This window comes from Copadichromis virginalis, linkage group LG23 (assembly GCF_057382275.1).
Source record: "Copadichromis virginalis isolate Kocher_CV1m ecotype Utaka linkage group LG23, C_Virginalis_male_GT1.1, whole genome shotgun sequence".
Taxonomy (NCBI): domain Eukaryota; kingdom Metazoa; phylum Chordata; class Actinopteri; order Cichliformes; family Cichlidae; genus Copadichromis; species Copadichromis virginalis.
In genome coordinates this window covers 10,118,580-10,231,585 of record NC_140639.1, presented here as the reverse complement: position 1 = coordinate 10,231,585, position 113,006 = coordinate 10,118,580, and the positions used below count along the sequence as shown (strand labels likewise).

Below are 113,006 nucleotides of genomic sequence, written 5' to 3'. Positions count from 1 at the left end.
CTCATGGGGACATCCCATTGACATAATGCTTTCCCTAGCCGCTTACCCTAACCATCAAAAATGAATGCCTAACCCTAACCCTTACCCTAAACCTAACCATAACCAATTGTAACTCTGACACTAAAACCACATTTTGAGTATGAAAAATGCCTCCAACCCCATGGAGACCTGGATTTTGGTCCTCACGAGGGCTGTTGGTCCCCACTGAGATAGTAAGAACCCGTACACACACACACACACACACACACACACACACACACACACACACACACACACACACACACACACACACACTTCTTCTATTAAAGTCCAGCAGCAGCTGAAGAGGTTGATAATGAAATCTGTTCTGTTCTCTCTGCTCAACTTCTGATCAGCCTCCTCCTCCTCGCCCCTTACTCCTACCCCCCTTTCTTACCCTCCTCTTCCTCACCCTTCATACCCTCCTCCCTCTGTGAACTCTTTCTCTCTGTGTGGAAATATTAATCTTTTCATTAACAGAATTTAATTGCCAGCAGACAGACAAGCGAGTGCAGCAGCTTCAAAGCTCATCAATGGAAAATAAAAAGATTTTTCTCTCGTTTCTCTCTTTTAACTGCGCTCTCTGAGGTTTCCACAAAAAAGCTACGCTGCTGCAATCTCAGGGAGGATGTCTCTTCAAAGTTGAACAATCATCTGGATCCAGTGCTCCACAACAACCAGTCAGCTCTCAGCCAGGAAAACTCGCCCAGAACAGCACGACTGATCCTGAACCGGGCCAGTGCTATTGTGACTGTAGGACCAGCCACCACTTGTGACTGTCATTGAACATACAGCCAGCACTGTGGTTATTCTGCCCAATCAGAGCTTGAGGACGGACAGGAAGATGATATAGGAGAGTCGGTGCTAGGGCTGCTGGGAAATTAGAGCATTCAGCAGATGTATGCAGTGATGTAAACCATGGCCTCCAGCTTAATCCGAACCAACTCCATGCAGCTGCCAAACCAAGTGCTCAGATGATGGGGAGGAAAGGAGGCAGAGCTATGATCCCAAAAATCTAAAGTGAAGCATCTGTTTGTAAAATGTCTTTGAGTACAATGACACATCCGTAATTCTCTCTTTTAATAAAATTATTTAATTTATTGTTGTTCCTAAGGGCACAGAAACCAAAGACGTGTAAGACTATCAGTTTAATCTGGGCTTCACTTTAACACAGTCACTGGTAATCTCCATGTCAGTCACAGCAAAGGCTCAAAGGTAAAGGTAATTTTGACTCACAAACAGTTTCGCGGTATGATCGTTCTATTTCATAATGAAAGATCTGTAGTGGATTCCAAGTGTTGAACCTGTATTTGGTTGCTTCTTACTGAAACTCTCAGCACGAGGTCCACAGAGATGCTGTTGAAGCCATCACTACCCTGGAAACGCAAGATAGTCCAACAGCAGAGCAGAAACTTTAGGAGAGCCCAAGTCAGCAAAAAGAATGAATACACTGAGCATCTTACCAACAGCAACAGACCTCAGAGAACAGGAGACACTAAAGATAACAGAATAATTTCCATGATTAGAAAAACATCTTCACAACATCTAACCAAGTCAGGAAGTCAATCAGTTTCAGGACACAGACACTATCGCTACTTTTATGATTAGGCTTTAAACTTTCCCTTTGGATAAAGCATATAGTTAGGGCTGGATCAGGTGATCCTGAATCCTGCCTTAGTTATGCTGCAATAGGTGTAGGATGCTGGGGGATTCCCATGATGGTGTTTTTTCTTCACTTAATCTGTGTTTATACACCTCTCTGCATTTAACCATTAGTTCACTAGCTGAGTGAACTAATGGTTCAGGGCCTGCATCAACACCAAGCTCGACGTCTTTCAGCAGCGATGTCTCCGCCGGATTCTGAGGATCTGCTACATCGACCACATCACCAACGAGGAGATCCTGCGAAGGAGCGGCACAGTCAAACTTCACAACATCGTTGCACGCAACAGGCTCCAACTGGCCGGCCATATCCTCCGCATGGATGACGCACACATTCCAAAAACAGCGATGCACTGGCAACCCCTGGGCGTCAAACGACCACGAGGACGTCCCCGCAACACCTGGCGAAGGTCATTCTATCAAGACCTAAAGACATCGAATATATCGTTGGAAGACGCTGAAGCCCGGGCACAAGATCGAGCCTGGTGGCGTTCGTTTGCCGCCCGATATGCCACATAAAGCATGGGAGGATCTATGTCTAAGTAAGTCACTAGCTGAGACCATATCTTCAGTTACAATTGATGATGGTGGATGAGGGAAAGTGAACTCATGTTGTGATTTGGGAAAGGCCTTAGAGGGGACTGGCAGTGGCTCCTGGGCTGGGCAGATCCCCAATTAAGGCATCCTCTTGAAGAACCGAAAATTGAGCATTATGAAGCATTGCTGCGAATGTATAATTAGTAGGTTTGTGATGACCAGCAGCACATGAGCTTGATTAACTGGTCAGGGATTCATTTGAGGGAAGCAGATGTTGCAGCACCAATGCAGAAGGAATGGCCAGAAAAAAGATTTGGAGAAATTCTGGACAATGAAAGAACTTGGAGAAAATGTGAAAGAAACCATGATGATGATGATGGTCGTGGTGGGGCTCAGAGGTGAGTTTATTTTGAAGCAGAATATCAAAAGGGGGCTGCCCAATTGATTGATTTTACTTCATTTGAGGGAAAAGACAAGGCAATCTTCAGAGACTGGGTAAAGGTCACTTATGCAGGGATGAAGAATGGATGGAATATGAGGAAAGCGAGCAGGAACATTTATTCAAACGTGCGTGCCAGGAAGTAGTCACTACTTCTGCTGGAGCATGAAAGATCCAAAGTTAGGAGTAAATGGCATGGGGTCAAAGGGGGTGCCTGACTTTGGAGACCTTTGATGGGCAGCGACAGCTGAGACAATATAGAGGTCGAGCAAGGTCAACCCCTGAGTATTTTGGCAAAGAAATTGATGCTGCTGAGATAAGATTGGATCGTGGGATTTTTGATGGCCAGGAATCGATGTGCAAAATCATGAAGCTAAACATGGTAGCAATGTCGAAGGATGGGACGAGAACATTAAGTGGTTGTGGAATGAACGGCACGCTTTCCAAGCAGTCCAGTAGGTGGACAAGGTGCTAGGGGCTGTTAATTATAGCTTTTTGGGAAAGGGCGATGAGCTCTACGATGCTAGGGTTTGGATCTCGGATGTTGTGGCTGAAAAAGGAGCAACTGGTGAATAAGGCCGGAATTACCAAGGGATAGATTTCAAAAACAGTCGAAAAAGGCAGCAAACACTCCTGGATATGTTGGCAAATCTTGGGAGGCCACGCTGAAGAGAACTACATTCCGCCAAAATAACCCCCTAAGCTGACAGAAAACCCAGCATCTGTGTAAAGCTGAATGTCATCGGGGTGGGACAGCTGATCGTCATAAAAGAAGGTAATGCCATTCCAGTTAGCAAGGAGTAGTTGCCAGAGCCACAGTTCGGCTCTGGAGGAGATGTCCAGAGTGATTGTGTCGAGGAGTGATTGATTAGATGCTGCAAGAGAGAGCAGGTGAGAAATAAAGGAGGTGCCTTGAGGAATCATACGTAGGGCAAAGTTTAGGTGTCCTGCAAGAGAGTGTAGCTGTTGTTTAGTACATGTGGGAACACGGAGAAAGTTTTGAAGGAGGAGAATAATACGACTGAGTATTTTGATAGGCAAAGAAGCCTAGATCTGCATAGTGTTGAGGGTTATACCAAGGGACTCAACGAGTGTTGAAAGGCCCTCTGTTTTTTCTTCTTCTGAGAATGGAACACCGAAGAACATCAGAGAAAACTGACTTCAGGGTGGATAACCCTTGAGCTAACCCTGATGTGACTTACTAGATGCATTCTGAAAAAAATCATGGAAACTGATGGGATTTTCCAAATAAAACAATTTCAGCTGTTGAACGAATGGAGTTGGTTTTCAGTGACATCATCATCAGCAAAAAAAGTGTGTTTTTTTTTATCTGTCTGATTTCAATGAAACATGATTTGCTGAAATGTCCAAGTCTGAGGACCGATTCCAAAATAAAATTCATTCTGTTTAAATTCTTTGTGATGAGTTCTTCACAGCGTGTAAACGCCTCAGAAGAAGACATCAAGCTCAGAGCCGGCAACAATGTGCAGAAAGTAAAATGGCCTGGTTCTTGTACAGTGCTTTTCTACTTTACCTGAGCTCTCAAAGCACTTTATCCTACTTGCCTCATTCACATCAGTTCATACAAGCACCTTTTTCTGTGCTTTTTCTGTGTAAGTGCTTTCTAACAATCACAAACACTCTGGTGGATGCCTCATCGAGTGACTTGGGGTTAGTATTGTGCCTCAGAACATTTGGCATGCAGATCAAACCACCGATCTTCTGACCTGCTCTACGTCCTGCCGCCTATACTTTCAGAAACAGTCATGTGACGGCCGTGGTTAGAGTTAGGGAGACTGTGGGCCGTAGTGGGCCCCCACCTGAGATTTTGTCTGATCTGCAGACATCACACGTCACACTGTAAAAACTGAGCATGCCCTTTCAGCTGCAATGACAAATGGCTCAGCGCAGTGACGGCAGTCAGAGTCAAGCTCAGGCCACGTTGAGCTGTCGGTCAGCCGACTTCCCGCTGGAGGCTGTTGCCGTTGCCTGCAGCACGTTAGGTGCAGCACGTTATCGACTCAGACTCTCAGCAGGTGAAGGTGACGGCTGACTCCGCACATCCAGCCAGCTGATCAAGGAGCTTCCTGCCGCTGGGCTCGACAAATCTGATGATGGTGCAGGTGAGATCCTTCTTGTCGCCACTTGGCTCGACAACAGCAGGAAGAAAACGAGCTGCAATCAATGAGTGACGAAAGCTCAGATTACTGCGGTGAGGAGAACGAAAGCACTTCCTCTTTTCCATCCAGAGTTTCAGAGAATAAGGCAGACATAGTTTGACTCCCAGTTTCTCTGCTGAAACACGACACAGGGCCAACCTAATCAGGCAGTCTGCTCTCTGAATCAGCTTCACTCCAAATCTGCAGGAAGGAGACTCGAGTTCAGTCATCACAGAAAGCTCAGACACCTGAAAACTCACCTGAGAGTGACCTTCAGACACCTACAAACAACTGAAATCTGACAGAAACATTCACCTCTGACCCTCTGTGATGACCTCTCAGTATGGCGTCGGCCCTGTTAACCCCAGCAGTTTGGACCCGTGACACTCTCACACCAAACAAGGGTTCACTTCCTGGTCACATGACACTTTGGAAAAGTGTCAGTGCTTCCCTGAACGTAGTAGCGAAGCTGGTGCTTCACAACTGGACTTTCTGTGTGGAGCCCACAAGCATGACTCAGAGCTAGGTTCATCTCGCTATTCAGAAAGAAACTGTGATGTCTCGCCCCAGGATCAAAAGTGAGTTTAGCCTCACATAACAGAAGATCTCATGTTTAGTATGATGTAGAATTTATTTGTTGTTGTTGTTACAAAATTTGTCCTCTGCTCTGCTACCATTAATCTCAGAGGTTTTCTTTAACGAGACGCCCAGCAGCAGAAATCATGCTTGCTGATGAAAACGTCTGAATGATGTTAATGAGCAGACACGTTCCATCAGTGTGCAGCAGCAGCCTTCACCTGTTCACATTCACCTTCGTCAGCAGGAAGCGTGACCGGGGCGGGGGAGGACAGCTGGGAGAACAGCTGCTGCCATTCTCAGCTTTTTACTGAAAATTTAAGTTCAATCAGCTGACAGCAAGCAGCTGCTGTGTTACAGTGGAAGGTTTGATGGTGGCTTGATGGCTTTCTACATGCTCACTTGCTGTAAACGTCTTTATCGTAAAACAATTCAAATCACGAGCCAGAGAAATGTTTCTGCTCATGCTCGTTATGTTTAAATAAAGTTTTTTTTCCCAGCAGGTTGCTTAAATAAAGTTTTCCAGGGTTTAAGTTAGAAGACCAGCTGCTCCTGGTTGAAGCCAGATGTTTCTGTTGTGGTAGATGTTTCAGTGGGCGATGGTCTGGACTATTCAGGTCAGTTATGGAGTCATGCTACTGAAGTCTGAGCTCATTGTATGAAATCAGAGAGATTGTAAATTAATCATACGGGGCCTGGACGGTAGACTTTGCTCTTAAACCTGCAGATGTGCTTCAGCCTCATGGAGTCCTCACAGATGTCCAGTTACGCCTCCCATGTGCACTAATGCATGCTTTGAGCTGTGAGCTTGATGGTCCCTCTCCTCTTTAGCCCAGAGGACGGCATCCACAAACAGTAACTCATCTTCTGATTGGTCAGAGAGAAGCTTCTTCTCTGTTTGGACCTTTTCTTCTTCTTCTTCTTTATCTCCTAGTGGGTTTTGTCTGGATGTTTTTGTGCTGTTGCTTTTTCTTGCTGTGAAACAAATTGCAGAGCAGCTCATTTCCATGCCATTCGTTCTGTTGTTTATCTTCATCTGTCCATCAGGGAGCAGAGGCTGGTGTAAAGCAGCAGCAGCAGCTGATGTCAGCGTGCAGAACGTGGAGAAGTCAGAGAGCGACGGCAGACAGACGGCTGGATAATCCTCTCTGATCAAAGACTTTCTAAAGAGTAAAGAGATGTTTGTGTTTGTGGAGGTTTTCACTTCATCCGTGAACAGCAGCTCAAAGCCACACTGGATTTATTTCACACTGAGACACAACAGCAACACAAACCGACTCACAGAGAGGAAACACAAGCCATCAAAGTGCGGCAAGATTTCACTCTGCAGAGGAACAACAGCAAGCTGCAGCGCTGCTCTGATGCAACGCAGAAGAAATGAAGAGTTCAGACAACCAGAAGCACAGTCAGGTGGACGGATACAGCACAAACACTGGCACAGGTTCAAGGTCATTCAGCAAAAGACAGTTAGATGACCATCATGTTCACAGACAACAGAAACAAACCTGCACAAATGAGACACACAAGGGGGACGGAGGCAGAAATTACATCAAAATAATCAAGTGAGAGGGGATAAATCACCCCTACAGAGACATTCTGTCACAGAAACTGTAGAATTAAAGCTTCGTCGTCCGTCTTTGATTGAACAGCAGGAGCTCATGTCAGTGCCTAAGTCTATTGCAGCATAACTAAGGTAGGATTCAGGATCACCTGATCCAGCTTTATCTATATGCTTTATCAAAAAGGAAAGTTTCAAGCCTCATCTTAAAAGCAGAGATAGTGTCTGTCTCCTGAATCCAAACTGGAAGCTGGTTCCCGGGAAGAGGGGCCTCCCATTCTACTTTTAAATGCTCTCGGAACAACAAGTAATTCTGCAGTGTGAGAGCAAGGAGCTCCATATGATCACCTCCCGCTGAGCTCATCACTCCATCGCAGCATCTTCATCCTAGCCCCTGAGTTTTTCTCTTCCATCTAAATAACGCACTTTATTGAGCATCCCGTCGTCATCACGCCATTGATCGCAAATAAAATGACTTCATTTATGGCATGCTGCCACCAAAGTGCCACAACACAGTGCTCCTGTGGTATGACTGACTTCTCAAAGGTCAAAAGTCCACACATATTTAAAAATTCAGAAAGAACGTCTTTCTGTGACCTTCAGGTTCTGATACCTTCCACCCACACAATCTCAGATTAACCCAGCACATCGTTGGCTGTGGTGAGGAACTGTGTCGCCTACATGGTGCCTCGCGGTGTTTCCTCTTATTTCATAGACGTGTAGTTGATTTTACATGTGTGGACCCAGAGCAGAAAAAGTGCTGAGTGCTCAGCGATTTTGAGTCCTCAGCTTCTCCAGTTTACATCACCAATGCTATCACAAACACGCCACGTGGTAAAGGCACAATATGAAGGCTGCTCTGCAGACAGAGCGAGGACAGCGAGCGGATTAGCGGGCAAGTTATAAGACCGAGGACCCGCGAGGACCATTGGGGACCCAAAACACCACAACAAGACACTCAGAGCGCTGACCAGTGCGTGCGCACACACACACACACACACACACACACACACACACACACACACACACACACACACACACACACACACACACACTCCCGTTCCTCTGACTGGATTATTTGAGTCTTTACTTGTGTCACCGTTTCTGTCTTCATGTTTCACACTCTGCTTCAGGAATTCAGCTTCGAGCTCCTGATGAATCTGGGACTCACTGAACTGAATTAAATGCTCTTTAGCAGCTGCAGAACGAGGCGTTCGAGTGTCAGCAAGGTCATTAATAAAGGTGAGTTAAGGTGTTAGCTTCACCTGCTCAGTGTTTGTGTTTGTAACATCAACATAGATGAAAAATCATCATAATCGTCTAATCAAGCAGCATGTAGGCTTCAGGCTGTTTCCTGTTTACACTTCAATAATGATCACATAATGAAAACATAATTAAACTGAAACCAGGGGCCTAAAAACAACATATGTGGTGAAGGAAGTCTGCGTCTTCTGATTGCACCCTGTACACCTCCACGTCTTCTTCCAGGAAAGAAACGACCTTGAAATCAGATGAAAATGGAAAAGCATGTGTTCTGAGAGTGTGTTATGATTCAATTTGTGTGTGTGTGATCCTGTGGGAATTAATAAGTAAGTCTCATCTGTAACATACAGTCTCACACTGAATGTAGATATTTTTACTGTCTGTTATCTGGTGGAATGTTTCTCACCAATGTTTGAGAGCCTGAAGGCAGCTCAGGGCTCCGAGTGTGTGTGTGTGTGTGTGTGTGTGTGTGTGTGTGTGTGTGTGTACTGTAATCATCTCTGAATGAAGCAGCATCTAAACTGAATTTATTACAAACGAGTAGTTCCTGTTTGTCCCACAGGACCTGAATGCATCATCACTGCCAGTGGTGGTGGTCCAGAGTGTGTTTGTATGTCTGTGCCAGCTGGTGTAGGATCAGTCTGATATGTTATCAGCAGTCTGTTTATCAGCCTACAGAGTGCCACGCGTCAGCAGCTAATTATCACCTCGTTAAGCTTCCTAACGAGGGAGCCCTAATGAGATTCTGGACTGCGTCCGGCAGCTCCGGCTGTCCCCGTCTATCATATGTGAACATGTTTCTGCTTCGCTGATAATATTGTGCACTCTGTACCTGGCAGCACGAAGGACATTTATGTGTGACTTGGTAACACAAATACAACTGATGGCAGGTCAAAGGTCACAAAGAGCCCAGCAGGTTGATGTCAGAGAGTCACAGTCAGACTCTTCCCAGCATTCTCAGTTTTCCTGTCACTAATGAAAACATGTGACTGTGGCGGTAACCCTTCACTGTACCACTGATGTTTCCTACAAGGGGAGCTCAAAAAGACTTTTTACACAAAATAAAAGAATAAACTTTATTTGAAACTTTATTAATTCAGTCTGAAGACGTCAGCTGGTATTTCCATTTAAAAAAGAAACAGAACAAATTCAGCTAAATAGCGTTTTTTCTATGCGAATAGAATATGAGTTTATGAGAGTTACAGATGACCTCGTTCTGTTTTCAATCACATTTTAGAGAAACTCAAAGCAAACTTCAACCACAACTTTGCACCTTCAAAGGTTCAAGGAGAAGACCACCAGCCTAATGAAGTTTAGGCTTCATTTCCTCTCCTGGACCCGAGTTCGTAGACCAAAGATTTGTGGCTGCACAATGTTTCCATACTGCTGTACTAAACCCAGTAATCAGATTACAGTTACTAATCCCAGCAATCAGATTAATGTGACTACACCCAGTAACCAAATTAAGGTAATAAAACAGAAAAATGACCTGATGAACATTTCGATGCCTCAGTTCATGTGGCGGTAGGAATGAACAGCTTTTCAGGGGTGACAATTACTTCTAATTTAATTAATTAGAAGTAAGAGATGACTTCTTATAAAGCCCTTGAAAATGTGAGTCAGTGTCATCTCCTTCAGTTGGAGCACAGCTCATCACCATAGAAACAGGAAGCTTGAACTCCTAAACACAGAGTCTTGATATTTCCTGTCATCACATTTTTCAGAAACCACATTTCTCCCCTTCTGGCTGCCCCTCCCTGCTCCCGCTGGAGGTCTCTTCCTATTGAAAGGGCTTCTTCCTCCCCACCGTCTCTGAGTGCTGCTCACAGGGATCCTCTGTGTTGAGATTTTCCCTCCAACATTGCAGTGATCATAACCATGAAGTGCAGTGAGATGACTGTTACCGTGAACTCAAACTGTATAAATAAAGTCAAACTAAAATGAAAATCTTATTTGGATCAGTCAAAATTTTTTCCAGCAGCGGTAAAATTGAACTCTACCCACTGAGTGTCAGAAGGGAAGGCTCCTCTGTGACACAGGGAGGAAAAGAAAGCGCCGTTATGGTTTCAGTTTGTTTCTGCTGTCAGAGGACCAAACAACTCTTTAACTCTGAAGGTCACAGTTTGCTGATCCAAAGTTTATCTAGCTGCAGCCTCAGAGAACGCTAAAAGGTGAATAACCAGGTTTAATCCACCCGTTACAGCCGCGCACCTTCTGATGAGATCAGCTGATGTGTCGGTGCTCTGAGCTGTCAAACGGTTTAGAGAAATCTTTCAGGTAGTTTGTGTTAAAAAGTCTCAGGGGCCAAATCTCATCTTTACTCTGCAATGCTCAGACGAGACGTTTGATACGAGCGCCGCTGACTTTCAGTGTTTCATCAGCAATTCCTGCCAGCTCATTGGTCCCCGCAGAGCTCTAAGCTGAAGTATTTTTAGTCAGGATGTCTCAGTTAGGTGTTTGCATTCAAACCTCACAGGTGAAATGAAACCAGTCAGACCTGCTGAGGTCAAACAAAGAGACGAGTGAGGCATGATGGGAAACTAATCTGCTGCTGCTCGTCTTCAGAGGGATTAAAAGATTCAGTTATTTCACCGTCAAGCTGAATTTAACCCTGAAAACATCAGATTTACAAACAATCATCAGCACACTCACTGAGCCACATCCGCGGCTTCTAAACTCACCTGGCCTTACCTGTCACACAGCAGTCTCACACACAGCTCAGGTTAAAGGACAAATTCACTGTTTCCTCTTCATAAGTCAAGTGGATTCAGAACAGAGCTCTCATGTGACCAGGAGCATATGTTCATTCATATGTTACAGCTGAGTGACAGGAAGTGACCACAGGAAGTAATCTTTTTTTTTTTTTTTTTTTTTTTTTCAAGTATTTTTCAGTTTATTGTAAACTCTGCCGCTTTGGACAACACAAGGGGCATTAATAAACATCTTTGCCATTTAGTGCACAATATGTGAATAAACTAACAACATCCACCGACATAGAACTGTGGCAGTCAGTGCAACTGAGGTAGGTATTAACATCAAGTCTAAGATGACTCACTAAATGGAGAGAAACAGTGAGTGGCAGGGTTTTTTAAGAAAAGTAGCTTTTCTGCATCATCAGCAGTCAGACTGTTTCTGTTTTCATCTATAATGTGTGACACTGAGCTAAAAAGCCTTTCACTGTCCACACTGCTACATGGGGCTGAGAGCTATTTACAGGCTATTTTAGCCAAAGTGGGGAACCTGATTTTGTTGACACCCCAGTACTTCAGAGGACTGTCTTCACGAGGGCTTGGGGCCTCTCCGAGGTATGTGTCGAGCTCAATGGCAGCACCTGCTGCCAGCGGCAGCCTGGGCCTTGAGGAACAGTTTAGCAGGAGGTTCTGCAGCTTCTGCCCGACTCCCCTCTGCCTCACCTCTAGAAGCTCCTGCTTCAGGTGCAGCTTGGCCTCTGGAGCAGTGTTGTTGGAGAAGAAGCGATCTTTATACCTTTAGAGCCTCCTCTGGACAATTTCGATGAGCACAATTTGCAGTCCGCCTTTGTTTTCGTGTCTTCGTTCACTTTGAAATAGTTCCACACGGCTGACTTGTCTCGCCTCGCTTTCTCCCAGCTCTGAGACGCAGCCGGGGCCTGGGGGCAGGCACTCGGCGCCTGTGATTAACCCCTTACATGCCGCTCAAACATAGACAGGTCTCAGACCGTGGTATCAGTCCTCGGTATCGGGGAACTTTTAACGAGTACTTTAGAAAATGTGGTATCGAGGCCGATACCAGATACCGGTATCGGTGCAACCCTTTTTTTTTTTTTTTTTTTTTTTTTTTTTTTAAATGACATCAGAAACAGCAGTATGCGACATTACGTGATGGCAGAGCTTCAGTTCATCCTTTGTCATTTTTTTTTTTTTTTTTTTTTTTAATAAATAGGGCAGGGGGAATGAATGAGAGAAAGAGGGGGAGAGAAAGAAAGAAAACCAAAGGGGAGAAGAGACGGTGAGAAGGGGGGGGAAGAGAGAGAAAAAAAAAAAAAAAAAAAAAAAGAACTCCTGGGTCACCTGTATGGAGAAAAAAAAAACAAACAAACAAAAAAAACAAACAGAGGAGACAGCAAACAACAAAGAGCAACATAATAATAGAGAAAACAAAGCACCATCACAATAAACTAGCTAGCCATAGATATCAATATTTACTAAATAATAAACGATATTGTGCAGCACGCAAGATAGACAGCGCACAGTGTGCTTTGAGGCAGCAGCCAAGAAAGCTTTAGTCCGCGTCTGTGAATACCCATGTGTGCATACCTGTGTGGATCAGCATGCTTGCATTCCAAAGGTTTCTCCATGTAATGATCTGCTAGGGAGTGTGGGGGGGCCACAGCCCCGTCCTCCAGGGTGTGAAGCGGGTATGGAGGCGATCAAAACTCCAGACATCCAGAGGCCCCCAGAACACAAGAGACCATGGAAGACCAACAGAGGGGCAGCCGCGCCACTGTTCCAGTAAGAGCTGAGGAGAGTCCCAGATGAGGGCTCGCCCAGCAGCCGCGGAGCAGAAGTCAGGGGGAGTTGCAGTGACGCGCCCGTGAGCTCCGCCGGCCCCCAGCTGCGCCTGAGTGACCGAGCCCCAGGCCGAGAGGCCGGGGGCACCCCACCTCCAAAGGGGCCCGAGCGAGCCCCAGGCCCCAGGCCCCGACAAGCGGCCGCCAAGGAGTGAGCCGGTGTGTACCCGGACGCCCACCCCCAGACACAAAGAACCACCAACACACCGACACCTGAGGGAGTCTGCCACCGGCAGGGGAAGTGGTGGTGGGTGGAGATAGGCCTCCAAACCTTGGAGGGCCTGAGGTGTCCCCAGAGAGGTGGCGTCTGATACCCAACCTGACATATAGACACAGACATACAGGCACACACAGACACAAACATCCATTCCCACCCTCATGCTCTCATATGCACTCACTCCACACTCAACCAACGTGGAGACAGACATAAAGAGACGCTGTACACACAATCACACTCCCCAAGCGTACTCTACAAACCGGGTCTAGGTACCCTTGCCCCTGGAGGGGGGAATTGCACCCAGACCCAGGTGGTGTTACCCTTTTCCCTGCGGTGGGGAGAGGCAGACCACCCCGACTCCGCAGCAGCAGGGAGGCCCCACACCCCAGACCGCAGTCGGACGGCCAACTCCTCCTACTAGCCCTCCCGCTCCAGCAGGCCGCAGAGAATGGGGGTGGGAGAAGACTCCAAACCTCCCTCCACCCGCTCATTGTAGTGTTGATGCATATGTGTTCTAAGGTGCAATTAAAACCCAGGAGGGCATGGAGCTACCTGCCATGGAGCAGCAGGTAAGCGCATGGTCCCTCCTGCTAGCCCTCAATGACTAAGTGTATTTAAAATTGAGAGGTGGGCAACGACGTCAGGGGTGAGGTGTACACCCTGATGGTGATTTGGACTCCGTGATTGTGCCCACCCCCAAGATCCTATATGTATGTGTAATGAGAGTGTGAATAATGTGAATGTCTAAGTTGTGGGATAAAATTGAGGCAGAGGCAGCCAGAAGGGGACAGGGGGGGGGGGGGGGGGGTAGCCTCCTCTGCACCCTGGTGACATACCCCTACTCCAAGGCCCTGCATGTGTGGGTGGTTGTGGAGGAGCGGGAAGAGGGAGGCAGCTGGAGATGGGGAGGGAAGGAAGGGAGGGGCAGGTAACCCCTCCCTGGGGCCAGCTCCCCCGCTGACCCCAGTAGGCACTCCCACCCTCCGCGACCCACCAGGGAAGGGGGGCCCAGGCCCATCAGACCGGGGCCCAGTGCAGTAGCGCCCTCCGGCTCCACAGAGCCCTGGACAGTCCACCCAACCCCACCACAGAGAAAACTGCACCCACCCCACCATCCACACATCTTCCAGACTACATAAGACGGTAAACGCCCAGGCTGAGATCTTCCTCCACCTCTCCTGTATCTCCCCCTCCCGCAGAGAGTTCCTGAAGAGAAGAAAGCTCCTGCAAGATGTGACCATCCCCCCCACCAGATGAAGAGCCCCCCAGGCGGCTCGACGCACCGGCGGCACCCTGCTCCAGGGCCGGGCCCCCATGCACCCACCCGCCCACAACCCCGGCAACACACCAACCAGGACCCAAGCCCCCGAGGCCCGGCCCGGGCCCCAGCCCAGAGACGGAGCGCCCCCAGAACCTCACGCCCATCCCGGACCCACCCAGGGGCAGTCAGGTTGCCAGGTCAGTAACCCACGTCCGTCAGCACAGACCCTCCCCTAGCCCCGCTGCACGCAGCCGCGAGGAAACAGTCACCTGAGAGCCAACAGAGCCCCCAACCGGACGTGACCGCTACCCCGGTTTGAAGTAATCTTTGAATAAACTGTTTCACCCCAGACCTCATTCAGATTATTTTAATGCAGTTAAAAATCTGTATTTAAGGACAGTGGTTTCAGAAACCTGGTGAACCTCTTTCAAATGCTCAGGATGAGCAGGCGTTACACTTGTCACATCACACACTGATCCTATTACCCACTGCACACCGTGCTGTGACCTCAGCACGAGAAATGACTCGGAAGGAAGGACAAACAAGTGTTCATCAGACAGTTTCTAGTTCACACCTGGGGGAAATCCCTTCATTTACCTGCATGCAACAAAGGCTGCTCAAACATGTTTGGTTGTAAATCACTGTAAAACAGTAGTACACATCATCCCTTTGCTGAATTTTTTTGTTTTTACAGGTGACTCCAGCAAAACAGCCTGAAAATGACGAGCTTATAAAGCACACCTGAGTGATTGTTCTTGGACGTTACACAGCTGTTAATAACGTGGTCCTTGTGAAGCAGACTGCAAACATTTTCCTGCTCCTGGATGTGATTCGGCTGTGTTAGGTGGAGTGAGCTTCAAACTGCAGCAGCTGAATTCACACTCTCCTTGTCTTTGTCTCTGTCCACACTTGGAGCGTGGGCCCACGTCAGCTGATAAAAGGAGTCCCCAAATGTTTAAAGCACTGCAGCACGTGCTGCCCTTCATAACTTTAATCTGATTGCAAAGAAAACTCAAGCCCATTCATATTTTCACAGGTTTCAGGCACCCCACTGCCTCAGTGACAGATCATGAAGAAGCTGTTGCTGAGCGTGCTGACCGAGTTGACCCGATCAGAGACGTCTGCTGTGCAAACATCAAACAGAATCTCCCATGTTCCTCCGAGTCTCTGAGCAGATGCTGGCACTCCTTCAGAGAATCTCTGAGATCAACAAACAGCAGCAGGACGAACCAGAAACATGAGAAAAACAATGTGTTTGTAACCAATCAGAGGGGTCAGAGACATGGGGCTTTCTGCATGCCGTACACAGAGGGGAACAGCATGCACTGGCACAAGGAACACAGTAAAAACTGATCCAAAAAAGCAGTCCTCAGTCGAACCTAGATCGATGCAATCCAGCATGGTGAAGGACATCAGAGGACCGTCATGACCCAGACATTTATTAGAAATCAGTTAATGATCAGGACTAAACTCCTAAACATTCACAATTTCGCTCAAGTGATTGGACCTATAGGTCGGATCAATAAAGGACAGATTAATTTGATTAAGTATGAGTTTGAACCACGTCAATGTGTGTGTGTGTGTCTGTGTCTGTGTGTAAGTCTGTCTGTACCTGTGCCTGCACTTATACCTGCACCTGCATCTTGTGTGTGTCTCTGTGTGTGTGCGCGTGTGTGTGTTTGTGTGTGTGTGTCTGTCTGTACCTTTACCTACACCTCTACCTGTACCTGCACTTATACCTGCACCTGCATCTTGTGTGTGTGTGTGTTTGTGTGTGTGTGTGTGTCTGTCTGTACTTTTACCTACACCTCTACCTGTACCTGCACCTGCATCTTGTGTGTGTGTGTGTGTGTGTGTGTGTGTGTGTGTGTGTGTGTGTGTGTGTGTGTAAGTCTGTCTGTACCTGTACCTGCACTTATACCTGCACCTTTACGTGCACCTGCACTTGTAGCTGTACTTGCAACTCCAGGCCCACCCCTGGTATAGGTAATCCAACACAGCTGATTCAAATGGCTAAATTACTTCCTCAACATGTCCTGACGTTCTCCAGAGGCTTGGTAACAAACTAATCATATGATTCAGGTGTGTTGACCCAGGGCGATATCTAAAACCTGCCGGACACTGGCCCTCGTGTCCTGGAAATTGCCCACCCCTGACCTATACCTATACTTGTGCCTACACCTGTACTGTACCTGCACCTGTACTTACCTGGACCTGTACCTATACCTGTACCCGTACTTGTACCTCCACCTGCTGCTGGCTCACCTCTCCTCCCCCTTCTCCCCACATCGTGACAATGAACTACAAGCAGACCCTCCTACAAACTCTCATCAGCCCTTACCGTAAGGTGAAAACCTTCATTTCACACTGAGGTCACAGAGGAGAACAGCCCAATCACATCCTCCTTTATTATAATTTCGGGATCTCTGACGTCAAAACCGAGCTGAGCTCCAGTCTACAACGAGAACCTCTGAAAAGACTTCAGACAGCTCAAACACCAACAGGTGGTGCTATCAGGTTGAGCATCGCTATGAATTATGGGACACCATGATCTCTTTTAATTTCTTAAGGATGCTGCAGTGTCTCCACTGCTAAAAGAGGCAAATAAGGACTGAAGCTCATTTCCAAGATGATGATGGTGCGAGACAAAAACGGGTTCTGGTAGAACACCTGAGTCACAGGATTAAACCTGAATGATGAAGGCTGCTGTGTGTGTCTGTGTGTCTGAGTGTGTCTGAGTGTGTGTGAGTGTGTCTGTATGTGTCTGTGTGCGTCTGTGTGTATAAGTCTGAGTCTGTGTGTGTGTCTCTCTGTCTCTGCCTGTGTGTGTGTGTGTTGGTCTGAGTAGGTTTGTGTGTCTGTGTGTGTGAGTGTGTGTGTGTTGTGTGTCTGAGCAAGTGTGTGTGTCTGTTTATGTGTGTGTGTGTGTGTGTCTGTGTGTCTGAGTGTGTCTGAGTGTGTGTGAGTGTGTCTGTATGTGTCTGTGTGCGTCTGTGTGTATAAGTCTGAGTCTGTGTGTGTGTGTGTGTGTGTGTGTGTGTGTCTCTGTCTCTGCCTGTGTGTGTGTGTGTTGGTCTGAGTAGGTTTGTGTGTCTGTGTGTGTGAGTGTGTGTGTGTTGTGTGTCTGAGCAAGTGTGTGTGTCTGTTTATGTGTGTGTGTGTGTGTGTTGGTCTGAGTAGGTTTGTGTGTGTGTGTGTGTGTGTGTGTGTGTGTGTGTGTGTGTGTGTCTGAGTTTGTGTGTCTGTGTGTGTGTGTGTGTCTCTGCGTGTGCCTGAATATGTGTGTCTGAGTGTGTGTGTGTGTGTGTGTGTCTGAGTTTGTGTGTCTCTGTGTGTGTCTGTGTGTCTCTGCGTGTGCCTGAATATGTGTGTGTGTGTCTGAGTTTGTGTGTCTCTGTGTGTCTCTGTGTGTCTCTGCGTGTGCCTGAATATGTGTGTCTGAGTGTGTGTGTGTGTGTGTGTGTGTCTGAGTGTGTGTGTGTGTGTGTGTGTGTGTGTCTGAGTTTGTGTGTCTCTGTGTGTGTGTGTGTGTGTCTCTGCGTGTGCCTGAATATGTGTGTCTGAGTGTGTGTGTGTGTGTGTGTGTGTGTGTCTGAGTTTGTGTGTCTCTGTGTGTCTCTGTGTGTCTCTGCGTGTGCCTGAATATGTGTGTCTGAGTGTGTGTGTGTGTGTGTGTGTGTCTGAGTTTGCAGCTTTAACCGGATTGTTTTCAGCGTTACAAAATGAAAATCTCTGCTCAGTTAATCCCATCACCACAGTTAGGCTTTTACTCTGAAACCCTCCCACAGGAAGTGCTGCATCCTCTACTAAATAAAATCACATTGATAAAATTTTATATTTTCATAAAGACTAAAAACCTGCTAATTGTTTCAGAATAGTCAGTCAGGGAAGAAAGAACATGAACCCTTTGATGTTACTGCCTCGGTTCAGCTGATTGATCAGTTAGCTGTCTAGAATAAAACTAATCAATAATCAACAAAAATGATGGTTAATTTCCACACAGCTGAGCTGAACACAGCTCAGTTAACAGCATGTGGTGGACTTTGAGCTTTGGTCTTGTGTGATAGGCTGTCAGAAGTACAGGGGCGGATCAGGAGAAATTTTCTTAGGGTGGCATGAAAATCAAAGCCTTTGTCTCACAGGTGTTACATCCTGTTACATCATTATATATATGAGGTTAAAATACATAAAATACAGTAAGTACACACATGTCTCATGGAAATATTGTCTATAACTTTGTTTTCTTTGGCCCAGATAATTAAAGATTGCAGTTACAGTGGGGCAAAAAAGTATTTAGTCAGCCACCGATTGTGCAAGTTCCCCACCTAAAATGATGACAGAGGTCAGTAATTTGCACCAGATGTACACTTCAACTGTGAGAGACAGAATGTGAAAAAAAAATCCATGAATCCACACGGTAGGATTTGTAAAGAATTTATTCGTAAATCAGGGTGGAAAATAAGTATTTGGTCAATAACAAAAATACAACTCAATACTTTGTAACATAACCTTTGTTGGCAATAACAGAGGTCAAACGTTTACTATAGGTCTTTACCAGGTTTGCACACACAGTAGCTGGTATTTTGGCCCATTCCTCCATGCAGATCTTCTCGAGAGCAGTGATGTTTTGGGGCTGTCGCCGAGCAACACGGACTTTCAACTCCCGCCACAGATTTTCTATGGGGTTGAGGTCTGGAGACTGGCTAGGCCACTCCAGGACTTTCAAATGCTTCTTACGGAGCCACTCCTTTGTTGCCCGGGCGGTGTGTTTTGGATCATTGTCATGTTGGAAGACCCAGCCTCGTTTCATCTTCAAAGTTCTCACTGATGGAAGGAGGTTTTGGCTCAAAATCTCACGATACATGGCCCCATTCATTCTGTCCTTAACACGGATCAGTCGTCCTGTCCCCTTGGCAGAAAAACAGCCCCATAGCATGATGTTTCCACCCCCATGCTTCACAGTAGGTATGGTGTTCTTGGGATGCAACTCAGTATTCTTCTTCCTCCAAACACGACGAGTTGAGTTTATACCAAAAAGTTCTACTTTGGTTTCATCTGACCACATGACATTCTCCCAATCCTCTGCTGTATCATCCATGTGCTCTGTGGCAAACTTCAGACGGGCCTGGACATGCACTGGCTTCAGCAGCAGAACACGTCTGGCACTGCGGGATTTGATTCCCTGCCGTTGTAGTGTGTTACTGATGGTGACCTTTGTTACTTTGGTCCCAGCTCTCTGCAGGTCATTCACCAGGTCCCCCCGTGTGGTTCTGGGATCTTTGCTCACCGTTCTCATGATCATTTTGACCCCACGGGATGAGATCTTGCGTGGAGCCCCAGATCGAGGGAGATTATCAGTGGTCTTGTATGTCTTCCATTTTCTGATGATTGCTCCCACAGTTGATTTTTTCACACCAAGCTGCTTGCCTATTGTAGATTCACTCTTCCCAGTGTGGTGCAGCTCTACAATACTTTTCCTGGTGTCCTTCGAAAGCTCTTTGGTCTTGGCCATGGCGGAGTTTGGAGTCTGACTGTTTGAGGCTGTGGACAGGTGTCTTTTATACAGATGATGAGTTCAAACAGGTAACGAGTGGGGGACAGAAAAGCTTCTTACAGAAGACGTTACAGGTCTGTGAGAGCCAGAGATTTTCCTTGTTTGAGGTGACCAAATACTTATTTTCCACCCTAATTTACGAATAAATTCCTTACAAATCCTACCATGTGGATTCATGGATTTTTTTTTCACATTCTGTCTCTCACAGTTGAAGTGTACCTCTGGTGCAAATTACTGACCTCTGTCATCATTTTAAGTGGGGGAACTTGCACAATCGGTGGCTGACTAAATACTTTTTTGCCCCACTGTACATAAAACATGTGAATTTTGATATTATGTACTGTATAGCCTGGATGATAAGTAAGCATGCAGCCCAATAAGTTTAAAATCCAGAACCTACAAAACGCAAGGTGGTTCATTTACAAACACACAGGTCTAACTATTTTTTTTAAATTACAAATAATTAAATTGTTACGTACTTAAATTTACACAAAATGCCAGAAATCTGCACTGTCATGAAACACTTTTCACAAAACATTGAAACCTAATTTGTCATGATTTATCGGGTTAAGTCTCTGGGTTCCAGGATATAACTGCCCATTGCTGACTACAATTTGAGTTTATCTTTATAATTGACCCCTAAAAGGTGGAAAACCTTGCCTTGCTTGGTATCATTCTTTTCAGTACAATCTCATTCGTCTGAATTTACAGTTATCTTTTCATTTTGACATACTGTATTAACCCAACTGATCTGAAATCACACAAAATCAAGTCGGCAAAAATTTAACATTTTTCACTGTAAATCTACAGAAGTGTTTAGTGAATTATTTTCATAACTTGAAATGCAAATATAAATTGTACATTTTAAAAACCTATGCACAAATGTTGTACACAATAAAGTTATATATTATGTATTTGCCTAAAATCGCAGCCGCTGCATCAGGCGTTTTTTCTACAACCATTTATAAATACCAAAACTAAAATGAGAGAACAATCAGGAGTCCCAATAAGATGCCACACAAAGAGAGAGGAGAACACTACAGGTCTGAAACCTGCAGGCCTGACAGCAGGAGGTGTATCACTTCTGTTTCCCACCTGGAGACAGCGTTTACACTGCAGTCTGCATATGGAGGGTTTTTGGCACCAACTGTGACATTCAGGACTCGCCTCTGTTCTGACACTCAAAACAACAACAACAACAACACACTAACTGTACACTCCAAACACGCTACACATCACAAATCTGTCACATCTCAAAACTCGCTGTCGATATTGCTCCCTCTCACTCTCTTTCATCACCATCACTCTGAAAAATTTCCCCTCTTCATAAATAACCAAATCCCACGTGTTGCTGTGTCATTTCTATTGGTCGACGTGGTACACTTTTCCACGAAAGGGTGGCATTTTTTTCCTTTTCTTTTTTCCCTGCTGCCCTTAGAAAATCCTGTTTTTACTGTTTCTTCCTGCACAAAACATGACGCTAGTATTCAGAAAATTATATATTTTTTATTAGAACTCTGGTTTTAGTGGCCTAAAAGTAAAACGTAAAAATTGGCATGTAGTTTGAAGTCCAACTTTCAACACAAGCTGAAATAAAGACTCAGCGTGGCTGCAGCTTGTAGCTATGTCAGCTTAAATTGGTCACGTGATTTGGCAACGCAGCATGTCTGTGGACCCCAGACGGTTACTACATTCCATTTCCAGAGTGTAACAATTAGCCACCTGTGCTGAAATCTGAAATGCCCATAGTTTTGATTCAAAATGTGCTCTAGCGCAATCATAAGCATCGGTTGCTACTGACTTCAAGAAATAAAGCCAGTTCAGGCTAGGGGCTGGACCATTTTTTAGTGGTGGTAGTTTTAGAATTTATATTCAATGTTAATTGTAACCAGGCTCAAAGTGGTAATGCTACCTTATTTTAATAAATAGCATTGTCATATGCAAAACTTGGGTGGCATGAGATTATTTTAGGGTGACATATGCCACCCCATGCCACCCTGTAGATCCACCCCTGCTGAAGTTTAATTCAATTAGCAGTGACATGCACAGTGCCTCCGCACACTTACTGATATCAACGCCACACCTGGAGAACAGAACAGGAAGTCCAGCATCTCTGTTTAAAAGACGTTTCTCTGCTTTGTATCAACATTGATGCGGCTCAGGCTTCAGACTTACAGTGACGCTCCACCCACAACAGAGGCCAAAGCATCATCTGCTCGTGAGCTGAAGTTTAACGCAAGGACCTCTCGTGGTTGTGAAGATGATGAAACATCATCTTCATGGAAACCAGAATTAAATAATACTTTAGATGTGACTGTGTCAGCACCAAGGTGCCACCACTGTCACCTTTAGATGGGCAGGACTAATTTCCAAAGTCTTCATCAAACCAACTTCTCCTGAAACATCCACAGAAAACATTCTGTCTCTCTTAACTGATCAGTCAGTTCACTGATAAATCTGATCGGTCCAGTCTCGACTTGCAGGAACTTCTCCTCACATCAGACCAGCTTTGATTTTTCTCATCCAACCTGTTACACACCTGAGCTCCACCTAACCTGAGCTTCTGTTAATCAACCTCAGATGGTTTCTCTGCTACTCCCTTTCTGTTCCCCCATGTTCTCCTCCCTGTTCTCTGTTCTCCTCCACATTCTCATCCCTGTTCTTCAGTTGTTGAAGCTTCAAAGTGAATCCATGAGCGCAAATAAGCAAACGCACACATACGCGCAAGCGCAGTTCCCCCCCGACACACCTCCAGACGTCACACAGGTCAAGGTCAAACCGGGGACTCGGACCCGGTGGTTCCGGGCGGTTCCGAAACACTTGCCCAGGGTCCAGGTGCGGGCTCGCGCAGGCGCAGCTCTTACCTGCGTGCGGAGCGGCTCTCCGTGCTGGAGGACGCTGATGAAGGGGATCTCCAGGGAGGAGGCGGTGAGGTCCACCTGTAGCAGCTCCTCGCGGCTCTGCGGGAACGCGAGCACGGCGGACACTCCCTGCACCACCACGCCCTGGCACGCGCAGCGGAGCAGCGACTCGGGGTCCGCGGCGGTCAGCTGCCGGGGCACGAGCTCCAGGCTCAGGTTGTAGGGCAGGAAGTTCATACGCTCCGGGTCCCGCTCCAGCTCCCGGTCCCGGCTCACCGCGGCCGCCGCGCGGCTCAGCGCCGCCTGGACCTGTACGCGCGCCGCCCGCTGCGCCGGCAGGAGCGCACCGACGCGCACGGAGTGACCGATCTGCGCCAGGAGGCGGCACGGCTGCGGGTGGAGGAGGCACGGCGGTACGAGGAGGAGCTGCAGGAGGAGGAAGGCTCGGAGAGTCCGGAGGCAGGAGGAGGAGGAGGAGGAGGTGAGAGACATCCTGCCGCGCGCTCAGCATCGCTCCTCCGCTGACTCCTGCTGCTCCGACAAACACGAGAGGAGGCTGCTGCTCCTCCTGCTGCTCACAGGAGACTGAGGGAGGAGCAGACTAAGGAGCGGAGGGGAGGGGGGAGCGCTGTCCCAGAAACAGGAGGTGCAGAGGAGAAGAGAGAGAGGGAGGGAGGGAGAGGAGAAGCAGAGGAAGAAATGAAAAGGGGGAGGTCAAAGAGACAGAGGAGGTGGTGAGTGAAGAGAAGAGGAGCAGATTCAGTTTGTTTATTTATTTATTTTACCAACTTGTTTTATTTACTTAATTTTATTCAGTTGTCTCCATTGATGATCATTTTAATTCTTTTTTTGTTTGTTGGTGGCTTTGATGATAATCTTCTCTGACCTTCACAATAAAAGAGGCTCCTGATCACAATTTTTCCTGTTGTTATCAGAGATCCATAAAGCCTCCCTCCTTCTCCTGTTTGTATTAATCACAGGTGTATTCATCGGTATTTATTATTGGGCATCTGGAGGAGCAGAAGCAGCTGCTGCAGATGTTTTATTGAAGTTTTGAAGGACGATAAGGTCGGGAACAGGAAGCTGCTGCCGAGGCTTTCTGAGGAGAATCCAGCTCGATTCGTCATCCTCCGAACATCACAGCTGAGAGCTGGGCCGTTACATAACACACACACACACACACACACACACACACACACACACACACACACACACACACACACAGTGTTAATATTCCATTTGAAATCTGTGCGAGAAAGTGGAGCAACAATCAGGAAATAAAAACTGACCTGAAATCATTTTTTTCCTGAGCATTTGGAGCTCTGCGTGTTTTTAATGAAAACCTCCAATCAGCTTTTATCTGTACTCTCCTGAAAACAAATGAAATCATTTTCATTACTGAGTGAGAAGGAAGAGGAAGGCAGGGCGATGCCCAGCGAGGGAAGAACTAACTGATAACTGGAAACAAAGACAAAAAATCTATCAAAGTAGAACAAAATTCTAATTTATTTATTGTGAAACATTAAATCTGAAAAATGATGAGCTGACAGGTGCCAGGAAAAAAAAAGACAGGAAGGGTGAGCATCACTGCTCACAGCAACTTCAATCAGCTCACTGACTGGTTACTATAAACAGCTGACTTACCACCTGTAGATGTACACTTTTCCAAACAGGTAGGTGTATGTGAGTGCACCAAACCAGGTGAGCAGCCAAAAACAGAGACAATAGTTCCACATTAATTACAGTTGTGTGAGTTCTGACAGGTATGTGTGATCTAGCAGGTGTGTGAGGTCAAACATGTGTGTGCGGTCAAGCAGTGAAGTCAGCGACATGCAGAGACACCCCACCTGACTTGCTGCTTAAAGAAGGAGCAGCAACCACTCAGACAGAGACTTGAACATAAGATGTACTGCTTCTGTGAGCTTTCTCCTCAGGTCTCAACTCTTAACTAATGACCACGGGCGGCAGGCGGCCTCTCCAACTTTTTCGGTCTGTGGTGTTCCAGGGCCTCACACAATGGTCCTTTTTAGGAGGAACTCCTCATTTCTAAATGAACACAAACACACCTTAATTCAGAACCGAAGAAACCAAAAGATCGCATGTAAATACCTAAAAATACTAACTGCTGCTAGTTACAGTTTGTTTAGCTGAAACTCGTCTTTCCTCTGAACAGATGTTTAGGGGCCAAGGGTCGTCGCCCACAGAGACCAGGTTAGGTCCCAGACATTCAGTCCATCACAAGCAGAACCATCTAGTTCCAGCGTCGCTCCGTACAGGCATCTGAAAATCAGCGCTTCTCTTGGCTGATATGACAGCTGGTCCAGTTTCAGGCTCTGGTTTCTTAGGTTATCCTCTAATGTATTTATCACACCACATATGTCAATCAGCAGTATTATTCACTCTTGTTGGGTCTTGCTTCAATCAAAGTTCAAAGTTCCTCACCACCTCCTCAAAGTTCACATCTCCATTAGTTTGTCACCTGAACATTAGATGGTCACTTTCTCTCCTCTCGGTCTCTTTTGTTCTTTAATTGTGTGCAGCAAGATAATTGGTTCATATGTTCCCTGTTCAGCTCCTGATTGCTTCTTTGGGAGAAGGTGAAGGAATAACAACCTCCTTACTGTTAATGTTAAATATTTCTATTCAAGATCCAGACTTCAGGCCAATTTTCAGAAAAATACCTGGAAAAGTTCCTCATGGTTTTGATAGACAGTAGATGAAGCTCCATTTTGAGCTGTTTCACAGATTTCAACTGGAAAACAAAACATTTAAAGAACATCATAGCTGCTCCATTTAGAGAAAAACAAGAGGTCGACAGATGGACAGGATTACAGTCTTTGGTTTGTTTCAATTTTTACTTACTTTAGTTTAGCTGGAGCAGAACCTGGCAGCTGCCCACCACAGACCTGGAGTTGCGCGTGCCAGGGCATGGTGGTGCAGGGAGTGTCCGCCATGCTCGCTGAATTCACTTTGCCTTTTCTGTGTGGAGTTTGTATGTTCTCCCCGTGTTTGCATAGGTTCTCTCCGGGTACTCCAGCTTTCTCCCAACTGTCCAAAGACATGCAGTTAGTGGGGTTGGTTTCGTTTAGTTTTTACATTATACATGTTTCCCTTAAGCAGTATGGTTAGAAAGCATAGCATACATTTTCACTGCTATGCAAATGACACCCAACTTTATCTATCCATGAAGCCAGATAACACACACCAATAAGTTAGAGCAGGGGTCTCAAACTTAAATGAGCCGTGGGCCACTGCTGGCACTGTCGTCTCACTGGAGGGCCACTTTAGTGTTCAAGTAGTACAAAAAACCCCAACCAAACAAGAAAAGACCCACAAATGTTTCCTAAAATGTAGTTGTTTTTTGTTTTGTTTTTTAAATTTCAAATATTGTATAACAAGATAAACCTCTTAACTAACTGAAGCCTTTCATCGAACTGCCAAATAACGAAATTGGTTCTCTCTTTCTGGCCGGACACGTGGCAGCACTTCTGCTATCATTTTGTTCGTATTTAACCAAATAAAAAGGCAGCCATAAGTGTACATATTAGTTTTTGACTCTCTCTCACTGAACTAACACAGCCAATCCCTGGCATGTTTGTACTCTCTGCTCTTATTGCCTTCATATTAAATAAGTTTTTGCTTTTTAAAGAATTATTTTAACATTGCACTCAACAACAAACAAATCCCCCCTAACAAAAAAAAGTCACTTCAAGGGCCAAACTGCATTATATATTTTCACATCAATATAAGGTCTGTAAGTAATGTGACGTGGGCAGGAAGTGGCCACCAGTTTGAGACCCCTGTCTTACAGACATAAAAAGCTGGATGACCTGCAATTTCCTGCTTCTAAATTTATATAAAGCATGTTATTGTACTCGGCCCGCTCTCTGTGGTCTCTCTGTCCTTCTTCTCCTTGCTGTTTCTCCCTGATCCTGGTTCTGTTGGAGGTTTTTTCCTGTTAAAGGGGAATTTTTCTTTCCCAAGGGTAGCAGCTGCTCACGAGTGTTGTCTGATTTCTTAGGTGTCTCTCCCAGATATTGTGCTTTACCTTACAGAATATAATGAGTGTTTTTTGAAGTGAAGTTCTATAAATAAAATTAACTAAATTTAAGAAGAGGTCAATCATCAGGTTCACCCGCTCTCAGCTGACTCAAGGTGTTAAACTGATGGTGTCATCTGATGGTTTCATCATAGCAAACAGTGAAGATGCTTCATCTTAATCACTTTGACGCTGAACCCGACTCCTTGAGTGGCATTTTAACTTTAGACCGATTTAGACCGGAGTTCTTTCTGCAGATGTTTAGACATGAGAGGCGAGACTCGGGGCAGGATCGACACATGAATCAGATGTTAATCAGTTGCAATCAGCTGATGGAGGCTGAACTCTGACAGCGTCACAGCTGCAGAGAAGATCAGAGGTGACTGGAAGCATCAGTAGCAGCTTTCAGAAAGCTGAAACGTGATATGTCTGTGTGGTGCTGAGGAAGAAGAGCTTAAGAAGAGGAGGACATTTCCGGCTGAACTTTCTGTTTCGTTTCTTGATAAAGCATTCGTGGCATTTTCAGACCTTTCAGTCTGTGAGCTTACTTTTCCTGTGGAGTCACCTGACTGCAGGCAAATCTGCACTGACCCAGCATGTCTCCTCCTGCTCCTGGGTTTGATGCTCCTGTGCAGTCGAAGCTTTGGGCAGAATGTTAAAGTGTTTGGTGACATTTAAAGAAAACAGCGTAGCAGAGAAGGCGCTAATGTGGAGATTTAGGACGTTTTTTGTGATCACATCCTGAGTCTGCAGACTGATCAAGATGAAGAGTACAGGTTACAGAAGTCTTCTTCAGTGAATGATGTCACATAGGTTGATATGTGTTACTGATTCTGATGTTTGGCAATCCATTCCAATCAAAATGCTTCAAATGTGAAAGTTAAACTGAAATAATTATGCAGACTTCAGTGATGTCAGAGTCAATTAATGACCTTTATGGAAAAGCAAAATGTTTTAGAGGTTTTCCAGTCTGGTTTGAAATCCTTACATAGCACTGAATCAGCCCTTTAAAAGGTTTTAATTACATATTATTAGCTACTGACGACTATGTTGTTCTTGTGCTTTTAGATTTGACAGCTGCGTTTGAGACACTGGATCATGCCATTTTACTATCTCGTTTGGAGCAGTGGGTGGGCATTAGGGGCACAGCACTGGAGTGGTTTAGGTCCTACTTGGCAGAACAAACTTTTTGTGTCAGTCTCTGCGACTGTCACACAGCGGAAATTTGTGTTTTTATGTTTTATCAATCTGTGTATTGGTACATAGTGTTGATTTTATTTGCATGATTTTATAGTGATATTTATACTGCATGTTTGTTTGTTGATATTTATACTGCATGGTTTTATCCTCATATTTATATTTGTGTTAATGTTGTACCATGTTCCTTTAACCCACTGTGGACTAAACAGATAATTGTAGGCACCTGTGAGGTGGGGGCGTTCCCCAAGGTGGCCTATCAGCCACCAGGTTGACCTGTTAAAGGGGATGGTGAGCGCAGAGACAAAAGGAGAGAGGAGTGACGCACGAAGGGTGAGGAGGAGAAAAAGGAACGCGTGCAACCCCGCACGTGTGTGGAACGAACTGCTGCCTGACTGTGGGGCGCTGCGAGTTGTTCGGCGATCCAGTCCTAACGGCAGGAACGGCAACAGTGGGTGGCGATGGCTGCAATGCACGACAGGGCAGGGATGCCCCTCTGCCTGCATCTGACGGTGAGACGAGGGAGGCCGTGTTCAGGTGTGGAGTGGGGCGGGACTGTACGGCGACGCGCTGTCAGGAGGAGACAGGTCTGCGCAAGGCTGGACTGGGACAAAAAATCGGCCCGGGCATTTTGACTAGAGACCGGCCCACCAGGATAAAGATTGAAAATGTGACGTCATTCAGGGATAAAACCGCAAAGGATTCTGGGAACTTGTGGCAAGAGGTACTAGCGCACGCAGGCTTTCAATTGAACTCAGTTACACAGCGATAAAAAGAAACCCAAAAAATGGCAAGAAGCTGTTGTATTATTAACTTCAATAGCCGGTCGCATGACAGCCACGGGAAGCCGATGGGTAAAGAGATCGTTTTTTTTTTTTTTATCGGATTACGTCGTTGAAGAGAAATTTTTTTAAGCCATGTTTCCGAAGTAAGAGCCGACGGATGGTCTGGATATACCAAATATAACGTCCCAGAACACTCCAGCTCACATGTTAGTCTGCTCCAAGCATTCCCACAAAGGTCAGAGTTTTTTAGTAGTTAATACGTCATTTTTCTTAACATAATTGGTGATATAGGTTACAAGCAAGTCTGGCGCTGAACAGAAATTGTCGCGCTATGCTCCTTTATTTATTGTGCATAAATAGTAAATTGTCCTGACACAATATTGTGTTTCGCTTCTGTTATTACCATGGTACATTGACAAAAACATATACTTTTATTCACAGGATAAAACAGTTGTTTTGTATCACTTATTGTCCATTGCGATTACAACATACAATATTATTGTCACTGCTACATTTCTGTAATGCTACTGTAACCGGTTTCTGCTTCATCCCGCTGCAACAGTTCGGCCCAAACAGACTCCTCGACTCTGCGTTGTGTAGTGTTTTTAAAAAGACAAGGAGTCTCTGATCGATCGTTGCCACTTTATTTCCTGAATGGAAACAACGGTGTATTATCAGTGCACAGGCTCGCCACACACCACTCCGCACAGCACACTACGGCAGAACATCTCATTAGCATTCCGCTTTAGCATACAGTTTCACACATTACAGTTTTTTACAGACGCTAGGACACATTTCTCAATACTTAGGTCACTTTTGCAAAACTCTTCACACAATTCTCCTAACTGACCCTCAGCTTGGCAAAGCAGTTCATTTCACATTCAAAATGCACTACAACTACCAAAACACTTCATTCAGGTCTCAAATAAAAACATTCCTCCAGAACACTAGCAAAGGTTGACAGCCGACAAACACACTTTGTCACCCACGAAACAATGACCTAAAAAACACTAACAACATGTAGCATTACACAGTGTTTTCCTGTGTAAAACAAGGACACATCTCTGTTTATAATTTCAATATATGTTACTGGAATGAATCAGACATCATGTATTTATGTTTATGTATTTTTATTTTTTTGCACTAAGTAATCCCAAAATACAAGAATTCGTATACACACCATCCACTGATACACATACAATAGTAATGCTAATCTACTCGGTCTTCTCCATTTGGCCACAGGTTCTCATCCACATCACATCTTATGTCATCTTGGGCAACACACCTAGGAAAGAATCTTCTGGCATGCCAGAATTGAAGGAGTTGAAAAATTGAAGGAGTAACACCTGTGTAGATGTTCATCCACAATGAGAATCAGCTGTGGCTGGTTAAACTGCATTGTTAGATTTAAAATATGTTTCAGTAAAATATTGCCGTTGGATTTTGCTGTCTTTTCAAGTTTTGCATTGTGTTATTGTTTTGACCATGAGTTTAACAGTTTTGAAAACAGTATGTAAGCACATGCAAAATGTCCTGTCCGTACAAAGGTTTTTGGCAGTTGCTGTGTCTGAGTGAGAAGATGATTCATGTAATTTGAGAGATGTAGTCATTGAATGCATTTTGTGCCAAAACAATGATAACTGGTCCTCAGTTTAGCCCACATAGACTTCTGTTGTGCTCACTATGTGAGGAGTTTTGCAAACGTGACCTAAGTATTGAGAAATGTGTCCTAGCGTCTGTAAAAAACTGTAATAAACAAATGAAAATTACATAAAACTGGTGTTGGACATGTGTCCACTAAGCACTTATTACACTCGGTGCTCGTCAGCTAATCAAACATGTTTTATGTGTCTGTACTACTTAGCTATATTGTGTGCGGAACAATACAACTCACCTCTCGTATGGCTACGGCAGACTGGCAGCGATTACTGCAGCCAGCCTCACCTAACCAGCCACACTGAGAGCGGGGGGGCGCTGTTTCCCCATTACACTGATATTTGTGGCAAGTGGAATAATACCACAAACACTGTTACACTACCAGAAATTATTTCCACTACTAATTAATTACCGTTGAGCTCAAAGGTCCTATTAATAAACTGTTAATGAATGTGTATTTATGAAGACGATTTGTGAGACTGGTAAACTTATGATACGTACAATAGTCTTTCGTTCTACACGGTGCATTTCAAGGTCCTGCACCCATCCGTCGGTAAACTGTACCTGGGCTTGTTGCAGTGACCTGAAGTTACTAAACTTCATGAGTGTGTGCACTCACTCCAAGAACCGTGTAATTATAAATCTGAGCGTGGTGAAAGTGGGCAGCACACTGACGTCTTTTGTCCACTCTGTGTGCTCGTAAGGGTCTGACCCTTTCACTCCTTTGATTTTTTCCTCGTATCTTTTCTTTGTCTTTTCGTCGAGTCTGTCTTTGTACGGACCGGCATTGTTCTCCTTTTGTTTTGTACATTCCTTTTTTGTGCGGCAAAGAAAAAAAAAAGAAGGTATTGGAACCGGAGAATGAACGTTTTGCGGTGCTGCAAATGCTTGCATTTGATGCGGTACTTGGATTGTTTTGCCACGAGTTCCCGGCATGCAATGCGCGAAAATCACGTGATTGCTAAACAAGGGGGAGGGTGCATCCAGCCTCCTCGGCTGTAATTGGTCCAGCCCAGAGTCGATCATGACCAATTGGCCAATCCAACACCTTTCATTATATATACCCTTCCTAAAAAAAAATAAATAAAAAAAAAAAAAAAAAAATATCCATCGGCCCATAAAAACAAAAAATCGCCAGCGGCCCACCGGGCAAATGCCCGGTATGCCCGATGGCCAGTCCAGCTATGGGTCTGCGATAGGAGCCCCCTCCCTGGTCTGTTGCTGACGAGTTTTACCATACTGGAAGAGAAGTTCCTCTCCTGTCTCTTTCATATAAGAACCATTCGCCCAGGTGTGGCTGGATTGTGGGATTATGGGACTATGGGAGGGTAATTTTAGCATATGGAAAACATTCATTTAGCCTTGTTTTAATATTGTATAGTTATTTCTGCCGGCAGGGTTTTTAGCGGGTTGCAACACTATTTTTATTGTATACGGGGAATTTTATCTTGTATTTGTGACTCTGGCTGTGTTTTTTTTTTTTTTTTTTTTTTTTTTTTATGGAAATAAATGGTGTTTGAAGCCAGCTGAGTTTCTGTGCCCTGAGCACTGACCCGCCCACTCCCCTTTCTGCTTGTATGTATACAGACGTGGTGGTAAAGATTTAGGTCCACCAGTTTAGCGGCTACACGACCATCTGTCGTCCTCTGTTCCTCTCTTGTGTGGTGTCCCACAGGGCTCAGTTCTAGGCCCCCTCCTCATTTCTTTGTATGTGCTCCCTCTTAGTTTTATACTGAGAAAACACGGTAATGCATTTCACTTTTATGCTGATGACTGTCAGATCTATGTCCGTTTAAAGAAATAAGGTACATTTCTGTACAGCCATTACTTCAGTGTCTGGATGACATTAAGGCTTGGATGTCTCTTAACTGTTTAAAATTCAATGACAAAAAGCCTGAGGTGATGATTTTTGGTAGCCCTACTGAGACCCCAAATCTGTATTTAGATTCCTTGGCCCAGCTGTCACAAACCTGGGGGTCAAAGTGGAGTCTGAACTGAAGCTTGACAGCCAGATTAAGGCCGTCATAAAATCAAGCTTCTTTCAGCTCAGGCAGTTGGCAAAAATAAAGCCAATTCTTTCAAGGCAGCACTTTGAGACAGTTATCCACGCCTTTGTTAGCACTCGGCTTAATTACTGTTATGCACATTATATTGGGGTCAGTGCTTCATACATTGCTCATCTACAGAGGGTGCAAAATGCTGCAGCCTGTCTTTTAACTGCCACTTGAAAGTTTGAACACATTCCCCCTATTTTAGCTTCACTTCACTGGCTGCCCATTCCTTTTTAGATTTTAAATTCTTTTATTTGCTTTTAAAGCCCTCCATGGCCTAGCCCCATCTTATCTCTGTGAGCTGCTACAGCCTTATACACCCACCTGCTCTCTCAGGTCAGCTGATCAGCTGAATGTACCCAGGACTGAGCGTAAACGTTAGCTGCTCCCAAACTGTGGAGCTTTAGAGATGAGGCAGGCCTCTTCTCTGCCTGTTTTTAAATCACTTCTGAAAACCCATATCTTCACCCTGGCCTTTGACACCCTGTGAGATGTTGGTTTTTGTTTTTATTTTATTTATTTATTTTTAGTTGATTCTATGTTTTGTTTTTTTTTTTTGTTTTTTTTTTAAATATAGGACTGTTTTAAATTTAATTTGTATGTATTATGTGTTTTGTTTTTGTTGTTTCATTTTATCTATTGTTCTTAACTTATTTAATGTACAGCACTTTGGTTCTGTACTGGCTATTTTAAAGTGCTTTATAAATAAAGTTGGATTGGCTTGAATCTGACATTTCCAGTAAAAACTGAAGAACATTGATCATCTTCACCAACATGCTGGGCTAATTTTTATTAATCAAAGTGAAATGTTAAACAGCATGATGAAAACCATTATAATCACTGATCAGGTTTCTAATATAATTGATTGTATTTATGTATTTCATGTATGGAACAAAGTAAAAGTTGCTAAATGTCTCACCCTTCATTTTAGCTTCAAGTGTTCCTGATCAGGTGCCAAAGACCAGTTTGGTTTGATAGAACCGCTGACACTCTGATCCCTTTGCAGTTAAAGTGCTAGGTGCCATCATGCGAACATCCAAAGATCTCTCAAACCCCAACAGCTGGATGCTGGATAGATTTCAATCACTAATGTTCTTCTTTACAGGCTGAGGACATCTGACTGATTGGATGGTGAAACAGGAAACAAATCCACCAATGACCGGCACAGAAAGAAGATCTGAGTCTGGATTAGATGCTGTGGAGAGATCTGAAATAGGAAAACATGCAAGAAAACTCTCAAACATCTATAATGTGTGTGGGAATGTGTGTGTGAATGGGTGGATGACTGAATGTAGTGTAAAGCGCTTTGGGGTCCTATGGACTAGAAAAGCGCTATACAAATGCAGGCCATTTACCATAACTGAGACAGGTCAACATGTTCAGCCAGATGTGTGAGGATATGCCCCTAATGCAGGAGGAGGAGGAACAGCTTCTAATGCAGTGTCTGTGAAGGGTTTCAGTCATCCAGGACATAGTCTAAGAAGCTTGAAAATAAAAGTGTCTGGACTTTTTTAAGTTTCTTGAAGACATTTCATTCGGAAGCTTGTTCAGTTCTAAAATCAAATGGTGGAGAGTCTCAGATTTTAAGCCCTAGTGGGAGGATCGTTGACCCACTATTGATTATGTGCTTCATCGCATGAGCCAAGGTGTAAAAAAAGGGTGTGGCTCATTATCAGTGGAAGTTTTGGGTGAAACCATGTGTAGGTGGCAGACAAAGGACAGAGAAGTATGAAAGAGGAGTGAAAGAAGTAGGGCTGGGTATCATCACTGATTTCTATAATCGGTTCGGTTCCGATTCACAAGGTCCAGATTCAATTCAATTTTGACCCAGACAGTAGAAATATTATAATTCTGATCATTTATCAGTACATATCCATATAATATGTATCTATGTATAAAAACAAAGCTGACACTTGTAAGACTTTGTCAGAGGTGTGAGCATCACAGCAGATGTATTTGTGTCAAAGTAACTGAGGATAACTGAGAAACAGAAAAACATGAAGGATATTTTCCTGGCCTGGCATTTTATAGCAGAGAACCACCCTAAAAATATTCTGCAGTAGATCAAAAACTGAAGAAAATATGAATCAACATATGGAAATTACCTTACCTGCTGCTGAAGTGAAGCAGAGCAAAGTTACAGAGGTTTTATTAGAGGCACAGCTAAGCAATCACTTGTAAAAGGTTCAATTTCTGAGGCTTTTATGTCAGAAGTTGACAGCACTGAACACAACAGTAGACTGGTGCGTAATTAAGCAGTGAATAATGCAGAAAACTGAGATTTTTGATGGTAAACTGGTCTCTGAGTACACTGAGAGAGAGAGAGAGAGAGCTGTACAGGAACTGTGATTTTATTGTGGTGGAAGCAAAACAGCCAAAGTAAGAGGGAATTAATGACGATGTTTATCAAACGTGAAGGGTAGTTTTGATCTTCTTTTGTTGCTGGTTCGGTGAATTTTGGCCAGAGTGGCATCTATGAGATGTCTGCGTACGTGCCGTTGGGTGAACGATCCGCACTTTGTGTTTACATCTTTGTAAGCTTTCACCGTAGATTCTGGTGTTTATGGCAAAAATACATTTATATTAAAAAATTGATTCAGGATTCAATGAATTGATATCGCGTTATTTAAGCTAAAATAGATTTGAATCGGAAAATCGATTTTTTAAAACCCAGCCCTAAAAAAAGAAGCTATCTATATCCACTGTCAACAACCATCTTTGAACAGAGGGCGGGGCTTATGACACCAACTGTCAGCCATATACAATCCAGTTTTGAGATCCTTCCCAGGCACGTTAACACCCACTCACATATTGTGTCAGTTGATCTTAATAGGTCACATGATAGGGTGAGGCAAGGTCTCACAACTCTGATTAAATGTCTTCATCCTCCTTCTACTGCAGTGTTTACACACAGGAACATCACATCATTATACCTGTCAAATAAATGAAAAATAAATAAATAAATGTTTGTAAAATGATTTTACCTCGTCTGTGCACACCAAGGCAGTCACACTTGTTTCCTCAGATCCTCTAAAAAAAAGGCACAACACGGCAGGAAGTGATAAAAGAAAAAATTACTGCAGGATTTCAGATTTTCTCAGCCTTCATCTTAGCAGCTGTCAAACAATTTCCAACCAATCGGAGGTGTCGACTGCAGACATTCAGTGTTTGGTTTTAATATGATTTTGTGATGATCTGAAGTTTAAAGTGAGCTTGAGAAAAATAATCAGGTTGCTGAATATTTGAACCTGATATTTGATCATTTTTCATCATTTGTTTGTGGCTCACACGAACTTCTGTCTACAAAAACACACTCTTAACACTTAGACCCCCGGAGAGCAGTCATTTTGGTTTTCTACCTTAGACCCCCGCGGAGTCATCATTTTGCGTTTCTACCTTTAAAAGCCGGAGAGCAGTCAGTCAAATGCTGGAGTCATTCATATGTATATTAGGTCGTTACCTAGGAATTCTGGAGGGAGGGGAGTGGGGGTGAGTGATTGAGGGGGTGGGGGAGTGGAGTGTTTCAGTTTGCCATCTTAGGGAGAAATCAACACATGTCCTTTGTATGTCCTTTGTTGCTGACATTTATTGATGAAAACAGTACAAAAAACCAACCATTTGTACACATATTTACAAATGGCCTGCTGAGTGGTGCATGGAGCATGTTCATTGGTTCATGGACCTCCCTGAACTAATGGCATTTATGGCAGCAACAAAGGACATACAAAGGACATGTGTTGATTTCTCCCTAAGATGGCAAACTGAAACACTGAAACACTCCACTCCCCCACCCCCTCAATCACTCAGTGAGTGATTGAGGGGGTGGGGGAGCTGCTAAAAGCGGTGAGCTTCCTTTTGTGTTTCATCTTGATGCATTCTCAATCATCCAGGGAAACAAATCTCCAAAAGTCACCAACTTGGAGTGTTTCAGTTTGCCATCTTAGGGAGAAATCAACACACATGGGTGTATGTCCTTTGTTGCTGACATTTATTGATGAAAACAGTACAAAAAACCAACCATTTGTACACATATTTACAAATGGCCTGCTGAGTGGTGCATGGAGCATGTTCATTGGTTCATGGACCTCCCTGAACTAATGGCATTTATTGCAATTGTCATCTTGCGGGGGGTTTACAGGGTTCCATCGGTAAATGACTGCTGGTCAGCAAACCTGGGAAACCCACAGATAATTGGAACTATGGCACGAAACCGCTTCCAAGACATCATGCAACACCTACGCTTTGATGACAAGTCCACCTGCAGTGATCGAGCAAAGACTGATAAGTTCGCTGCAATTTCCAGTGTGTGGGGATCATTTGTCACCAACTGCATCACGTGCTACAACCCTGGTCTACATATCACCGTTGATGAACAGCTTTTCCCATCAAAGACTCGGTGCTGTTTCCTGCAGTATATTGCAAGTAAACCTGACAAGTTTGGGATCAAGTTTTGGGTGGCTTGCGACCTAAAATCCAAGTACACAGATGCAAAAAAAATCAGGCCACTGTGCGATGTGTTCACTGCTACAGGTACACATGTGGTAAATGCAGACGACAGATACCGTGGCAGTGCCAGGATTGTGAGTGATTGCTGAAAATGTTGAAATGTACTCACTCACTTTTTATCATTATTTGTAAATATGTGTACAAATGGTTGGTTTTTTGTACTGTTTTCATCAATAAATGTCAGCAACAAAGGACATACAAAGGACATGTGTTGATTTCTCCCTAAGATGGCAAACTGAAACACTCCACTCCCCCACCCCCTCAATCACTCACCCCCACTCCCCTCCCTCCAGAATTCCTAGGTAACGACCTAATATACATATGAATGACTAGCCAATTTAGCTTCCACTTCCACCATTTGACTGCTCTCCGGGTTTTATAGGTAGAAAGGTAGAAGCCTGGGGATGCTAGTTTAATAAAATATGTTTGTTTTTTTTAATTTGCAAAATGGCCATATTTGGAAGAGATGGTGGATTTATTAGCTAATGTGAGCTACTTTCAAACAGACTCACTGCTCAGCAGCATCCAGTCAAAATCCTTGAATTTCACTGTGCACCTAAACTGGAGCTCAGACGTCTTGGAGAGTCTGCTCGTACAATTAACAACATTATTATTATTGTGGTCAGACAGCAGCATTAAAAATGCTACATGCAGAGATTTCAGGTTATGGTACCCTGCTGTGGACACTTCTGCTGAATGTGACACTGACAACTAAAACACTATTAAAGTCCTCTAAACATTTACCTATTAATCGATTAATTTAGCCTAGTATGAAAGGGCACGAGGGACCTCTCCATCAGCAGAAAAAGCTGTAAACGTATGGGAAGTACTAATTGTATGCCTCCTTCAAGCTGTCCAGTGGACTGGAGTCTTTGCCGGGCTGATTCTGTCCTCCGGGCCTTATGTTTGGCACCCTTGCTGATGTAATCCACTAATTCTCACAGTCTTTAACAGAGATGTTCAGCTCAGCCTCTCTCCAAATATCTTTTATACCGGTCATGTGACCAGTAAAACTGATACTGGGTTTTCTTTGTCCTTGGACTTGTTTAAATAAATCAATCCCTTATCGGGCTCTGGATTGTAGTTTGAGCAAAGACAACATGTAAAAAAAGGTTTTTGTGGTTTTCCTGTTTGAACTGACAGTTTTCTTCCACCTTCACATGACCTTTAATCTCCGACTTTAATCCAGTTTTCAATTTTTATAATGTGTTTTTTCCCCTCATGTTAGTTTATATTTATAGTTTGACATCTGGGCTCTTTTTATGTGAACACCTGTCACTGCTGGTTTAAATAAAGGTTGAAAGGCCCAAATGCAGCGTGCCAGTTTAACTATGAACACAAATGAAATGTTTGAATACAGTTTGTTGATATTCAAATCTTCACTTTAAAAAAGAGAGTAGTAAAAACATGAGATTATAAAACAAGTTAAACTGTGTCACATCTTCAAACACCTGATTACAGGAAGGAAAACACGCCTGTCTCCTACTGAAAACACAAAAACATTTACTTTCTGGGGTTTCCTTGTCTGGACGATTGTGTTTTTGTGTGTTGATGTGTGTACAAAGTAATTCACCTGGAAAAGCTGCTGCACACCTTTGTACAGATGTGGACAAAGTGGAACCTGAAATTTAATTCTTCTCTGGTTTTCAGGACCTGGACCCTGATCCAGGAAGCTGGATCAGCTAAAACTCTGAGTTTCTTAAGCCTGACTCTCCATCTTTGTAACGGAGAGCTCTGGAAATGTAATCTGATTACATTTACTGCAGATTCCCCATTTACATCCCTGTGATCAGTCATTTATCAGGCTGATCAGTGAATGATTATTGGTCACTATGATGGACAAATGTTGGATCTTCGTGTGAATATCTCAGTAAAAATGGATAGCTGAAATGACTTTCTAAACCAGACGAGTTTAACGAAGCAGCTGCTGAAAGTAACAAGTGTAATCTAAAGGTAATCTGATTACATTTCGTGTTCACAGACAGATCCACCCATGTCAATGACTGTTAAACAACATTTTAAAGGTTCAAAGTCTGGAAGTCACCTGAATCGGTCTCGGCACGTGACCCAAAATCACCCAGAAGGAATAATAGGCTCACACACAGGAAGTTTTCCAAAAACTTTTATTTTGTAGAAAAACAAATAAACAAAAAACCCATCACAGTGTGTGTTTGTGTGTGTGAGTGCACTTATGTTGGTTTGGTGAGCAGCTGGCTGGAGAAGTCGTACAAATCTTTGTTCATCTTTTTCAGAGTCTGAACTTCTTCTTCGAGCTCAGCGATTCTAACCTTCGTGTTCTCGCAATCACCAAACACCGACTGAAAACACAAACAAAAACAAGCAATTACACATCACAGAAAAAAAAACAAAACAATCTCTGTCATCTGTCTCCAAACATCGTCCTCTGCTCAACGAGCTCACCAAAATCACTTTTTTCCCGTCCCTTTAAATACAATACATGACTGGTTCTGCACCAGATGATCCTGCCGCTAGGTGTTTGCCCCTATTATGATCATCAACAGTACCAACAGTAACTGTAACTTCAACATGCTTTCTTTCTAGCGGCCACTCACTAGGGGGTGAAAGTTGTGGTTCTAAAAAGACTCAGTCCTGACATCAAGTTTCAATCAAGTTTAATTTGTAACTCTTTCAAAATGGAGGGTTTTTGCTGTACACTCGTTGGCTGATGACTTGTAATTGACAGGTTGTGAACCAGTCTGTCACAGTCAGAACCTCCCATTAATCACCACATTTGGGTTGAAAACACGATGACGTTGGCAGCAGACACGCTCATAACGAAGCTTCAAAGTGCTAATGATTGACAGCTGCTGTGTCACGTTGGTTACAAGCTAAAAATTAGCATTTTGGTTAAAGATGACCACGACTTCTTCCAGGGATGCCACAGACACCAGCCAACAGGTAAGAAACATGATTTCTGATCATCCTATGATGGACTAAGGTGGGAAAATATTTACCCAGCAAACAGTAAATACTGTTATCTGATTGGCTGGGTTGAGCTGGACCCTAATTGATCTTCATATTACTTGCTGTTCCTAGAGTATTTAAAAGTAGACTGGGAAGCAGAGCCTTTAGTTTTCAAGCCCTTCTTCTATGGAACCAGCTTCCAGTTTGGATTCAGGAGAGACACACTATCTCTACTTATAGGATTAGGCTTCAAACTTTTCTTTTTCCTAAAGCATATAGTTAGGGCTGAATCAGGTGTTTATACACCTCTCTGCATCAAACCATTAGTTATAATTAATCTCTGGCTCTCTTCCACAGTGTGTCTTTGTCCTGTCTCCTCCCCTCACCTCAACCGGTTGCAGCAGATGTCCACGCCAGCTTGAGCCTGGTTCTGCTGGAGGTTCCTTCTCTTTAAAACAGAGTTTTTCCTTCCCACTGTCACCAAAGCACTTGCTCATAGGGGGTCAATATGATTGGTGGGGTATTCGGTTTTCTTTAAATTATAGTAGGGTCTTTACATTACAATATAAAGCACCATGAGGTAGGGGTGTGCAATATATCACGTTTTTCCACATACAACGGTTAAAGCGGCTTTATTGTAACCATTGAGTATAAATTGCCACGGCAATATTAAGCTGTCTGCATATAATTCACTGAGATTTTTTTCCTCACACACGCTGCCAATGCATCATTAACCCCCACCCCACCCCAAAATTTTCTACCTGCCACACTGGGCTGAGCATGCGCATTAATATACTACCAGACAGGGAAAAATATAGCGACAGCTAGAGTTTCAGACTCGCTGTCATTTGGATTTCACAAGGACAATGCTGCACAAAATGCAGTAATTTGCAAAAACATGCCGTAAAACTACACAGGTCAACAATTTTTTCTTTTTTTTTTTTTTTTGCAATCATCAGAAACCACAAAACACTTTTCTAAACTGTTTTTTCATGCTGATTTCAGGTCTGCTTTCAAATTTTTTTCAGTTACATCAGCCAGATAATTTTGAATTATGAGTAATATTAGTTTGCAATGGACCTTCACAGTTTTTATTAAACAGGCACCAATCAAGCAACTGTTTCAATATTTTCAGTCAGGCACGCACTGTGGCATAGATATGATGATCAGTGGCAGTCAGCTACCACTGTTTCTTCAAAAAATCCTTAGCATATGATTTTCTTGTGCACACTGTGTCTGGATTGTCAGGGTACAGCGTCCAGCAGTAGTCAGCCATCATGCTCTCATTCCAGAAACCTTAGTAGCGACGTTCCATTAACTGCATGTCCTGATGAAAATGCTCTCCCTGTTCATCACTCACCATGCCAAGATTTTCTGGAAAGAACTCGAGGCCTGAGTGCAGGAAGTGTATTTATTTTCAATGACATGCGACAGCCCAGTTTCTGGTAGGAATCAAGCAGAAGCTGAACTCCTTCCATGTATGCAGAAAACTTGTGGATGCCCAGAAAGCTTTTGCAGAGCCACTTCAATTCCTCCCAAGCTTTGAACTCGGCTGTTGAGAGAGATTGTTTGAAGCCTTCATTCTGCAAAATGAACTTGATCTGTGGACCTATAAATAAACCTTCATTCATTTTTACACCGCTTATGTTTGGAAACCTTTCAGTGGGGTACTGAAAACTGCATGAATTCCCTTTGCCTATGGCCTCAACATGATTCTTCATCAAGCCTAGCTTGATATGGAGAAGCGGCAAAAATATTTTACACGGCTCAACCAGAGGCAGAAACTCGATACTGCTTTTTCCTGGCTCATAGGCATCTCGTGGCTGCCATAATGTTCCGCAGTAGATCGGCTGTCCCACAGGCACAGGAAACAGCAGTATTTGGTGAATCCTCCTCGCATTCCCGTCAACATACCAATCACCTTCAGATCACCACCGATGATGTTCCACTAATGAGTTTTATACCCAAATGATTCAAGCAGTGTCTTCATGTTGTCATAGGACTCCCTTAGATGAACAGAATGGGCAATCGGCACACTTGGTTTGGCATTTCCGTTATGGAGTAGGAGTGCCTTCGAGCATTTTTGTAAAGAATGAAAAGACACCATTTAGTTGGAACATGCTGAAGAGTCTGTTGATGTCATGACAATGGCACATTGAGCCGTCAGTTGTGAAGAACGCTGTCAAGTTATGACTTCAACTATGATTGTAGTGAGTTACAGTAACACCCTTGGCAAACAAATGCTTCTGCTTAAGCTTCGAAGCAAGAAGTTCTGCTTTGTCTTTCGATAGATTTAGATCACGAACGAGATAGTTTAGCTCTGCTTGTTTGGTTCTGAATCTTCATCAGCCAGAACAGATCTGATGGCTCTAGATTGTAACCAGAGGCACCTTGACCGTTTCCTCGTCACCTTCTACAGAAGCGAATCCATCATGTGGCAGCACAGGAACAGGCCTTATTGCAGAATCCAGGCTGGTGTAGACAACTTTGTGCTTATTTTTGAATGAGAATGCTGTTGTATTCACGTGGCAAAAATAGCAATTGTTGAGATGATCTCGTGGTTCCTGCCACACCATCGGGATTGCAAATGGCATTGCTGATTTTCACAGATTTAGCCAGTGCTGCAGTCCATTGGAACAACTGTTGCAGATGACATGTTGAGCCCAAGATTTATCCTGGTCACCCAGAGGGCAGCCAAAGTACAATTTGTACATCTTCTTAAGGTCTATAGTAATCGGGAGACATGCTTTTGTCTTGAATGAACCACACACATAAGAGCAACTGTCTGGATGATTAATACAATCTAGGCACGGTAACAACTGAAATCAATTGCAATTAATGCCGTATGTAACATAAAACACAGGGAACTGTCGTTAAATCTGGTTACATGCTTAGGCTAATTATACCAACTATTATGCAATATATAACTAGCATTATCACAAAAACTGTACGTGCTACGGAAAAACTAAACACAGATTTGAAATCAGCATGAAAAACACTACAAAACCCAGTGTAGTCCAAAATGAAGACTGTTTTAAACTGTGCACACACAAAGAAAACCAGCTTTGATACCTGTAATTGCTCTTGGTCAGTCGTTTTTATACTGACTGTCTAGACTTTTGTTTCTGTTGATCATTATATTTTTTATTTTACAAATTTTAAATGTTATAAGCACAAAAGTTTGTTTTATTTTTACTTGTGAATTCTTGTTTGATGTTTTTGTTGCTGTGATCTTGCGCTTGTTTGTTAAAAGGTCTAGTGTTGACCACCGAAAGAGACTTAACTGTCACAGGATTGTCATCTGTTAAAAACCTCTGTGTATAACGGATTGTTAAAAAACATAGTTAAATAAAACATTTTAATACAAAAAATATGAATGAAAATATGAAACCACTGAATTGTCGATTTGAATGAGTGTACCGATGCAGTGTTAGGCACTATATGGTTGATAAGAACATTTGTTTTTGTAGGTTATTTAAACATATCATGATATATATCGTGCAAATAAGATTTTCCTCATATCGCCGACCACTACCTTGAGGTGAGTGTTGTTGTGATTTGGCGCTGTATAAATAAAACTCAATTGAACTGAGGCAGTCTCAGAGTCTGAACTTTGACCCCACGCTCCAGACACACACAGGGCTGACCAATAGAGCTGCCTTCTTCACACCATCTCCGACCACCATTGCTATCAATAATCAATAAGACTGACAGGAATGTCAGGCTCACAGTCAGTTTGTCTCTGACCCTTGGCCAGTTAAACTGTGGGATTGTCAGAGGATGCAAACCAACACTCGACGAAACCTCACCCCCTCTCACCTTGTCAGTCACGGCGTTCATCAGCGAGTTCAGCGTGTCGGCTTTCTGCAGGTACGTTTCCTCCTCCTCCTGTAAACAAACGGGCAGACCTCTTCAAAGTAAAACCTGCGATGTATCAGCTTTAAGTGAGATGTGCAGATTGTCACTTCAAAATAAAACTGAAATCTTCCACCATAATTACAAAAATAATTTAGCAATAAAATGTAGCACTGCTGTGTGAATCTGGTGATAATGATGAAGACATCTAAAAATTTTATGTCTTGAGAGCTGATCAATTAAACGATGTTAAACACTCCAAACAGGACTGACGATGTTAGCAGGCACGCTGGTGACAGAGCACTCTGACCTGTCAGGCAATCAAAGCTGTAAATATTGATATTATTGCTTACCCACTGAGCAAACACACGCATTTTTCAAACTCATCGTCATTACAGCAGAGAGTGTGTGTGTGTGTGTCTCAGCCTCATTAGCATAAACTGCTCTGAGGCTGCTTATGAAAGTTTCCCTCTCATTGTGTATGCATTTGTGCGTGTCTATGTCACCTTCCTCCTTCAGAGGGATCGATGTGTTTGAGCTGCAGCTTCATGTTTTATTTAAACGTTTCCTCAAATTGTGTTTGATCTTTCCATCTTTACGTTCAGCCTTCACCTGCACAGCTCCTTCGTTCACCTGTGTGTGTGTGTGTTTTCATTTCTACCCTGTCTTGTCAGAATTTCTTGTTGTTGTGGCTCCCATCTATGAAAATAAACTGCTCAGACATTCATTTGGTTTTTACTTCCGTAAACAGGAAGCTCAATTATGGAAGACACAAGGAAGAAAGGCAGCACTCACCTGTGTGTGGAGCCTGAGGCGGACACACACCTCCCCCGGCTCACCGCTGTCGCTCTCGGAGGCATGCAGGTGTCGGCTGAAGCGTGGCAGAGGGACGGTGGGCCGACTGTCAGGCAGGAACATGTTAGCGGGAGCTGGCGTGATGATGGCGTTTGTCACTGGCCCTAAACACACAAACAGGAAGTGATGTCGCGGTGCTCAGGAAGTGTCGTTTGTGGATGGAGAGACATAATCACTACAGAAGAAATTTTGCTTCCTGTGTAAATTCCACGACACGCATGATCCTCTGCTAACCCCACATCGCTCATGACATCATCAGCTCATTAACCATTAGGTCATAGGTATGAACAGGAACCGGCCAATCAGGGGCCAACTGACCAGAGACATTAGCTGAATGACAATGACCCCTAAGGTGATGAGTGCACGTGAGTTTCCTCTGTGATTCACGGGTGTAAATGGCGACATGTCCAGGGTGAATGTCGCCTCTTGCCCCATGGCAGCTGGGATAGGCTCCGCCCCGCTGGGGTGATAAAGATGATGTAGGGAGCTCCTGAAGGTCAAAACTGTTTCTTCTTCTTTCGTGATAGCTCCACGGTGTTGTTTAAATAAAGCTGTTTGTTTTTGAATAACATTGAAGCCCATGTTTACATCACTTCCTGTCAACTTGGCTTTCAAGATCATATCAGTCTCTTAGATGAAACAGGAAGCAAGTCAGTGATGTCATGTAACCAGGCTGAAACTGTACCGACCTGAAACATGCAAATGATGACAGGCTGCAGATTAAAAAGCCACTTAGGTGAAACAAAATTAGGGTTTTTTGCTTACTTGTTTTGTAACCTTTAACATTTTTTGGTGCGTTGGTTGTATTACACGTCTGCAGAGGCCAAGCCTACACTTGAAGCCATTGAGGTTTTCGTTGGCGGGAGTGACGCGATGCCGCTGTTATTCCACTTCCAGCAGTTGTATTTGTTGTTCCACAGTTCTCTTTATCCAACATCATTTATCATAACAGCGTCACAATCTGTTTGCTCCTTCCGAATAACAACACCTGGAGCTAATTATGTGTATCTACCTTAAATACATTCACATAAACACACCATACCATAAAACAAAAAAGGTGACCCCTAGCGGCAGACATAAGGTAACAACTAGGGCTGGGCCATATCATACCGTTCACGGTAATACCGGTAAAATGTCGGGCAACGATAAGAAAATGAAATATCACGATAGAATATGGGTAAAAAGCCCATGCGCAGTGCCTTTGTTTTCATACGCACATGGCGGAAAAAGCGTGCCGGCAACAGAGAATGAGAAGGGCGAAAGTGGATCGTTGAATGAAACAGATGAAACAGAATTGGTTTGTAAAAATGCTGCAACTTCAGTGGTGTGGAACGTTCCACACCACTGGTTTAGCTTTTGTCCGTCAGATAAACAACAAAGTACTATTTTTGGTAGAGCATGCAAGCAGGCCGTCGTTATTACCGTGTTTTTTGGAAAATATGGCACACTTGAAATCAATCCTTTGATTTTTCTGAAAATCGCCAGTGCCCCTTATAATCCCGTGTGCCCTCGTATGAATTCTGGTTGTGTTTACTGACCTCAAAACGATTTTCTGTGGTACACGGCGCTCAAAAATCTGTCAAATGTTTTAGTACGACTTTGCTAAGCTACGAAGTCGCACTGCTTGATGGATTGTCGGAGCATTACGGCTATCGTAGGCAGGAGCCTCGCGGAGTAATACGTACTGTGCTTCAACATAAACAAAAACGCACTGTTGGTTTCCTGCACGTGCTCAGTTCTTATCTACTGATGTTTGTTGGTCTGCCCTCAGCAGCTCCTTCGGCTGATAAAACCTTAATTGTCCTGCAGTGTTTCCTCATTCGGCACACTGACAGAACCTCTCTCGAGCACCAGAACAGAACAAGAAGAGACGGGTGGGCCTGACCTGACCATCTGACCATCAAACATTCATTACATCAACCTCATCAGATGTGCCTGCCTGAAGTTAGCTTAAACTTTTACACACAGCCTCATTGACAGACCAGGACTTCACCTCCACCACCTGATTGCATACTGTATGTCAGCTCCTCTGGGACTAACACAATATCAACATGTGTTGACCCATAACCAATACGTACTGACGACCATCAGTTTTTGATCACACCCAAACAAACCTCTTCTGTCACAAAGGCCTTGGCCCGTGTGACAGAAGAGGATGCTGGAGAGGGAAGATGGAGGCAGACCATCCTTCCCTGAAGGGAGCATGAGAAAGGAGGAGGAGGAGAAGAAGCTGTCCACTGTCACTTGACGTTTCCATCACAGGTGCCTTTGATTTGGTGTTCTACAAATGAAGAGTATTAAAAACTGAAAATAGAGCAAAGTGTCTGAGTTTGTGAAGGACATTCAGAGAAACTCGTGTGAAATATTAAAGTTCTTCTGGTTCATCAGTAAAATATTCAAGCTGCTGCACTCAAGTCACATTAGGAGGAGCTGATGGACATCAACAGATGGCGATCACCTCAATAACACATGACTGCTTCTGCGCTCTGCAGCAGGGGCAAGCTCACTTTGTTCCTAAAAGCTGCCAGGCCACATGACCTACATGATCATTTATCAATGAGACTCATGAAGCAGACGGGATTATTAAGATCCCGAAATTCATCACGATTCGGATTAGCACCAGGTAAATCACACCACTGATGTGTTTGGTCCTGATGAACGCTACCTGTGACAGGTTCTCTGTCAGGCATGTCTGACCTCAAGTTTTCAGACCTCGGCTAATTTTGCCGCGATCGCTGTGTCAGTCCCTCAGACAGCTGCGGTCTGCACAAACACGTTCAGGTGTTTTTGTGGGAAGAATGGAAACAGGAGGATCTGCGTGTGATTAACCCGAGCGCGTTCTGTCAGTCGTAAATGTCTCTGAAATGTGGCGCAGATGAATGAAAATCATGGAATATTCCAGACCAATGTCCAGTCAGGGCCCGCCGTGAAGCAGTTAAATAATCCAATCATCATCACTGGCAAAAACAACTGAGGTCAAAACATTCAGCGGTCAAAGGTTAAATAACAAGGTCCATGGTGGCTCTCCTCCACCTATTGAAGATTTCTCTGGCTGCTGATTGAGACAAGGACACTGTGTGTGTGCGTGAGAGAGAGTGAGAGAACAAGTTTAAAGTGCCATCTGTAACCACGGTGACCACAGGTCCTCTGAGAAACTGTCCCACTGCAACTCATCAACCTGTCATCAACGCTCGTCCATCAGCTGCAACAGCCAATCAGGTCAGGACAAACACAGGAATTGGAATGGCACCTTTAATCTCCTCTGCTTCCTTCACTTGCAGCCAATCAAAAGGAGCGGCTCTGAGCGAGGCGTGCTCCATCAGTAAATCTGCCGCCACGCTGACACGCTGCCAGACTCATTTCACGCCAACAGAAGCTCCAAACCGCAGCGCGTGGGAGCGGATTTACTGCATCTGCCTCCACCTTCAGCCCTCCATAACAGCCCTCTATAACAGCCGTCTGCACCTCCACCTCACCGCTCTATATTCACTCCGCCTTCAGCGCCTCAGCTCACTGTCACTCTAACTTCCTGTCTGGGGACTTTTAAAATTAATTTCCCTGAGATTAGCTCGAGGATCTGTTTAAGAGTCTGAAGGATGACAAATCGCTCGGGAGACGACAAAGCATCTGAGCTGACTGACACGCCTGAGCCCCGAAACAGGAAGTGGCTCATTTACACACAGAACGAAACAAGCGAGCTGACCTCACCTGTTCACTCTAAACAGCTTTTTTTATTACCTGTACTCAGGTAGCAGCTTCACCTCTAGCAGCCGCTTCACCGTGCTCCTCGCTGTGAGACCAGCTGGCGGCAGCGTCTTTCAAAGGTTAATGTGAAACTGGTCCGACTGCAGCAGCTGCTGAAGATGTTTTATCTGCTCAGAAAACAGTTTACAGCAGACTGAAGACCACAGCCGTGTGACCACGACTCAGAGTCTGTTCACCTGAAGGTTTCCCATGAGGAGTTGAGCCACGCCCACCACGCCCCCTCCCCACCAGAGCAAATCTTATGCTTAGCAATTCTGAAATCTACCCACCCATCCATCCCGCCATCCATCAACTTTTCCATTGTCCACCTCCTTAAACTCTGATGCATGCAGCATGCTGCCCCAGCTTCAGATGTTCAAAAATAAAGTTCAAGACGCTTTTGCCTGCAGGTTAAACTTCTACAGCCTCACACATTACAGCTCCACTCCTGAGAGCCAGCAGCTTCATCTTTGACCTAGAGCACCAGACACATAATGTGCCAATTTAAAATATGGAATAAGCTGTTTGATTGGCTCCTAGGTTAGCATGACGCTAAATGTTTAATACTCTAAAGTTTGTGATCAAAATACTTTCAAACACTGCTCTGGCTCATCGATCAGCCAGAGCAGGTGATTCCAACACCAGATCAATAAGTATAAAAGCAGTTGCTGAACCAGGTTTATACCTGCAGTCTGACCTGGGGGTCAGTCCCCAGGCATGTCAGTGCCTCGGTCAGATGCAGCTGATAGCTCATCTGATTTCAACTAAGCTGCCGCTCCTCAATAAAACCAATCCCTGAGAGACTATGCTCAGGGTGAGAAACTCCACCAGCAAAACATAATGACCGCCAGGTCACCTTGCAGGTGAGCTGAAAGAAGCTCAGACATAGATTTCAAAATGAAAGTGTTTATAAACCTTAAAAAGCAGCTTAAATATTTTTGAGCTTTTATATGAAAGTCAATGATACAATGATTCAAGGTGAAACAAAGTAAATGTGTGTGTCTACCACTGAGTCTCTGCATGACTGCTGCCATTTACTGAAGGGTCATTCTGATATTTATGAGATTTTATTTTGAAAAGCCATAAAAACTGGCATCACTTACAGTCCCTGATGAGTTTTAAAAAGTCTAGCACACTTCCTGTAACACCTGTTAGTCATTTAAACTTTGAATGACGTGTCTATGATAAAGAAAGGGTTTTTATCTGAGATGTCCTCCCAGTAAAATAAAGGCAAAGGGGGGTTCAAAGCTGAGGGAAAGTTAAACATCAAAATGTAGGTGGAATGATAATAAGAATAACTGGTGCTGATGCTCAGTTATTTAATTAAAAACTGTAAATCTCTAGGGGACCCGCAGGCTCTGTTTTAACACATAGTTTAAGGGTTTCTCTCAGAAGGATGTTCTCACTCTTACATCATAAATAAAATCCCCGAGCAGTGAAACTCAGGAGGTTTATACTGAAAAGTCCGAGCAGAATTCCTGCTTGTTGTGCTAATAGAAACGGGCTAATTATCCCCCACTCAATTACACATATTGATCGTCTGCTTGGCTCCAGCTGCTGGAATTACACTAATGGTCCAAATGTGGTCCAGAACGACAGATAAATCAGGCTGAGTGTGTTAGAGGCTGAAGGGCTGCCAACACACTGCAGACACTCTGAGGAAACACCCTCAGCTGGTTCGGAGCCTCTCACCTGGATGTTTTATCGATATTCCACTAAACCAGGGGTCTCAAACTTAAATGAGCCATGGGCCAATCCTGGCACTGTCATCTCATTGGAGGGCCACTTTAGTGTTCAAGTAGTACAAAAAACCAAACAAGAAACAAATCCACAAATATTTCAGAAAATGTTTTGTTTGTTTTTTATTTCAAATACTGTATAACAACACAATTTTTTTTACTCCCTCTTAACTAACTGAAGCCTTTCATTTAACTACCAAATAAACACATTGGTCCTCTCTTTCTGGCCACACACATGGCAGCACTTCTGCTATCATTTTGTTTGTATTCAACAATACAAAGTGGCAGCCCCCGGGCCGCCACTTTGAGACCCCTGCACTAAACAAACCTATGAAAGACACTTATCACATCAACTGCTTCATGAGCTGAAGGAAAGTTTTTTGGGTTTTTTTTATACCATAAATCTGCAGTTCATCTACCGTCCAGCAGAGGCAGCAGTGAATCTATCTCTATGTTAAAATTAACAAGTTTACAACCAGATAGAAAAACTGGTTTAGCCTCTAAAGATAATTTCTCTTTTCACAACAACTGTACAGGTGAAGAATGTTTTTAGAAAACAACTGTTTGCATTATTGGGGGCATGGCCTCTTTGATTGCAGACAGCTAGCCACCTGTCAAAGCTTTACCAAAGCCTAATTTTACTGAGTGTGGATGTTAATGTAACGCAAGTATGCAGATTAGTTGCTAACATAATTTAGCTCATCTTAAAAACTGTCAGATTCTTTCATCTGAGCACAGCGCCCCCCCATCAGTAGCACTGATAACTGCAGGTGGTGAGTCTTCATCAAGTTTTCATTGAATGCCGTTTGTTTACTGAGATACTCCTGAGATCATTGCATTTAATTTAATACTATCAAACATAAAAGAGAATCATTGAAACTGTCAGGCAAATGTGGGCTGCTGAAATGACAGTTTCCATGTTTTGCGATGTCACAGAAATCATTTATCTTATCTCTATCGTGATAATTCCTTTCTTCTGCGAGTCAGCTTCCTGTCTGTGGTTCTCTTACAGACTCTGATCATAATTCAGCTGCTGATGATTTGTCTCAGCAAAAAGTCTCAGGATTGTAGTGAAGATGAATCTCTGGGAGGTAAAAGCAGCAGTTAAATGCCAGCACTGCAGATGGGCTGCCTCGCAATAGCCTTCCTGTATGGCCATCACACTAATCCCGCCCACCAGCTCTTCCCAAAAGTTCCTTTTTAGTTGAACAACAAAAATCCAGCAGCTCAATTAGAGAACACATCAGGAAGCGACTCTGACGCGTCACACCAAGGACACCGTCCAAACAGCTGATCTATGACATTAGGAAATACCTGGCGACTACAACAGTAACCTACAGCCACATGAATGGACAGCTTGCCACGCCATGGAGTTGGCAGCTTCATGTTTAATAGTTGAAAAAATTTAAAGAAAACCTGCAGTTTGCAGGAACGCCACAAAGACAACTCAACTGAGCCATCAAAATTTAGGTGGAATGATAATAATAACTGGTGCTGATGGTCAGTTATTTAATTAAAAACTGTAAATCTCTAGGGGACCCGCAGGCTCTGTTTTAACACATCGTTTAAGGGTTTCTCTCGGAAGGGTGTCCTTGCTCTTACATCATAAATAAAATCCCCGAGGAGTGAAACTTTGTACTGAAAAGTCCGAGCAGAAGACAACTCAACTGAGCCACTGATGTTTGTCAGAAAATGCTGTCACGTTCAGGTGTACGGTTCAATGCAGCATGGTGTGTTCAAGTGTCACTGTGTTTTTTATTCTAGTACGATGTGTTCAGGGGCCCTCAGAGCTGTCAGTGTTTCCCCGCAGCCTCTCGGGGTAATGAGTCCTGAGATGAGGTGGCGGCAGCAGAGAGAGGTGGTCTCGCCTCGTCGCCTGCAGGAGCGGTGCTCTGCTGTCAGATGGATGTTTCTTTATAACAGTCGCAGATCTGACACGCTGAGAAACGGCGGAGGAGGCAGGAGAACTCGGACTGATGCACACCTCCCCCTCCTCGCTTCTCATGAACTCTTCATGAACCTCTCACTTTATTTGGTTTATTTCACAGCAGCTCAGATAATCAATCGCGCGCACACACACAATGTGTTCGATAACAGTGATGGGATGCAGCGTCTCCTCTGAGCTTAGCACCTGTAGATGGATCTCAAATGACGTCTCTGAGGATCACGTGATGCTGAGCCAATCACAGCATCTCAGATCCGAGACTTCTGCACCGACTTGCCTCAGTCAAACCCAACCATCAAATGATCTACTTCCTGTGACGCATCATTGTTCTCACCATAATCAAATGAAACAAAATAACTGATTAAAAATGGCGAGGAAATGTCTGAGGACCGCCTTCTGTTCCTGTGGTCTTCCTGGGTGCTCCAGGGTCCTGGAGCCATGTGAGTTTACATTTTTAACAAAGTGATAGACAGCAACCTATCCAGGTGCATCCCACCTCTCGCCCGTTGACTGTGCCCAACAGAGGGCGATGGTTTCTGTGAAGGTCGTCAGCATGATGCCTACAGACAAACATCTGCATGGTAATCAGTGACATCACTATGATGTCACACTGATCGTTCTTCACTTCACTCAGTTAAAAAGGCTCAGCTTCAGCCTGGATTCAACTCAAAATCCTGAGATTATTTCAGGTTTGCTCCACCTGTGACATACCTGCAGCGCTACCTGTCTGACACTGGTTTCCTCATAGACCAGTGCTGAGGGGAGCACATTGGTCATGTTTAGTGAAGCCAGGTTAAAAATTCTTCAGCAGCAGGTGAGGTTTGAGATGGCAGGAATTATGTTCTATGGCGTTTCATCACGCTGATGAGTCCGACTCTGCACACGTCAGGTAAAACCATCAGACGGGCTAAGAGCGAGCACCTCCTCTCGCCTTTTTGTGAGGAGCTGAATCGGCTCTGCTGAGACGAATCCTTTTGAGGCGTTGTCGTCATGGAGGATGAAGCTTTCTCTTTAAATTCACTCTGGCTCTTTGTGAGCAGAAACGTGACCGGGAGGGGGGGAGGGTGAGCCGCGCATCCGGCCAAAGCAGGGATTACGGTCGCTGACGGCCGTTTGAAGTGAGACGAATTTGGCGCGGAGGATTTGGTTAATTACAAAATGTCAGTCACGATCACAGCGGGGAGGTCCCTTCTCGTGTTCCTGTCAGAACCACACCGCCGCTCATCATCAAGCAGACACCAGAGGAGGAGACAGCGCCGCCAGCGTCACCACTCATTAATAACCCAGCAGCAGCTGAGGAGGAGGCAATTAAACAGCACCTCCCTGAGGTGATAGCTTAAAAGTGCAGCTTTCATTGACCCACATGTAACCAGAAGTAGATCTCAAGCTGAGATTTCTTTTGAGCAAGGCAGCACAGATAGAAAAACTCTCAACCCTGATGATGTCACACGGTGCGGGACTTACCTTTGTGTGTGAGGCAGCGGATGCTCTGTTTGCTCTGAATGTCCCACAGTCTAACCGTTTCATCGTGTGACCCTGACAGCAGCAGAGTCCCGTCCATCGACACTGAGAGACACGTCACCATGTTCCTGAGGAGAACACACAACCATGATCAATACAGTTAATAAACCCTAATCAACAATCATCCTGAACCTTGATCATTGAAGTTAATCCACAGTAAACACCTGTTAGAAGGGCTTCCTCTGACGTGTGTTATTCACTACCATCTGGATTACTTCACCGATGGAGACAAGAGCTCTTCATCACACGTGTCGTTTTCCCCACACCTGTTTTCAGTTTATGGTCGTTCATATTTCCTACCACACCCACTGCTTGGCGAGCTTGGAATTAATGAAGAGACAGCCCACCACCATTTATCGCCGTGATGTCACACCTCAGCCCAAGCAGACTCCCACAAGTCTGACGAGAAGCACCGTGAAAACGTGGACAATACTCTGCTGTGATAAAGAACTGGTCGCCTGGCATGGTCATATCCTGTTGACGGTCTACACGTTATTCATTTATTTTCAAACATGGAGATAAAACTGTTTGTACAACACATGAAGTTTCTTAATTTTCTGCTACTCATATTAGGCCCCAGCCACACTCCGTCTGAAGCCCCGCCCCACTTGTTCTAACTTTGTGCTTAAACGTCGTGACTGTTACAGACGATGAAGGTTAATTGTCGGTGGACTCGCTGACCTCCAAACGCTCGACGTGATCACCAGCGCCGCTCCTCGCACCGTACCTTGAAACACAATTTGTTCCACACACATGAAAATACTCGCACTTCCTGTCACCGCCACAGAGAAATGGTTGGTGTCAGATTAAACTCATTGAAGCAATCCCGTCCTTTCTACAGATTTTCACCCTCTGCTTTCAGTGAACAAGACTTTTGCTGCAAAAGGAACAGGAAATGACCCAGGGCTATCCGCTGATATAAATCTTTACAGACAAATTTCCATCTTGTCACACAGTGGAAATTTGTGTTTGTTTTATGCTACGTTTTATTCTGATTTTAGCGTTTATTTGTATGTGTAGTATTGATGTTATTTGCATCATTTTTGTGTTTTGCATAATGTTGTTATAATCCACTGTGGAATGGTTGCATCTGTGGAGGTGTGGGTGGGCCCTGAGGTGGCCTATCAGCGGTCGAACAGACTTGTTAAAAGAAAAAGGACAGGCACAGGCTCGAGAGGAAGGAGGAACCAGGCGTGGGAGAGAAGGACATGCTACCGGATCGCCACGTGAAACGGCTTCCAATGTTGTTTGCCGGGTGCAGCCGTGTTGGGGGAGGGTCACCGTGGCTATTAGCCAGGCCAGCTTCACGGATGACGTTTCTGTCCAGTGTCTGTCTGTTTACAGGGCGGTGCCACGAGGGAAGTAGCAGCTAGCAAGAGACTCAAGTGCGGAGCGCAGCTGGGTTGTGATGTGACGAGCCTGATAGAGAGACAGGACGGAGATGGGAGTTTCTCCTCGTCCTCCTGAAACTAGGCTGGCGTGATCCAAAAATCAGAAGAGGAATTCCTCTCTCTTTGTACATATAAGGAACATTTGTCTTAGGTTGTAGGACAATTTTATCGCGGCACTGGGCGGGATTTAATGTACAAAGAACATCTTATTGCAAAAGTTGTTCAAAAGAATTGTGTTTATTTATTCCTGGTCTCCTCCTCGGGGACTAAACTGCGTGTGATTAAGACCCGCTCAGTCTCTCCTCCCTGGGTTTCTGATACATGTGTTCCCCCTCGTATTCTAAGAACTTGTGGCGTGACATTTAGGCCCACCAGCTTTAATGTCCACACAGTTTTTTTCTCACTATTAAACAAAAAGGTAAAAACGGTTCATCAAAGCTTCTAGCGTGAGACTTTATTTTGAAAAGAAGAAAAAAGAAAGCTGGTTTTCGTGCACACACACGACCATATTCCTGCAAACAAACGCCAGCGGCTGTCTCACCTGTGACCTTTAAACACCTGATTCCCCTCGCCATCCGACTGGAACGACTTTTCCCGACCGAGACTCTGCAAACAGTTCAAACAGGTAAACTTTATCGTCTCCCCTTAAAGCTGGGAGGAGTCAAAACATGATTGGGTGAGAAAATGAGACAGACTCACCTGGCTGCACAGAGACACTTGGAAAATATTTCCATCACTTCCTCCACAGAACACGAAGTACTCAGCAGGGTCAAAGGTCACAGACATGATCTCCACATCAAAGAGGATCGAGAGGAGTAGCTCGCCTGAGGACAGCTCCCATACCTAGACAATTAGCAGAAACAAACCCTAAGACTGTGATGACTGATATTTTACTGTGCTGAGCTCTGATTGGTATGATTTAACCCATTACTACATGAACTGCAGACACAGACAGTTTCAAGACACCAACTTGTTTAGAGAAACTAAACGAAGTAAGCTTCCTCCTCAATACCACGCTAACTCCTGTTCTTGATTATGGTGAGATGAAGATCATCAGCTGCCCGCTTTACCTGGGTCACAGCTGTCTGGATCGCTGAGTGACATGAGCAGAGGTGCACAAACTCACCTTCACTGTCTGGTCTAAGGAGGCGGTGGCGACTCGAGCCTGAGCTCCCATCAGGCCGCAGTGCAGGTCTGTGATTGGCAGAGAGTGACGAGACATGATGTGGCGAGGCTCAGGGGCGTGGCTTACATCCAGTTGGACAACACTGAAACACAGTGAACAGAGTAAGTGAGTCAGAGATCCGTCTGGCACATCTCAGAGTCACAGGTGACGCGCCGACCTTACCAGGCAAGTCTGAATTTTATAAAACACACACACAGCTAAAGCTGCACCTGCTGGACACTGCGCCTCTCTCCTGGCTGACTTCACATTAGTCTTCTTGTCATGAAATACCTTACTCCTGATTAAAAGCTACAGAACGCTCCAGATGTGTTTTCAGGTATGTCTCACCTTGACAGACTCCACACCAGAGCCAGGTTGTCTTTTCCACCAGAAACAAAATGGCTGCTGTCATCAGTGAACTTCAGACAGGTGACGTCCTGATAGTGACGACTGAGGACAGACAGCAGTTTACCTGTGCACACCTGATCAGTGAGAAAACAAAGTAAACAAACCTGAACAAAGAGACAAACCCCCCCCCCCAAAAACGACAAAAACATAAAAGGAAGAACTGTCTCTCTAAGCTCTTCCTGAAATGTTTGAATCCTCATTCCAATCAGCTCCTTCAGCCTCTGATCACCTCCATATGTCTGCTGGAGCTTTATTCTAACATTGAACCTGCAGGAGGTCCAGATGTTCTCATGAACCAGTTTTAGTGAGTTAGTCTTAGCACAGCACGAGCTGATCTCCAATCCTGTGTTCACATTTCACTTTCCAAACCCTCCTCCATGCATTCAGCTTCTACTGTTTCCTCTCTGATGAACAGGATGGAAACAGCTGAGGAGCTCTGAGATGGTGATGCTCTTTCTTAAACTCCTCTGTCAGCATCATCTAAGCAGCTTTTTGTGGTGTCAGTAAGTCAATAATGAGCTTTTATGTTAAACACCTGGAGATGCTTAAAGACGTGTTTTTTGTTCAGATTAACTTTATCTGTTAGTTCTTCAGAGAACACAAGAATATGAGAATCTGTTCTCCACACGAATGTGGGTAGTTGTGCTTCTTATTCTTGTGTGGGTTCTCTCCTGGTTCTCAGAGTTCCTTCCCCAGTCCAAGTCCTGACTGAGCCTGAGTGCTGATCCGTCTCTATGTTAACCCTGTGATAAACTGGAGACCTGTCAATGTGTACCTGGTGTCACCTATAGCTCAGATAATCTCCTCCCCCAGCAAGACTAAATTAAATAAGAGTGAAACAGATGGATGGATGTATTCTAAACTTTGTTTGGTCAATATTTTCTTTTTGGTAACAACTGTTCCTGTAATATTGGAAAGTCTGTGTTTTGTTTTTTAAATGGTGCCACATTTGTAGAGAAAAGGTATTCGTGGGTTGAGCAACAGAGTTCAGTTATGTGAGCTGTACCCATGACAAACCAAACCTTCTCTGCCAATGCTAAACAGCTGCTATTGACTCTCTTTTGTGTAACATATATTGGATCGGATGATTGAAGTCTGAAGAAACAAGACATGTTTAACAGTTTATTTACTGAACTGAACAATCAGGGGCCTCACGAGCATCTGTACAAACCACACAGAGCCACAACAGCCTGGCACTTCCTCATCACACTGGTCACCAGCTTGGTCACAGACTGGTGAAATCCCATTCATCAAAGGGCAGATTGCTTACTGACCGCTTGATTGATGAGTGACCAGGATGAATGAATGCTGCTGAACAGTAACTTCACATCAGTAGAGTTACTGAAAGAACTTGTGATTTGCATCATGCTGTCTGCCTATTGAGTCGTACAGCACAGGCTAAACAGGATCTTAAAAATTAATAAATTACATTCAGCCAATCGGAGCTTGAATAGACTCACCTCCCACAGGTAAATGGCCTCAGCGACTCCAGCAGCAAGAAAGAGTCCATTAGGTGAAGCAGAAAGACAAGTGACCACACCGGGACACACGATCTTCTGCTGCAGCTGATCCTGAACAACAAAAGAACAAGTGGGTGTGTCTACGAGGGAAGATCAACATATCCAGGCTTACTCTGTTCGCTGGCTTAACAAAATTTAAAAAGCCCAGTCAGAGATTATCAAAGACCATGAATATCAGAACATGGGCATCAGCTTGGTGTTTAACCCCCCATCTTCTTTTCTGCTTTAGGCTCTGAGCATGATCAGACATTCAATTTTCACTTCAATACCATTTTATTTATATACATCACCAAATCACAGCAACAGTTGCCCTAAGGTAATGCCATCCAGGTACCACACTTCATGGAGCTGTATACAGTTCAGAGCTCTGATGTGTCACATTAGAAACAAACATAAACCCCAGCAAACATTTTTATTGTGACGCTTTGTGTGCTTCTGATGATTGGGCATTTCCAGCAGCATTTCTTTTTATTTTCTTTAAAGACGTCTATCAGAGTTGCTACAGGAAATTAAAAGAGGAAACGCAGTGTGAATAACATTTTTGCTACCAAAATAAAACTAGATCAAATACAATAAAGCAAGAACTGAAAACAATATTTGATGATCTCCATTATGCGCTGAGCAATTCAGATTACCCGAGGTCCCTGAGCGGGTCCTGGAGAGCGCCACATCTGGAGACTATTGTCCTACTTCTTTAACGCCCCTCCAAGCACCAGCACAGCTGCTCCTCTGATAGGAGGACATGGGGCTTAGTTGATGCATTTTGTGGAACATGACCCAGTGGTCTTAGCTAACTATAGGCCAATCTCCAACCTTCCTTTCATATCAAAAACACTTAAAAAAAGTAGTTGTCAAACATCTCTGATCATCTGCAGAGAAATGGCTTATTTGAAGTTTCAATCAGGTTTCAGAGCTCATCACAGCACAAAAACAGCTTTAGTGAAGGTTACAAATGATCGTCTTATGGCCTCTGACAGTGGACTCATCTTTCTGCTTGTCCTGCTATACCTCAGTGCAGTGTTCGATACTATCCAATCCATGAAGCCTGATAACACACACCAAGTAGTTAAACTGCAGGACTGTCTTAAAGATAAAGACCTGGATGACCTCTAATTTTCAGCTTCCAAATTCAGATATCAAACTGAGGTGATGGAACCTTCAAGGGAAAGTCAGACACAGGTCAGCAAGGTTCAAACAACAGGTGATCAGCGACCATCACCACAGTGACCTGCAGCACACCCTCAACACTCTGAAAACGGCTCTGCGTACCTGCTGTACCACCAGGTGTGTCCATGTTACATTTGAGCAGCAGGCTTTCAAGGTAGAATGCTTCACAGAGAAACTGCACATCTGTAGGATGTCTCAACAAGATCTGTGTGTACTAAAACAGCAGTCTGTGCGAAAACACGTGGACTCACGAATCAGCTTCTTTAACGCTGAGCTGCAGCCATCACACAGGTAAGGTGTGAGGACAGATAAACGGGATTCGGTAGGGGGTTCGAGTGGTTCTGACAACGGCTCTACTTTTTCTTTTTCACAGAATTAAAGTGTCAGCTTTCTAAACGCTTTGTTTACACCTTTAGAGGGACTGCGGGTTTCTGAGCCCCTGTCCGCGCTGAGCGGCGGAGCGTTACTTTGGTGACTCTCGCCTAGTGAGCGAGGTGGGCTCAGCTGGGCCAGGTGCTGTCCTACCTTTCTCTGCAGCTCCCACACGTTGATGAAGTTCTTGCCGAGCTGCGCGGACAGCAGGTACTCCCCGCCGAGCACCGTGAGGCTGCGCGCGCCGCTGTTCCCGCCGCGGTACGAGAGCAGACTGGAGCCGCTGTGCGGGTCGAACACGGTGCAGTTCCACAGCTGGGACCCCGAATCGCTGCTCAGCAGGACCTCCAGAGGAGCCGCCATCATCCACACACACACCGACCACCGCCGTACACTCTACGTCACGTCCGAGACCGATACGTCACGTCCGGGCGCGGTGCACTGTGGGAGATGTAGGGACAGGCTCTATTTAGAAACACCTGTTTTTCTCCAAAAATATTTAACACAAGTAAAAATAAAACTTAGAGCACGGGAGGCGTTATTTATACAAACATTCTAAACAAATGATAAATAATTCAGGTTTTTACTCACCTGAAAGCAAATATGAATATTTTGCATAATTAAACTTCCATTTTAAGAACCGCACATTTTTACCCCTCAACCATAAAAGGCTGATGGGGTACGACCATCCCCCTGCTGGGAGGCCAGCGTGGACACCGAGGTTTGTGAATGCGATAACTCAAGAGCATGTTGGAGTTTTAATTCGACACCGCAGGTGTCGCTACAAAAATCTTGGACGAGTTCAAATCTCAAAAGAATATCCTTAAGCTCTTTGGAAACTTTATTTATACACTGACACACATTACATCCTGTCTTTCAAAGCGAACATTCCTGAGTTCCACCCGCTCATTTGGCAGCATACGTGACGACACGTTTGCCGCCTCAGGGGCGTGATGAGGCAGCATACGTGCCTTCACGGATAAACTGTGCCCCCTTGTGGTGACAACTAAAATACTGCGTCTCAGTCAAACAATAACACGAATGCAGTCCAACACATTTCACAACTTGAGTACACAAATTAAATATCTCAACAAGCGTTCTCGTTTCTAGACTGATAAAACCATGATGATTTTATTTTATTGCGCTTTCATTGAATCCGTTTTATCTTTTCTTTGGTGTTGTGGTTATCTGTAAAGAAAAGGAACCACATCTGAACCTAACATGCCTTTACAGACAGTTACAGTGGCTGGCCGGTTCACTTTTCTGGACTCAAACCCTTTGCACAGTGAATTTCAGTTTCAATCAGTCAGTGAACCAACATTAGGTCTCTATATTCTCTATCCTTGTTACTACTTGAATTAATAATTGATCAAGACACTGATTGATTACAGAAACCTGGTTACAGTAGGATGATTATAATAGTTTAAATAAATCAACGCCCCTGAGTTAACTGTCAGAATCCTCTTAACACAGGACGATGAGAGGGTGTGGCAGGCTGCAATCTTTTCCTCCAGCTTATTGATCCACCAAAGACCCAGACAGAATTTTAATTCATTTGAAAGCCTGACACTTACCCATGTCTAAATTTAAAATATAGTTTTATTTGTTGTTATCTATCGTCCAACATGGGCCTTACTTAAAGTATTGTCTGATTTCTCAGACCTTTATCTGATTTAGTGCTCAGATAAATATATTATTTTGGTTGATATTTAACATCACTTCAATTCAAGTTAGTTTTATATATATATAGCACCAAATCACAACAGTTGACTCAAAGCATTTAATATTGTAGGCTAAACACATTCCCATAATACAGAGAAACCCCAAAAATCTCCTCCAGCAGAACCATGCTCTGGGAGGGGCTGCCGTCTACCGCAACCACTTGGGGGTGAGGGAACGTAGACAGGACAAAAGGCATGCTATGGAAGAGAGCAAGACATGATCGATAACTCGTAGTTAAATGGAGAGTAGTGTATAAAGCACATGGTGAGTTAAAAGAGGTAAGAGCAGGAGAAGTGCTCACTGCATCATGGGAAACCAGCAGTCTGAGAGTGACGTGCTGTATTGGGGTGATATGGTACTATAAAGTCTTTAAGATAAAATAATGGGCCTGATTATTCAAGACCTTGTATGTGAAGAGAATGATTTTAAATTTTAAATCCATTCTGGATTTAACAGGCAGCCAGTGAAGAGCCAGTATGGGAGTAAAATGCCATTTGTTTCTAGTCCCTGTCAGTACTCTTGCTGAAGCATTTTAAACCAACTGAATGCTTTTCATAGAGTTTTTAGGACATTCTGACAATAACAAATTACACTAGTCCAGCCTGGAAGTAATAAATGCATAAACAAGTTTTTCAGTATTACTCTGAGCCAAGATGTTTCTAATTTTAGAGCTATTGTGCAAATGGAAGAAAGCAGTCATAAATATTTGTATAAAGTGCATATTAAAGGGCATATCCTGGTCAAAAACGACACCAAAATTCCACACAGTGTCGCTGGAGGCCAAGGTAATGCCATCCAGAGTAAGAATCTGGTTAGATACCATATTTCTATTTTTAGGGCCAACCACAATAACCTCAGTTTTATCTGAATTTGCCATGGATATGAGAAATGTCCATGGCAAGCAGGAAATTAGATGTGATCCAGGGTTTTGTGTCTGTAAGACATGTACTTTTAGCTTTATAGTCACAGAATAAATGATCTGAACAAGTTCAGAAATGCTTTTAGCCTAAATAATAGAATAGAATAGCTGTTTATTGATATTGTTCATGTACAATATGATTGTAAAACATCTTAATAAAAAGTAGCTTTTATCTCTAGGTAAAATACAACTTTTTAACATCTACCCCTGGGAGATGAACAGGAGAAGTGGCCTGTCTAGGAGTAGACTGTGTGTGTGTGTGTATTTTAAAACTATATACAACAATTCTTGGGAACAGGTGGTGGCATCCCTAGTAGCCCTGAAACCATAGAGTTAAACCTGAAGTTACCATGATAACCAAAAACCCTGCCTCTTGCAGAGTTATGACTCTGCTGTGTGTCATGCTGGTAGAGATAACCCGAAAACTGTGAATTTACATCAGCTGTCAGCAGTCTACCCTACCTGCTCAGGTGTATTGACGGCTGACAACATTTCACAAATGAACACTCAGGAACTAAAAGTATAAAAAAGTACTATCAGTGCTACAAGTACACGATTATTACTTGATCATTACATGAGAACAGGTGGAACAGCACACCTGTACATGTTTCAGGACAACATGAAGGAAACTAATTTTTGTTAAAGCACAAAACCTTCTCTACTGTCCTGTTGGAAAATAATGAGGGCCAAAAGTCTGAAAAAGCAGAAATGTCCCCACAGAGTGGGTCAAACACACTGTGCTGATGTAAACAGTCTGTGGGCTCGTCAGTTTAATTAATCCTGACCAGCTGCTCCTGGTAATCCTCCTTCCTCTGTCCCTCTGACCAATCAGAGCACCTGATGTCATCCTCGCTCTTCACCCCTCCTCGTGTGTGTATGTGTTCAGCCTCTTTGTGGTTGACCGGTTGCCGCGGCAGCAGCAGTGTGAGGACGGAGTTCGTATGAAGCGTCGTTGTTTTCCTCTGAGAGGAGACCACAGCCTGCTGACCCCTGACACACACACACTGTGAGTAATACACACATGCATACATGCCGTGAGTAACACACACACACACACACACACACACACACACACGCCGTGAGTAATATATACACACACACACGTTGACTAACGAAGCTCAAACAGTTTTATGAAGAAGCTGTTCTTTAGTTCTGTGCTCTTAATTACATCATTATGACTTGGTGATTAAATTAACTGCAGAGCTGCTGACTGGTCACCGTTACCTTTAGTGACAAACACCTGAATCTTGTTTTACCAGATAATGGGAAAAACTAGAAATGGGTTAAACAAACACTGAAATCAAAACACTAAAGAAGTTATTTTTAAAATATATTTTTCTTCACAAAAATAATAAATTATTTTTAAAAAAATAAGGCAAAAAAAGATTGTTTTATGATGAAACAAAAAAATCGATAAATACTAAATAAAGGCTTCACTGACAAATCTGATTTTGTAGATTACAGTTTTATTTTTAACCTTCTCTCTAAAACCATTAAGAATCAGTTTTTACATGTCTCACTATTTCAGCCTGGGGTTGAGGCAATGTGATCAGGTGCAGTCAGGGGGTGTGGCTCCTCTCTCAGGAGGCTCATCCAGCAGCAAACCCAACACCGCGTCGGCCAGGCAGCGGCCAGCAGCATCTCCGACTCGTCGTCTGCGGTTTGAGGATGAGACGGAAAAGGAGGCGGAATCTCGTTACCTGGAGCGACAGCGGCAGAAGAGACAGACGGGGAACTGCGGAGTTGGTGTGGTGATGTCCAAACCAGACTTGAACCTGTACATCAATGGCACGGCGGAGGCAGGGCACGCGGTCGGCAAGCAGCCAAGGGGGCGAACAGTGGTGAGCAGAGCAGGTCAGAATCACACCTGTGAGAGAGGAATAAGATGCGGAGTCAATCTCTGGCAACACTCACCTGGAACTGACAAGAGGGGGAGCCTAAACAGACAGCACCTTAACCTGCGGACTGAACCAATCAGAGAGACCTACATCGGCTCTGTCACCAGTGTGGAAAAGGATGGGGCTTACACACAGGTGAGACGGCAATCAGTGGAGCTAAATGGAGCCCAGGTGACTTTTCATCAAGCCATGCCCTATGCTGGCCTGCCAACCAACCCCTATGCCCCTCACTCAATGGGGCTGTGTACTACCCACCCGCCCAAACTGCACAGAGAGCATAAATTGGGGCCTGAGCCTAGGGAGAGGAGAGGGCGTGAGGTGGAGGAAGATCTGAACAACATGATGAAGAACTCCTCATCCTCCTCAGAGAGGAGCGCAGACACAACAGGTGAGAACTTATCTCCTGAAAAACATTTGCCTACACACTTTGTGTTGAGCTAAGAAATTTACCTGCTAAATCACCACAGTAACTGGTGCTGAAGGCATCGCCTAGTCAGGATCAGGTGATGTTCAGAGTTTGAGTTTAAAATCAGCTGAAGAATTTCCTTTGATTCTTTTATGTGCAGCTTTATGTGCAGTCGATGAAGCTGCGGCAGCTCAGACTGAACATTCCTGTGTTTGTGTGCTGTTGCAGAAAATGTCTAAATGTTGTTCTGCTTGATTATGATCTGCTGCTTAGTCTCTTTCACACTGCTGCAAACACAGAAAACACACCAAGCATAACTGTTCAACAATTTACATTAATTCACGCTGATCTGATTTCCACATCTTCTTAATCACCCTGTGGGACAGGAAGCTTGTATGTTAATGTGGATTCACTGCGATTCAGATCTTAATTTTACCACTCTGTGCCACAAATCACCAGATTAAACAGCTACTGCACCGTTCGTCTCTCAGATTATTTATATTAGAATTTTATGTTCTTTACAGATTTTTATCTCTATTTTTATCATCATCATCTTCTGATAATGGCTCTAACTGGACTGGCAGGACTCACAGATATTATTTAGTGCAGAGGAAGAGTCACAAGACATATGAAATGCCCATTTTTATGTGAGCGCACTCAGAGCCTGAAGCCCAGTTTAACAGAGAAAGTTGATAACCAGTATGCTGACACCCATCATCTCTGACTGGGATTTTAAGTTTTGTTGAGCCAGCTAACACAGCAAAAGCCTGGATATCTTGAACTTCCTTGTACCTTCTGTTGTACCTCTAAACATAAACATGAGGCTACCATAAATCATTTTATTTAATCTGTGAGCAGTTTGTTTGGCCTCCAGAGTTCACTGCAGAGCTGCACATGATATCACATGCGCCTCTAAACACACCTTAACCTCTAGATTTCTAATTTGTTTACAGCTGAGAGTCATCCCCCGCCCACCTCAGAGCCAATGAGAGCAGAGCTCCACCAACTTGACGTTTCACTTCCTCCACAGTGAGTTTGTGTGATTTCATTGACAGCTGGTCAAGGAGATGAGCGTCACACCTGGATTCATGTGTTTCATGAGTTTAGTTGCAGCAGCCTAACTGATCGCTTATTTGGTTTAATTGTGTTTTGATCACATGCTCATCCCCGCTATTCAATTCAACTCAATTTTATTTATTCATCACCAAATCACAACAGTTGCCTCAAGGCGGATATTGTAATGTAGATTACATACAGAGAAAAACCCAACAATCATATGACCCCCTATGAGCAGGCACTTTGGCGACAGCGGGAAGGAAAAACTCCCTTTTAACAGGAAGAAACCCCAGCAGAGGGAGGCGCCATCTGCCGCGACTGGTTGGAGTGAGAGCAGCAAGACAGGATAAAAGACATGCTGTGGAAGAGAGCCAGAGATTAATAACAAGTATGATTCAATGCAGAGAGGTCTATAATGTATAATGTAAATGTGTGGACCTCCACAATTAACCTTAGTGTGTAAAAAGGACTCTCCATTTACATGAACAAATTGGAGTCTATTAGACAGATATGATACAACCCACTGCAGCGCAGTACCTGTAATACCTACAGCATGCTCTAATCAATCATTTTAACAGAAAATTATGGTCACAACAGTATTGAACACTGCACTGAGGTCCAGCAGGACAAGTACAGAGATGAGTCCACTGTCAGAGGTCAGAGGTCAGTAATGGTTTAACTACAGCCGATTATTAGAGATAGATTGATCATATTAACTCATTCACTGCCAGCCATTGGCAGTGAATGAGTTAAACCCATTGACTCATTCACTGCCATTGACGGCTATAGACGTCAATGGCAGTGAATGAGTTAAAGATTGAAGCATTAATTAATGGCAGGACTTCTTTCAACAGTCTTGTAGGAATGGGGTCTAAAAGACACGTTGATGATTTAGAGGAAGCAATTACTGAAGTTAACTCAGAAAGATCAATACACTGTTTAAATCCAGCTGTGATCTCAGGTGTTTCCAGGTGAGGTGTCATGTGGCTGATCTCATTGATCTGTGTTGCAGTTTAAGCAGCAGAGAAGATTCCTCCCGTCTTTCTCTGCGACGTTTTTTCTCCACCGTCACACTGAGCAGGACTCGAACCAGCAGCCTCGACCGCCTCTGCTCACGGACCCATGAGCGAACCCACCCCTCCCTCGCTGACTCCACCTCCTCAATTTCCAGGAACTCCTCCAGCCTGGTGAAGAAAACTTTATCTGTTGAGTCGCTCAGTGTGGTGAGAACATGAATTATACATCTATCTATCTATCTATCTATCTATCTATCTATCTATCTATCTATCTATCTATCTATCTATCTATCTATCTATCTATCTATCTATCTATCTATCTATCTATCTATCTATCTATACATACATACATACATACATACATACATACATACATACATACATACATACATACATACATATATATATATATATATATATATATATATATATATATATATATATATATATATATATATATATATATATATATATATATATATGGTGAGACTACTTCTTTAACCTATCTGTTTCCTGTCTGTTCAGCAGGAAGTACCACTTTTCCAGTCAAGAAAGTCATCTTTGGAGCTGAAGAAGAAGAAAGATCGTTCTGCGAACTATAAACCAGCTGCTGAACAGTAAGACACACACTTCTCTTTTCTACCCTGATACTCAGACCAGCCCATCACAGCCTACCCACCTGTTTGTCTCTCAGGTCCTTACCTGGTAGTCTTGGCGTCGAAGACATCAGTTGTCCCTCTTCAGTTTGCTCTGTTGGGCGGATTCTTCAGATTTGCCCTGATGGGACATTTTTATTGGAGCTTAAGCGACCAGTGGGTCAGACGTTTGGCTTCATCATCAGCAGAGGAAGAGGACGACGTGACACTGGTACTAACTCTACCGACACTTCCCCTAATACTTAATATATATAAGTATTTTTCACCTTACTAAATGGTAAATGGCCTGTATTTGTATAGCGCTTTTACTAGTCCCCCTAGGGACCCCAAAGCGCTTTACACACCCAGTCATCCACCCATTCACACACACATTCACACACTGGTGGAGGCAAGCTACAGTTGTAGCCACAGCTGCCCTGGGGCAGACTGACAGAAGCGAGGCTGCCATATCACGCCATCAGCCTTTCTGGCCAACACCAGTAGGCAGTAGGTGAAGTGTCTTGCCCAAGGACACAACGACCGAGACTGTCGAACCGGCAACCTTTCGATTACAAGGCGAACTCCCAACTCTTGAGCCACGATCGCCCCACTGATACTACTGATATCATCTTAAATACTACTCACATTACTAAATATATCGACTCACTAATATGCTGGGGTCAGGGAGATTCTATCTGGGGACTTTATTGTCCTGCTGTGGAACAGTGACAGTAATGTAGAAAATGACAGTTCCCACAATGAAATGAGCGTGCGGCACCACCAATAGATCACAAAGCACATCACTGCCTGATGAGCCAGTCACAGCTGTTCCTTGCACCATGCAGCTTGAAGTTTCCTGGATGTACTCCAGGAAAATGACACTGCATTAAACAACTGCACAAGGATTGGATCACTGCCACATTTGTCCCGCCTTTCCACACAATTTAATTTGTTCTGATTGGATCTCATTTTTATTTATTTTTTTCAAAAGTATAAATACATTTCATCATAGTTTTTGTCCTTGTGCATCAGTTTTTAATTAATTACCATGTTGTATTGTCAGGAAAAAAAACGGTTATCGACAAAAACTATGCCGAAAACTATAGGTCAAAAAATGTAACAGATTGAGTGTATGTAAGCATCACAAATAAAACTACAATGTTTGGAAGACTTGTGTTAAACATTCCTTACACTGTTTAAATAAAGAAAAAAACTACATTTTTATAGAGGGGTTAATAATTCTTTCCATGTAAGTGTGAGAATTTTAAAATGAATTCTAAAGTCAACTGGGACCCAATGTAAAGAAAATAAAATGCAGGTAATGTGAGCTGGCATCCCAGAGTGTTTCAGGAGTCTGGCTGCAGCATTCATTATTGCTTGGAGGCATAACAGAGATAATTTGTCCATGCCCATAAAGAGAGCATTTCAATAATCTAAGTGTGATGATACAAATGCATGAACAATTTTCTTCATTTCAGAGGAGGCAACTATAGCTTGCAATTTAAAAATGTTCCTTAAATGGAAGAAACAGGAATGGGAGATCAATTTTATATGTGAGTCCAAGGTCAAGGATGAATAACATACAACACCAGAGGCCATAAGAAGATCATTTATAACCTCCACTAAAGCTGTCTCTGTACTGTGAGGAACTCTGAAACCTGACTGAAACTCTTGAAATAAAAGATTCCTCTGCAGATAATCATTTGGCTGTTTGGCAACTACTCTTTCAAAAACAATTTAGGTGAAATGAAGGTTGGAGATTGACTTATATTTAGCTAAGACAGCTGGGTCAAGTGATGACTTTCTAAGTAACGGTTTAACTACTGCCAGCTTTGAGCAGTCTTTTAGGAATGGGGTCTAAAGACATGCTGATCATTTGGAGGAAGTAATTATTGAAATAAAGTTAGAAAAATAAAAATAAAAACTCTAAATAAATATCAACAGTATTGAAAGTAGCTGTGTATGTTATGAATAATTTTGTTTTGCAATAGTTAACATTTTATTTGTGAAGAAGTTCATGAAGTCATTACTAGTTAATGTTAAAGGAATGGTTGGCTCAACAGTGCTCTGACTTCTTGTCAGCCTGGCTACAGTGCTGAAGAGAAACCTTGTTCTTTTTTTCTTCAATCAGTGATAAATAGTAAGACGTTCTAGCTTTATGAGGGCTTTTTTTTTTATAGAGCAACAAACTACTAACAGTTTGATGTACATTACAGGTGTGTATATAGAAGACATGAACAGCAGCACTGGGAAGCTGTATGCTGGCCTGCTGGCTATTGGAGATGAGATCCTGGAAGTCAACGAGGAGAAGGTGGCCTGCCTCAGTCTGGACCAGGTGACAAACCTTCTGATCAAGAACCAGTCTGTCACCATTCGGGTCCTTCGACACCAGAGGACACGTTCAGAGTGACAACCACACTGCCTGACTGAAGAACCAGTTGCCAACACTGAACCTGACTCACCTGTTTATGGCAGTAACAGAGTTAAAGCAAAACTGCAGTCTATGTCTTACACTTTCTCATGATGAGAAGCTTCTTGTTTCCTGTTAAATCACTTTGACTTGCTGGTGTGAATATTTGTTTAATGCCATGCAGTATTTGTCCTCTGAGCTGATACTGTTTTTTTGTTTTTTCAATTTTATTTTATTATTATATTAATAATATTATTGGGGTTTTTTTCATGAAGTAGCTTGGTTTTTTATTTTGTCTGTGTTTGTTTTGCTTTTGTTAAAGAAAAAGAAAAATATTGGTTAAAAACAAGCTGGAACCTGCCAAAAGAAAATTATTCAAAGTGAAAAACTCATTGGTCAATAATTGAAATCAGTCAGACTGGATTAAAATGTACCTTAATCAAATGGTCAAAGTCTGTTTTCTTTTCTTTTCTTTATTGAATAAAAAAAAAAAAAAAGCTCGAGACATATCATACCATCGGTCACCAGATAATACTTTTATCAATCACTGATCTGTAACAGCTTTCTCCATTCGGACACTCATTATTTATTCTTGTTTAGTGTGAGGAATAAAGTTTTGCGGAAACATGAGCAGTCTGGTTAATCTTTAGTGTAAAAGCAGGTGAAATTTTAGGTTTGTCACAATCTTTATTTCAGTTTGTTTTGCGTTTCAGTCAGACATCAGAACACTGAGATCATTTATTCAGGAAACATTTTAGCGGCCCCAGGAGAATTGCCACCGTCACGCCGTACCATAAACCCGATATCTAGGACAATGTGACTGGCTGTTGCTGCCGTCATCCATTTTCATGTTTTAACTAACTTGCTCACCAGCCTTCAGAATAGTACACTAAAGGAGCCACAGGAAGTCATCCACAGGTCAATAAGTCACTCAATATGCTGCACATGTGATAAATACAGGAAACAGAAATAAAAAAGACAACAAAATAAAACGGTTTCAGTCAAAAAACAAAACAGGAATTTTAGTGTTTCTACTTTAGCTGTAAAGTACTGCCATGAAGTTCAAACTGAACTAAACCAGTTTGAACTGAACTAAATGTGAGTTAAATTAAAATTAGTATTCAACACAACTGGATAAAAGTGTCTTTAAAGTGGACCTGCTCTCCTCACTTCCTGTCGTGTGTCTCCTGCTCCTGTGACGGATGTTTGTATTAAAGTTTCTAATAATTAGGTCACAGTGCATACCCTCCTGAGAACCAGCCTATTCATCATTTCCTCTCTAATGTACATTTGTTTTTGGTCTATATGTTTTGAATTATTTGTTCTACCCTACTAAGTCCTGACGTACTAAATAGAGGACATCCTGGGCTTTCCATTGAGATCTCATGTGTCTGGGTGGCCTCTTTTAGCTCCAAAAAGGAAGGAAATCACAAAAAGATTCCTTTTTCCTTGTTTCTCAGGAGGATATAGTTTTCCCTGTGAGCCAAGAGCTCAGACTGCTCTCAACATTTTTTCTATTCTTGAATCTGGAAGATGCCACAGAGAGAGGATAGAAGCCCCACCCACCTGCTGTTCATACCTTCTGTTTATGAGGGGCAGCCAATAAGACTGTCTTGAAGTGTTGGAGGATAAATTGAGGGGCTGCACCAAGGCCTAGTATCAAATAAAAGAAGGATTACTTTGAGCTGTGACTCACGCAAAGCTACTGTGCAAAGGAGCAGAATAAGTCCACATTAAACTCGAGTGAAACTTGTTATTTTCAGTTTTAAATAAAAAGAACAACCAATCAAAACCACACCAAACATGACCTTTGACCTCTGAGGTGGTTCTAACAGTTAAACACTCAAGGAACCAAAAGTGCTGTTCACTCCCGATCAGCAGGAAGAGTCCATTAGAGTCTAAATAAAGTTCAGCACAGTCCAAAGAATGTTCAGTAGAGTATAAATGGAGTCCAGTAAACGGGATTAAGATTTCATGTCGATAGGTGGAGGCATTGATCAGAGTATAAAGAAAAGGAGAATGATGATGAAGAGGATGGTAAGCAGCACGCCGATGGCACACCACTGACGACGATCTGCAAACACACAGAGTTAATAAGATGAGTACAGGTGAGTGCACATCATCAATACAGGTAGTCACACTGACTCCAGCTCAGTTCAATCCGCAGAGGGAAGAACTACAGCAAGATCAATAATTCCATCATCATCATCAATAAATCCAAATCAGCTTAAAGCTACAAAATTTCCTGCCCTAATTGATCATTTCTGATTCATCAGCTCTGAACATCTAAAACCCTGCCCACCCCTCTGAGTTAACTCATATCTTGTTTCATGTGCTGTTGGGCAGATTACCGCTGGTCATGTGGGACACCTTGGCGAGCTTCTTCATTACGTTGTCCAGTTTGGACTGAGTGTTGTCCATCTCATGGCCAAAGTCATCCAACATCCTGCAGGAAGGACATCAGTAAGTCTCTGACAGGTGCCTCCACTCCCCCCTCACCTCTTTGCTTATTACAGGCCAAATAAAGTTCCAGTTCAATTAAATTTTATTTGGAAATTACTATATCAGAAACTAAAAGCTGTCTGAAGCTTTTTCATATACAAAAGAGCAGACAATGAGCCGCTATGGTGAGGAGCAAGAACAGGAAGTGACCTTTAATCGTCACATAAAAAAAAACACAACAACAAAAACAAACATAATGCCTTTGAGAAAGCACCGACATAGGGATCACAGGAACTTTAGTTTACCGAATCACCTTTACCACTCTGACATTTTGTAGTCACATGACGTTCCCACCCACCCCTCTTACTACACTCGGTTCTTACACGGCCTGCTCATCCAGCTCCATGCCGATTCGCTCCGACATGTTCTTCAGGACTCCGATGGTTCCCGACACAAGTTCCAGCTGCTCATCCTGCTGCTCCGCAATCAGCTATCAGAGACAGGAAACACTTTAGCGGCATTGTAAAGGTGGAAAACTTGTTTAGGTTTCTCAGGTGTTCTTGTACCTGCTGCTGGACCTGCTGTTCCTCGATGATCTGAGAGTTAGCGTTCTGTAGCTGGTGGTCCAGTCGGCTGTACTTATCTGCACCAGGCTGCCATATGGGGCCCTGAGCACCACGTTCACCCAGCAGAGCCTGAAGGTCACAACAACAGTTACACGTGCACCAAGACCAGGTATACAGGAGGACCCCAAGAGGATCCAACTGAGATCTTGTGGTGCCCTGAAGGTTCTGCAGTCTCGGCTAATGGATCACCCGTAGGCAGGTGTGACAGTTACCTGTTTGTTCTTTCGGTCAGAAGCAGCAGGTGGAATCGACATCTGAGCTTTCATTTCCTGCAAAACAAACACAGCAGCAAATCAAATCGATCAATTCTGGACATCTCAGGTAATCAATCACCTGAACGATCTACCTTGTAAATTATTAGAATATGACTGGGTCCTTCTGTCTGAGCCATTGATCTCCTGTTGTCAATAAAGTTACCTTGACGGCAACCCGCATGCTGTTGATGAAGGCCTTCCTCTTAGACAGCTCGGCAGCATCCAGGTTGAACTTCTTTGGGTTCGACTCGACAATACGTAAACTTACCGTTAAGAAGAATTATCTTATTTTCATATAAAACATGTTACATAATGACAATGTTGGTGACGTGACCTCAACTCAGGGGTGGCATGCAGCCCCCTAATGCATGCTAAAGATGAAAGTAAAACCTAGTTCAGCTCAGAGAGCATATTTAACAAAATAAGAAACACATTTTAATATATTAGCTGAAGTTAATGACGAAAAATCACAACAACAGTTGCTTTATAGTGTTAGGTTAGGTAAAGGCCCGAGAAAACTGAAAAAAACCCAACAATCAGACGACCTATGTGCACGCACTTGGCGACAGTAGAAAGGTGGAGGTTTCTTCCTTTTAACAGAAGGAAACCTCCAGCAGAACCATGCTCAGTGAGGGGTGGCCTTCTGAGAGATCAGTTAGGGATGAGGGGATGAAGACAGAACCATGCTGTGGAACAGAGCCAGAGAAGCAAAAAGAAAAGTTTGAAGCCTAACCCTAATCTTAAAAGTAGAAATAGTGTCTGTCTCCTGAATCAAAACTAGAAGCTGGTTCCATAGAAGAGGGACCTGTTCTAATAAATTCAACACGATCACTTACTCTGTCTTCACAATCAGTGATTGATTGGAGCCAATTTCAGTGTTTGTAAATATGTAATTAATGATTACTAATTGATTGATCTGCTCTCAGCATGTACGAGGAAATGGGTGTCAATCAGCAGCTTCAGATGCAGTGGGAGGGGAGGAGTCTGTTAACCCTCCTCTTCTTCATTAAATTGTCATCAAACAGACTCTAACCATTTATGAACCAATCAAATTGCTCCATCTCACCTTGTGCACCAGGTCTATGTGAAGATTTACAAACAAAACTGTCTTCACTGTCCAGGGTTTTGAGGTGATACACATCTCCTCTTCTTCTTCATTCTTTCTTTTTCCACAGCTGAACGAATCAGCCAATATCAGATGCTCTAATCATAAAACTGTATTCACCTTTCCAGTACGCCTGTATATACATCTGTGCGTGTTTCTGCTGGCTTCACATTTGAAGGATATTGATTGTCTCGTCAAGGTCCTCTAGGTCCCACTCGATGGAGCGCAGGCTGTTCCTCAGCTCATTGGTCGTCCAGTCTATCTCCTCCTTGGAGGCTCCGCCTCCCTCCACCATCAGTTCGCTCCATCTATGATGGAGGCTCTGAGCAGCGTTGACTGCTTTCTGCACCTCGCTAAAAAAACAAAACAAAAACAAAAAAACAAACAGGTGAAGTTGAGCTTCAGAGGAACCTTAATAGCACAAACCAGAAACAGAACCAGGTCTATCTGCTGCAGGGTGTTTTCATGTGACGTAAGGTAACTGGAAAACTAAATAAATACAAAACTGGAGGGTCAACTTTATGGATCGTTTACTGATCAGTGTTTAAATGTCCAGCAACAATTTCAGTCAAATCTGCACAGCCACCCGGTTGTTATTTTACAGAGCCAAGGAATCAAAATGTTTTTAAAATCACATGGCTCACTATCTGTACTCTGCCATGTCCCCCATTCTCCATGCAAAATATGAAAAAGAAGAAAACATGTGAAGGAACTGATTATGTCAAAACAAAAAGCTACTTATAGAAAGGAACCTATTAGGGTGAAGTAATGTTACACCTGTAAACAGGTTATATATCACTGATCAATAAAATCAAACATCTCATCTGTAACGTTCAAACAGGCTGAAATCAGAAGCGATATAAGCACAAGCTGTGGTCCTGTGTGTGAATCAGGAGGAGATACAGGTGTTCCCTCATGTGACAAGTGATTAAGGTGCTTGAGAGGCCAGCCTCGCCCACCTGAGATCAGAGGTGAAAACGTCTTAAGCCTCTGAAGTTTGCACAGTGTATTATACAATCATCATGGAGGTCACTTTCATTTAACATGATGCAGTTGCTGCTGTGTGGTGGTTTATACGTTCAAGGAGACACCGTTCACTTTGGGATTCATTGGGAACATCATGAGAGAACACACACCACACCCCTCACAGATCACTGAGGAGGAGCATCATAAAAGTTGGAGACACCAAGAGACCATAGAAAGTGATCAGGAGAGCGTTCTGCGATTGGCTGCAGACACTATAAAGCTGTGGTGGAAACGAAGCCAGTGCACAAAGTGTTCTCCACCACGGATCATCCTGATCTCGCCTGCTGCACAAACTGCTTCACCTCCACAACATACAGGAGGTCTGTGACTCTCTGATAAACATACACCTATCTGGAAATGTCATCATTACTATTAATAACAATATTATTATTATTCACCCACTCATTCATTAATTCTCTGTCGCCTATCCAAATGTTATTATTATATTATTTTAATTGTTGCTGTTTCAGCTTCATTCCACCTGCTCCAAACAGAAGCTGGTAAATTTGATCTAAATAGAGTCTCTCACTCTTTCTCATCATCATCATCGTGGTACACACAGACGGTCTAAAACACCTCCTAAAACTTTAATCTGATAAAAAACACACAAAGCTAACAGGCTAACATGCTAATAAACTAACTGTGAAGACACGTTTATGTTAACGTTAGCACGTTAGTTGCCGTGAATCTGCTCCGGCACACACGTCGGTCTCACTATTGACGGAAACAGATCAACGATCAGATCGATTATGGATCAGCTATCACCTGTCCGCAGGCTAATGTTAGCTGCTAGCCCTGTGTTAGCGACGCGGTTCTGACCCTTTGACGACGAAGAACGGGTCTTCCATGGACATCCCGCCGGCTCTGCTCACTCCATCACCCACTTTCTCGTAACCGAATCCGCGGATTCTGATTTCCGCCGGTCCGTCCTCACGAAGCCGCTAACGGAGCCGCTAACAGGCTTTGTTTACACGTAGCACCGGAAACAGCTCCGCGATGGCACTCTTCTTCTTCTTCTTCTTCTCCGACTCTTACTACAGTTTCCAAACAAGAAAACAGTGCCACCAGCAGTTGCGGGGAAATAACATTTAATTGCAATATTATACAGTGGTCCCTCGCGATTCACCTTTCGCGGAATCGGTGTTTCGCGGATTTTTTTTTTTTGTGTGTGCAATTTTGCATGATTTATTTTATTTTATTTTTTTAAAGCGCATTGTGTTCTCCGTCCTGATTGGCTGTAGATCATTGATTGTCAATCAATCTCGTGCCGTGGTCCTGTACAGTACAGAATGAGTTCAGCTTGTCCAATTTACATAAATCTTCGATCGCTAGTAGTGTGACTCTGAAGTGCATTATTGTATGTTTGTTTTCTCCCCAACAAACACAACAATGTCGATGAAACGTTTTGCACCGTCAAAGGCAACTGTGGGTGCCTTTGGTTTCATTCTATAATACTGGACTTATTTTTCTACCAAGGTTTCACCTTTGAGGGTGTTTAAACAAGAGAGAAGAGTGTGAAAATGGTCATGCCTGTCTGAGAAAAGTGTATAAAGTGTGTAGTGAGGGCAAGGGCGTAGATTTGGTTTTGGCATTGGTGGGGACGGATGATTCAACCACCGAACCCTGCCCTGTTTCTTTTTTTTTTCCCTTTTAGTCTTTGCTCAGTGGCGTGTCCAGCGGGGTGGCCTGGGGGGGCACAGGCCACCCCCCCCCCCCACCCCCCAACCAGACTGGCCACCCCAGGTGCCACCCCAAAGGCAAAACAATAAAATTCAATCAAATATCAAATGTACGATTATGTTTTTACGGTGAAGCTCAGATATCCGAGTGTAAGTGAATGTAGCATCGGTTTCTGCGCTATGTGCATCACGTTAGCAAAGGTAGGAGAGCCAAGCACGAAAGACGGCACTGCAGGAAACAATTTTTCGGTGAAAGAAAATGAGGACAGAATAAATGTCCCGGTAAGTAATATTAAGTTTGTTGAGTTTAGTAAACTTCGGTGAAATTAGAATCCCAAGGAAAGAATAACACTTAAAGAATTATTGCAGCCGTGGAATATATCAGACAGTATGCTACTGAGGGCAGCTAACATAAGAGTTATGAGTTATAAGATATAATCTAAGTCGTAACATTGCTGTATGGAGCTGCAGATTTGGTTGCAGGTAAACATAGCTGGACTGGCCATCGGGCATACCGGGCATATGCCCGGTGACTTATTTTTTATTTTTTTTGTAATGGCATGAACAATGAGAGGTGGTGGATTGGCCAGATGCAGGTCGATGTGTAAAAATAACTCAGTTGTTTGGTGGTGTCTATGGTGGGGCTTCCACAGAGGCCAGCAGGTGGATGAGGGAAGGTGAGGCAGGAGGAGAGACCCGAGGCAGCCGCCGGTCCGAGTGTCAGGTGAACTGAACTTCAGGTAAGAAGTTATGACCTGCAGTCTATCTGGGTCAGATATATACCAAGTTTAGGTGGAGTTTATTTTCGTTGTGCTGACTTTTTACCGTCAGTTACAATAACTCGTACTGCGTTCTAGCCAGCTTGACAGAGTTTTTATACAGTACAGCTGGGTGGGTGCTATGATGTTACTGGTAGTGAACTTTCTTTTATTCATAAGGTTAGTTAGTAGAGTTGCGAACGGCTCCTTAAAAAAGAAATGGAATAAAAACAACAGAATTTGAATGAAAACAACGGAATTAAAATGAAACGAACAGAAATAGAATGAGAAGAATCGAATGTGAATGAAAAGGACAGATTTTGAATGAAAACAAAAGAATTAGAATGAAAAGAACAGAATTTGAATGGAAAGAACAGTATTTGAATGAAAGCAACGGAATTTAAAGGAAAAGAATGGAATTTAAATGAAAAGAACAGAATTTGAATGAAAAAAAGAATTAGAATCAAAAGAATGGAATTTGAATGAAAAGAACAGAATTTGAATGAAAAAAAGAATTAGAATCAAAAGAATGGAATTTGAATGAAAAGAAAAGCATTACGGTGTGTTCACACCGAACGCGATGGACGCGAATAAAACGCCCCAAACGCCCCTAATTTGACGCGTGTACATTCGCGTCTCAACGCGTGTCCAAGAAAAATCCATCGCGCGTCTTGACGCGCGTGACGCGCGTGAACCGGAAATGTGGGAGGAATGTGGGAGGGAGTTGTGCCAGACCTGGTTTTGCAAGATGGCAGCTATCGAGCTAGCGCTTCAAGAGAGAGTCTCCCTTCTCTATGTACTGTGGAGAGCAGAGCAGCAGCGTAAAAGACGTCCTCGCCGTACCTGGGTCCATCAAGTCCTCCAGGCGCGTGAGCAGTTTGGTGAGTTTCACCATTTGCTCCAGGAGCTGCGCCTGGATGACGGCAGATTCCAGCGATATCATCGTCTGTCACCCGGCCAGTTTGAGGACCTGCTTTCCCGCGTCGGTCCCAGAATCGCCCGCCTAGACACCAATTACAGGCGCTCAATCCCACCTGCAGAGCGCCTGTCCGTCTGCCTGAGGTTAGTAAAAGTGGTCAATACGGTAGTCCTTTATTGATACCTGTGCTAATATATGCTAAACCATCCATTTATACACTGCTAACATGGATGTGCTATGCTAACAGTGAATGCTGTCGGCGTTTACTGATGGCATAGCACATCCATGTTAGCAGTGTATCGTGTATACACTGCTAACATGGATGTGCTATAACAGTGAATGCTGTCGGCGTGTATAAACTATCGTTTATACACTGCTAACATGGATGTGCTATGCTAACAGTGAATGCTGTCGGCGTTTACTGATGGCATAGCACATCCATGTTATCAGTGTATCGTGTATACACTGCTAACATGGATGTGCTATAACAGTGAATGCTGTCGGCGTGTATAAACTATCGTTTATACACTGCTAACATGGATGTGCTATGCTAACAGTGAATGCTGTCGGCGTTTACTGATGGCATAGCACATCCATGTTAGCAGTGTATCGTGTATACACTGCTAACATGGATGTGCTATAACAGTGAATGCTGTCGGCGTGTATAAACTATCGTTTATACACTGCTAACATGGATGTGCTATGCTAACAGTGAATGCTGTCGGCGTTTACTGATGGCATAGCACATCCATGTTATCAGTGTATCGTGTATACACTGCTAACATGGATGTGCTATAACAGTGAATGCTGTCGGCGTGTATAAACTATCGTTTATACACTGCTAACATGGATGTGCTATGCTAACAGTGAATGCTCTCGGTGTTTACCGATAGCAAACTGGTACTGTTTATAATATTTCTAGTGATACTCAGATGGTCTCATCAAGTCCCGATTTAATTTAATTCGATTTATGCTGTTATCAGTGGTTGAATGATAGCATGGCTGTGGTGTCATAGGTATGGTGAGCCAGATCATCCCCCAGGTAGCGACGGCCATCTGGGACTGTCTAGTGGACGATTTCACGGCTGTGCCTTCAACTGAAGACTGGCGGTCCATCGCAGAGGGATTCCAGGAGCGCTGGAACTTCCCCCTCTGTTGTGGAGCTCTGGATGGGAAGCACGTCCAGACGAAGGCACCCCCCAACTCAGGATCCATGTTCCACAACTACAAGGGAACTTTCTCCTTTTTAAAATTTTCTTAATAAATGGATCTCTACTCCAAAATAACCTAACCTCTCTTTATTCTCTTAAGTAACTTGTCTTCACTATGTTCCTATAACCAGTGTGATGCAAAAGTTTGAGCAACCTTATTAATAGTCATTATTTTCCTGTATGAATTGGTTACAGTAAAAAATGTCAATTACATATATCATATAGGAGACACACACATTGATATACACTACATATTTATGTTATTTCTCTTTTTATGTGTTGCCAATATATGCACCTGCTTTATTTAGTGTAAAGTTATTGCACACTTTCTGTAAATCCAGTGAACTGCATTTCACTTCTCAAATATCACTGTGTGTCTCCTATATGATGTATTTAACTGACAATTTAAATTGTGACAAATAACGATTTGTACAGGACAATGATGGCTATTAACAAGGTTGCCCAAACTTTTGCATCCCACTGTATCAGTATATTTTGTCATTAGTATAATATGAAATAAATTCTACTTGTGTCAAGTCGGGTGCCAATATTTGCTGTGTAGTAGAACAGAGACATTTGTCATTATAAATGTTTATTTGATAAAATATATAAATTCAGTAATAAAAAGATTCAACATAAATATATGAAATTTAACTATTTACAGAGAGAGAGGAATAAAAAGGACCCAGCTTGGAGTGGAAGAGCCTCAGGGGAGAAGGAGGAGAAGAATAAGAACATTGTTTCTGCCCTGGAGAGCTGCTGCCTCATCAGAAAACTACTGATCATTAGGGTCCAATGTTTCCAAATTTAGCACAGCTGTGCTGTTGTCAAAAACTAATTTATGAATTTGGAATTTCACGAATTCTCGTGTCTGAGGCGGCATGCTCTCCAGAGCAGGAACAAGGCCGAGGAGGAAATACTCTGTTGCAGACGGGCGTGGCCTCTTTAGGGACTCCAGGATAGCCAGCTCCACCGCCGATGGACCATCCTGGGACCCTTCCCTCGACCGCCTTCGAGCTCTCCTCCTCTGTGGGCCTGTAAAAAACAGAACAAAACACCACAAAGAAATGAGAAGGCTGCTACTAGATTGTCATTTTCAAAATTGAAAAAAACCAGGATATGAACAGATTGGTTGTAGATATTTAGTAAAGGTGATCACAAGGGAATCCAAGCAAGTAAAAAGCTATCAGTGCTTGATGTTCATACCTGTGGGTGCAGCAGCAGGAGTGGAGGGACCAGGGACTGGGGAGTCAGGAGAAGCAACAGGGGAGGACTCTGCTGCATGATAACTTGACTCTATCAAGACAATATTAAATGTTAACAGGTTGAAGACAATAGTCATAGAGAATATTATATTATTATATACTTATTATTATATACAGTGGTCTCCCATTTATTGCAGCACATGAACAGTAGTCACAGTTCTCACAAGTTGATTCTCAAAGTGCAAACCTTTGTCGATTTTAAAACGTAAAAGTATTATGCCGCGCTTTTTCTCCGTCTGCGGCGCCACTTTTGTGCGCCTTTTTTGCTCCCGGTGCAGGTGTCTATTTCCGAATGAGGGTCATAGTTATGAGTGTTTTTGTGCTGTTTTTTTCTATTTGAAGTGATGGTTATCAAAACCAAACATGATAAGTTTGGCAAGCGCAGGAGACACGACACGGAGGAGATTTGTCATTTGGGCTGCAGAATGCAATGCGCATCGTTGAAAGCTGTACGGTGCAATAAAAAAAATCAGCGAAAAGGCGAGGCAGTGACGGATGAACAGCGGGACTACTTTATACTGTTTATTAATAAACAAAATATATTCCTGTATGACAACACGCATAAATTAACTGCCTACATTAATTAATTGTAAACATACCTTCTGACTGACACTCCCCTGCTGCCTCTTCGGGCTGTCCCTGGTCCTCGGGGGAGAAGTTCTCCACGGTCCGCACCATATTACCGCTGGTCTCCCGCGGGGTGAGGAAGGGGTCCAGAAACCCCATGACCGCGAAGAACTTCCATCTCCTCCCCGATCCTGCTGCAGACCCACTCCTCTTCTCCTTCTCTGACCTCTTCTCCTTATTATATGTGTCCCTGAGGCTCTTCCACTTTCTCCTGCAGATGTCCTCTGAATAAACGCATTATCTGGTTAGCGGAAAGGTATTTGTACAACAGTGGGAAAATCGCGGGACAGTAGGCGCGCTTGCTAGCTTTTGCACGGCTTCATCGGGTCAGTCTGAAAATTAAAAAGAAGAAGGAATGAACTTACCAGGTTGCCCGATCTCCTCACTTATGTGTCTCCAAGCTAGGTCCTTTTTATTCCTGTCTCGGTAGAAATAGGAGCTGGCATCATATAGCTCGGGGTGGTTAGCCACGGCGCTGATCAGCTTTTCCTCCATACTGAATGAAGAATGAAGGGCTTTGGCTGGATCTGCCCCTTTGACCTAGGTCAGAGCCACGTCACCAGGCTCCTGATTGGTTGTCGCGGCGCGATTTGACGCTGGAGTTCAGATTTTTCCAACTCGAGCGGTAGACGCGAAACGCGCGTATGCACAAAGTGCAACACAAAAACTCACGCGCGTGGTTTTATTCGCGCGTCAAACGCGCCTGACGCGCTACACTGACGCGCGTTTCGCGCGTCAAACGCGCCTGACGCGCTACACTGACGCGCGTTTCACGCGTTTTGGCGTTTTCGCGACGCAAATCTGCTTCCGAATTTTCGCGGGACCCGCAATCGCGCGTCATCGCGCCTTTCCATTGACTTTACATGTAAACCTGACGCTCTATTCGCGTCCATCGCGTTCGGTGTGAACACACCGTTAGAATGAAAGCACGGGAATTTGAATGAAAACAACGGAATTAAAATGAAAAGAACAGAATTTGAATGAGAAGAACAGCATTTGAATGAAAACAACAGAATTTGAATGAAAACAACGGAATTAGAATGAAAAGAAGAGAATTTGAATGAAAACAAAGGAATTAGAATGAAAGCACCGGAATTTGAATGAAAACAAAAGAATTAGAATGAAAAGAACAGAATTAGAATGAAAAGAACAGAATTTGAATGAAAACAACGGAATTAGAATGAAAAGGACAGAATTTGAAAACAAACAATAGAATTTGAATGAAAAGAGCAGAATTTGAATGAAAACAAAAGAATAAGAATGAAAAGAATGCAATTTGAATGAAAACAAAAGCATTAGAATGAAAGCACGGGGAATTTGAATGAAAAAAACGAAATTAAAATGAAAAGAGGAGAATTAGAATGAGAAGAACAGCATTTCAATGAAAACAACAGAATTTGAATGAAAACAACGGAATTAAAATGAAACGAACAGAAATAGAATGAGAAGAATCGAATGTGAATGAAAAGGACAGATTTTGAATGAAAACAAAAGAATTAGAATGAAAAGAACAGAATTTGAATGGAAAGAACAGTATTTGAATGAAAGCAACGGAATTTAAAGGAAAAGAATGGAATTTAAATGAAAAGAACAGAATTTGAATGAAAAAAAGAATTAGAATCAAAAGAATGGAATTTGAATGAAAAGAACAGAATTTGAATGAAAAAAAGAATTAGAATCAAAAGAATGGAATTTGAATGAAAAGAAAAGCATTACGGTGTGTTCACACCGAACGCGATGGACGCGAATAAAACGCCCCAAACGCCCCTAATTTGACGCGTGTACATTCGCGTCTCAACGCGTGTCCAAGAAAAATCCATCGCGCGTCTTGACGCGCGTGACGCGCGTGAACCGGAAATGTGGGAGGAATGTGGGAGGGAGTTGTGCCAGACCTGGTTTTGCAAGATGGCAGCTATCGAGCTAGCGCTTCAAGAGAGAGTCTCCCTTCTCTATGTACTGTGGAGAGCAGAGCAGCAGCGTAAAAGACGTCCTCGCCGTACCTGGGTCCATCAAGTCCTCCAGGCGCGTGAGCAGTTTGGTGAGTTTCACCATTTGCTCCAGGAGCTGCGCCTGGATGACGGCAGATTCCAGCGATATCATCGTCTGTCACCCGGCCAGTTTGAGGACCTGCTTTCCCGCGTCGGTCCCAGAATCGCCCGCCTAGACACCAATTACAGGCGCTCAATCCCACCTGCAGAGCGCCTGTCCGTCTGCCTGAGGTTAGTAAAAGTGGTCAATACGGTAGTCCTTTATTGATACCTGTGCTAATATATGCTAAACCATCCATTTATACACTGCTAACATGGATGTGCTATGCTAACAGTGAATGCTGTCGGCGTTTACTGATGGCATAGCACATCCATGTTAGCAGTGTATCGTGTATACACTGCTAACATGGATGTGCTATAACAGTGAATGCTGTCGGCGTGTATAAACTATCGTTTATACACTGCTAACATGGATGTGCTATGCTAACAGTGAATGCTGTCGGCGTTTACTGATGGCATAGCACATCCATGTTATCAGTGTATCGTGTATACACTGCTAACATGGATGTGCTATAACAGTGAATGCTGTCGGCGTGTATAAACTATCGTTTATACACTGCTAACATGGATGTGCTATGCTAACAGTGAATGCTGTCGGCGTTTACTGATGGCATAGCACATCCATGTTAGCAGTGTATCGTGTATACACTGCTAACATGGATGTGCTATAACAGTGAATGCTGTCGGCGTGTATAAACTATCGTTTATACACTGCTAACATGGATGTGCTATGCTAACAGTGAATGCTGTCGGCGTTTACTGATGGCATAGCACATCCATGTTATCAGTGTATCGTGTATACACTGCTAACATGGATGTGCTATAACAGTGAATGCTGTCGGCGTGTATAAACTATCGTTTATACACTGCTAACATGGATGTGCTATGCTAACAGTGAATGCTCTCGGTGTTTACCGATAGCAAACTGGTACTGTTTATAATATTTCTAGTGATACTCAGATGGTCTCATCAAGTCCCGATTTAATTTAATTCGATTTATGCTGTTATCAGTGGTTGAATGATAGCATGGCTGTGGTGTCATAGGTATGGTGAGCCAGATCATCCCCCAGGTAGCGACGGCCATCTGGGACTGTCTAGTGGACGATTTCACGGCTGTGCCTTCAACTGAAGACTGGCGGTCCATCGCAGAGGGATTCCAGGAGCGCTGGAACTTCCCCCTCTGTTGTGGAGCTCTGGATGGGAAGCACGTCCAGACGAAGGCACCCCCCAACTCAGGATCCATGTTCCACAACTACAAGGGAACTTTCTCCTTTTTAAAATTTTCTTAATAAATGGATCTCTACTCCAAAATAACCTAACCTCTCTTTATTCTCTTAAGTAACTTGTCTTCACTATGTTCCTATAACCAGTGTGATGCAAAAGTTTGAGCAACCTTATTAATAGTCATTATTTTCCTGTATGAATTGGTTACAGTAAAAAATGTCAATTACATATATCATATAGGAGACACACACATTGATATACACTACATATTTATGTTATTTCTCTTTTTATGTGTTGCCAATATATGCACCTGCTTTATTTAGTGTAAAGTTATTGCACACTTTCTGTAAATCCAGTGAACTGCATTTCACTTCTCAAATATCACTGTGTGTCTCCTATATGATGTATTTAACTGACAATTTAAATTGTGACAAATAACGATTTGTACAGGACAATGATGGCTATTAACAAGGTTGCCCAAACTTTTGCATCCCACTGTATCAGTATATTTTGTCATTAGTATAATATGAAATAAATTCTACTTGTGTCAAGTCGGGTGCCAATATTTGCTGTGTAGTAGAACAGAGACATTTGTCATTATAAATGTTTATTTGATAAAATATATAAATTCAGTAATAAAAAGATTCAACATAAATATATGAAATTTAACTATTTACAGAGAGAGAGGAATAAAAAGGACCCAGCTTGGAGTGGAAGAGCCTCAGGGGAGAAGGAGGAGAAGAATAAGAACATTGTTTCTGCCCTGGAGAGCTGCTGCCTCATCAGAAAACTACTGATCATTAGGGTCCAATGTTTCCAAATTTAGCACAGCTGTGCTGTTGTCAAAAACTAATTTATGAATTTGGAATTTCACGAATTCTCGTGTCTGAGGCGGCATGCTCTCCAGAGCAGGAACAAGGCCGAGGAGGAAATACTCTGTTGCAGACGGGCGTGGCCTCTTTAGGGACTCCAGGATAGCCAGCTCCACCGCCGATGGACCATCCTGGGACCCTTCCCTCGACCGCCTTCGAGCTCTCCTCCTCTGTGGGCCTGTAAAAAACAGAACAAAACACCACAAAGAAATGAGAAGGCTGCTACTAGATTGTCATTTTCAAAATTGAAAAAAACCAGGATATGAACAGATTGGTTGTAGATATTTAGTAAAGGTGATCACAAGGGAATCCAAGCAAGTAAAAAGCTATCAGTGCTTGATGTTCATACCTGTGGGTGCAGCAGCAGGAGTGGAGGGACCAGGGACTGGGGAGTCAGGAGAAGCAACAGGGGAGGACTCTGCTGCATGATAACTTGACTCTATCAAGACAATATTAAATGTTAACAGGTTGAAGACAATAGTCATAGAGAATATTATATTATTATATACTTATTATTATATACAGTGGTCTCCCATTTATTGCAGCACATGAACAGTAGTCACAGTTCTCACAAGTTGATTCTCAAAGTGCAAACCTTTGTCGATTTTAAAACGTAAAAGTATTATGCCGCGCTTTTTCTCCGTCTGCGGCGCCACTTTTGTGCGCCTTTTTTGCTCCCGGTGCAGGTGTCTATTTCCGAATGAGGGTCATAGTTATGAGTGTTTTTGTGCTGTTTTTTTCTATTTGAAGTGATGGTTATCAAAACCAAACATGATAAGTTTGGCAAGCGCAGGAGACACGACACGGAGGAGATTTGTCATTTGGGCTGCAGAATGCAATGCGCATCGTTGAAAGCTGTACGGTGCAATAAAAAAAATCAGCGAAAAGGCGAGGCAGTGACGGATGAACAGCGGGACTACTTTATACTGTTTATTAATAAACAAAATATATTCCTGTATGACAACACGCATAAATTAACTGCCTACATTAATTAATTGTAAACATACCTTCTGACTGACACTCCCCTGCTGCCTCTTCGGGCTGTCCCTGGTCCTCGGGGGAGAAGTTCTCCACGGTCCGCACCATATTACCGCTGGTCTCCCGCGGGGTGAGGAAGGGGTCCAGAAACCCCATGACCGCGAAGAACTTCCATCTCCTCCCCGATCCTGCTGCAGACCCACTCCTCTTCTCCTTCTCTGACCTCTTCTCCTTATTATATGTGTCCCTGAGGCTCTTCCACTTTCTCCTGCAGATGTCCTCTGAATAAACGCATTATCTGGTTAGCGGAAAGGTATTTGTACAACAGTGGGAAAATCGCGGGACAGTAGGCGCGCTTGCTAGCTTTTGCACGGCTTCATCGGGTCAGTCTGAAAATTAAAAAGAAGAAGGAATGAACTTACCAGGTTGCCCGATCTCCTCACTTATGTGTCTCCAAGCTAGGTCCTTTTTATTCCTGTCTCGGTAGAAATAGGAGCTGGCATCATATAGCTCGGGGTGGTTAGCCACGGCGCTGATCAGCTTTTCCTCCATACTGAATGAAGAATGAAGGGCTTTGGCTGGATCTGCCCCTTTGACCTAGGTCAGAGCCACGTCACCAGGCTCCTGATTGGTTGTCGCGGCGCGATTTGACGCTGGAGTTCAGATTTTTCCAACTCGAGCGGTAGACGCGAAACGCGCGTATGCACAAAGTGCAACACAAAAACTCACGCGCGTGGTTTTATTCGCGCGTCAAACGCGCCTGACGCGCTACACTGACGCGCGTTTCGCGCGTCAAACGCGCCTGACGCGCTACACTGACGCGCGTTTCACGCGTTTTGGCGTTTTCGCGACGCAAATCTGCTTCCGAATTTTCGCGGGACCCGCAATCGCGCGTCATCGCGCCTTTCCATTGACTTTACATGTAAACCTGACGCTCTATTCGCGTCCATCGCGTTCGGTGTGAACACACCGTTAGAATGAAAGCACGGGAATTTGAATGAAAACAACGGAATTAAAATGAAAAGAACAGAATTTGAATGAGAAGAACAGCATTTGAATGAAAACAACAGAATTTGAATGAAAACAACGGAATTAGAATGAAAAGAAGAGAATTTGAATGAAAACAAAGGAATTAGAATGAAAGCACCGGAATTTGAATGAAAACAAAAGAATTAGAATGAAAAGAACAGAATTAGAATGAAAAGAACAGAATTTGAATGAAAACAACGGAATTAGAATGAAAAGGACAGAATTTGAAAACAAACAATAGAATTTGAATGAAAAGAGCAGAATTTGAATGAAAACAAAAGAATAAGAATGAAAAGAATGCAATTTGAATGAAAACAAAAGCATTAGAATGAAAGCACGGGGAATTTGAATGAAAAAAACGAAATTAAAATGAAAAGAGGAGAATTAGAATGAGAAGAACAGCATTTCAATGAAAACAACAGAATTTGAATGAAAACAACGGAATTAGAATGAAAAGAAGAGAATTTGAATGAAAACAAAGGAATTAGAATGAAAAGAAGAGAATTTGAATGAAAACAAAGGAATTAGAATGAAAGCACCGGAATTTGAATGAAAACAACGCAATTAAAATGAAAAGAACAGAATTAGAATGAGAAGAACAGAATTTGAATGAAAACAAAAGAATGTGAATGAAAAGAACAGTATTTGAATGAAAGAACAGTATTTGAATGAAAGCAACGGAATTTGAATGAAAAGAATTAGAATGAAAACAAATTAATTTGAATAAAAAGAGTAGAATTAGAATGAAAAGAACAGAATTTGAATGAAAACAACAGAATTTGGATAAAAAGAGTAGAATTAGAATGAGAAGAACAGCATTTGAATAAAAATAACAGAATTTGAATGAAAACAACATAATTAGAATGAAAAGAAGAGAATTTGAATGAAAACAACGGAATTAGAATGAAAACAACGGAATTTGAATGACAAGAACGGAATTTGAATGAAAACAAAAAAAAAATAGAATGAAAGCACCGGAATTTGAATGAAAACAACGGAATTAAAATGAAAAGAACAGAATTAGAATGAGAAGAATCGAATTTGAATGAAAACAAAAGAATGTGAATGAAAAGAACAGAATTTGAATGGAAAGAACTGTATTTGAATGAAAACAACAGAATTAGAATCAAAAGAATGGAATTTGAATGAAAAGAATCTAATTTGAATGAAAACAAAGGAATTAGAATGAAAGCACCGGAATTTGAATGAAAACAACGGAATTGAAATGAAAAGAACAGAATTACAATGAGAAGAATCGTATTTGAATGAAAACAACAGAATGTGAATGAAAAGGACAGATTTTGAATGAAAGCAACGGAATTTAAAGGAAAAGAATGGAATTTGAATGAAAAGAACAGAATCAAAGAATGGAATTTGAATGAAAAGAACGCAATTTGAATGAAAACAAAAGGGTTAGATTGAAAGCACGGGAATTTGAATGAAAACAACGGAATTAAAATGAAAAGAACAGTATTTGAATGAAAACTACAGAATTTGAATGAAAAGAACAGTATTTGAATGAAAGCAACGGAATTAGAATGAAAAGAATTAGAATGAAAACAAATTAATTTGAATAAAAAGAGTAGAATTAGAATGAAAAGAACAGAATTTGAATGAAAACAACAGAATTTGAATGAAAACAACGGAATTAGAATGAAAAGAAGAGAATTTGAATGAAAACAAAGGAATTAGAATGAAAAGAACAGATTTTGAATGAAAACACAAGAATTAGAATGAAAAGAACAGAATTTGAATGGAAAGAACTGTATTTGAATGAAAACAACAGAATTAGAATCAAAAGAATGGAATTTGAATGAAAAGAACGCAATTTGAATGAAAACAATGGAATTTGAATGAAAGCACGGGAATTTGAATGAAAACAACGGAATTAGAATGAAAAGAATCTAATTTGAATGAAAACAAAGGAATTAGAATGAAAGCACCGGAATTTGAATGAAAACAACGGAATTGAAATGAAAAGAACAGAATTAGAATGAGAAGAATCGTATTTGAATGAAAACAACAGAATGTGAATGAAAAGGACAGATTTTGAATGAAAGCAACGGAATTTAAAGGAAAAGAATGGAATTTGAATGAAAAGAACGCAATTTGAATGAAAACAAAAGGGTTAGATTGAAAGCACGGGAATTTGAATGAAAACAACGGAATTAAAATGAAAAGAACAGTATTTGAATGAAAACTACAGAATTTGAATGAAAAGAACAGTATTTGAATGAAAACTACAGAATTTGAATGAAAAGAACAGTATTTGAATGAAAACAACGGAATTAAAATGAAAAGAGTAGAATTTGAATGAAAACAACGGAATTAGAATGAAAAGAAGAGAATTTGAATGAAAACAAAGGAATTAGAATGAAAAGAAGAGAATTTGAATGAAAACAAAGGAATTAGAATGAAAGCACTGGAATTTGAATGAAAACAACGCAATTAAAATGAAAAGAACAGAATTAGAATGAGAAGAATCGAATTTGAATGAAAGCAACGGAATTAGAATGAAAAGAATTAGAATGAAAACAAATTAATTTGAATAAAAAGAGTAGAATTAGAATGAAAAGAACAGAATTTGAATGAAAACAACAGAATTTGGATAAAAAGAGTAGAATTAGAATGAGAAGAACAGCATTTGAATAAAAATAACAGAATTTGAATGAAAACAACATAATTAGAATGAAAAGAAGAGAATTTGAATGAAAACAACGGAATTAGAATGAAAACAACGGAATTTGAATGACAAGAACGGAATTTGAATGAAAACAAAAAAAAAATAGAATGAAAGCACGGGAATTTGAATGAAAACAACGGAATTAAAATGAAAAGAACAGTATTTGAATGAAAACTACAGAATTTGAATGAAAAGAACAGTATTTGAATGAAAACTACAGAATTTGAATGAAAAGAACAGTATTTGAATGAAAACAACGGAATTAAAATGAAAAGAGTAGAATTAGAATGAGAAGAACTGCATTTGAATAAAAACAACAGAATTTGAATGAAAACAACGGAATTAGAATGAAAAGAACAGAATTTGAATGAAAAGAACAGAATTTGAATGAAAGCAACATAATTTAAAGGAAAAGAATGGAATTTAAATGAAAACAAAAGAATTAGAATCAAAAGAACGCAATTTGAATGAAAACTAAAGAATGTGAATAAAAAGAGTAGAATTAGAATGAGAAGAATAGCATTTGAATAAAAACAACAGAATTTGAATGAAAACAACGGAATTAGAATGAAAAGAAGAGAATTTGAATGAAAACAACGGAATTAAAATGAAAAGAACGTAATTTGAATGAAAAGAACGTAATTTGAATGAAAACAAAAAAAATAGAATGAAAACAACAGAATTTGAATGAAAACAACGGAATTAGAATGAAAAGAAGAGAATTTGAATGAAAACAATGGAATTAGAATGAAAACAATGGAATTTGAATGAAAACAAAAAACAATTAGAATGAAAGCACCGGAATTTGAATGAAAGGAACAGAATTAAAATGAAAAGAACAGAATTTGAGAACAAACAATAGAATTTGAATGAAAACAATGGAATGTGAATGAAAAGAACAGATTTTGAATAAAAACAATGGAATTTAAAGGAAAAGAATGGAATTTGAATGAAAAGAACAGAATTTGAATGAAAAGAGAAAAAAATAGAATGAAAGCACCGGAATTTGAATGAAAACAACGGAATTAAAATGAAAAGAAAAGAATTAGAATGAGAAGAACAGAATTTGAATGAAAACAAAAGAATTTGAATAAAAAGAGTAGAATTAGAATGAGAAGAACAGCATTTGAATAAAAACAACAGAATTTGAATGAAAACAACGGAATTAGAATGAAAAGAACAGCATTTGAATGAAAACAACAGAATTTGAATTAAAAGAGTAGAATTAGAATGAGAAGAACAGAATTTGAATAAAGATAACAGAATTTGAATGAAAACAATGGATTTAGAATGAAAACAATGGAATTTGAATGAAAAGAACGAAATTGGATTGAAAACAAAAAAATTAGAATATAAACACCGGAATTGGAATGAAAAGAACAGTATTTGAATGAAAGCAATGGAATTTAAAGGAAAAGAATGGAATTTGAAGGAAAACAACGGAATTAGAATGAAAGCACCGGAATTTGAATGAAAACAACGGAATTAAAATGAAAAGAACAGAATTAGAATGAGAAGAATCGAAGTTGAATGAAAACAACGGAATGTGAATGAAAAGAACAAATTTTGAATGAAAACACAAGAATTAGAATGAAAGGAACAGAATTTGAATAAAAAGAACGTAATCTGAATGAAAACCAAAAAAAATAGAATGAAAGCACCGGAATTTGAATGAAAACAACGCAAGTAAAATGAAAAGAAAATAATTAGAATGAGAAGAACAGAATTTGAATGAAAACAAAAGAATTTGAATGAAAAGAATAGTATTTGAATGAAAGCAACGGAATTTAAAGAAAACGAATGGAATTTGAATAAAAAGAACGCAATTTGAATGAAAACAAAAGCATTAGAATGAAAGCACGGGAATTTGAATGAAAACAACGGAATTAAAATGAAATGAAAAGAATTAGAATGAGAAGAACAGCATTTGAATGAAAATAACAGTATTTGAATGAAAACTACAGAATTTGAATGAAAAGAACAGTATTTGAATGAAAACAACGGAATTAAAATGAAAAGAGTAGAATTAGAATGAGAAGAACTGCATTTGAATAAAAACAACAGAATTTGAATGAAAACAACGGAATTAGAATGAAAAGAAGAGAATTTGAATGAAAACAACGGAATTAGAATGAAAACAATGGAATTTGAATGAAAAGAACGTAATTTGAATGAAAACAAAAAAAACTGGAATGAAAGCACCGGAATTTGAATGAAAACAACGCAATTGAAATGAAAAGAACAGAATTAGAATGAGAAGAATCGAATTTGAATTTTAAGATTTTAAATGAAAACAAAAGAATTAGAATGAAAAGAACACAATTTGAGAACAAACAATAGAATTTGAATGAAAAGAACAGAATTTGAATGAAAGCAACAGAATTTAAAGGAAAAGAATGAAATTTGAATGAAAAGAACAGAATTTGAATGAAAACAAAAGAATTGGAATCAAAAGAATGGAATTTGAATGAAAAGAATGCAATTTTAATGAAAACAAAAGCATTAGAATGAAAGCACGGGAATTTGAATGAAAACAACAGAATTGAAATGAAAACAAAAGAATTAGAATGAGAAGAACAGCATTTGAATGAAAATAACAGAATTTGAATGAAAACAAAGGCATTTGAATAAAAACAACAGAATTTGAATGAAAACAACGGAATTAGAATGAAAAGAAGAGAATTTGAATGAAAACAACAGAATTTGAATGAAAACAACAGAATTTGAATGAAAACAACAGAATTAGAATCAAAAGAATGGAATTTGAATGAAAAGAACGCAATTTGAATGAAAACAAAAGCATTAGAATGAAAGCACGGGAATTTGAATGAAAACAACGGAATTAAAATGAAAAGAAAAGAATTAGAATGAGAAGAACAGCATTTGAATAAAAACAACAACGTTTGAATGAAAACAACGGAATTAGAATGAAAAGAACAGAATTAGAATGAAAACAACAGAATTTGAATGAAAACAACAGAATTTGAATGAAAACAACAGAATTAGAATCAAAAGAATGGAATTTCAATGAAAAGAACGCCATTTGAATGAAAACAAAAGAATTAGAATGAAAGCACGGGAATTTGAATGAAAACAACGGAATTAGAATGAAAAGAACCTAATTTGAATGAAAACAAAGGAATTAGAATGAAAGCACGGGAATTTGAATGAAAACAACGGAATTAAAAATAAAAGAACAGCATTTGAATAAAAACAACAGAATTTGAATGAAAACAACGGAATTAGAATGAAAAGAAGAGAATTTGAATAAAAACAACAGAATTTGAATGAAAACAACGGAATTAGAATGAAAAGAAGAGAATTTGAATGAAAACAATGGAATTAGAATGAAAACAATGGAATTTGAATGAAAAGAACAGAATTTGAATGAAAACAAAAGGGTTACATTGAAAGCACGGGAATTTGAATGAAAACAACGGAATTTCAATGAAAAGAACAGAATTTGAATGAAAACAACAGAATTAGAATGAAAAGAAAAGAATTTGAATGAAAAGAACAGAATTTGAATGAAAGCAACGGAATTTAAAGGAAAAGAATGGAATTTGAATGAAAAGAACAGAATCAAAGAATGGAATTTGAATGAAAAGAACGCAATTTGAATGAAAACAAAAGGGTTAGATTGAAAGCACGGGAATTTGAATGAAAACAACGGAATTAAAAATAAAAGAACAGCATTTGAATAAAAACAACAGAATTTGAATGTAAACAACGGAATTAGAATAAAAACAACAGAATTTGAATGAAAACAACAGAATTAGAATGAAAAGAAAAGAATTAGAATGAAAAGAACAGAATCAAAGAATGGAATTAGAATGAAAAGAACAGCATTTGAATGAAAACAAAAGGGTTAGATTGAAAGCACGGGAATTTGAATGAAAACAATGGAATTAAAATGAAAAGAACAGTATTTGAATGAAAACTACAGAATTTCAATAAAAAGAGTAGAATTAGAATGAGAAGAACAGCATTTGAATAAAAACAACAGAATTTGAATGAAAACAACGGAATTAGAATGAAAAGAAGAGAATTTGAATGAAAACAACAGAATTTGAATGAAAACAAAAAATAGAATGAAAGCACCGGAATTTGAATGAAAACAACGGAATTAAAATGAAAAGAAAAGAATTTGAATGAAAAGAACAGAATTTGAATGAAAGCAACGGAATTTAAAGGAAAAGAATGGAATTTGAATGAAAAGAACAGAATCAAAGAATGGAATTTGAATGAAAAGAACGCAATTTGAATGAAAACAAAAGGGTTAGATTGAAAGCACGGGAATTTGAATGAAAACAACGGAATTAAAAATAAAAGAACAGCATTTGAATAAAAATAACAGAATTTGAATGAAAACAACGGAATTAGAATGAAAACAACAGAATTAGAATCAAAAGAATGGAATTTCAATGAAAAGAACGCAATTTGAATGAAAACAAAAGAATTAGAATGAAAGCACGGGAATTTGAATGAAAACAACGGAATTAGAATCAAAAGAATGGAATTTCAATGAAAAGAACGCAATTTGAATGAAAACAAAAGAATTAGAATGAAAGCACGGGAATTTGAATGAAAACAACGGAATTAGAATGAAAACAACGGAATTAGAATGAAAACAACAGAATTTGAATGAAAACAACAGAATTAGAATCAAAAGAATGGAATTTCAATGAAAAGAACGCAATTTGAATGACAACAAAAGAATTATAATGAAAGCACGGGAATTTGAATGAAAACAACGGAATTAGAATGAAAAGAACCTAATTTGAATCAAAAGAATGGAATTTCAATGAAAAGAACGCAATTTGAATGAAAACAAAAGAATTAGAATGAAAGCACGGGAATTTGAATGAAAACAACGGAATTAGAATGAAAAGAACCTAATTTGAATGAAAACAAAGGAATTAGAATGAAAGCACCGGAATTTGAATGAAAACAACGGAATTGAAATGAAAACAACGGAATTAGAATGAGAAGAATCATATTTGAATGAAAACAACAGAATGTGAATGAAAAGGACAGATTTTGAATGAAAACAAAAGAATTTGAATAAAAAGAGTAGAATTAGAATGAGAAGAAAAGCATTTGAAAGTAAACAACAGAATTAGAATGAAAACAATAGAATTTGAAGGAAATGAATAGAATTTGAATAAAAGCAACAGAATTTGAATGAAAACAACAGAACCTGAGTGAAAACAACGGAATTAGAATGAAAAGAAGAGAATTTGAATGAAAACAACGGAATTAGAATGAAAACAATGGAATTTGAATGAAAACCAAAAAAATAGAATGAAAGCACCGGAATTTGAATGAAAACAACGGAATTAAAATGAAAAGAACAGAATTTGAGAACAAACAATAGAATTTGAATGAAAACAATGGAATGTGAATGAAAAGAACAGATTTTGAATGAAAACAAAAGAATTAGAATGAAAAGAACAATTTGAATGAAAAGAACAGTATTTGAATGAAAACAATGGAATTTAAAGGAAAAGAATGGAATTTGAATGAAAAGAACAGAATTTGAATGAAAACAACGGAATTAAAATGAAAAGAACAGAATTAGAATGATTAGAACAGAATTTGAATGAAAACAAAAGAATTTGAATAAAAAGAGTAGAATTAGAATGAGAAGAACAGCATTTGAATAAAAACAACAGAATTTGAATGAAAACAACGGAATTAGAATAAAAACAACAGAATTTGAATGAAAACAACAGAATTAGAATGAAAAGAAAAGAATTTGAATGAAAAGAACAGAATTTGAATGAAAGCAACGGAATTTAAAGGAAAAGAATGGAATTTGAATGAAAAGAACAGAATCAAAGAATGGAATTTGAATGAAAAGAACGCAATTTGAATGAAAACAAAAGGGTTAGATTGAAAGCACGGGAATTTGAATGAAAACAACGGAATTAAAATGAAAAGAACAGTATTTGAATGAAAACTACAGAATTTGAATGAAAAGAACAGTATTTGAATGAAAACTACAGAATTTGAATGAAAAGAACAGTATTTGAATGAAAACAACGGAATTAAAATGAAAAGAGTAGAATTAGAATGAGAAGAACTGCATTTGAATAAAAACAACAGAATTTGAATGAAAACAACGGAATTAGAATGAAAAGAAGAGAATTTGAATGAAAACAACGGAATTAGAATGAAAACAATGGAATTTGAATGAAAAGAACGTAATTTGAATGAAAACAAAAAAAACTGGAATGAAAGGTCCGTGTACTTTTCGGTATTTGAAGTTTTGTTTCAGAAACCAAAACGAAAAAACGATATTTAAAAGAATTTTCATTTTTTTAATTTTTGATAAAGAATAAAATGGGCGAAAATAACTTGTTTTTTCATTCGGTGGTAACAAATAGCCGTCATACACTTAAAATTAGACGTGCTTTTTTGGATTTCTTCGTGATTCAAATAATGAAAGTATACTAGCGCAAAAACAAAAAAATAGACGCATTTTCAATGTCTGAAACGGGAAGTACTTCTTCTGCGCGTTTTTTTATGGCGCGCGCACACCGTCCCCCACACAAGAGATCGACGGCCTTAAAGTTACACTGGAATAAACAGAGGATGGACCATTACGTTGTTTTTAGGAAAACTAAGAGAGTGACACTCCGGGACGAAGACATGACTGCAGAAAAACTGGGTCGCATCTTTCAGGTAGATATGTAAACTTCGCAAACTTTGCTTTCAGCAGTTTTTTTATGAACGTTATTGTTCTTCCTTACTGCGGAATGGCTAACGTTAACATTTGGTGATTTCATGTAGGCCTACTTTTACTAATACTATGTCTAGCCGTCTTCATTGTGCTAATATGTGAATTGTGCACATGTGCTAATGTGTAAATAGTTATTCATTGACTTTTACCGGCTACTAGCTAATAAGTAAGCCTTTAGAGCCTATTAACCGTGTGCACAGGAGTAACACGTTAGCAGAGCAACGTGATTTACGGAAACTTTTCTTAAACAGGTATCCGCGCATACTCTGTACATCACGGATGATTCAAACGTGGCTATGTTCCCCGGTGCGGTCTCTGGTGTTTTCAGCGCATTAGACATTACACCCAGAGGTCACTATGAAGTCCACGGAGAAGACATGGAGTCAATTCCAACAGCAGGTTCCAGCGGGCAGCGTTTTGCATTTATGCGAGCACCAGCTGTGGCAGCGTCTGCACCTTCACGTTCACAGCAGGCTACTTCAAGTTCCCCTATGTCCTCCAAAACATTTCAGAGGTAGGATGAGTCTGTGTTCTTGAATATTAAATTACAGAACAGGCAAAATAAAAAGAAACATAAGGTGCATGGATAGTTGAATTGTTAAGAATAGCAAAGCTGTTTTAGTACAATTTGCCTATAGCAATCACTGAATGGATTTGTGGCCTGCTGTCTTTTACAAGATATGTAAAATTATTATGTTTTGTTTTACAGATCAGTGTACTTTGCAGATGTAGTTGGTGGGAGGTTGATTCCCAATAGAATGGTGGTTGTACGATTCCTGGAGTCTGAGGCTACGCTTCAAGGGATAGTAGGAAAAGTGCAAGATGCCATTGGTAATTACAACCCAATAATTTTGACAGATGCACAGGGCAATGCAATTCTGGAGTCGGAGGGCACAACAGGTGAGCCATAATATTACAGCTAAAGCCCATATCTTATGGAGAGACATGTCTTACCAGACTCTTTGTAATATTTATTGGGTAATATGGTATTGGCTTCTAAACAGGTTTCTTTGGTTTTGTTTTTCATCTGTAGGGTCACAGTACTGGAGACAAAATGCACGAAAAATTCTTGCTGTGCCTGAACAAGACTTTAATTGCCTCCAGGGAACAAAGAGGAAGAAACTGAGGTATGTGAATAAATATGTATATACTATAGGATGAACATCAATATAGAAGAATTAATTTGATTTAAATCCTATAATAGCAGTAAGACATCACTACATAAATCATCATCTATCAGTAAGTGATGTGATGTTTCTTTAAGCCAGTAAGTAGCTTTGACATCTGATTATCCATTTTTATTTGTAGCAGCCGTAAAGATGATGACAGTGCCAGTTTGGGAGAAGTGAGTGACAAAATAGAAGAGTTGGTGTTGGCATCTCAAAGTCTGCCAGCTGTCACAGCAGCAATCAAAGAGCTCACTGATCTTGCAGTTGCCCAGAAAGTCACAACCCCCAAGCTGCAGACACTCAAGGAGGGATTTAGCTGCGTGGTTTGTATGAGTATGTTCAAATGTTGCTTAGTAAATACATTACATCTACACTAACATTTTAATTACAATTAAAACAATGTCAAACCACATTCAATCATTACTTTGGACAAACATTTTTTTACCAAACATAGGCTCTTTATTCAGCAGTGTCCATTTAAATACTTAGGCACAGACAATCAAGATGCAGGTCTACTGTAACATAACATTCAAAAGTTTACATGCACATTTAATTTGGGTTCTCCTTGCAATCTTGACTATGAAAGTATAGCTTTTCAAATTGATTACAATGTCAGTATGGGTGACGGTACACTGTTCACAGTAATGTAAAACTAAAAAGTTCACATTTAAAATGGGACTGTAGTTGCATATATTGAATCAAGTACCTGTAACTTTTTCATTTTTCTTGCTTGCTAATTGAGAAAATGTACTGATTTTGCCCCTCATCAATTATAGACAAAAATATAGACAGGGACTTTCTCAGAACAGCGTGAACAAGAGGAATTACAGAATAACCAAAAATATTCTGCATGCTGTCTGTAAATTTATGTCAAGACTGACTTTGAACCTATAGTTTGAACTAAATTCAACATAAATGGATAACAGTCTCACTTATCTGATTTACTTTTGCAGACATCATTGAGGATCCAGTGTTCTCACTGTGCTGCAGAAGCATTATTGGCTGCAAGACATGTGTGGAACAGTGGCAAGAGACATCACAGCACTGTGCAAAATGCAGGGAGAGTAACAACGGAGTTCTACAAATTACTGGTCTAACAGCTGCATTTTCTGTATTGAAATCTTTTTTTGCAGAGGAGTAATGTAGTGTGTACACACAAATGTTTACAGTCAGTTGATTTTTTTTTTTTGTCTGTTCTGTACAGTTTACAGATGCAGTGGTTCATACATTTCTCTGAGTTATGTTTATGAGACAGAGCAGAGCTTCTTTGTATGGCATAAAGTCACCATTTACGGCTCTAAAAAACAAATGTGAAATATCAGGATATTTTTCTGCAAAATGACTCTCTGTTCTAAGTTTGTCCTGTTCGGTTGTGAAGGGATCAACTCCAAAAGTCGAATATTCTTTGAGTGCAGATCCCAAGTGCTGCCTGTAAAGGTCTGCTGCTTCAAGTGCATTTGGCAAGAGCTCTGGAGAAATTCTTCTTTTACACCCATGTTCTGCAAAGTGATTTGGTATGCCTTTTCCTGTAAAAAATAGAGGAGGTGTTTAAATGTTCATTATCAGGGTTGTAAGCAATCTGACTTTTTTTTTTTTTTTTTTTTACCTGGGATTCTATGAGCATTCCATGATTCTACCACACTTGCAAGACCAATGTTACACAGCTGACAGGTTAGATTGGACACACAGTATCGCACAAGGTTATCCTCCATATCTATCTCCTCCTGGTCCATCAGCTGGAGTAGGGCAGTTTTTAGTGGGTAGTTGACACGGTTGTTGATTTCAGGCCAAATCCTTTCAACTGTGTGGTTCTAAAAGAGTTAAAAGAAACATGTCTTAAATGTACGTAGTAGTACACGTAATAGTATAAGAATTTCAGCTGATGTTAATGGTACTTAAATCTTACTCTTGTGGATGAGGTCTGTAAATAAGGCAGTCTCTCCTGATTGAAGCGATGATGTGACAGCATCTCTTGCATGAACAGTGTTAAATAAAATTCCTTTCCATGGTCTACTCGCACCTGGTCCCACATACCATAGGTGATCACTGCAGGTCTGGTACAGGAAAAATAAAGAACATTTATTAACTATTTTGCTTTAAGACCAGCAAAGGTGTTATTATTTTGAATGTATTCATTCATGTTTTTTTTGGGTAATATTTTAGTTGTAGTAGGACAACATATATTTCTTAAGTTTCTTTGCAATGTCACTGTCATGCTCAGACTTTAGATGTATGTCAGAACAATTGAAAGATATGTGGAAATCCAAGAACCTTGTTCCATTCATAAATGAACACTGATTAATTGCAATAAAGTAGTTAAATGATTCATGTGCAATTCCATTTTATTTATTTTTACATTAATAGAAAATGTTGATCAAAATGTTTGGTAAGTTCTTAATATATTATATTCAGGAACATAACCAGACCCATCTGTTGCATGTCTAATTTAAATTCAAATATTGTAAATTTGGGTGCAGCTCATGTCCAATATGACTAACATGTCCATCAAAACACTTAAGATGAAATAAATGGTTTGAGAGGTTGTATTACCTGAAAACATATTCATAGATGCTCAAGTTGTTTTTGATTGGCATTGTGGAATGACTCACAATCTTTTTACTGAATCCATCTACAGCTAAAACATGGGTGACTCCAAACATTACAAGTTTCTCGTTTTGGTCCAGGTGAACCTTGTGCCCCATGCATTCAGCATGGTACGGTGTGGGATTAAGATTCCGAGCTCCCTTACAAAAAAATCACAAAAATAAATGACAGCTGACTGGATAAAGGCAGATTTGATCATACGTTTGAGGAAGAGTCAAGTAACTGTTAAAGCAGGGCGTACATCTGTTAAACAGAATTAGGCCCTACCATTACATGATGTATATCACAAATATGACAAAGAACATTGGAATACAGTTCTAGTGGAAGATTAAATAACATAGGCTACCTGGCGTCTTGCTTCATGATAAGGTTGATGCACCTCTCTTAAAATTGACCCAATTCGTCCCTCTGCAGCATGTACCCCTTTTGTGGACAGATAGCCCTTCATCATTTTGCGGCCATATGTTGGGCCCACCTGTTTAAAATAAAAGATCATGCTACTACTAGAACAACAAATGTAAAGTAGCTTATTCTGAAAGCAAATGTGTAAAGCTAAAGTATTGTGCTAATTAACTGTACAAATACCAGTGAGAGACATCTTTAAAATAACTAACGTTACCCACCACCCGCAAGACGCTAAAACGCGCGGGCGCGCGCACACAGTCTAGACTAACCCCCTTACAACCCAGTTAAGACAACCATACACAGTCATAAGGTGAAGGAAGAAAGTACCTTACCTCATTTATAGCTTGTGTCACCTCAAGCTCCAACCGTGTGTCCGAGAGTCGACAGCTAGTGATTTGCTCAGCACAAAACTTTCTAACATTTCTCGCAGAAAATCCTCTCACTTCCCCGTGTTCATATGACAGACGCTCTGATATAATTTCCGATGATTATATAATTTCCAGTATTTTTCCAACGTCATGATGTCCACACTACAGTGTTTGCCATAAGTTTGCTTATCACTTGTACAGGTTGTTGACCTACTAAAACTTCCGGTTCAGACAAAATAAATAAAGGGCCCTTTCTCGTTCTTTTTTCTTGGGTTTTTCGTTTCTGATGTGCGAAAGGACAAAATGAAAAAAACAATTGTTTTACGTTTTTCATTTTAGCTTTTTAAGTTGAGAATTAAATAAGTGTCTCATTTTCTTTTTTAAATTATACTTTCTGAAACGAAACTTCAAATACCGAAAAGTACACGGATCATGAAAGCAGTGGCGGAGCGGGGGGGTGGCTTACTGGGCTTAAGCCCGGGTTGTTTTTTCAGAAGCCCGGGGTCTTTTGGAGTGTAATTTTTTCATAGTTAGATGCCTGGCTGACAACTGTATAAAACAAAAACTACACACAATATTCGAAGCACATAGTGCACACTGTGGGAATTTACGACTGTGCGTAAATCCCCCCTAATATTGGTATGATCCGAGCTCAGACACTAAGCGACTGAGCGAGGGGGCGGGGCAGCTGCTGCCTGCGCGTGCGCTGTTGGAGAAGCGCAGCCAGGCAGACAGAGGAGAGCTGAAGTTTGAGCAGGTACCAAAGCAAATCATTCGTACTGTACCAATAATGTAAATATGACGGTGCATCACAAAAGATTGATATCAAACTGATCATTTGACCCATGTTAAGTTACTTGCTCTTCAAGTGAATCAACAAATGGCAACATGAAAAGCCGAACAACAACACTGCTGTTTTTTTAGAGAGTCTTAGCTTACATGTGTGTTTATTTCATATTTTCAGTTGTTACCCTCCACGGCTAAATAAATCGGTTTCAGTAATGCACTGATATACAAGAATGGACATAAGGAGCTTCTTTCAAAGAAAAAACTCAGGTAGATGTTATTTTATATATTGTACTTTGTATGTTGTTCAGTATATTCCTATGCAAAACAAAAATTTCAACACACAGTATATTGACAGTTGAAACCAGATATTTACATACACTTTATGGAAAACACAAGAACATTTTTTTACTGCACAACATCAGTTTAGAGTAAACTTGTTTTGTTTTGGATAAATAAATATTGAAATATCTTTTGAATTAGTTAAATGTCAGAATAAAGAGAGACAGAGCTTTCTATTTTTTATCTCTTTCATCAAATGTAGGAGTACATATACACTAAGTTTATTGTTAATTAATAAGAAAACTCCAGACGATTCCATTCTGAGCTGAAGAAGCTTCTGATAGGTTAGTAGAGTCCATGTGAGTAAATTGGTGGCACAGCTGTGGATGTGGATATAAGGCAAAACACAGAGCCTGTTTCTTTGACATGGGAAAATCCAGAGATATCAACCAAAACACCTGGAAAAGAACTGTGGAGCTCCATAAGTGTGGCTCAGTTTGAATACAATTTGGTGCCATTTGCAATTAAGAAATACAGATAGTTTCTCTCTTTACTCTTAAAGTTAACAAATATGTTTTTATATTTATCAATCTAAAAAAATAAACATTTAGTCTGATTTGATGTTACAATTAAAAAAGTGTTTTTATCTGAAGAGTCTGTAAATATCTGGTTTCAACTGTATATTTGATGATGTTGGTGTTTGGCTTGATTGTCAGCACAAAGAGGGAGAGAGAGGAGCAGAGAGAGAGAGAGAGAGAATGAGGACAGAACAGAGATGAACATAAGCAGGTGAGACACACATGTTAGTCAAATGGTTGTTTACCAAAAGTATCACCGTATCATAGGTCCTCATGTATCTCGTACCTAATGTTTCTTTTTAGGTTTGTTATTTTTCAAATTCTACATTTATTAAGTTATGCAGGCTTGTTTTCACAGCAAGGCTAAATAATTATATGAACCTTTCTGAATCTAAATAGTGGACTTCGGTAGAATTAAAAAATAAGTGTAGTGCAGGTTTTAGTGCTACTATCATCTAGTTCTGATTCTGGTTCTGTCTTGGTTAAGTCCTAAGTAGTCCTGATTTTGAACTGTTGTAGTCCTGTTTTAATTCCGAATCAGTTCTGGGTCTGGTTGAATTGGGGTTTAGCCCCGACTTTGTTCTTGCTGCTTAATTTAAAACCTATATGAAGTCCTGCTTTTTTGAACAAAACTCAAAACAGAGCCTATAACCCCCCGCCCCCATCCCACATGCATACTACCCTTTAGGGCTAAGCCCTGGGTGTATCAAATGTCTGCCTCCGCCTCTGCATGAAAGCACCGGAATTTGAATGAAAACAACGCAATTAAAATGAAAAGAACAGAATTAGAATGAGAAGAATCGAATTTGAATTTTAAGATTTTAAATGAAAACAAAAGAATTAGAATGAAAAGAACACAATTTGAGAACAAACAATAGAATTTGAATGAAAAGAACAGAATTTGAATGAAAGCAACAGAATTTAAAGGAAAAGAATGAAATTTGAATGAAAAGAACAGAATTTGAATGAAAACAAAAGAATTGGAATCAAAAGAATGGAATTTGAATGAAAAGAATGCAATTTTAATGAAAACAAAAGCATTAGAATGAAAGCACGGGAATTTGAATGAAAACAACAGAATTGAAATGAAAACAAAAGAATTAGAATGAGAAGAACAGCATTTGAATGAAAATAACAGAATTTGAATGAAAACAACGGAATTAGAATGAAAAGAAGAGAATTTGAATGAAAACAACAGAATTTGAATGAAAACAACAGAATTTGAATGAAAACAACAGAATTAGAATCAAAAGAATGGAATTTGAATGAAAAGAACGCAATTTGAATGAAAACAAAAGCATTAGAATGAAAGCACGGGAATTTGAATGAAAACAACGGAATTAAAATGAAATGAAAAGAATTAGAATGAGAAGAACAGCATTTGAATAAAAACAACAACGTTTGAATGAAAACAACGGAATTAGAATGAAAAGAACAGAATTAGAATGAAAACAACAGAATTTGAATGAAAACAACAGAATTTGAATGAAAACAACAGAATTAGAATCAAAAGAATGGAATTTCAATGAAAAGAACGCCATTTGAATGAAAACAAAAGAATTAGAATGAAAGCACGGGAATTTGAATGAAAACAACGGAATTAGAATGAAAAGAACCTAATTTGAATGAAAACAAAGGAATTAGAATGAAAGCACAGGAATTTGAATGAAAACAACGGAATTAAAAATAAAAGAACAGCATTTGAATAAAAACAACAGAATTTGAATGAAAACAACGGAATTAGAATGAAAAGAAGAGAATTTGAATAAAAACAATGGAATTAGAATGAAAACAATGGAATTTGAATGAAAACAAAAAAAATAGAATGAAAGCACCGGAATTTGAATGAAAACAACGGAATTAAAATGAAAAGAAAAGAATTAGAATGAGAAGAACAGAATTTGAATGAAAACAAAAGAATTTGAATAAAAAGAGTAGAATTAGAATGAGAAGAACAGCATTTGAATAAAAACAACAGAATTTGAATGTAAACAACGGAATTAGAATAAAAACAACAGAATTTGAATGAAAACAACAGAATTAGAATGAAAAGAAAAGAATTTGAATGAAAAGAACAGAATTAGAATGAAAAGAAAAGAATTTGAATGAAAAGAACAGAATTTGAATGAAAACAAAAGGGTTAGATTGAAAGCACGGGAATTTGAATGAAAACAACGGAATTAAAATGAAAAGAACAGAATTTGAATGAAAACAACAGAATTAGAATGAAAAGAAAAGAATTTGAATGAAAAGAACAGAATTTGAATGAAAGCAACGGAATTTAAAGGAAAAGAATGGAATTTGAATGAAAAGAACAGAATCAAAGAATGGAATTTGAATGAAAAGAACGCAATTTGAATGAAAACAAAAGGGTTAGATTGAAAGCACGGGAATTTGAATGAAAACAACGGAATTAAAAATAAAAGAACAGCATTTGAATAAAAACAACAGAATTTGAATGAAAACAACGGAATTAGAATGAAAAGAAGAGAATTTGAATAAAAACAACAGAATTTGAATGAAAACAACGGAATTAGAATGAAAAGAAGAGAATTTGAATGAAAACAATGGAATTAGAATGAAAACAATGGAATTTGAATGAAAACAAAAAAAAATTAGAATGAAAGCACCGGAATTTGAATGAAAACAACGGAATTAAAATGAAAAGAACAGAATTTGAGAACAAACAATAGAATTTGAATGAAAACAATGGAATGTGAATGAAAAGAACAGAATTTGAATGAAAACAAAAGAATTGGAATCAAAAGAATGGAATTTGAATGAAAAGAATGCAATTTTAATGAAAACAAAAGCATTAGAATGAAAGCACGGGAATTTGAATGAAAACAACAGAATTGAAATGAAAACAAAAGAATTAGAATGAGAAGAACAGCATTTGAATGAAAATAACAGAATTTGAATGAAAACAACGGAATTAGAATGAAAAGAAGAGAATTTGAATGAAAACAACAGAATTTGAATGAAAACAACAGAATTTGAATGAAAACAACAGAATTAGAATCAAAAGAATGGAATTTGAATGAAAAGAACGCAATTTGAATGAAAACAAAAGCATTAGAATGAAAGCACGGGAATTTGAATGAAAACAACGGAATTAAAATGAAATGAAAAGAATTAGAATGAGAAGAACAGCATTTGAATAAAAACAACAACGTTTGAATGAAAACAACGGAATTAGAATGAAAAGAACAGAATTAGAATGAAAACAACAGAATTTGAATGAAAACAACAGAATTTGAATGAAAACAACAGAATTAGAATCAAAAGAATGGAATTTCAATGAAAAGAACGCCATTTGAATGAAAACAAAAGAATTAGAATGAAAGCACGGGAATTTGAATGAAAACAACGGAATTAGAATGAAAAGAACCTAATTTGAATGAAAACAAAGGAATTAGAATGAAAGCACAGGAATTTGAATGAAAACAACGGAATTAAAAATAAAAGAACAGCATTTGAATAAAAACAACAGAATTTGAATGAAAACAACGGAATTAGAATGAAAAGAAGAGAATTTGAATAAAAACAATGGAATTAGAATGAAAACAATGGAATTTGAATGAAAACAAAAAAAATAGAATGAAAGCACCGGAATTTGAATGAAAACAACGGAATTAAAATGAAAAGAAAAGAATTAGAATGAGAAGAACAGAATTTGAATGAAAACAAAAGAATTTGAATAAAAAGAGTAGAATTAGAATGAGAAGAACAGCATTTGAATAAAAACAACAGAATTTGAATGTAAACAACGGAATTAGAATAAAAACAACAGAATTTGAATGAAAACAACAGAATTAGAATGAAAAGAAAAGAATTTGAATGAAAAGAACAGAATTAGAATGAAAAGAAAAGAATTTGAATGAAAAGAACAGAATTTGAATGAAAACAAAAGGGTTAGATTGAAAGCACGGGAATTTGAATGAAAACAACGGAATTAAAATGAAAAGAACAGAATTTGAATGAAAACAACAGAATTAGAATGAAAAGAAAAGAATTTGAATGAAAAGAACAGAATTTGAATGAAAGCAACGGAATTTAAAGGAAAAGAATGGAATTTGAATGAAAAGAACAGAATCAAAGAATGGAATTTGAATGAAAAGAACGCAATTTGAATGAAAACAAAAGGGTTAGATTGAAAGCACGGGAATTTGAATGAAAACAACGGAATTAAAAATAAAAGAACAGCATTTGAATAAAAACAACAGAATTTGAATGAAAACAACGGAATTAGAATGAAAAGAAGAGAATTTGAATAAAAACAACAGAATTTGAATGAAAACAACGGAATTAGAATGAAAAGAAGAGAATTTGAATGAAAACAATGGAATTAGAATGAAAACAATGGAATTTGAATGAAAACAAAAAAAAATTAGAATGAAAGCACCGGAATTTGAATGAAAACAACGGAATTAAAATGAAAAGAACAGAATTTGAGAACAAACAATAGAATTTGAATGAAAACAATGGAATGTGAATGAAAAGAACAGATTTTGAATGAAAACAATGGAATTTAAAGGAAAAGAATGGAATTTGAATGAAAAGAACAGAATTTGAATGAAAAGAGAAAAAATAGAATGAAAGCACCGGAATTTGAATGAAAACAACGGAATTAAAATGAAAAGAAAAGAATTAGAATGAGAAGAACAGAATTTGAATGAAAACAAAAGAATTTCAATAAAAAGAGTAGAATTAGAATGAGAAGAACAGCATTTGAATAAAAACAACAGAATTTGAATGTAAACAACGGAATTAGAATAAAAACAACAGAATTTGAATGAAAACAACAGAATTAGAATGAAAAGAAAAGAATTTGAATGAAAAGAACAGAATTAGAATGAAAAGAAAAGAATTTGAATGAAAAGAACAGCATTTGAATGAAAACAAAAGGGTTAGATTGAAAGCACGGGAATTTGAATGAAAACAATGGAATTAAAATGAAAAGAACAGTATTTGAATGAAAACTACAGAATTTCAATAAAAAGAGTAGAATTAGAATGAGAAGAACAGCATTTGAATAAAAACAACAGAATTTGAATGAAAACAACGGAATTAGAATGAAAAGAAGAGAATTTGAATGAAAACAACAGAATTTGAATGAAAACAAAAAATAGAATGAAAGCACCGGAATTTGAATGAAAACAACGGAATTAAAATGAAAAGAAAAGAATTTGAATGAGAAGAACAGCATTTGCATTAAAAACAACAGCATTAGAATGAAAACAACGGATTTAGAATGAAAAGAAGAGAATTTGAATGAAAAGAACGGAATTAGAATTAAAACAACGGAATTTGAATGAAAACAAATAAAATAGAATGAAAGCACCGGAATTTGAATGAACAAAACGTAATTAAAATGAAAAGAACGGAATTAGAATAAGAAGAATCGAATTTGAATGAAAAGAACAGAATTTGAATGAAAAGAACAGTATTTGAATGAAAGCAACAGAATTAGAATGAAAAGAAAAGAATTTGAGAACAAACAATAGAATTTGAATGAAAAGAACAGAACTTGAATGAAAACAACAGATTTTGAAAGTAAACAACAGATTTTGAATGAAAACAATGGAATTTGAATGAAATGAACAGAATTTGAATAAAAGCAACAGAATTTGAATGAAAACAACAGAATTTGAATGAAAACAACGGAATTAGAATGAAAACAACAGAATTAGAATGAATACAACGGAATTTGAATGAAAACAAAAAAAATAGAATGAAAGCACCGGAATTTGAATGAAAACAGCACCTTATCCATATCACAAGCAATGTTTGCCCTGGTTGATCAGCAGGGCAAATATTGCCAAGCATGGCGAATCCAGCCATGAATAGCATCAACTGCTATATCTTCACATGCATCTTCCATAGCTTGGGAAGGGGTATATGTGTGTGTGGATTTCGGTCATACACTTTCCATCTCCAGGCAGAAAAAGATTCCTTATAATGGGCTTGAGGAATGGAGAATATGGAGGGAGATAAACAACTAAAAAGTGTGGGTGGACAGTGAACCAGTTACCAACTCTGAAACAAACATGATATGTAATACAGACTTGGAGTGGTCACTATTGTGAAGCATAATCAGAGTATGCGTATGTACAGTACTGTAATTTATATACTGTTGAGAGTATGCATTAATTGTGGGATTGTATGGGACTTACTTCCACATGTATTGCAATTCATTGACTCTTTCTGAATTGCGTTCAAATGGCACCCTGTAGAGCTGGTTCATCCTCAGATTATTTCTGAGGACACGTTCCAGTGTTGATAAGCTGACCTTATCAGTATTTTGAAACATGTTGTTGTCTTTTATTATTTTTCTTTGTATTTGCTGTGCTGTTATGGCATTATTTTCTAGAAGCATGTTAATGATTTCATTCTCCTGTTCAGGAGACAGAAGACGTTCCCGACCACCTCGTGTTGGTAAGCTTTCAGCTCTGCAATACAAATAGTATACTGTAAAATACTATGAATAGGCCTACTATGTAGGAATATAATATAGGAATACATTTCCCAAATACATGACACATACTTTACTTTCACATTCTACAGAACAGTCCACAGGCAATACTGTGCTACAGTAAAGTACTCATTGAGTACTGTAAGATTTCTTACCTATTCTCACTTCAGAAAGTCCGGATGATGGATGCTACAGTGCACCTGATCAAATTTGGCTGTACACTTTGCCTCCCTTATTGTTAGACCATGGTTGACCACATGGCCAACCAAAGTGGCTTTGAGCTCATCGGAGATTACGTTCCTTGGCCTTCATCGTCCTTGTCCTCCTCCTCTTAGTCTCACTCCTCTGGTTAGCATCCATTCCTCCAAAACAGAAGAGTTCACCTGTTGCCCTTTTATATAGCTCTGATTTCTTAATTGCAATTATGTGTGAAAGGTGTTTACCCATTTGGGCAGTGCATTTATTCCATCATATAATGTGTTTTCTGGGTACACTGTGCTATTTCAGGGTTCAGAGATTGATAGCTCCGTGTCAGAGGACTGGCTATGAATTTCAGACGGATCAGGCCTTAACTTAACAAAAAAGTTATCAATAGTTCTTTTCATCTTTTCTTATTACCCACAGCTAAATCCACTTCTGTCAGGCCTAGACTGCTCACTAGGGCTGGGTATCGTCACTGATTTCTATAATCCATTTGATTCCGATTCACGAGGTCCTGATTCGATCCAATTTTGACAGTCAGACATATTATAATTCTGATCACTTATCAGTACTGATACATGTGAGACTTCATCAGAGGTGTGAGCATCACAGCAGATGCCTTTGTGTCAAAAGTAACTGAAGTTTTATTTCCTGTTTGGTGGTTGTTGAAATAGTTTTGTGAGCTTTATCGTTTTATTCAAGCAACTCACCTCTCTCTATCCACCTGCACGTTCAACTGGACCATGGCCAATCAGAGAGGTCCTGCCCTTGACTAGCTCTGATTGGTTTAGACCAGGGGCGGAGCGTGGGGGTGGCTTACTGGTCTTAAGCCCGGGTTGTTTTGTCAGAAGCCTGGGGTCTTTTGGAGTGTAATTTTTTCATAGTTAGATGCCTGGCTGACAACTGTATAAAACAAAAAGTACACACAATATTCGAAGCACATAGTGCACACTGTGGGAATTTACGACTGTGCGTGAATTCCCCCTGATATTGGTATGATCCGAGCTCAGGCACTAAGGACTGAGTGAGAGGGCGGGGCAGCTGCTGCCTGTGAGTGCACTGTTGGAGAAATGGAGCCAGCCATACTAAGGAGAGCTTAAGTTTGACCAGGTACCAAAACAAATCATTCGTACCGTACAAATAATGTAAATATGACGGTGTATCACGAAAGATTGATATCAAACTGATCGCTTGACCCATATTACGTTACTTGCTCTTCAAGTGAATCAACAAATGGCAAGATGAAAAGCCGAACAACAACAATGCTGTTTCTTTAGAGAGTCTTAGCTTACATGTGTGTCTATTTCATATTTTCAGTTGTTACCCTCCACGGCTAAATAAATCGGTTTCAGTAATGCACTGATATACAAGAATGGACATAAGAAGCTTCTTTCAAAGAAAAAACTCTGGTAGTATTTTATATATTATGCTTTGTATGTTGTTCAGTATATTCCTATGCAAAACAAGAGGAACTTCAATACACAGCAGTATATTCACAGTTGAAACCAGATATTTACATACACTTTATGGAAAACACAAGAACATTTTTTTACTGTACAACATCAATTTAGAGTAAACTTGTTTTGTTTTGGATAAATAAATATTGAAATATCTTTTGAATTAGTTAAATGTCAGAATAAAGAGAGACAGAGCTTCCTATTTTTTATCACTTTCATCAAATTTAGGAGTACATGTACACTAAGTTTATTGTTAATTAATAAGAAAACTCCAGACAATTCCATTCTGAGCTGAAGAAGCTTCTGATAGGTTAGTAGAGTCCATGTGAGTAAATTGGTGGCACAGCTGTGGATGCATAAAAGGCAAAACAGAGCCTGTTTCTTTGAAATGGGAAAATTAAGAGATATCAACTAGGGGTGGGTTTTTATAATCGATTTATCGATTAAAATCGATTCTGGCTTGGATAATGTAAAATCGATTCATTAAAATCCTGAATCGATTTTTTAATATAAATTTATTTTGCCCGAAATGCCAGAATCTCTGGTGAAATCTCACAAAATTTCAACAACCACCAAACAGCTAAGACAATAAATGAGAGCAGGAACACAGATTCTGCACAAAGACTTAAACACACAGCACAACCCGCGGTTCAAATCAGTTAGATGTGGCCTTTCTCACGGTCGGGGCTGAAAGCCGACAGCTCGCTGATTCTGATCTGTCCGCGCTTTGTGTTCACGCCCTTTATGCGCTGATTCTACAGCTGTTAGTTTGATGTCTCTCCAAACAATATTGACCGAACCAGCAGCAAAAGAAGATCCAAACTACGCTTCACATAAACATCGTCATGTATTCACTCTTACTTTTACTGTTTTGCTTCGACCACGATGCACAGCTCTCTCTCTCTCTCCCTCTCTCTCCCTCTCTCTCTGTACTTCAAGAACAGTTTCCCGTCTAAAAATCTGTTTTCTTCATTATTCGCTTGCTTGTTACGCACAAGTCTACCGTTGTTTACAGCGCTGTCGGCCGACGTTTTTTTAAGTTTTTTTTTATATACTTCCGAAAAGAAAACCTAATTTCTGCCGTTCAATACTGAACAAATTTAAACTTTTTTAAATTATGCAAAACGCTTAGCCGTGTCTCTAATAAAACCGCTGTAACGTCAGAGGTAATGTTCATGTGTTGATTAATGGTTTTCTTTCGTTTTTGATGTACTGCAGAATATTTTTATAAAATCCAGGCCAGGAAAATCGCCTTCATGTTTTTCTGTGTTTTATCCTCAGCTACTTTGACACAAAGGCATCTGCTGTGATGCTCACACCTTTGATAAAGTCTTGCGTGTGTCAGCTTCCTTTTTCTGACTGTCAAAATTTCCCAGATTCAAATTGAATTGAATTGAATCAAATCGAATTAAATCGAATCGTGGATCGAATCGATTCGGGACCTTGTGAATCGGAATTGAATCGATTCTAGAAATCAGTGACAATACCCAGCCCTAAATTTATCAACCAAAACACCAGGAAAAGAATCGTGGAGCTCCATAAGTGTGGCTCAATTTTGAATACAATTTGGTGCCATTTACAATTAAGAAATACAGATAGTTTCTCTCTTTACTCTTAAAGCTAACAAATATGT

General features: G+C 41.0%; 7 protein-coding genes and 2 long non-coding RNA genes across 12 annotated transcripts; 4 read left to right on the top strand and 5 right to left on the bottom strand.

The window, feature by feature from the left end:
- Positions 1-38,994: 38,994 nt before the first annotated feature.
- Positions 38,995-60,269, bottom strand: wdr18 (WD repeat domain 18). The gene is made up of 11 exons (XM_085447524.1): positions 60,087-60,269; positions 59,649-59,936; positions 57,897-58,007; positions 56,377-56,510; positions 55,990-56,131; positions 55,563-55,706; positions 55,405-55,469; positions 53,416-53,540; positions 44,464-44,627; positions 43,633-43,701; positions 38,995-39,206 (listed from the first exon to the last, which is right to left on the bottom strand). Exons 2-11 carry the CDS (start codon positions 59,859-59,861, stop codon positions 39,078-39,080), a joined length of 1,296 nt encoding a protein of 431 aa, XP_085303650.1. The 5' UTR covers positions 59,862-59,936; positions 60,087-60,269; the 3' UTR covers positions 38,995-39,077.
- A 2,701-nt stretch (positions 60,270-62,970) lies between these two features.
- kiaa1614 (KIAA1614 ortholog) lies at positions 62,971-70,550 on the top strand. 2 transcript variants are annotated; one of them, XM_085447522.1, is made up of 7 exons: positions 62,971-63,142; positions 63,665-64,422; positions 65,394-65,469; positions 66,509-66,719; positions 67,038-67,129; positions 67,207-67,379; positions 69,364-70,550. In XM_085447522.1, the coding sequence occupies exons 1-7, from the start codon at positions 63,078-63,080 to the stop codon at positions 69,555-69,557; spliced, it is 1,569 nt and encodes a 522-aa protein (XP_085303648.1). In that variant the 5' UTR covers positions 62,971-63,077; the 3' UTR covers positions 69,558-70,550. The 2 variants fall into 2 exon arrangements, with proteins under 2 accessions (XP_085303648.1, XP_085303647.1); XM_085447521.1 differs by having other exon boundaries at positions 63,023-63,142; positions 67,041-67,129.
- Positions 70,011-76,044, bottom strand: stx6 (syntaxin 6). Its single transcript, XM_085447525.1, has 8 exons — positions 75,830-76,044; positions 74,168-74,337; positions 73,043-73,137; positions 72,838-72,894; positions 72,566-72,694; positions 72,383-72,489; positions 71,909-72,003; positions 70,011-71,631 (listed from the first exon to the last, which is right to left on the bottom strand). Exons 1-8 carry the CDS (start codon positions 75,862-75,864, stop codon positions 71,555-71,557), a joined length of 765 nt encoding a protein of 254 aa, XP_085303651.1. The 5' UTR covers positions 75,865-76,044; the 3' UTR covers positions 70,011-71,554.
- Positions 76,045-78,161: 2,117 nt separating this feature from the next.
- Positions 78,162-79,652, top strand: LOC146680309 (uncharacterized). The gene is made up of 2 exons (XR_014918165.1): positions 78,162-78,509; positions 79,383-79,652. It is a non-coding gene; the product is annotated as an uncharacterized LOC146680309 (long non-coding RNA).
- A 601-nt stretch (positions 79,653-80,253) lies between these two features.
- LOC146680308 (uncharacterized) lies at positions 80,254-82,381 on the bottom strand. The gene is made up of 4 exons (XM_085449259.1): positions 81,835-82,381; positions 81,442-81,693; positions 80,784-80,873; positions 80,254-80,612 (listed from the first exon to the last, which is right to left on the bottom strand). The coding sequence occupies exons 1-4, from the start codon at positions 81,962-81,964 to the stop codon at positions 80,353-80,355; spliced, it is 732 nt and encodes a 243-aa protein (XP_085305385.1). The 5' UTR covers positions 81,965-82,381; the 3' UTR covers positions 80,254-80,352.
- Positions 82,382-83,340: 959 nt separating this feature from the next.
- On the top strand, positions 83,341-84,831 carry LOC146680307 (uncharacterized). Its single transcript, XR_014918164.1, has 2 exons — positions 83,341-83,688; positions 84,562-84,831. It is a non-coding gene; the product is annotated as an uncharacterized LOC146680307 (long non-coding RNA).
- Positions 84,832-85,432: 601 nt separating this feature from the next.
- On the bottom strand, positions 85,433-87,557 carry LOC146680306 (uncharacterized). The gene is made up of 4 exons (XM_085449257.1): positions 87,014-87,557; positions 86,621-86,872; positions 85,963-86,052; positions 85,433-85,791 (listed from the first exon to the last, which is right to left on the bottom strand). The coding sequence occupies exons 1-4, from the start codon at positions 87,141-87,143 to the stop codon at positions 85,532-85,534; spliced, it is 732 nt and encodes a 243-aa protein (XP_085305383.1). The 5' UTR covers positions 87,144-87,557; the 3' UTR covers positions 85,433-85,531.
- Positions 87,558-96,548: 8,991 nt separating this feature from the next.
- Positions 96,549-100,541, top strand: LOC146680305 (uncharacterized). 2 transcript variants are annotated; one of them, XM_085448953.1, is made up of 6 exons: positions 96,549-96,990; positions 97,300-97,562; positions 97,758-97,948; positions 98,082-98,175; positions 98,360-98,550; positions 99,171-100,541. In XM_085448953.1, the coding sequence occupies exons 1-6, from the start codon at positions 96,793-96,795 to the stop codon at positions 99,356-99,358; spliced, it is 1,125 nt and encodes a 374-aa protein (XP_085305079.1). In that variant the 5' UTR covers positions 96,549-96,792; the 3' UTR covers positions 99,359-100,541. The 2 variants fall into 2 exon arrangements, with proteins under 2 accessions (XP_085305079.1, XP_085305078.1); XM_085448952.1 differs by having other exon boundaries at positions 98,357-98,550.
- Positions 99,439-101,708, bottom strand: LOC146680304 (uncharacterized). Of its 2 annotated transcripts, XM_085448955.1 has the most exons (6): positions 101,559-101,708; positions 101,168-101,296; positions 100,768-100,961; positions 100,124-100,271; positions 99,824-100,028; positions 99,439-99,743 (listed from the first exon to the last, which is right to left on the bottom strand). In XM_085448955.1, the coding sequence occupies exons 2-6, from the start codon at positions 101,270-101,272 to the stop codon at positions 99,439-99,441; spliced, it is 957 nt and encodes a 318-aa protein (XP_085305081.1). In that variant the 5' UTR covers positions 101,273-101,296; positions 101,559-101,708. The 2 variants fall into 2 exon arrangements, with proteins under 2 accessions (XP_085305081.1, XP_085305080.1); XM_085448954.1 differs by having other exon boundaries at positions 101,168-101,606.
- Positions 101,709-113,006: the final 11,298 nt, after the last annotated feature.

What these genes read in the sequence shown, in the direction of transcription:
- wdr18 (XM_085447524.1), bottom strand. Translation starts at nt 59,861, where the DNA reads ATGATGGCGGCTCCTCTGGAGGTCCTGCTGAGCAGCGATTCGGGGTCC. An exon ending in TGTGGGAGCTGCAGAGAAAG is followed by an intron (nt 58,008 to 59,648) that starts GTAGGACAGCAC and finishes TTTGTTGTTCAG; the next exon opens with GATCAGCTGCAGCAGAAGAT. An exon ending in AAGTGTCTCTGTGCAGCCAG is followed by an intron (nt 55,470 to 55,562) that starts GTGAGTCTGTCT and finishes AACTGTTTGCAG; the next exon opens with AGTCTCGGTCGGGAAAAGTC.
- kiaa1614 (XM_085447522.1), top strand. Translation starts at nt 63,078, where the DNA reads ATGAAGCGTCGTTGTTTTCCTCTGAGAGGAGACCACAGCCTGCTGACC. An exon ending in GAGGAGCGCAGACACAACAG is followed by an intron (nt 64,423 to 65,393) that starts GTGAGAACTTAT and finishes ATTTGTTTACAG; the next exon opens with CTGAGAGTCATCCCCCGCCC. An exon ending in TATAAACCAGCTGCTGAACA is followed by an intron (nt 67,130 to 67,206) that starts GTAAGACACACA and finishes TTTGTCTCTCAG; the next exon opens with GTCCTTACCTGGTAGTCTTG.
- stx6 (XM_085447525.1), bottom strand. Translation starts at nt 75,864, where the DNA reads ATGTCCATGGAAGACCCGTTCTTCGTCGTCAAAGG. An exon ending in CCGTTCTTCGTCGTCAAAGG is followed by an intron (nt 74,338 to 75,829) that starts GTCAGAACCGCG and finishes TTGTTTTTTTAG; the next exon opens with CGAGGTGCAGAAAGCAGTCA. An exon ending in AACAGCAGGTCCAGCAGCAG is followed by an intron (nt 72,490 to 72,565) that starts GTACAAGAACAC and finishes TGTCTCTGATAG; the next exon opens with CTGATTGCGGAGCAGCAGGA.
- LOC146680308 (XM_085449259.1), bottom strand. Translation starts at nt 81,964, where the DNA reads ATGGAGGAAAAGCTGATCAGCGCCGTGGCTAACCACCCCGAGCTATAT. An exon ending in AGGGGAGTGTCAGTCAGAAG is followed by an intron (nt 80,874 to 81,441) that starts GTATGTTTACAA and finishes TTGTCTTGATAG; the next exon opens with AGTCAAGTTATCATGCAGCA. An exon ending in TCCTGCTGCTGCACCCACAG is followed by an intron (nt 80,613 to 80,783) that starts GTATGAACATCA and finishes TGTTTTTTACAG; the next exon opens with GCCCACAGAGGAGGAGAGCT.
- LOC146680306 (XM_085449257.1), bottom strand. Translation starts at nt 87,143, where the DNA reads ATGGAGGAAAAGCTGATCAGCGCCGTGGCTAACCACCCCGAGCTATAT. An exon ending in AGGGGAGTGTCAGTCAGAAG is followed by an intron (nt 86,053 to 86,620) that starts GTATGTTTACAA and finishes TTGTCTTGATAG; the next exon opens with AGTCAAGTTATCATGCAGCA. An exon ending in TCCTGCTGCTGCACCCACAG is followed by an intron (nt 85,792 to 85,962) that starts GTATGAACATCA and finishes TGTTTTTTACAG; the next exon opens with GCCCACAGAGGAGGAGAGCT.
- LOC146680305 (XM_085448952.1), top strand. Translation starts at nt 96,793, where the DNA reads ATGTCTGAAACGGGAAGTACTTCTTCTGCGCGTTTTTTTATGGCGCGC. An exon ending in ACAAAGAGGAAGAAACTGAG is followed by an intron (nt 98,176 to 98,356) that starts GTATGTGAATAA and finishes TTTTATTTGTAG; the next exon opens with CAGCCGTAAAGATGATGACA. An exon ending in TAGCTGCGTGGTTTGTATGA is followed by an intron (nt 98,551 to 99,170) that starts GTATGTTCAAAT and finishes TTACTTTTGCAG; the next exon opens with ACATCATTGAGGATCCAGTG.
- LOC146680304 (XM_085448954.1), bottom strand. Translation starts at nt 101,317, where the DNA reads ATGATCTTTTATTTTAAACAGGTGGGCCCAACATATGGCCGCAAAATG. An exon ending in ATCATGAAGCAAGACGCCAG is followed by an intron (nt 100,962 to 101,167) that starts GTAGCCTATGTT and finishes TTTTTTTGTAAG; the next exon opens with GGAGCTCGGAATCTTAATCC. An exon ending in GAATGCTCATAGAATCCCAG is followed by an intron (nt 99,744 to 99,823) that starts GTAAAAAAAAAA and finishes TATTTTTTACAG; the next exon opens with GAAAAGGCATACCAAATCAC.